Source organism: Rana temporaria, chromosome 1, assembly GCF_905171775.1.
Source record: "Rana temporaria chromosome 1, aRanTem1.1, whole genome shotgun sequence".
Lineage (NCBI taxonomy): Eukaryota > Metazoa > Chordata > Amphibia > Anura > Ranidae > Rana > Rana temporaria.
The window spans coordinates 467,450,330-467,594,508 of record NC_053489.1 but is presented as its reverse complement, the minus strand read 5'-3'; the positions used below and the strand labels follow the sequence as shown (position 1 = coordinate 467,594,508).

At 43.8% G+C, this 144,179-nt stretch overlaps 2 protein-coding genes across 3 annotated transcripts in view; both read left to right on the top strand.

Moving 5' to 3' along the window:
- Positions 1-43,144, top strand: part of LOC120917236 (alcohol dehydrogenase 1-like) — a 54,431-nt gene extending 11,287 nt beyond the window's left edge. For both annotated transcript variants that reach the window (XM_040328388.1, XM_040328379.1), the window contains exons 4-9: positions 2,810-2,897; positions 16,512-16,731; positions 19,505-19,765; positions 28,356-28,491; positions 40,238-40,376; positions 42,965-43,144. In XM_040328388.1, coding sequence (XP_040184322.1) covers positions 2,810-2,897; positions 16,512-16,731; positions 19,505-19,765; positions 28,356-28,491; positions 40,238-40,376; positions 42,965-42,989 — 869 coding nt within the window. In that variant the 3' untranslated portion in view covers positions 42,990-43,144. The remainder of the gene's footprint in view (positions 1-2,809; positions 2,898-16,511; positions 16,732-19,504; positions 19,766-28,355; positions 28,492-40,237; positions 40,377-42,964) is intronic.
- A 46,081-nt stretch (positions 43,145-89,225) lies between these two features.
- LOC120917228 (alcohol dehydrogenase 1-like) lies at positions 89,226-142,917 on the top strand. The gene is made up of 9 exons (XM_040328366.1): positions 89,226-89,437; positions 97,626-97,727; positions 102,737-102,878; positions 107,164-107,251; positions 118,629-118,848; positions 126,399-126,659; positions 127,969-128,104; positions 140,624-140,762; positions 142,740-142,917. The coding sequence occupies exons 1-9, from the start codon at positions 89,420-89,422 to the stop codon at positions 142,762-142,764; spliced, it is 1,131 nt and encodes a 376-aa protein (XP_040184300.1). The 5' UTR covers positions 89,226-89,419; the 3' UTR covers positions 142,765-142,917.
- Positions 142,918-144,179: the final 1,262 nt, after the last annotated feature.

The window sequence follows — 144,179 nt, the reverse complement described above, 5'->3', positions numbered from 1 at the left end:
AATTTAGTTCTTGAGCATGAGATGAGATAGAAATTTTAAGGAAAGCACCAGTGTTTTGCCCCATTCCATATCAGTTAGAGACCTTGCGCTCCTTCACCTTCCATTTGAGGATGCCCCACAGATGCTCAATAGGGTTTAAGTCTGGAGACATGCTTGGCCAGTTCATCACCTTTACCCTCAGCTTCTTTAGCAAGGCAGTGGTCATCTTGGAGGTGTGTTTGGGGTCGTTATCATGTGGGAATGCTGCATTGCGGCCCAGTCTCCGAAGGGAGGGGACCTTGCTCTGCTTCAGTATATCACAGTACATGTTGGCATTCATGGTTTCCTCAATGAACTCTAGCTCCCCAGTGCCGGCAGCACTCATGCAGACCCAGACCATGACACTTCCACCACCATGCTTGAATGTAGGCAAGACACACTTGTCTTTGTACTCCTCACCTGGTTGCCGCCACACATGCTTGACACCATCTGAACCAAATAAGTTTATCTTGGTCTCATCAGACCACAGGACAAGGTTCCAGTAATCCATGTCCTTAGTCTGCTTGTCTTTAGAAAACTTGTTGCAGCTTTCTTGTGCCTCATCTTAAGAAAAGGCTTCCTTTTGGGATGACAACCATGCAGACCAATTTGATGCAGTGTGCAGCATATGGTCTCAGTACTGACAGGCTGACCCCCTGCCCTTTCAACCTATGCAGCAATGCTGGCAGCACTCATACGTCTATTTCCCAAAGACAACCTCTGGATATTAAGCTAAGCATGTGCACTCAACGTCTTTGGTTGACCATGGGAGGCCTGTTCTGAGTGGAACCTGTCCTGTTAAACCACTGTATGGTCTTGGTCAACGTAATTCAAGCTCAGTTTCAGGGTCTTGGCAATTTTATTATAGCCTAGGCCATCTTTATGTAGAGCAACAATTCTTTTTTTCAGATGCTCTTAGAGTTCTTTGCCATGAGGTGCCATGTTGAACTTCCAGTGACCAGTATGAGAGAGTGAAAGCGATAACACCAAATTTAAAACATCTGCTCCTCATTCAAACTTGAGACCTATTGAGTCACATGACACCGAGGAGGGAAAATGGCTAATTGGGCCCAATTTGGACATTTTCACTTAGGGGTGTACTCACTTTTGTTACCAGAAGTTTAGACATTGATGGCTGTGTGTTGAGTTATTTTGAAGGGGCAGCAAATTTACACTGTTATACAAGCTGTACAGTCACTACTTTATATAGCACCCTGATGTTTAGGCAGGGTTCCTCCTAAATTTACCTGCCAGGTGTAGTTACCTTGGCACATTGTTAGAGATTCATTGTTTTCACCCTAAGTCTAGAATTGCTGCACTTTCTGCTGCCGCTAGATGGCTGGATACCTAGTGGCACTAGATAAGACAAGGGCATAGCAAGGACAGATTAGGAGTATATGGGGTTTTTCAGCCAATGGGAAGGGGTTTTCTTAAATCCCTTGGCCTGCTGGGAGAGCCTATATATTTGGGTGGAGTCAGGTGAGCAGTGTTCTGTGCTACCTGGATGGCTGTCTGGGTGGACGTGTGTTGTTCTGCCCGGGCTGCTAGGCTGGAGATTGGACCTATCTTGGGCACATCTGGCTGCTAGGCTGTCTGAGGGCCGATCCAGAAGCAAGAGAGCAGTGCAGGGTTGGGATTGCGGCTTGCAATCCAACCAGAAGTGGCGGTTCTGCCGGCCGGAGAACTTGGCGTGGTCGGAGGTAGTTTGGAAGCTGTTGCCACTAAGGAACCATCCACCTTATTACCAGGGACCACAGTGAGTAGCTGAAACAAGTACCAGAGCAGTATTTTCACCAAACGGGGACGGTGAAGAATTGGTAAACTTCAGCAGGTGTCAAGCCAGGGATCCAGCCAGCGGAGGTGACGCTTACAGAGCAGCCTTGTGTGTCAAGCCAGGGACCGAGCAGGCCAGTGGGGTGAAGCTTGAGAAGTATCTGAGTGCCAAGCTAGGGACCCAGCAGAGAAGTGGGGGTGATGCGTGAGGAAAATACTAAAGTGAAGATTGGAAGAGCTCAAGAGATTCAGTGGCAGTGAAACTGCAAGTCAAGAGAGTGAGACTGGGAGCTTAGTGAGTTAAGAATATACAAGAAGTGACTGTATAAGAGTAAAATCGTTCATCACAAGGTGTGTTAGGAACTGTTCTAAGACTTTCCATATGAGACAGCATTCCTACACATGCAGATGTGGTGTCTTGCTGTCTACCTGCATGGCTGTCTACCTGTAGAAGTCACAGAGTCTGCCAATTGACATTGCAACTACCTAAGGGTGTCTTGACCCTAACCCTCGTTCCCAAAGTTCTGTTTAAGAGAAATAAAATCTCTTTGCATTGAAGAAGTGTCTGGAACCCATGAATCTATCTTGCATTGCACCCATTATGCCTTACAACCCACTCTATATGGAAGGATGCCAGCAGTTCTTGGCTCTGGAGGTTCTCATTAGACTGAAGGAGGCCTGGGACCTTGCTACTGTACATTTACATTCTAGCAAAGTGTAATTTCTTCAGTGTTGTCACATGAAAAGATAATAACATATTTTCAAAAATGTGAGGGGTGTACTCACTTTTGTGAGATATTGTATGTATATATACAGTATACAGGGTATATATATATATATTATATTTTGATACCAGTGAATTAAAGCTTGTATGTTACAAGATATTGTCAGGTACAATTTCATGAGGGCCAATATTTACTCTAAAAGTTCATAATGAACATAGATTTTTTTTACATAATAAATGCATCATAGAAAATAAATAACACATTTTAAAACTGTAATAATTTTCTTGTTTTAGGAGATAAAGTTATTCCACTCTGTCTTCCTCAGTGTGGAAAGTGCAGCTCTTGTCTAAATGAACGGAGTAATTATTGCTTTAAATCACAGTAAGTACTCAAAAAACAGCAAACTTGTATGTGTGTTATTGGGAAGTTGAGTAGATTTGCTGTTAATCTACTGTATAGGTCAGGGATATGCAATTAGCGGACCTCCAGCTGTTGCAGAACTACAAGTCCCATGAGGCATAGCAAGACTCTGACAGCCACAAGCATGACACCCAGAGGAAAAGGCATGATGGGACTTGTAGTTTTGCAACAGCTGGAGGTCCGCTAATTGCATATCTCTGGTATAGGTGTTCCCACATAGATGTTAAAAATGTCACAGGTCAAAAGAAATTACTAAATTAATTTGTGAGGAAGGGGTAAAGGATAGATCACACGTGTCTTATGCTTTTGATGAAGGCCTAAGGCCGAAACGCGGCAGCATTTTTGGATGATGTTACTGCTGTAATGCTTCAATAAATATTTTCTACGGAGAAGCTGTCGAGTTGCCGGCCTGTACTTTCTATTGATCACATGTGTCAAACACAAGGCCCGCAGGCCGAACCTGTCCTGCCAGGCCATTTCATGTGGCCCCTGTACACAGGGCTTTTATTCAGCCATAATGTGGAGGAACTCTGTTCTGCCACCTCAGTCTATTGCCCTTTGCTCCCCACTCACTACTGTCACTTGTAAACACAGAAACCTTCTGTGTTTACAAGGACAGCTTTCCTCTTGGTAGCTCTCACAGATCGCTGCCCGCCCTGCGCTCACGGTGGGGACAAAATAGATGGTGATACAGGTGCAGTGTGGAATGGGGCATCATGTGGTAAGCTGCATTGTGATGCCCATCTGTGCCCAGGTGCAGAGATGCTGAACAATGATCTCCCTGTAAGTGAGAGAGAGAAGTGAAGCTGCCTACAGAGCTTAGTGGATGAAATGCGAGGAAGCTAAACCCTGCACTTTGTATGTAGTGCACTCCTCAACCCTGCACTCTGTACAAAGCACATCCCAGATCTCTGCACTCTGTACATAGTACACCCCTGAAACCTGCACTCTGTCCACAGCGTATCCCTGAACTCTGCACTCTGTACCTAGCACACCACTGAACCCTGCAATCTGTACACAGCACACCCCTGAACTCTGCACTCTGTACGTCACACACCCTTGAACTCAGCACTCTATGCGTCACACACTCCTGAACTCTGCATGTATATAGCACATACCTGACACTCTTCATAGCCATAATGCTGATGCATAGTTAGTTACTTAGTAACATAGGGCCTGATCCACAAAGAGCGGCCGTAACTTAAATTTTCCTATTTAAGTTACACCGCCGCAAAATCTCTACCTAAGTGCCTGATCCACAAAGCACTTACCTAGAAATTTTGAGCGGTGTAACTTAAATCCGTCCGGCGCAAGGTGTGCCTAATCTAATGGGGCGAGTCCTGCACGTACTGCGCATGCCCCTGACATTATTTTCCCGACGTGCTTTGCACGGATTTACGTTGCGCCGGGTTTTGAGAATCGCGACGGGCGTAAAAAAAAAAAAAAAAAGAGTAGTGGCGGGAATTTTCTTTTTTTTTTTTTTTAAATGACAGCGACACGGGATAGAAGGGTCTACTTTTACATGGTGTACTAAGTTTACACCTTGTAAAAGCAGCCCTAATTTTGCGACGGCAAACTAATACTTACGGAGAAAAAACGAAGCGTAAAAGCTTTGTGGATCTCCGTAAGTGCTAATTTGCATACCCGATGCTGGATTTCGACGAGAAATGCCCCCAGCGGCGGCTGCGGTACTGCATCCTAAGATCCGACAGTGTAAGTCCCTTAGGGCTCTTTCACACGGAGCGGACCGTTTCTGGGTCCGCTCCGTGTGTCTCCGTCGGCTCAGCGGGTATCCCCGCTGAGCTGTCGGCGGATAGGGCGGTCCCCGCACATAGTGCAGGGACCGCCCTGTCTCAGCTCCGCTCTGCCCTATGGGGAACCGGATGCAGACGGACCGTCTGTCCGTCTGCATCCGTTCCATTCCGCCGGACGGAAGAAAAATAGGGTTTTCTTCCGTCCGAAAACCGGATCCCGACGGACGCGGACGCTAGCGGATGCTCCATCCGCTAATGGACGCGATCCCATAGGGATGTATTACAAGTCCGTTAACGGACTTGTAATAACGGACAGGCGGAGCGGACGTCTGAAAGGGGCCTTACACATGTCGGATCTTCTGCCTATCTATGGGAAACTGATTCTGTGGATCAGTTCCATAGATAGAAACAGGGATACGACGGAGTATCAGTAGATACGCCGGCGTATCCCTTTTGTGGATCAGGCCCATAGTTAGTCAGGTTGAAAAAAGTCCATCTAGTTCAACCAATAAAAAAAGAAATCATACAATTCCATATACACAATCCTTCACCCACAGTTGATCCAGAGGAAGGTGAAAAACCACAGCAAAGCATGATCCAATTTGCTACATCAAGAGACTACGTCAAGACGTCACTTCCACCCATGCTTCTTAAAGCAATATTTTCTTGTTGTCATTTTTTCAAATTACAATTTTTTATCTTTTTTTGCATTTAAGTCTAAATATGAGATCTGAGGTCTTTTTGAGAAAACAAAAAACATTTTTTTTTAAAGCGCCCCGTCCCGGCGAGCTCGCGCGCAGAAATGAACGCATACGTGTGTAGCGCCCGCATATGAAAACAATGTTCAAACCACACAAGTGAGGTATCACCACGGTCGTTAGAGCGAGAGCAATAATTCTAGCTCTAGACCTACTCTGTAGCTCAAAAGATGCAACCTATAGAGTTTTTTAAACGGCGCCTATGGAGATTTTTAAGGGTAAAACTTTGATGCCATTCAACGAGCGGGCGCAATTTTGAAGCGTGACATGTTGGGTATCATTTTACTCGGCGTAACATTATCTTTCACAATATATAAAAAAATTGGGCTAACTTTACTGTTGTCTTATTTTTTAATTCAAAAAATAAATTTTTTCCAAAAAAAGTGCGCTTGTAAGACCGCTGCGCAAATACGGTGTGACAAAAAGTATTGCAATGACCACCATTTTATTCTCTAGGTTGTTAGAAAACAAAAAATATAATGTTTGGGGGTTTTAAGTAATTTTCTAGCAAAAATAAATGTTTTAGGCCCCTTTCACACGGGGCGGATCAGTAATTATCCGCCCCGTGAACCTCCGCTTGCTCAGCGGGGATCGCTCCATTGATCCCCGCTGAGCCGGCGGATGACAGGGCAGTCCTCGCACACTGTGCAGGGACCGCCCTGTCTTTTCTCCGCTCTCCCCTATGGGGGGATCGGATAAACACGGACCGTCTGTCCGTGTTCACCCGATCCGATCCACCAGACGGATGGAAAAGTAGGTTTTTCCTCCGTCACACTTTGGCGGATCGGAGCGGGTCGGATGTCAGCGGGCATGTCACCGCTGACATCCGCAGCTCCATAGAGGAGCACGGAGCGCCCGTTCAGGTCCGCCTGAAAAACTGACAGGCGGACCTGAACGGGCTTCCCGTGTGAAAGAGCCCTAAGTCTTGTAAACGCCAAATCTGAAAAACAGCCAAGGTCCTTAAGTGGTTAAAGCAATCTACTGAGCTGGCCAGAACCACCTCTGGGGGGAGTGTATTCCATATTTTCACAGCACTTACTGTGAAGAAACCTTTACGTATTTGGAGATGAAATTTCCTTTCCTCTAGATGTAAAGAGTGCCCTATTGTCCTCTGTGATGACCTTAAAGTGAAGAACTCAACACCATTTCACTATATGGACCACTTATGTATTTATACATGTTGATCATATCCCCCTTATTCTCCTTTTCTCAAGAGAGAAAACATTCAGTTCCTCTAATCTTTCCTCATAGACAAGTTCCTCCATGCCTCTTTTCAGTTTGGTTGCCCATCGCTGAACTTTCTCCAGTTCCCCGATATCCTTTTTGAGAACTGGTGCCCAAAACTGAACTGCATATTCCAGATGAGGTCTTACTAATCATTTGTACAGGGGCAAAATTATATCTCTCTCTCTCTGGATACCTCTCTTAATACAAGAAAAGACTAATGCCGCATACACACCATCACTTTATGTGATGAAAAAAAACGACATTTTCTGTGAAGTAAAAAACGACGTTTTTGAAACTTCAATTTTCAAAGACGAAGTTGCCTACACACCATCGTTTTTCTCACAATGTTCTAGCAAAGCGAGGTTACGTTCACCACGTTTTTCCATTGAAGCTCGCTTCATAAGTACCTTCTGGGCATGCGCGGATGAAAAAACGTCGTTTTAAACGACGTTTTTGCTACACACGGTCAATTTCTGTGAAGTAAAAGTGGACGTTTTGAAAAACGACACATAAAATTGAAGCATGCTTAAATTTTTTTTGGTCGTTTTTTAGAAGACATAAAACGACGTTTTCCCCCACACACGGTCAATTAAAGTGACGTTTTTAAAAACGTCATTTTTTTTCATCACATAAAACGACCGTGTGTACGCGGCATTAGCATTGCATGCTATTATTAAGGTTATAATTCACCAAAACCCCCAGATCCTTCTCCACTATGGATTCCCCCTGTTGTACTCCCCCTATCAGTTGCGGCTGGTGTTATTTTTTGTGGGGAGTGGCAAAAAAAACCCCTTCTGGCCGCCAGTGAAGCGGCACTAGCACAACTGTCCCTACCCACCCTGCTTTCGTGACGCGGCGCTTACACCCCCAGCAAACCCCTCCCATGTGGCGCAGCACTAACACCCTTAGAAAACCCCCCACCCGCTATCTGCCGGTCATTATGAATCGCCACGACTCCACCTGCAATTAAAAATCAATACAAAACGCAGGATGCATTTGTGATGCCATTGCAATTGTCACTCAAAAAGGAGATTATTTTGGATGACAGCAGTGCGCATTATGTGCGATTTACTAGTTGTGAAGTTTTAAGACTACAATTTTAATTTTATAAGTTATATAAAATCTTAATACAAATTAACGTAATACCACAAATTTATAAGGTTTTGAACAACTTTATGAATTTTCTGAAGCTAGAGTATGGCAGTAACTATTTCCTTTCAGACTGTCCCTTTCTAAGCTGTACAGAGCAGTAGGGGAGGCAAACAAGTCAGTTCTCTATCTTCCTTAAAGCGGATGTGCCACGGGAAAAATATATTAAAAGCCAGCAGCTACAAATACTGCAGCTGCTGACTTTTAATATAAGGACACTTACCTGTCCTGGAGTCCAGCGGTGATCGCAGCAGATGACGAGCCGATCGCTCGTCACCCTGCTGCTCCCCCCTCCATCCTCGGTGAGGGAACCAGGAAGTGAAGCGCTCCGGCTTCACTGCCCGGTTCCCTACGGCGCATGCGCGAGTCGCGCTGCGCCCGCCGATTGGCTCCCGCTGTGTGCTGGGAGCCGAGTGTTCCCAGCATACAACGGGGGGACGGACGGGAAGGAAGGAAAAAACCCGTCCTTTGCCCGTATCGTAGGGCCGGAAGTGGGTGCAGATACCTGTCTGTAGACAGGTATCTGCACCCCCCTCCCCCCTGAAAGGTGTCAAATGTGACACCGGAGGGGGGGAGGGTTCCGATCAGCGGGACTCCACTTTAGAGTGGAGATCCGCTTTAAGCTATCAACTCTGGAAGGTTTTTTTTTTTTTTTTTTAAGTCAGGTTTGCCTGATAAAGGGATGTGAACAGAAGCTCAGAGATCTGTCTTGAAGTTTGAAATCAAAAATACATACAGTTTCTTTGAAAATTACACCTTACCCATACCCCTTGAAATTTTCCACATTTTGTCATGTTACAACCAAAAAATGTAAAAGTATTTTATTGGGATTTTATGTGATTGACCAACACAAAGTGGCACATAATTGTGAAGTGGAAAGAAAATGATAAATGGGTTTCCACATTTTTTACATATGTAGCACTACCCCCGAAGGAGCTGCTGGATATTTTCGGGCGGCACGTTACCTCTATTTCCTTGCCGTCCAGGGTGATGGATGAGAGTAGAGAAAGTTCAATGTCCACACTTTACACTTCCTTTTTAAAGATTTATTTGCTGAACTTGGTAGAAGAATAAAATAAGTGGTTAAAAAGGGTGAAAGGGTAACAGGTAAATAGGTTCAGGTGCAGTATTTTAATCAGGAAGCACTCTTACTTCCTTCGACACAGCTTTCGTCGCCACTCCAGCCAGAGTGGGTATTGCGCACCTGGATAGGTCTCTCTCACTAACCTAGCAGCCAGAATGTCACACGAAACATGGTACAGTCTCTGCCACAGACCTTCCCATAGATGGAGATACTTTTTGGTCCGGAATCCCCGTAGCACAGGATTCAGCACCCGGATCTCTCAGATTAACTTCTTGTAGAACTTGAAACTGCCAGGCGATCACCATCAAGCCTTTCGGTAAACGATGCATTCTTCAATGAAGTTTAAGGCCTCTCTTGAGACACCAGCCTTGTGCTCGGTCCTCTCCAAGATAGGTCCTTCATCAAGCGGCTTCCTCCCTCAGGACAGACAGCACAGGATCACACTCCAGAGTGTAGACCCAATCTGCTTACTGGGCCTACTTAGAAGATCACAACCCCGGACCAATGTGATCCAGAGCCAGGATTACTGGAACACGCACACACGGCCAGGAGGGCCACACACAGGGTTGTGGGACGACAGACCCAGGATCGGCGACGACCCCGGACCAGTGACATCTGTCCCTTAAGTACCCCTTCCCAGCATGCAGAACTGGACGATCAACCCCCACTGATTGGCTGCCGAAGGGAAGAACCCAAATCACCTTGACCTAGCTGCTGCCACACTTGGACTGGAGTAACAACTACACCCCCAGGCACACAATAGTGGTCACTCACAGCACAGCCATGGCTGGAACAGAAGCCAAATTTACTCAAAATCATACACGTCTGAGTCAATTAACTCTCAGACTTTCCCCTAAATTTAAATTAGCGCCAGCCCAACAGGAACAGGCCGCTACACATATAAATATATGAAAAATGTGGTGTGCATTTGTATTCAGCCCCCTTTACGCTGATACCCCTAACTAAAATCTAGTGGAACCAATTGCCTTCAGAAGTAACCTAAATAGTAAATAGAGTCCACCTGTGTGTTATTTAATCTCATTATAAATTCAGCTGTTCTGTGAAGCCCTCAGAGGTTTGTTAGAGAACCTTGGTGAACAGACAGCATCATGAAGGCCAAGGAACACAACAGACAGGTCAGGGATACAGTTGTGGAGAAGTTTAACCACTTGCCGTCTGCCTAACGTAGATATACATCGGCAGAATGGCACGGGCAGGCAAAGCAACATACAGTACAGGTACTTTGCTTTGAATCTGCCGCCTAGAAGGCCACAAAAAAACCCCCCTAAACTTTTGCGCAAACCAATCAATATACGCTAATTGCGTTTTTTTTTACCAAAAATATGTAGAAGAATACTTATCGGCCTAAACTGAGGAAAAATATTATTTTTTTATATATTTTTGGGGGATATTTATTATAGCAAAAAGTTAAAAATATACTTTTTTTAAAAATTGTCGCAATTTTTTGGTTTATAGCGCAACAAATAAAAACCACAGAGGTGACCACAGCGGTAGCCCATCCCCCCAAAGTTAGAATCATTCCCTAGGACACACTTAACCCCTTCATTGCCCCTAGTGGTCACAGGTAGCCCACCCCCCCACAGTTAGAATCACTCCCTTGGACACACTTAACCCCATTATTGACCCTAGTGGTTAACCCCTTCCCTGCCAGTGTCATTTACACAGTAATCAGTGCTTTTTATTAGCACTGATCGCTGTATAAATAACAATGGACGCAAAATAGTGTCAAAAGTTTCCGATGTGTCCGCCGCAATATCGCAGTCATGATAAAAATCGCAGATCGCCGCCATTACTAGTAAAAAAGACAAACATAATAAAAATGCCACAAAAACCACCCCCTTTTTTGTAGACTCTATAACTTTTGCTTATTGAGATTTTTTTTACCAAAAAATATGTAGAAAAATACTTATCGGCCTAAACTGAGGGAAAATATTGTCTTTTTTTATATATTTTTGGGGGATAGTTATTATAGCAAAAAGTAAAATATATAGCTTTTTTTTTGTTTATAGCGCAAAAAATAAAAACCACAGAGGTGATAAAATACACCAAAAGAAAGCTCTATTTGTGGCAAAAAAGGACATCAATTGTGTTTGAGAGCCACATCGCACGACCGCGCAATTAAAGCGACGAGGTCCCGAATCGCAAAAAGTGGCCCGGTCATTTGGCAGCCAAATCCTCCGGTGCTGAAGTGGTTAAAGCAGGGTTAGGTTATAAAAAAATATCTTAAGCTTTGAACATCTCATGGAGCACTGTTCAATCCATCATCCGAAAATGGAAAGAGTATGGCACCACTGCAAACCTACCAAGACATGACCGTCCACCTAAACCGACAGGCTGGGCAAGGAGAGCTAGACATGTGCACTGGCAAAAAAAAATTTAGTTTTCGTTTTATTCAGTTTTTTTGTTCATTTTTTAGGTCATTCGTTATGATCGAAATTTGTAAATTTTTGCATTTCCAAATTTCAGAATTTTCAAATTTTCGAATATTCGAATTTAGAATATTCTGAAAAATTTGTTAAACAGGTAATCGTTAATTCGGATATTTCCACATTTGTCGAAAATCTGTAAAAAAATAAAATAAAAAATACAGTTTGAGTCATTTAAAAAATCACAATTCTTTTAAAAAAACATGTTTGGAGGGTGCCCTAAACCTGCCTGTGAAGTGGTGCATCTGTAGGATAATAGGCAAGGGATTGTCAAACTAAGGCGTGGGAGTCTGGGCACTGCCCTGGGGATTGTGTACCAATGCTAGAAAATTTGTAGAAAATACCATTCAATGAAAAGCAGCTCTTAAACCACATATGCCCGGGAAGATTTTCCCTCTTAATGACCGGGCCATTTTTTGCAATATCGAGCTGCGTCTCTTTAACTGACAATTGCGCAGTCATGTGACGCTTTATCCAACAAATAAAGCTTTATTTTGGTGGTATTTGATTACCTGCGCTTTTTATTTTTTGCGCTATAAACAAAAAAAGTGACAATTTTGAAAAAGAACCTATATTTTTTACTTTTTGCTAAAACAAATATCCCCCCCCCCCCCAAAAAAAGAAAAAAAATTCTTATTCTTCTACATATTTTTGGTAAAAATCGCAATAACTGTATATTTATTGGTTTGCGCAAAAGTTATAGCGTCTACAAAATAGGGGATATATGTATGGCATTTTTTTTTACTAGTAATGGCGGTGATCTGTGATTTTTATCGGGACTGCAACATTGCAGCAGACAGATTGGACACTTTTGACACTTTTATGGGACCACTAACATTAACATTTATACAGCGATCAGAGCTAAGAAAAACACTGATTACTGTATAAATGTCACTAACAGGGAAGGGGTTAACACTAGGGGGCAATCAATGGGTTAAATGTGTTACCTAGGGAGTGCTTATAACTGTGGGGGGATGGGATTGACTGGGGGAGGAGACAGATTGTTGTTCCTAAGCATTAGGAGCAACTTATCAGTCTCCTCACCCCTGACATAACCAAGATCTGTCTATTTTCAATTACAGACCTCCGTTCTGTCTCTCTCCGAAGCGATTGTGGGTGCCCAGCAGACATCGTAACCTCTGGGCATGCACATCGGCTCAGTCGCGGCGCATGCCCCATAGTGCTCTTAAAGCGTTCGACGTACAGCTACAATGGCTCGCCCAGGGTAGCCAACCTGCCACAGTATAACTGCAGCGGCTGGTTGGGAACCAGTTAATAAGGCTTGTAGGACAACATTTAAAACCTTTAATTCCTTTAAAACACATGCATTTAATTTGCTGCTTTGTTCTGCTTACCAAAGATATCTAGAAACCCCCTTTAAAATAAGGGGACCCCTGGATATCCAGCTCTCACCAACATGAATAAAGTAAGGAGCTACTCATTTACACAAACATGTAAGATGTAAATAAACACACCACATATTTGACAAAAAATCAAATTTCTGTCACTAGATCCAGCATACTGCTGACATCTGCGGTATGCTGGATTATTTTTTATTTTTTTTGTACTTATCATTTTAGCCGTATTTCTTCTCCTGCACGAAGCAGCGTATCCTTCCGGGTATAGGCGTTCCTAAATAAAGCGCAGTTGATTGACGGGCTTGGATACCGCGTCACACCATCCGGAAATAGCCGACGTGACTCTCGGCAATTTACGGCACCTGCGCAGTCAGCTCTACACGGCAGGCGCATGCGCCGTAAGCAGCGGAGAATCACGTCGGCTATTTCCGGATGGCGTGACGCGCTTATCAAGCCTGTCAATCAACTGAGCTTGATTTAGGAACGCCTATTCCCCGACGGATTCCCCGCTCGGAGCCAGAGAAGAGATACGGCTACAACGATAAGTACAAAAAAAAAAAAATCCAGCATACTGCAGATGTCAGCAGTATGCTGGATCTAGTGCCAAAAAGTTGATTTTCGGGTGAACCTCCGCTTTAAATATACGTAAAACCCCAAAAAAGTATTATTGTAAATCAGTGGTCTCCAAACTGTGGTTCTGGGGCCGGATGCGGCCCTTTTCTTGCCTTTATTCTGCCCTTTGGGCATTATTCCTGCCATTGACACCAACAATGGGGCATAATACCTGCCACTGACACCAACAATGAGGCACTATTTCTTCCATTGACACCAAAGATGGGGCAAAATTCCTCCCACTGCCAACAAAAATTAGAAACTATTCGGCCCACTGGCACCAACTATATCTCCCCCTAATACCAAAGATCGGGCATTGTTTACACCCACTGGACACAGTCCAGCCCCCTTAAAGTCTAAAGGACAATAAACTGGCCCTTTCTTTAGAAGGTCTGGAGACCCCTGGTGTAAATCCACAGTCAATAAAATCATCCAGTCAATCAAATCATGTCATGCATGATGGACAAGATTGGGGGGCACACATGTTAATGGGGAGTAGCTAGATATCTGGGGACCACTTATTTTAAATAAATATTTTTGTTTGACCCCCCCCCCCCCTTAAAATCTTTACCAGGCCCCTATCAAGGCTAAGGTTCTGGTATATATTTTCATGAGGAATTCAATTTTTCCATTTTGTTTTTTGTTTGTTTCTTTTTTTTTTTTTGCATGGCATCACTGGTTGAATAAATGACTTCCTGCTGCAGTTTCAGCTAGTTTCATACAGGGTGAAAGGATACATTACTGGACAGCCGACCACCCTCTGTATCTTGATAATCCACAGCGACCTGTCAGAATTCTGGAGACCCTAATGACACACACAGCAGGCAATGTGCAAAGCAAGTCTGAAATCTTTATTAAAGCGGTCCTCCACCCTAAAGTGGAGTCCCGCTGATCGGAACCCTCCCCCCCTCCGGTGTCACATTTGACACCTTTCAGGGGGGAGGGGGGTGCAGACACCTGTCTAAAGACAGGTATTTGCACCCACTTCCGGCCACACGATACGGGCGAAAGACGGGCATTCCGTCACATCCCGTCTGTCGCCCGTTGTGTGCTGGGAACACTCGGCTCCCAGCACACAGCGTGTGAGCCAATCGGCGGGCGCAGCGCGACTCGCGCATGCGCCGTAGGGAACCGGGCAGTGAAGCCGCAGCGCTTCACTTCCTGGTTCCCTCAGCGTGGATGGCGGGGGGAGCAGCAGAGTGACGAGCGATCGCTCGTGCTCTGCTGCGATCGGCGCTGGACTCCAGGACAGGTAAGTGTCCTAATATTAAAAGTCAGCAGCTGCAGTATTTGTAGCTGCTGACTTTTAATATTTTGTTCCCATGGCACATCCGCTTTAAGGGTTACAGTTTATATGAGTAAAAAAGACAAGAGGGGAGGGGTAGACTTACTCCTAAGTTTCTAAGGGTTAATCAAGTTTCTACAGAGAGATTTTTTTCATCATTAGTTTAGGCAGCTGCAAGGAACTTACAAAAGATAACTTATCTACAAGGACATAACGTAGACCTAAACACAGTGGGCCAGATTCAGAAAGAATCGCCTATCTTTAGGCGGGCGTAGCGTATCTCAGATACACTACGCCGCCGTAACTTAGAGTGGCAGGTCTCGTATTCAGAAAGAACTTGCGCTCTATGTTACCGCGGCGTAGTGTAAATAGTCCGGCGTAAGCCCGCCTAATTCAAACTAGGCTGGTAGTGGGCGTGTTGTATGTTAATGAATCATGACCCCACGTAAATGACCCGCTTAACGAACGCCCATGCTCAGTATCACGTCGAATTTCCTCCGTAAATTACACCTGCTCAATGTTTAGTCGACGTGAACGTAACCTACGCCCATCCCCATTCATGGACGACTAACGCAAACGACGTAAAATACGACGCTGTTCCGACGTTTCCCTAACATGACTTACCCCTGCTTTATGAGGGGTAAAGTTATGCCGGACCGACGCCTTACATAAACGGCGTATATAGATGCGCCGGACGGAACTACGTTTGTGAATCGGCGTATCTAGGTCATTTGCATATTCAAATCGGAAATCAACGGAAACGCCACCTAGCGGCCAGCGTAAATATGCACCCCAAGATACGACGGCGTAGGAGACTTACGCCGCTCGTATCTTTGCAACCGTGAGGCGTATCTAATTCTTTGAATCAGGCGCCAAGATACGACGCCTCACACTCAGACTTACGACGGCGTATCTGGAGATACGCCGTCGTAAGTTGTTTCTGAATCTGGCCCAGTGAGTCATACAGTGGGGGTTTTCTAATTACAAATTTGGCTCAAGCAAAAAGTCTAAAACTCTTAACAAGAATGAAGTGTAAAATAAGGCACATACATTCTTTAAAAACAAGAACTATTAAATGGAAGGGAAATTACAAAATGAAGTTGCAGTTGATTATATACTCTATAACACAGGGGAACAGACAAATCTGCCATTTTCTTTGTCTGATTCATACATTACAAATATTTAGAGTTTGGCACCAACCCTGCATGGCTGCGAACGTAAACATGATTCCTAGTGGCAACCAAGGCTTTATCCATAGATATAGTGGTGGAGTAAATGTAGCCACCCAAGGACAGGAAGTGTGATGTTCCCTGGACTACCAGTTGAAAATAAAGGCGGGAAAATAAAGAAAACTAATGCAAAAACATACCATATCAATATTTTGCTCACCCACCATCATACAGAATCAAAGTTTTTTTTATTTTTTTTATGAAGGTGTATCTCCAAATAAAACCTATTTTAACATGAGGAAGTGTTGTTCCGTTTGTACTGCTCTCTGTGGTCCAAATGGTGATATTTCACCTCATCTACTGCCCTAGTACTGTCCAGTGACAAAAAAAATCTCCAAATAGGACATGGATAGCAATACAAAAACACTCTTAGTAGAGAAATAGGGTTATACTTTAGAGTTTCTTAGAGACTAGTATTGCTATCTCTCCCACATAGGAAAATGGAACAATGTTGGTGCTGTTACAGGAGGTGATAAGTGGCCTCAAGACAGCAAAAGCACCTGAAAGTGGTTTCTGCACCCAAAACTACAAACAAAAGTTTTGGCTAGAGTGAAACTTAACCGTGAATAACTTTAAAGTTTATTCTGTGGGTAAAAAAACAAACAAAAACATTGCACTTGTAAATGAAAAATTGTTTATGACCCTTTGTTTCCTATTTTATTTTAAATACAGCTTCAATGAAACACAGACTGTACTGCATGACAAAACATCAAGGTTTTCATGCAAGGGAAAGGTTGTGGATCATTTTTTATGGACCAGCACCTTTTCAGAATATATTGTAATGCCGGCTGGGGCTGTTGCGAAGATTGATGACAGAGCACCCATGGAGAAGGCCTGTCTTTTTGGATGTGCTTTTCCCACCGGATATGGAGCAGCTGTCAAAACTGCCAAGGTAAATTTGTCAATGTTTAGACCTGTTTGATTTACTGCAGAAGAGATTTACTAAAAGCCAGATGTGGATGATGTGGATGAATGCCCAAATATTTACCTGTTTGGCGGGAGCCGAATGTAATGTATAATAGAGATCTTACAACCACAATTATACATGACAGTTTCCCACTGTCAATAGTTGTTAACAGAGGTGTAACCAGAACCTTCAGGACCCTGGAGCAATAAACCATGTAGGGCCCCCCTGACCCCCCTTCCCTCTGAGCCTGGGGCCCTTTACACCCTTCGTGGGGCCCTATGGTCCTGTAGCAGTACCCTTTTAAATGTTGTGTAGGGTTTCCACCTTTCTTTAAAGCCAAACCCGAACACTTTCGCAATGCATGTCCCCAGAGCACCCCTTACATCAGAGTTCTTTCTTACTGTACATCAGAGTTGGCAGAGCCCCCCTTACATCAGAGTCCGCAGAACCCCATTACATCAAAGTCTGCCGAGTTCTTGCTTACATCAGAGTCTGCAGAGCCCCCCTTACATCAGAGTCCACAGAGTTCTTCCTTACATCAGAGTCTGCAAAGCCCCCTTACTTCAGAGTCCACAGAGTTCTTCCTTACATCAGAGTCCTCAGACCCGCCTTACATCAGAGCCCACAGAGGTATCCCTTACATCAGAGCCTACAGAGGTATCCCTTACATCAGAGTCCGCAAACCCGCCTTACATCAGAGTCCACAGAGGTATCTCTTACATCAGAGTTCGCAGAGTTCTTCCTTACATCAGAGTCTGCAGTGCCCCCCTCACATCTGAGTCCACAGAATGTCCACTTACACTGTAAGGGGATCTCTGTGGACTCTGGAATGTAAAGGGGAGAGCCCCCCTTACATTAAAGTCTGCAGAATTTCCACTTACTGTACACTGTAAGGGGGATCTATGTGAACTCGGAAACAGTGGTTCTGGTTACCAGTAACCTGATTGGCTGAATTGTCATCGAGGGCTGAAGAAGACATCGAGGGATGTGGAAGGAGGATGGCTGACCCCCAGAAAGGTAAGTGCCAGGCGGGGAGGGGCATTTTACAGGGCACAGCAGTGACAATGGGCACAGCAGTGACAATGGGCACAGTGGCGACAATGGGCACAGTGGCATCAATGGGCACAGTGGTGACAATTAAAGGGCACAGTGGCATCAATGGGCACAGTGGCGACAATGGGCCCAGTGGCGACAATTAAAGGGCACAGTGGCATCAATTGACACAGTGGCAACAATTAAAGGGCACAGTGGTGACAATTAAAGGGCACAGTGGCGACAATTAAAGGGCACAGTGGTGACAATTAAAGAGCACAGTGGCGACAATTGATGGCACAGTGGCTGCGTTTGATGGCATGGCACAGTGGTGACAATTGATGGTATGGCACAGTGGCTGCGTTTGATGGCATGGCACAGTGGTGACAATTGATGGCACATTGGCTGCATTTGATGGGCACAGTGAGGCTGCAATTGTTTTTTTTTTTTTGCGTTTACACCCCCCAAAAAATTTTGAGCACCAGCTGCCACTGCTCGGGAATGCAAAGGATACTCTGATGTAGGGAGTGCTCTGGGAACCCTGATTAAAGGTGGGGCTCTAATGTAAGGGGGATGCTGTAGACTCAGGTGTAAAGTGGAGCTCTTATGTAAGGGGTCCTCTGCTCATCAAAACCCCCTTACATCAGAGTGCACAGAGCACCCCTTACATCTGAATCCCCCTTACATTAGTGTACTCAGAGGCAGAAGAGAGAAGGGGAGGGGGGACACTTCACTCACAGACAGGGGATAGAGGATCAGCTTACACACCCACAATGGAGTCTCAGGCATCAGCTATTGACACCTTTGATCATCCAGCTGCTTTGCTTCAAACTTCCTGCCCACACATCCCCTCTTCTGAGGTACAGAGCTGATAGGAAATGGAGTGGGCGAGGCAGACACAGGAGGAGGAGGAGCAGACCAGCTCTTTCTCTCCTCCCCCATCCATGTGAGGGAGGGGGGCTGTCAGTGTTGGCTCTGGGCTGTGTGAGAGAGGCACAGTTTAGAGCCCTGTAGCCAGCAACCTTGCTGGGGAGCTACAGTCCAGTCTCTTTGGGCCCCCCATAGTGGTGTAATGCCAAGGCCTGGTTGTAAGTGTGACTTTTGCAACCCTAGTAGTTCTGCCACTGGCTGTTAAAGAGTTTCTAAAAGTAGAAGATTTTTTTACCTTAATGCATTCTACCATAGGAAAACAAAACTTCTGTGTGCTGCTCCCCCCAGCCCCTCTTATACTTACCTGAGCCTGATGTAGATCCAGTGCTGTGCACGAGAGCAGCATCGCTGCTCTCTCTATTCACTGACTCAGACACAGCAGTGGGAGCCATTGTCTCCTGCTGCTGTCAATCACAGCTAGTGAGGAGGGAGCTGGGACGGGGTTGATCAGCATTTTGTCAATGGACACACGAAAGTGAGCCTGAAAGAGTGCCCCTATGGGAGTGGGGGGCGGGGCAGAGTGCGGGGGGCGGGGCAGCACGCACGGGTGACCCCATGGAAAACTGTAGGGCAACTCGCCAAAGAGGAGGGGCCTGAAGCGCCAGTGGGGGACCCCAGAAGAAGAGGAAGAGGATTGGGGCTGCTCTGTGAAAAAGCATTGCACAGAGCAGGTAAGTATATGTTTGTTATGAAGGTTTAATACCACTTTAAGTAGTATAGTATATCATATTACATTGACATAATTCATATTTCACAAATCTAAAAGGAATAATAGTAACTTTTTTTTAATCAATAGGTGGAGCCTGGTACTACCTGTGCTGTATTTGGATTGGGTGCCGTTGGGCTGTCAATCATTATTGGATGTAAAGTTTCTGGAGCATCAAGAATTATTGCTATAGATATAAACAGCAGCAAGTTTGAAAAGGCAAAGCTGTTTGGAGCCACTGACTGCATCAATCCTAAAGATTTTAGCAAGCCAATCCAGGAGGTGATCAAGGAAATGACAGGAGATGGAGTGCATTATTCATTTGAATGCATCGGCAGTACAGAAGTTATGGTATGTCGTTTTAAATTTGATTTACTATTACCAATCCTATGCATTGATTCAATTGGTAGGCTTTTTAATTCCTTGGGTCTCAAGTCCTACTGCATAGAAGGCATGGTTTTCATACACTGCACTGATTATAATCAAAAGCCTGAAGCAGCTGTATGCACTTTGAAATAAATATAATATCCAGCTGTAATTGCACCTTACACCAGTGGTCCTTGATGTGCATCTGGTTGATGAAGCGGAAAGACTTGTGTGGCCACATTCGCTGTCCAGAAATAGAGGAATAATTCTCTTTTTTTTGGGTCGTGTGATAAAATGAGACATGTAAATACCTTCTGTTCTAATAAAGCTTTAAGCCCCATACACACTATCAGTTTTCCTGCTGGTTTTCTCTTCAGGTTTACCAAAACCATGTAGTACAAGGGCCTGCCTGATTGCATACAAATTGAAATGCTTAAGGTTTGACCTCATATTAGATGGTTTTGGTAAACCCGAAGAGAAAACCATCAGGAAAACTGATAGTGTGTATGGGGCAAAAAAACAGCAAGAAACTTGCTGGGAGATATTTTTTTGCAGAGGAAACCGGTCGTGTGTACATTTTCGTTAAGGAAACTGTTGAGAAACTCGACGAGCCAAAAAGAAATCATGGGCCAAATTCTCAAAAAGCTGTGCAAATTTAGTATTACCTAACTTATGTCATTTAAGTTACGGCGCCCTAAGTTGGTGTCGTAAGTGCCGCATCCACAGCGCATTTGCGCACAAAATTGCGCCATCCGTAACCTAAATTCCGAGGCGTAAGGCGTGGTTATGGCAAGTGGGAAGGAAGTGGGCGTGCTTCATTGTAATGAGCCGTGACCCCATGCAAATGAAGGGCCGGCCGTACTGCGCATGCGCGCACGAATCTGGACCTCACTGGGCATGTGCAGAACTTTGCTCAGCGCAATCAGTGAGATAGGTAAAAGGCCAAGCGTACTTAGTTTGAGGATTGCCCTGTGTCTAAATAGCCCCAGTCAAACACACTTCCCTTGCAAAAGTATTTCCCTGTGTTCCCTTCCTAAAGCAAGTTGCTTCTGCTTTGAACGTTTGTCAGTGTTTGTTGGTAAGATTTGTTTGTGAGAAAAGTTGTTGAGGAGTTGTAGAGTATAGTTGGTGTTTGTTTTTGATAATTTGTTATTTGTTTTGATTTTTTGCCTGTTTGTTTTTGATAAGTGTTTGTTTTTTGGTGTGTGATTGTTTTTTGTTTCCCTTTTTTGCCTGTTTGTTTTTGAATTTATAGTAGCTGTCTGTTTGTGTTTTTTTTTTTGCAGTGATTTTTTTTCTTTGTTGTGTGTGTATTGTTGATTGTTTTTTGGGTGAGATTCCTGTTGCTGGGTGGTGTCTGTGATGGCCCCCAAGCGCAGGAAGCAAAATTTTTCAGTGGCAGAGAAGCATATTCTTGCTCAGGGCATCATAAAATATGGTCGTTTTCTCCATGGCCCTGAGAGCCAGAACACCACCCCGGCCAGGAGGAAGGAGATCCTTAAAAAGATCACCGATCGGATCAATGCGTCGGGGGGGGGGAGACCAGGACCATCGCTGGCATCCAAAAAAAAAAGAACGATTTAAAGAGCGTGTCCCGGAACAAGCTGGCAACGCTGCATGCCCATAGGGAGGAGGAGGGACCCTGCCCAGTCAGGATGAGTGAGGAGGAATGGGCAGTGGCCCAGTGTTTCCACCCACAGCAGGTGGTGGGCCTGCCTGGCTTTGACTCTGATGCTCCTGTGAGGACAGGTAAGTTTTTTATTTTTTCTATCTGGTGATTAGCATGTGTGGGTGGGGGAAGGGAAGATGTGCCAAGTGTGTGGATCCACCAACCTGTGATTGTTTTGTGTCCTCCCCAGATGGCCAGGAGGTTGCAGCCCCATCAGCCCAGGAGGTTGCTGGGTCATCAGCCCAGGAGGTGGCAGCCCCATCAGCCCAGGAGGTGGCAGCCCCATCAGCCCAGGAGGTTGCTGGGTCATCAGCCCAGGAGGTGGCAGCCCCATCAGGGCAGGAGGTTGCTGCCCCATCAGGGCAGGAGGTTGCTGCCCCATCAGGGCAGGCTGCTGCACCACCCCCAAGACAGGCTGATGCTGAGTCCCAAGAAGGGCAGGATTCGCCATGGGAGGGGAGTGCCCACAACTCCCCTAATTTGGATGTTGAGTGGGAGGAGGATGAGGGGGAGGAGGATGAAAATATTGTGATTGGCCGGCAAATCATGATGGGCCAAGATAGGACCTTTGAGTCATCCCCTGAGGGTACCCCAGAGGCTCCCAGCAGTCAGGCCACCATCAGGGGTGGCCCCTCCCAACCCTCCTCCAACATGCAGCAACCCCCATGGGTCACTCCAACCCCTCCTCCAAGGCCACAAGCCTCAGGGGCAAGTAGGAGGCCGACCCCGGAAACCAGGGGGGGGTTTGAGCGTCTGCCAGTCAGTCTGCTGAGGGACAATGCCCGGCAGACCCGCAGTCTGGGTGAAATTAAAAAAACAATGACCAAGGTGGAGCACAGCCTGGGTTTAATGAGGGATTCACTGGGTGATGTGGCCACCAACTCAGTGGGGGTCATCACCTGTTTGTGGGACCTGAAGAACGCCACAACAGGCGTGGCCCAGGAGGTGACTGCCCTGACCCAGGCTGTGCAGGCCAATACCCGGGCTGTGCAGGACAATACCCGGGCTGGCCAGGCTAATACGGCTGACATCACTGCCTGTCTGACAAGGATAGCCGTGGCCTTGGAGGGCAGGCCAGCAGGAGGACAGACACCCGGGGAGGCTCCTTCTTCCCCTGCACAGACCCCCCCCTGTGAAGATACTCCCTCCCCTGCACAGCCCCCCCCCCCCCCGTGAAGATCCTCCAGTTGGCCGTGCCCGTGCCCGTGGTCAGCCCAGAAGGAGCACTCGGCAACATCACTAAGTTGCAGGGGTACTTTTTTTTTTTTATTATTATACTGTACTTATGATTTGGTTTATGTGTGTGAATGATGTGTCAATGTGGGGGGGTGGCATTCCTGATAACATAAGGGTGTCACCCTCAGTTTTGGTGGAGTAGGGATCCCCAGGACCAGGGAGAAGTGTTCCCAGGTTCCTGAATGGTGTATGAATGCACAGTGACATAATTGGAGCCGTGGCGGGGCGTTACTGCTCCCGAGTACCAAAGGGGGGGGTACTTGGATCTAATCCAATTCGATGTGCATGTGATGTGTCTGTGCTAGGGACCACAGTGGTGTGCATTCATGCATTCTCATTGTGAGATAACTAATGTGCGTTTTCTGTGAAAAAAGACATTCTCATTGTCATATAATTAATGTGCATTTACTGTGCAAAGAAACATTTTAAATGTCACATAATATCTGTGCGTTTATGGTGTAAAACCAAACAATAAAGTGAGATAATGAAGGTCCATTTACTGGGAAAAGATGCCTTCAGCAAGTCGTCTCCTTATTGCTGTGCCCTCAGCAGACCGGGTAGAGGTGGTTGGGGGGGGGGGATTGCCTGGGTGGGGGGTCAGGTCAGGACATAACTCAATATGCAGGCCCCTTCTCATTGCAAAATTGTGTAGTATGCAACATGCCCCAATTATTTGACAGACAAAGTCTGGGGAATACAAGAGTGTACCCCCAGTCTTGTCAAGGCATCTGAAGCGGGACTTGAGAAGCCCGAATGTTCGCTCTACAATTGACCGAGTGCGAATGTGCACCTCATTATATTTGTGTTCTCCTGGTGTTTGGGGGTTCCTAAATGGTGTCATTAGGTGGGGTCCCAAGGCATATCCAGAGTCACCTGTAAGGGAAAAGACAGGAGGATATTAGTCATGCATGTGCCCCTTGTAATGTCTGCATCATGGGGGGGGGGCATACCTGACACCAATGTCACTCACCAATCAGCCAGCTGTCTCCATACACGTTCTGCTCCAAGTCTTGGTAGATCTTGGTCTGCCGGAGAATGAAACTGTCGTGGCACGACCCTGGCAATTTTGCACAAACGTGCCAGATGAGGCCATGAGCATCTACAATAGCTTGGACGTTGATCGAATGCCAGCCTTTTCTGTTCCTGAACAGGTGCTCAGTTTCATGGGGGGGCTGTAGTGCCACATGGGTGCAGTCTATCGCCCCGATGGTCCGTGGGAAGCCACCAATGTTGTAGAAGTCAATCATGGCTTGCAGACGCTGCTCCTCCTGGGTGGGCTTTTCAAACTGGTTGCCTATGCGCCGCAGTATGGCAGGGACCACCTGATGGACACATCGGCTCATTGTCGACTGCACCATCCCAGCCAGACCTCCAGATGCACGCTGGAAAGACCCAGTGGCCAAAAAATGAAGGGTTACTCGCCCCTACAGGGGTAAAGTGCATGTAAATAGATGGTGTCCAAACGGCTCAGCTCCTCGCCTGTCCGTGTTTCGCATTGAGTGTCAATGCTTAATCATAGCTATAGATAAAATAACAGGTATACATATACACACAGAAATCTATGCTTAATTGGACCCACCCAGCATGTGATTGACTACAGCAATTAGCCAGTATCCAACACACATGCGGAGGGGGGGGGGGGTGGTGGGAAGAAGAGGCATAGGTGAAAAAAGCACACATAAAACAAACTGGCTTGCAAAGTAAAACAAATCTGTAAATACAAGTGTGGACAATAATAAATGTGACCAAAAAGGCAACACATAATTATGTGAAAATAAAAATAGTAATTAAAAACATATTAAAAACTAAGGTGTAGCAGGGATGTGGTGTAAATATAAATGTGAATAAAGAAAGTGAGTGGGTGATTAATAAAAATGTATTATAAGCATGTGCTGAATAAAGACCGACAAGCCCCTGTAATCGAAGCATATGATGTCACTTATATTTAAAGCAAGGACAGAATGATGTGAGCAAGGAACCAATTGCAATACATATTATAATAGAAAAAATTGTGATTGTTATGTTATGTTAAATAAGTGTGTATGAAATGTGAAAGGTATATATGGGTATATATACATAAATATATGTGTAGCCCTCCATACACATTATATACAGCTCTTGTACCCCGTTCCAACCCTTCATGCTTTGTGATTTTGCTTAGACGCGATTCCCATATGTAACCTCCTTTTACATGGCCCTTTCACACAGGGTCCTTTCACACTTGTTTTAGTATCAGTGGGGTCAAAGCGCCTTAATATCACAGATACACTACATCATTGGCAGTAAGGACTAGTATATGCCCAAGCTGAGTATATATATACATGCATTCATATGCATGAGATTTTGCTTAGACGCGATTCCCACACATAACCTTTTTTTACAGGGCCCTTTCACACAGGGTCCTTTCACACCTGTTTCAGTACCAATGGGTTTAAGCGCCTTAACATCAGAGATATTACATCATTGGCAGTAAGGACTAGTATATGCCCTAGCTAAATACATAGTTTAACAGTAAGAGTTAATGAGTTCATTTTATTTTGTTTAATTGTGCCCCAGCAATTTTTTTTAATAAAAAGCAGCTTTGGCTGCAATACTCACCTCCTCTCTAGAGCTTTTCCTATCAGACTCAACTGCTCTGCAATTTAGCACCAGTCCATTTCCAAGCTGAATGATCGGCCTCCTGGGGAAACTATAATCGTGGTGCCCTGATCTCAATGTAAAATGTTGCAGAGAGCTGGACTGGTATCATCATGTCAGCATTTGTTGCTGCATAATTGAAGACCACCCAGCAACGGAGAAGAGGCAAAGAGCAACCTCAGTGTCAATTTTTAGAAATCAGATAAATGTGTTTCTTGGAGGCCAATACCCTCAAACAAAATACACTGGACTAGAGTTACAAAGAAAAAAGTAAGTGGAGGAAAAAGCAAACACGGATGCAATAATCTGGAGTATTGATGTGTACATAGTTACATAGTCTGGTTGAAAAAAAAAAACAGTTCAACCAATAATAGGGGGGAAAAATGATACATGATATACATGATATACCCACAGTTGATCCAGAGGAAGGCAAAACCCCTCAGCAAAGAAATACATAAAGTACAGTGCCCTGAAAAAGTATTCATACCCCTCGAGATTATACACATTTTGTCATGTTACAACCAAAAGACCTAAATGTATTTTATTGGGATTTTATGTGATAGGCCAACACAAAGTGGCACATAATTGTGAAGTAGAAGGAAAATTATAAATGTTTTTCAAAATACTTTACAAAGAAATATGGGAAAAGTGTGGCGTGCATTTGTATTCAGCCCCCTTTACTCTGATATCTCTAACTAAAATCTAGTGGAACCAATTGCCTTCAGAAGTCACATAATTAATAAATAGAGTCCATCTGTGTATATTTTATTCTCAGTATAAATACAGTTGTTCTGTGAAGCCCTCAGAGGTTTGTAAGAGAACCTTAGTGAACAAACAGCATCATGAAGGTCAAGAAACACATCAGACAGGTCAGGGATAAGGTTGTGGAGACGTTTAAAGCAGGGTTAGGTTATAAAAAAATATCCGAAGCTTTGAAAATCTCATGGAGCACTGTTCAATCCATCATCTGAAAATGGTATGGCACAACTGCAAACCTACCAAGACATGGCCACCCACCTAAATTGACAGGCCGGGCAAGGAGAGCATTAATTCGAGAAGCAGCCAAGAGGCCCATGGTAACTCTGGAGGAGCTGCAGAGATACACACCTCAGATAGGAGAATCTTTCCACAGGACAACTCATAATCGTACACTCCACAAATCTGGCCTTTATGGAACAGTGGCAAGAAGAAAGCCATTGTTGAAAGAAAGACATAAGAAATCCCATTTGCAGTTTGCGAGAAGCCATGTGGGGGACACAGCAAACATGTGGACGAAGGTGTTCTGGTCACATGAGACCCATAATTGAACTTTTTGGCCTAAAAGCAAAAGCTATGTGTGGCAGAAAACTAACACCGCACATCACCCTAAACACACTATCCCCACCGTGAAACATGGGGGCAGATCCACAGAGCAAGTACGCCGGCGTATCTACTGATACGCCGGCGTACTTTCAAATTTCCTGCGTCGTATCTTTAGTTTGAATCCTCAAACCAAGATATGACAGCATCTGGGTTCGATCCGACAGGCGTACGGCTTCGTACGCCTTCGGATCGTAGATGCAATACTTCGGCGTGCGCTGGGTGGAGTTTGCGTCGGATATGCAAATTAGCTTTTTCCGACGATCCACGAACGTACGCGCGGCCGTCGCATTCTCTTGCGTCGTCTCTAGTCGGCTTTTTCCGGCGTATAGTTAAAGCTGCTATTTTGCGGCGTATAGATAGACTTGCCATGTTAAAGTATGGCCGTCGTTCCCGCGTCGAAATTTTAATTTTTTTTTGCGTAAGTCGTCCGTGAAAAGGGGTCGACGTAAGTCACGTCTAAGTTAAAAAAATGACGTCGTTGCGACGTCATTTAGCGCAATGCACGGCGGGAAATTTTGGGACGACGCATGCGCAGTTCATTCGGCGCGGGGACGCGCTTCATTTAAATGAAACCCGCCCCCAACCCGCCCGATTTCAAATCCGCCGACAGAAATACACTACGCCGCCGTAACTTACGGCGCAAACTCGCTGAGGATTCGAAAATGCGCCAGGTAAGGTACGGCAGGGTAGTGTATCTCTGATACGCTGCGCCGTTCTACATCTATGTGGATCTGGCCCATGGTGTCTGAAAAAGACTTGAGACTAGGGCAGAGGTTCATCTTCCAGCAGGACAACAACCCTAAACATACAGCCAGAGCTACAATAGAATGGTCTAGATCAAAGTATATTCATGTGTTATTATTTATTTTACTTCCACTTCACAATTATGTGCTACTTTGTGTTGGCCTATTACATAAAATCCCAATAAAATACATTTACGTTTTTGGTTGTAATTGTAACATGACAAAATGTGAGAGATTTAAGGGGTATGAATACTTTTTGAACGAACTGTATACTATGAAAAAAAGTATACTATAACATGGGTTGTAAATTCAGTAGATCGATGTGATAAAAGTTTAAATGGAATGAATAAACTGTTTTGGTTGCTAAAATTACCAAAAATAACTCTCAGTAATAAAAATATCATATACCTCATTCTGTTGTAAATTGATCTCAGTAAGTCTTGTTTGTTAAAATGGAGCATGGTGAAATGACAATAAGAAAAGTACAGTTAACTCTAGAGATTCTAATTCAAATCAGTTAGTATAGATTACTGCCCAATTAGCTAATTAATTAACAAATGAATTGGAAAAAGTTTAAAAACAGAATGAACTTGTAAGGAATTGGTACATACAGGATATATACATCTGTCATCCTGAGATTAGCAGATTATGAGATTTTATAGAGTTTTATAAACACAATACTGGATAAGCCATTTTGAGTATTTTGTGGCAGAATACTTTGCTATCTTTTTACTGCAGAGAAAGTTACATATCTACATGCTTGGGTATGTAAATGTCTGGAAAATACAAATTTTTGAGTGTCTGTCATTTCACCATTTTACATTTTTTGTATTTTTATAATTTCTTTGACACCTATGTTGGTAAAAGTAATTTATAGGTACTTAACTTATTTCAAAGGCATGTTTTCTTTTTTTCCTTTGGGTACTAGAAAGCAGCACTGGAGTGTACTCATCCAGGATATGGAACCAGCGTGGTAATAGGAGTAGCTCCCCAGGATGCAAAGGTCACATTTGATCCTCTTTTGCTTCTCACAGGACGCACATGGAAAGGCAGTATATTTGGAGGTACATTTTACTATAAGGCATCTATTTGTCATTGTTTTGCACTGTATTAAATGACAGCAATACTTTGAAGGTTTCAAAAGGGTGCTGGTACTTCAGCACTGATTCCTTTGTAATAAGTAATAAGAGTACAAATAAATTGCAGTAATAGTATTTGTTCTATGCTAAACACATTAAAGCGATACTTTTTACCTTAAAGCATCCCCCTTCCCCCACCAAAAAAAAAAGGGATTGTTTTAATATAACTTTAAATAAATTAAACATAAAAGATACTGAGCCAGATTCACGTAGAAGTGCGGCAGCGTAACGTATCGTAGATACGTTACACCGCCGCAAGTTTTCAGCGCAAGTGCCTGATTCACCAAGCACTTGCGTGAAAACTTACGCCGGCGGCCTCCGGCGTAAGCCCGCGTAATTCAAAGGGGCGTGTGCCATTTAAATTAGGCGCGCTCCCGCGCCGGACCTACTGCGCATGCCCCCTTTTGAATTTCCCGCCGTGCTTTGCGCGAAGTGACGTCATTTTTTCGAACAGCGACGTGCGTAGCGTACTTCCGTATTCCCGGACGTCTTACGCAAGAAGGAAAATTTTTTAAATTTCGCCGCGGGAACGACGGCCATATTTTTTACAGCACATACGTGCTGTGTAAAGTTAGGGCACCTAAAACGACGACTAACTTTGCGACGGAAAACTAGACTAGCAGCGACGTAGCGAACGCGAAAAACCGTCGTGGATCGCCGTAACTACTAATTTGCATACCCGACGCTGGTTTACGACGCAAACTCCCCCCAGCGGCGGCCGCGGTATTGCATCCTAAGATCCGACAGTGTAAAACAATTACACCTGTCGGATCTAAGGGCTATCTATACGTAACTGATTCTATGAATCAGTCGCATAGATACTCTGAAGCCCCATACACACTATCAGTTTTCCTGATGGTTTTCTCTTCAGGATTACCAAAACCTTCTAATATGAGGTCAAACCTCAAGCGTTTCAATTTAAATGCAATCAGGCAGGTCCTTGTACTACATGGTTTTGGTAAACCTGAAGAGAAAACCTGCAGGAAAACTGATAGTGTGTATGGGGCTTGAGAGATACGACAGAGTATCTGAGATACTCCGTCGTATCTCTGCTGTGAATCTGGCCCACTATGTATTCCCATCAAAAGAGCTTGAATTAAACGTTGTTACTTTTACACGTTTTGGACTTGAAGTCAGAGTTCAGGAGTGATAAAGTGTAGTTTACCTTTTATTACACTGAATTTCAATAATTACCTCTTTTAACCTCTATGGAAACATTATGTTTTTTTTTTTAAATGGTAAGATGGCTTCTAAGCTGACCTTTAAAACTATCAGTACTTGTTGACAATGGCAAACTTCCACTATAATGAGGCTTTCCACATATTAAAAATGTTGCCAAAAGTTAATCCCATTCTAAAAATTAACCAGAAGAAATAACTTTATCTCAATGATTGCATAACGCCGCTGTTCTAGGCTACAGTTACTTTTCTAAATGCACAATCTAGTTACTTTTATTCTTGCTCTTTACTTGAGGTGATTGTAGCCATATTAATGCAATTGGGACAGAGAAAATTGAGTACTGTCCGTGATACTTTTACAAATAAGTTAGTGAAATAAAAAAAGTATCACGGACAGTACTTATTATTTGTGCTTTTTGTGATCCTAAATTAGTAGAGTAGCATTTAAGGCTACTTTCACACTTGGGCCACTTCACGTTGTGGGTAAAGCCATCGTTTTAGCAGCACTTTTTGGGCGCTAGCGGAGCGCTTTTAACCCCCACCAGCGGCTGAAGAAAGGGTTAAAACCGCATCGCTTCTGAAGCGCTTTTCAGGTGCTTCTGAAGCACTGCCCATGCATTCTAATGGGCAGGGGCGGTGTAGGAGCACTGTATACAATGCATATAAGCAAAAAAAATGGTTATCCTTATCAAGGCTGAAAGGAACCGGAGGACCGAATGAGTGACACAGTATGCAATGTATGTGAAATTGAAAAAAGTATAGTAGTTTATTATTGTTAATTAAAAACTAACATAAAACTCCACAATAAGAGGTTAGGGATGGAGATACTGAAAATTCGACAGAACACAACAACAAAAAACACCAGCATCAAAGAGTGTCTCTGGGTGTGACAACTAACAATACTCAACACAAGACAAGACGCAACTAGGGATGAGCTTCGAGTTCGAGTCGAACTCATGTTCGACTCGAACATTGCCTGTTCGGCGAACAACGAACAATTAGGAGTGTTCGCGGCAAATTCGAAAAGCCGCGGAACACCCTGTTAAAGTCTATGGGAGAAATCTAAAGTGTTAATTTTAAAGGCTAATATGCAAGTTATTGTCCTAAAAAGTGTTTGGGGACCTGGGTCCTGTCCCAGGAAACATGTATCAATGCAAACAAAAGTTTTAAAAACTGATGTTTTTTTCAGGAGCAGTGAATTTAATAATGCTAAAAGTGAAAAAATAAAAGTGTAATATTACTTTAAATTTCGTACCTAGGGGGGGGGTGTAAAGTCAGCATGTGAAAAAGCACATGTTTCCCGTACATAGAACTGTCCCTGCACAAAGTGTCATTTCTGAAAGAAAAAAAGGCATTTAAAACAGGCTTTGCGGCTGTAATGAATTGTCGGCTCTGGCAATTCAGAGATGATTCATTCATAAAAAATAAAAATAAAAAGCGTGGGGGTCCCCCAAATTCCATTAACAGGCCCTTCAGGTCTGATATGGATATTAAGGGGAACTCCACCCCAAAATTAAAAAAAAAATGGCGTGGAGTTCCCCCAAAAATCCACACAGACCCTTATCCGAGCACGTTAACCTGGCCGGCCGCAGAAAAGAGGGGGGGACAGAGTGCACCCCCCTCTCCTGAACTGCACCAGGCCACATGCCCACAACATGGGGAGGATGTCCCCATGTTGATGGGGACAAGGGCCTCCTCCCCACAACCCTTGCCCGGTGGTTGTGGGGGTCTGCGGGCGGGGGGCTTATCAGAATCTGGAAGACCCCTTTAACAAAGGGGACCCCCAGATCCTGCCCCCCCCATGGGCTTTCCCAGTGACGTACCAGGGTGCGTCAGAGGGGGCGGGGTCACGTGACAGATGGCCGCTTCCCCTATATAAGAAATGTCAAAGCTCCAGCGCGTCATTCCGCTGAGCTGTGTCCAGCGGAGAGAGGAGCTCGCCTGCTGCGCTCTGGACGGATGGATCTTCTCATCGCTGGACCTGACCGCTGATCATCCGTCGCTGGAGAGATCATCCGTCGCTGGATAAAAGACAACGTTGGAGCAGGGAGCCGCATCGAGAGTGGATTACCACCGCTGGATTTTTTTTTATATTAATAAAGGAATTTTTCTACGGTGTCTGTGTGTTTTTTTTAACTATTTACACTTCCTTCATGAAATGGTAGAGGTACAGTGTACCCCATTACCAATTCACATAGGGGGGGCAGGATCTGGGGGTCCCCTTTGTTAAAGGGGTCTTCCATATTCTGATAAGCCCCCCGCCCGCAGACCCCCACAACTACCGGGCAAGGGTTGTGGGGATGAGGCCCTTGTCCCCATCAACATGGGGACATCCTCCCCATGTTGAGGGCATGTGGCCTGGTGCGGTTCAGGAGAGGGGGGCCGCACTCTGTCCCCCCCTCTTTTCTGAGGCCGGCCAGGTTAACATGCTCGGATAAGGGTCTGGTGTGGATTTTTGGGGGAACTCCACGCCATTTTTTTTTTTACATTTATTTATTTATAAAAATGCTCATTGGGAGTGCAGTCATTACCCAAAGGCCTCGATGCGCTCATAGAACCGACATATACAAATACAACCAAAATCTCTTATTACTTATTACATTTGGAGTGAAGTTCCCCTTAAAATCCACACCAGACCTGAAAGGTCTGGTATGGATATTTGGGGGGAACCCCACGTCATTTTTTTTAAATTGACGGCGGGGTTCCCCTTAATATCCACATCAGACCTGAAGGGCCTGTTAACCACTTGACCACTGGGCACGAAAACCCCCTTAATCACCAGACCAATTTTCAGCTTTCGGTGCTCTCACAATTTGAATGACAATTACTCAGTCATACAACATTGTACCCATCTGAAATTTTTGTCCTTTTTTTCCCACAAATAGAGCTTTCTTTTGGTGGTATTTGATCACCTCTGCGGTTTTTATTTTTTGCGCTATAAAAGAAAAAAGACTGAAAATTCTGTAAAAAAAAAAAAAAAAAATCTAGTTTCTGTCATATTAGCAGGTTATTTCTCACACACAGCATATGCATACTACAAATTACACCCCAAAACACATTCTGCTATTCCTCCCGAGTATAGCGATACCACATGTGTGCGACTTTTACACAGCGTGGCCACATAGAGAGGCCCAACATGCAGGGAGCACCATCAGGCGTTCTGGAGCACCCAGGCCAATTCTGACATTTCTCTCCTACATGTAAAAATCATCATTTATTTGCTAAAAAAATTACATAGAAACCCAAAACATTATATATGCTTTTTTTTCAAAGACCCTAGAGAATACAATGGCGGTTGTTGCAACTTTTTATCTTGCACGGTATTTTCGCAGCAATTTTTTGAACGCGTGTTTTTAAAAAAAAAACAGTTTTGTGCTTAAAAAAAAAAAAAAACCAGTAAAGTTAGCCCAATGTTTTTGCATAATATGAAAGATGAAGTTACGCCGAGTAAATAGATACCCAACATGTCACCCTTCAAAATTGCACACGCTCGTGAAATTGCGCCAAACGTTTCTACTTAAAAATCCCCATAGGCGACGTATTGCAAGGTATTGGAGTATTGAGGGTATTGCGGAGTATTGGGGGGGTATTGCAGAGTATGGGGGGGTATTGCAGAGTATGGGGGGGGTATTGCAGAGTATGGGGGGGGGTATTGCAGAGTATGGGGGGGTATTGCAGAGTATGGGGGGGGTATTGCAGAGTATGGGGGGGGGTATTGCAGAGTATGGGGGGGGTATTGCAGAGTATGGGGGGGGGGTATTGCAGAGTATGGGGGGGGTATTGCAGAGTATGGGGGGGTATTGCAGAGTATGGGTGGGTATTGCAGAGTATGGGGGGGTGGGTATTGCAGAGTATGGGTGGGTGGGTATTGCAGAGTATGGGGGGGTGGGTATTGCAGAGTAAAATAAAAAAAATGATGAGTGCAATACTCTGCAATACCCCACCCCATACTCTGCAATACCCCACCCCATACTCTGCAATACCCACCCCCCCAGGGTGGGTATTGCAGAGTATGGGGTGGGGTATTGCAGAGTATGGGGTGGGGTATTGCAGAGTATGGGGTGGGGTATTGCAGAGTATTGCACTCATCATTATTTTTATTTTGCAGAGTATTGCGCAGGGATGGCTGGATCTGTGACTGCAATTGTCACAGATCCAGCCCACAGTGCGGCGGCTGCTGCTGCCGCCCGATCCCCCCCCCCTCCCTCTCCTCTCACACTGTACCGAACGGTACAGAGAGGAGAGGGAGGAACCGGCGTCATTACATGACGCCGGTTTGTTTACAAGTGATCGCGCCGTCATTGGACGGCGCGATCACGTGGTAAGGAGCCGCTTCCATTGGCTCCTTACCGCGATCCGTGTTGCTGCGGGTCCCGTGGACCCGCCGAGCGCCGGTGATCGCGTGTGCGCGCCCGCTCGGGCGCGCAATTGTGACTCTCTGGGAGGACGTATATTGACGCCCTCCTAGAGTTAGGTAACCGCCTTGTAGCCGTATTTCGGCTATAGGGCGGTTACCAAGTAGTTAATGGAATTTGGGCGGACCCCCGCGTTTTTTTTTATTTTTATGAATGAATCATCTCTGAATTGCCAGAGCCGACAATTCATTAGAGCCGCAAAGCCAGTTTTAAATGCCTTTTTTTCTTTCAGAAATTACACTTTGTGCAGGGACAGTTCTATGTACGGGAAACATGCGCTTTTTCACATGCTGACTTTACACCCCCCTAGGTACAAAATTTAAAGTAATATTACACTTTTATTGTTTCACTTTTAGCATTATTAAATTCACTGCTCCTGAAAAAACATCAGTTTTTAAAACTTTTTTTGCATTGATACATGTTTCCTGGGACAGGACCCAGGTCCCCAAACACTTTTTAGGACAATAACTTGCATATTAGCCTTTAAAATTAACACTTTTTATTTCAAATGTTCGAGTCCCATAGACTTTAACGGGGTTCTAAAGTTCACACAAACATTTGGTGTGTTCGCAAGTTCTGATGTGAACCAAACAGGGGGATGTTCGGCTCATCCTTACACACAACGATGGGACGCTAAAAATCTGTACATGGATGAGCATGCCACAACATAAGTCGTATGTTTAGACTATCAATAGTATTATAAGGCAAGGGCATCCATGTAGAGGTCCCTTGGAAGCTTGAACCCTAAAATAAGGGAAATAGGGATGGAAGGGGGATGGGGGGAAGGGAAGGAGGGGGAATGGAAAACGAATGGGCCTCGTGAGAAAACTGAAAATAATCTAAGAGAACCCCAATAGAGTCAATGTCAATATATGGTGTGGAAGGTATAATGAACCACATGAACATTGCAACACTAAGAGTTCAAGGGCAGGAATGTGAAGAAAAAGACCGTAATACACCTGGTTACAGTTAATGATGCAAGTGACAACATAAGTATATTGCCACAATGTGTAATAACTCAGGGTAGGTCCTAAATATGGATGTGTGATGGCAAATGAGAATCTGTGGTATCCACTGTTGATAATCTCCTCAGTGTTATAAAGAGCTGGTAAACAGTCATATGATACCCTTCTCAGTAGACTAATGGCACTAGCTGGTTACTGTCCATCCATCCATCTACAGGTGTCTCCTGTTGTTGCTCTCTGCTTGGCATCAGTATTGTGCAACCGTCTAAAATATTTAAAGGAACAAGGTACATTTGGTCCGATACTTAGTGATCATTAGTTTTGCCTCTAATTTAATTGTTTTGAATGTCATGGCCCACAATAAAGAAATACTGATATATATACAGATTGCGGGAAATGTGAAGGAGAGAAATGGGATTATGGGAAAAAGGGAAGGGAAGAGAAGTTGAACACAGGAAACATATGGGAAAATGCACAAAATGTTATTTACATGTAAACGAGGATATAAGATATATAGTCGCTGACATGCAGCTCCAGGTAAATGCATGTAAAGGCAGCCCTGCAAAGCCACTGTTCATGGAAACACACATATATACACAGCTAGGCATTAACAAAATATGCCAAGCACTGTATCTCATACAGATTGATGAAAAACGTCTGATTAGCAAATCTATGTATATGTATATGTATGTCTATCAACTGTCCAAACACCACATGAACATCTCGTTAGAGAGATCATGTAATTAGACATTTGTGCACAGAAAAGCTCCCCCCCCTGTATACAGTCCTCCTACACCGCCCCAAAGATGCTGCTTGCAGGACTTTTTGTAACGTGGCATGGGAGGCGCAGTAGCAGTGCCCCGTGGAGTCGCTTCTTTTTGCTGTTTTTATTAGGGGATTAAACTTGGATGGGAAAAAGGGACATGGGATGCCGAAAGGATGAATCTTGCTTAATGAAAATAAAGTTGGTTGAAATCTAATTTGACAGTCTCTTCTGCTTTACATTTCCTCCAGCACTACTTGAAATCACTTGCTTTCTCTACTACACAATCCTATATTCTGGTCACCATTAGCACATGGTTAGGCCTCACTCTGAATAAGTCCCAACAGTGGAATGATAGCCATTCGCTGGCAGGGGTCTGCAGTCCCCATGGTGTAGCAACCAATAGCGATGAAAAAAGGACATTTGTGCTAACTGAAACTTGATGGACTACTGATCCCAGAAAGTCCTGTGCCAATCCTGCCTACCCTCCTGGCTGCAGCAACTTGACTTCAACAACACCACAATCTCTCCCTCTGGCTTCACATCCAATTCTGTCATGTCTCTCCCATAGATTCTCACTGTTCTTCTCACTCATCGACCCCGGAATGAATCCCTCCTGAATGACTTTCCTGGCAGTGTTCCCTGCTGTCTTCATCCTGCTCCTGTTCCAGGACACCTCTCATTGACCGTGTAAAGAGAGGCTCCCTCCCAGCTCCTCGAGCTCCCAGCCCGAGGTCACCCACCCCCCCCCAGAAAGGGTGTCCCTTAAGGGCCAACACAGTCTAACACTCCATTATTCAGTTCTTCCAGCTGACAACTCCTCCCACAGCAGGTTGGCCATGAGTATATATAGGAGACCTACACCCTGACAATCCTAGTTGGGTATTGGTCAGGGCTCCCAGATACACTCCATGTCACTCCCACTCTCTGTGCCCTGCCTCTCTTCCAGAGGCACTGGAAGCAAAGGAGGCACCAGAGAGCTGAAGCAGATTTGAGTCAGATTATAAAACAGATCTGTTATATTTAGGCAGCATCATTTATAAATTCCCCATTAGCTGCTCTTAAAGAAAAAACAATAATTAAAGGTCAGCAGCTACAAATACTGTAGCTGCTGACTTTTAATAAACAGACATTTACCGGTCCAGAAGTCCAGCACTGTCATTAACTGGACTGGTTCATCGTTGGTCTTTGGGTCCCCAGTGCCACCATCCTGCTAGTGGGAAGCTGTCTGTAAATTCCTGCTCTTTCACAGTCAGCTCCCCACAGTGCATATGCATTATACGCTGAGCATTTGGACTGAACCACAGCCAGGTGAGGAGGAGGTGGCCAAGAAAAGCAAAAGTGGAAGCAGATACCTGTCAGAAATAGCTTTTTTCTCCCTCCAAAAGTTGTACATGAGGGGGTAGGAGGAGTTCATGTTTTAGATGAAGTCCCGCTTTAAGTAGCACTGGGGGTGGTTTACTAAAACTGCAGTGTGCAAACTCTGGTGCAGCTCTGCGCAGAAACCAATCAGCTTCCAGGTTTTATTGTCAAAGCTTAATTGAACAAGCTGAAGTTAGAAGCTGATTGGTTACCATGCACAGCTTTACCAGATTCTGAGTGCACCAGTTTTAGAAAATCTCCCCCACTGTAACAGAATGAAACCTTTCCCTGACTTCTTCTTCATGGTGAATCTGTTTTGTGTTTGTGTCTCCAGTGGTAAAACCAGACTGGATCTGTGCTAATCTGCCCAAAATGTCAGATGCAGGGGATACAAGTACACATTAAAAACTATCGCATAGACTTTGTTAACCACTTCAGCCCCGGAAGAATTTACCCCCTTCCTAACCAGAGCACTTTTTGCGATTCATCACTGCATCGCTTTAACTGACAATTGCGCGGTCGTGCAAAGTGGTACCCAAACAAAATTGTCCTTTTTTGCTTACAAAGGCATTTCCCTGGTATGCAGCTCCGTGACATGATCACAGGACACCGGTGGACGTTGAGTCCGCGGGTCCTGCGGGCACGGTCACGGAGCGCACAGCGGAATTTTCAAAGCAACGTACAGGTACGTTTCTTTGCCCACATGAGCCATTCTGCCGACGTATATGTTCGTTAGGCGGTCGGCAAGTGGTTAAAGAGGAACTGCAGTCTGCTCACATAATTTGTAATAAAAACATTCTGAAGCCTCCCTCCAACCACTTTGCATATTATTTTATATATACTGTGATTCTGTACTTTCCAAATATGCTGCAGAAATCTCCCTCCACTAAGTCTGGCTGCAACCATTTTAACTGTGGGCAGCTTCAGCTGCTGTCTGTTCACTTCCTGGATTTACATAAACAAACAGAGGCATACCTCCAGCTCTGCAGCTTTCATTGGCCCTCTTATGGCTCACCCCCCTCCCTTCCTGGCAAACTCCTACGAGAGTGAGGGAGAGAGAGCTGTGCATGATGTCATAAGCCTAGGATTTTTACCAGACAAGAAACAGGAAGTGGGCTGTAAAAGGTATTTACTGGCAGAATTTTTTTTTTTCACTATCCAAAGTTAAAACAACAAGGGAAGAAGATTTAATAGATGGAAAGATTAAAAAATTACTGAAGGTCCACTTTAAAGTGGATTTCCACCCTGAAAAAAAAATTTCACCAAAAATCCACCAAAAATTTTAGTAAAATAGTTTTTTTTTTTTTACTTACCAGTAGGGTTGAGCGAACCCGAACTGTAAAGTTCGGGTTTGGTACGGACTTTGGGTTTTTCCCGAACCCGGACCCGAACCCGAATAATTGAAAAAAGTTCGGGTCCGGGATCGAAGTTCGGGAAAAAAAATGCGCGGAGGTCCACGCAAATTCAATAACCAGACCCTTTAGGTCTGGTATGGATATTAAGGGGAACCCCGCCGTCAATTAAAAAAATCTTCTCATCGCGGGAGATCACCCGCAGCCGTCGCAGGATCAGGACAACGCAGGAAGCCGGGAACGAGTGGATCATTACCGCTGGAGTTTTTTACTTTTTTTTTTATTAATAAAGGACTTTATTCTACGGTGTCAGTGTGTTTTATTTTTACAAGACTTTACACTTCCTTCGTGAAATGGTAGGGGTACAGTGTACCCCATTACCATTTCACACAGGGGGGGTCAGGATCTGGGGGTCCCCTTTGTTAAAGGGGTCTTCCAGATTCTGATAAACCTCCCGCCCGCATACCCCCACAACCACCGGGCAAGGGTTGTGGGGATGAGACCCTTGTCCCCATCAACATGGGGACATCCTCCCCATGTTGAGGGCATGTGGCCTGGTGCGGTTCAGGAGAGGGGGGGGGCCGCACTCTGTCCCCCCCTCTTTTCTGCGGCCGGCCAGGTCAACGTGCTTGGATAACGGGTCTGGTTATGGATATTTAGGGGGAACCGCACGTAATTTTTGTTTTAAATTGACGGCGGGGTTATCCCTGAATATCCATACCAGACCTGAAGGGTCTGGTTATGGATATTTAGGGGGAACCGAACGTAATTTTTTTTTTAAATTGACGGCGGGGTTCCCCTTAATATCCATACCAGACCTAAAGGGTCTGGTTATTGAATTTGCGGGGACCTCCGCGCATTTATTTTTCTAAAAGTTCGTGTCCCATTGACTACATTGGGGTTCGGAGTTCGGGTTCGGGTTTTTTTTACCCGAACCCGAACATCCAGGTGTCCGCTCAACTCTACTTACCAGAAATTGCCGTTGTTATGCATATCTTTCTAATCTGCCTCTTCATCGTCCATGGCTGGTCTTCATCCGCGCGTTGTCTCCTGGGGAATGGTGTGCGCTGCCTTCTGGGAACTGTGTGTATCTCAGAGAGCAGCTGCCCATTCAGAAAACACTGTGAGACTCACGCATGCGCAGTAGGAAAGGGGCAGTGAAGCCGCAAGGCTCCACTGCCTGTTTACCTTAGTTAGGATGGCGGCGCCGGGACCTTCCACGATCGAGGGATCGCCCTCGGAGGAATGACTTTGCAGGCACCTATTGTAGGACAGGTAAGTGTCCTTAATAAAAGTCATCAGCTACAATGTTTGTAGCTGCTGACTTAAAAAAAAAAATTGTGGGTGGAATCCCGCTTTAACTGACATATTTGCGGCTAAATTTGTGGTTCGTTTGATAAATGTCTCCTTATAGTGTAGTATGGTACAACAACCAAAGCACATTTGCAGCACACATACAGGCTTGGGGAACTGGAATTTAGAGACCACAGTTCATATATATATATATATATATATATATATATATATATATATATATATATATATATTTTTCCCCCCTAATGTGTAGTATGTTTACATGTGTGTATATTTTGTATCTAACTGAGCCAAACTGAACTAGAGTCTTTATTTTTTTTAGGTTATAAAAGTTTGGACGCAGTGCCTCAGTTATTTTCTGACTACATGGCAGGCAAATTTGACCTGAATGGTTTAGTGACCCATACTTTGCCTTTTACCCAAATAAATGAAGGATTTGAACTTCTGAGAGCTGGAAAAAGGTTGGTATTAATAATAATAAATGCAATTCTTTTTTTTAATGTGCTGTCTGTTTAGGGTGTAGCATCCATTAATATAGAGAAGAATGCATACTGAGAATTGTACTTATTCAGAAGAAGAAATGTGGTAGTTCGCATTGTCCATGCATACTCGACTGGGAAGAATACTCCCAGCATACAAAACAAAATAATTGATACTTCACAGTATCTGTAAATACAGAATAAGAACAGATACTGAAAATGACACTTGTTCCACAAAACAAGAGAAATGGTGCTATGTGAAGCTCATGCATACAGAATTAGAACAGATATTGAAAATCATACCCAACATACAGAACAAGAGAAGTGGCGATATACTGTACATGCAAACAAACCACTGATTATAAAATGAATTGTCTAAATATGGGATTAACACCCAAGTACTAAAACAAACTTCAGAACCATATGTAGAAATACATTCATAGTAGACAATACATTCCATAATTTACCATTGCCAGCAGATATGTATTTGTGCCAATTTATTTACAACATATTAGGAAAGCACCATGGTGAACCAACACCTTCATCATGTGGTCTATCAGTCCCTTGATTCCTCCTTATGTGTTTACTAATTCCTGTCAATTTGCTATACTGCTGCTACACGATAGAACAATTCTCAGGAGAGGCCTGACGCACAACTCACCCAGCCTTCATAATGTCTTTATCCAGCACTTTGGCAGCAGCAATGGTATTTACTACCAGTCACTGTGTGGACAAAGTTATCCAATAGGATCCTGGCCATGGTTCCAATGGTTCTTAATTTCCATAGTAATTCTGCTGTAGTATGAAAGATAGAGCAACCTGTTTAGCCATGTTCAGGATGGAAGTATGAGTAGGGTGACCACATTTCCAAACTACCATTCAGGGACACCCTTCCTTCCCAAAAATCAGCTTGTGCTGTAACGAATCACAGCACAGTGATTGGACACAGGAGGTGGGATTTATGATTTCTCCAATCACAAGCAGGGGGCGGGATTGTGCTCCTCCAGGTAATCCTGGCCAGGACAAGTACTGTCAGTGAGTAAAGCAGTGATGTGGCTGCCTTTTTTGGGGGCATCAGATTGGCCCTGTGGGGATGGCTGTGTCAGTTTCCACTGTATTGTCCTGGAATGAATGTGCTCGGGACAGACCTGCAAAATGCTGGACTGTGCCGGGCAATCCGGGACACGTGGTCACCCTAAGTATGAGGCTTTGGTAAAGAGACTGACACATGTTGGGTGGCTTTGCCCCAATATAAGCATATTTACTTGGGCCATTTACATCTTTATTACCTTTTTTTATCTTTTCTTATTTAACAAGGTTCTTCAGTCTGCCCAAATTTTTTTTTTAAATCAGTGTCTCTATCTCAGGAGGCTGCGGAAAGTGGGTTGATGGGACTGGGACTTCATGTGGAATTGCATAGAGATGATTCCAGCAGAAATGTGAGCCTGACAAAACTAGATACCTGTCTGTTTCCACAAGCCCCCACCCTCCCAGATAAAAAGTAAAAAAAAAAGATAGAGGACAGGATGGGTAAAATTTTGCTTTAAAGCAACTGGTAACACAGGTGAAGAAGAAGGGAATGCATGATGGATTAAGCGGCAATAGTTGAAAACACTTGCTAGTAGAAATATGATTCTCATTCCCCCATCTGGCCAAACTGTATTTTTTTGCTTAAAACAACAGTAAATAAGACTACTTCGCTCACAAGCTCTTTCACGCTATAATACGAGTAGTAAAAAGAATGATGGGGCAGGAGTGAGATTACCAGGCATCACACTATCCACATGATGACCTTACAGTGGATGCCTATTTAAACTAAATTTACTTTTAGATGTCAAATGACATATTCATTCATCTGACCAGAACTCATGATAATGTGGCCTGCTTTGCAGTATATAAGACCAGATTATATAGCATCAGACACCACCTTGAATTATGTTTAATAGATACCAAAGTAAAACAGTTTAGGAAAGATAGAGATTTGGGATTTTTAAGGTGCAAAATTACAACAACGTTTTAATGAAAAAATATTTATTTATAAAAGTTAAAAATGACAGAATTTACTAAAGTATACAGTGCCTGATAAATTAATTCTCCTGAAAAAGCTACTAATCGTGGCGAAACATGTAGAAAAATTTTCAGCTTACACATTCTTGAAACTGTATTGAATGGATGTTCTATATTCTGTCGTTTTTAACTTTTATGAATAAATATTTATTCATTAAAATGTCATTGTAATTTTGCCCCCTAAAAATCCCAAATCCTTATCTTTCCTAAATTGTTTCCAATCAAGGGGATGATAAGCAAAAAAATTCTCTCCTTTGGATACCAAAGTAAAAGTTTGGATCATATATAGGAATATACAGTATAAGAGCATTGACTAATAAATATATATAGATATATAGATGTATGTATATATATATATATATATATATATATATATATATATATATATATATATATATATATATATATATATATATTTATATTTATTATTATTATTATTATTATTATTATTATTATTATTATTATTATACACTTTTCTAACTTGATTTTCTTTTTTTTTTAAGCATCCGCACAGTCTTATTATTCTAAATTGAAGACTTTTTCCGGAGAACTGTCCTTTCAAATGCTTACACTTGTTTCACACATATGAAATAGACAATATTTGCTTTAATGCAATCTGTTTTCGCTGATTTGTTCAATGTAATTACTTTGACATAACCCAAAATAAAAGGCTTTTAAAAATGTTATTGCCAAAAAGTAACACTTTTTCTATTCACAAAACAAAAATGTGCAACACAGTGATGACTAATACTTGGAGTGCCTTTGTATAAGAAAAAATAAAGTTTCTAGCAGAAAGAGAAAAGGGTATGTTACATACTGTATACAGTAGTTAGTCTGGTTCAAAAAAGACACAACCAAGATTCAACCAATAAAGTCATCAATTAGAAAATTTTCCTTCCAAAATTACCTATATTCAGATCAGTCTTTCCTATGATTTAATTCCATCCCAAGGATATCCCTTTCGCATATGAGACATATCCACACTATGGGCCAAATTCTCAAAAAAGCTGCGTAACTTAAATTTCAGCAGTTAAGTTACACTGACTTAAAATTTCTACCTAAGTGCCTGATCTTCAAAGCACTTACATAGAAATTACACGCCGTGTAACTTAAGTGCCGCCGTCGTAAGGCGGTCCTCCTCTCCTGGGGGCGTTTAAAATTTAAATGAGGCGCGCTCCCGCGCCGGCCGTACTGCGCATGCGTGTGACGTCATTTTCCCGACGTGCAGCGCGCGAACGTAATTAACACCGGGCGGCTTTGAGAATTTCGACGGGACACTAAAGTTGCGACGGGTGAAAAAAAAAAGACGCGCCGGGAAAACAAATAATTATAATAAAAAATGACAGCGTCGCTCAGCATGCATTCCTGAGAGGGAGAACTCCATGCCAATTTTCAAAGAAAAAACCGGCATGGGTTCCCCCCCCAGGAGCATACCAGGCCCTTAGGTCTGGTATGGGTTGTAAGGAGACCCCCCCACGCCGAAAAATTGACGTAGGGGGTCCCCCTACAATCCATACCAGACCCGTATCCAAAGCACGCTACCCGGCCGGTCAGGAAGGGAGTGGGGACGAGCGAGCGCCCCCCCCTCCTGAGCCGTGCCAGGCCGCATGCCCTCAACATGGGGGGGTTGGGTGCTCTGGGGCAGGGGGGCGCACTGCGGGCCCCCCCACTCCAGAGCACCCTGTCCCCATGTTGATGAGGACAGGACCTCTTCCCGACAACCCTTGCCATTGGTTGTCGGGGTCTGCGGGCGGGGTGCTTATCGGAATCTGGGAGTCCCCTTTAATAAGGGGGCCCCCAGATACCGGCCCCCCACCCTTAGTGAATGGATATGGCGCCGGCTGCCTGTTACTAATTGAGCTAACACACAAACATAGCAGGCAGCCAGCGCTGAAGAAGAAGGCACCGGACAGCTGCAGAAGAACCGGGGTTCGCCGAGTCAACAGCGGAAAAGGGGAGAAGATGGAAGAAGCCCCCCGGAGTCCGGAGAAGCCCCCCCCCCGGAGAGCGGAAGAAGAAACCCCCCCCGGAGAGCGGAGAAGACCCCCGGAGAGTGGAAGAAGACCCCCGGAGAGTGGAAGAAGAAGCCCCCCCTGGTAATTGAGCTAATAACGAAGACATGGGGGGGCATCCGGAGCAGAATAATAAATTATTTTAAAAAGCCTTGTGTTGTGTGTTTACTAACTTTTACTTTTTGCCTCCAGGTGAATGGGTAGGGCTACGATGTACCCCATATCCATTCACTTAGGGTGGGGGGCCGGTATCTGGGGGCCCCCTTATTAAAGGGGACTCCCAGATTCCGATAAGCACCCCGCCCGCAGACCCCGACAACCAATGGCAAGGGTTGTCGGGAAGAGGTCCTGTCCTCATCAACATGGGGACAGGGTGCTCTGGGGTGGGAGGGCCCGCAGTGCGCCCCCCTGCCCCAGAGCACCCAACCCCCCCATGTTGAAGGCATGCGGCCTGGCACGGCTCAGGAGGGGGGGGGGCGCTCGCTCGTCCCCACTCCCTTCCTGACCGGCCGAGTAGCGTGCTTTGGATACGGGTCTGGTATGGATTGTAGGGGGACCCCCTACGTCAATTTTTCGGCGTGGGGGGGTCTCCTTACAACCCATACCAGACCTAAGGGCCTGGTATGCTCCTGGGGGGGAACCCATGCCGGTTTTGAATTTTAAAATTGCCGTGGAGTTCTCCCACGGGAATGCATACCAAATGCCGTCGCTGGAATGGGCCTTTACAATGTGTGACTAACTTTCCACATTATAAAACCAGCCCTAGTTTTGCGCAGGCAAATTCGGAATTTAGGCAGAAATCACAGTGATGAAATGCTTTGAAAATCTGCTTAAGTCCTCATTTGCATACGCAAAGCTGACCGTGTAAGTGTCTTACACATGTCAGATTTTCTGCCTAACTTTGGAAAAAGCCTTTTGAGAATCGTTTCCAAAGTTAGGCACAGGGATACGCAGGCTGAACAGCAGTTAAGTCTGCGTATCTCTTTTGAGAATCAGGCCCTATAAGTGTAGCTATACTTTGGTTAATAGAATTCCATTGAAAGTCCTCTTCAGTCCCTACTACACAACTGATAAAGAGAATAAATACAATAAGCCTAATGGAAAAAAAATGTCATACACTACATAATTCTACACAATTCTATGATAAAAAAAATGGGGTTCTTGGTTTAAACATTCTTTAATTCTATTTCAACAGTTAGACAATTAAGGTAACATATACTAAAAACAATGTTCTTCTTTTGTTGCCATATTGACAACCATCTGGCTTTAATTTTCCTTAGCATATTGCTTTAATGAAAAAATGCAGATTGGTCTATTTCCACCTATAATGCCGCGTACACACGATCATTTTTCGTCATGAAAAAAACATTGTTTTAAAAAAATGTAATTTAAAATGATCGTGTGTGGGCTTCACATCATTTTTCGGGTTCTGAAAAACGACAATTTTTTTTTTCCAAACATGCTGCATTTTTTAACGACGTTTTAAACTATGTCGTTTTTCGGGTTAAAAACTTGCGCATGCTCAGAAGCAAGTTATGAGACAGGAGCGCTTGTTCTGGTAAAACTACCGTTCATAATGTAGTAAGCACATTCATCACGCTGTAACAGACAGAAAAGCGCGAATCGTCTTTTACTAACATGGAATCAGCTAAAGCAGCCCCAAGGGTGGCGTCATCCGCATGGAACTTCCCCATTATAGTGCCGTCGTACGTCACCGCGCTTTGCTAGAGCATTTTTTTTAAACGATGGTGTGTGGGCAATGTCGTTTTAATGATGAATTGAAAAAACTTCGTTTTTTCTACATGCTGAAAAACATCGTTTTTTTTTCATGCCGAAAAATTATCGTGTGTACGCGGCATTACTGACCATTGCAGCAAGTAGCATAGGAAGGCAACATATATTATAAACAAGACCCAGCATAAATCCAATGAAAAATCCAAGCTTTACTCACCAGCCAGCTCGCTGACAATTGAATCAAATACAGGGGTTTAAACTCCTGTTTTAACGCATACTGTTAGATAGTTGATTCGGTTGTCAGCGGGCTGGCCGGTGACGGTGAGTAAAGTTTGGACAGAGATCATAACATAAAAATTTCATGCCCTCATCATCACCTAGAACACATCTGTTCACTGACTTTCAGTCAACAAGCTGGGTGTGCTCACTCTTCATGTTTGATTTATAGGCAAAGAATATATATATATATAAAGTACAGACCAAAAGTTAGTGAATAGATCAGTCCTAGAGAGAGAGAGAGAGAGACAGTGGGCCAGATTCACAGAATAAGTACGCCGGAGTATCTGCTGATACTCCGGCGTACTTTCAAATTTGCCGCGTCGTATCTTAATTTGTAATTCACAAACAAGATACGACGGCATTTGGCTAAGATCCGACAGGCGTACGCCTTCGGATCTTAGGATGCAATACTTCGGCCGCTGCTTTTTCGTTTTCCGCATTGGGTATGCTAATTAGCTGTTTACGGCGATCCACGAAGGTACGCGCGTTCGTCGCATTCTCTTACGTCGTCGCTAGTCGGCTTTTCACATCGCAAAGTTATGGCTGCTATTGTGGTGGTGTAACAATAGACAGCCCATGTTAAAGTATGGGCGTCGTTCCCGCGTCAAATTTCAAATTTTTTTTTGCGTAAGTCGTCCGGGAATACGAAAGTACGTTACGCACGTCGCCATTCAAAACATTACAGCGGGGCGACGTCATTTCGCGCAAAGCACGGCGGGAAATTTCAAAACGGAGCATGCGCAGTACGTTCGGCGCGGGAACGCGCCTAATTTAAATGGTCCCCGCCCCATTTGAATTAGTCGGGCTTGCGCCAGACGGCTTTGCGCTATGCCGCCGCAAGTTTACACGCAAGTGCTTTGTGAATCAAGCACTTACGATGAAAACTTGCGGCGGAGTAACGTAAAGGACATACGTTACGCCGCCGCAATTCTTTATGAATCTGGCCCAGTGTCTTTTTTTCTAGATAGATAGATAGAGCAGGCAGGCTAGTCAGTTTAGTTAAAGTTACAGTGTGTAGAGGATATACAGTACAGACCAAAAGTTTGGACACACCTTCTCATTCAAAGAGTTTTCTTTATTTTCATGACTATGAAAATTGTAGATTCACACTGAAGGCATCAAAACTATGAATTAACACATGTGGAATTATACATAACAAATAAGTGTGAAACAACTGAAAATATATTTCATATTCTAGGTTCTTCAAAGTAGCCACCTTTTTCAGCAGACACATCTCTAGAACTGTTAAGAGGAGACTGTGGGGCTGATTTACTATTCTCTGTGCGCTGCGCTGGTTCATGCCTTAATTAGTACTCCGGGTGAAGCCTTAATTAGGCGCATGAACCAGCGTAGCAGCCGGCGCATTGCACTTGATATGTAAAGCCGCGCCAAACTCCCTATAGAAGTCTATGGGAGAAATCAAAAGTGTTCATATTAAAGGCTAATATGCAAGTTTTGTCCTAAAAAGTGTTTGGGGACCTCAGTCCTGCCCCAGGGGACATGTATCAATGCTTTTTTTATTTTTTAAAACGGCCGTTTTTTCGGGAGCAGTGAATTTATTAATGCTTAAAGTAAAACAATAAAAGTGATATATTCCTTTAAATTTCGTACCTAGGGGGGGTGTAAAGTAAGCATGTGAAATAGCGCATTTTTCCCGCACTTAGAACTGTCCCTGCACAAAATGACATTCTGAAGGAAAAAAGTCATTTACAATTCACACGCGGTAATAATGAATTGTCGGCTCCCAGCAATTCTAAGGGGATTCATTCATAAAGGGAAAAAAAATGTATAGGGGTCCCCCAAATTAAATTACCAGGCCCTTCAGGTCTGATATGGATATTAAGGGAAACCCCGCCGTAAAAAAAAAAAAAAATGCCCCCCCCTATGTGAAATGGTAATGGGGTACATTGTACCTCTACCATTTCACCAAAAGAAAAATGTCAAAAGTGTTAAAAATGACAGTAGCCGGTTTTTCTTCCAGATTCTGATAAGCCCCCCGGCCCGCAGACCCCCACAACCACCGGGCAAGGGTTGTGGGGATGAGACCCTTGTCCCCATCAACATGGGGACATCCTCCCCATGTTGAGGGCATGTGGCCTGGTGTGGTTCAGGAGAGGGGGGGGCCGCACTCTGTCCCCCCCTCTTTTCTGCGGCCGGCCAGGTTAACGTGCTCGCATAAGGGTCTGGTGTGGATTTTTAGGGGGACTCCACGCCATTTTTTTTTAAATTTGGGGTGGAGTTCCCCTTAAAATCCACACCAGACCTGAAGGGCCTGGTATGGATATTTGCGGGGAACCACATGTCTTTTTTTTTTTTTTTTTTTTACGGCGGGGTTCCCCTTAATATCCATTCCAGACCTGAAGGGCCTGGTAATTTAATTTGGGGGAACCCCTACACATTTTTTGTTTTTGTCTTATGAATGAATCCTCTCTGAATTCATTATTGCCGCGTGTGAATTTTAAATGACTTTTTTCCTTCAGAATGTCATTTTGTGCAGGGACAGTGCAGGGACATGCTGACTTTACACCCCCCCTAGGTACGAAATTTAAAGGAATATTTCACTTTTATTGTTTCACTTTAAGCATTATTAATTTCACTGCTCCCGAAAAAACGGCCGTTTTAAAAAATAAAAAAAGCATTGATACATGTCCCCTGGGGCAGGACTGAGGTCCCCAAGCACTTTTTAGGACAAAACTTGCATATTATCCTTTAAAATGAACACTTTTGATTTCTCCCATAGACTTCTATAGGGAGTTCGGCGTGGCTTTACATATTACTTGCAATGCGCCGGCTGCTACGCTGGTTCATGCGCCTAATTAAGGCTTTACCCGACGCACTAATTAAGGCATGAACCAGCGCACAGAGAATAGTAAATCAGCCCCAGTGTGTTACAAGAAAATTGGAAAACCTCAAAAGGGGTGGGATTTGTGTGTGTTACAAGAAAGAAGAGAGATTCATATCTGCAACATGCTGTCCAGGACAGGACAGACAGTGGCCCAAGCCTGAGAGCAGGGGCGGACTGACAACTCATGGGGCCCCTCGGACAATAGGAGATTATGGGGCCCCCGGGCAATAGGAGATAATGGGGCCCCCGGGCAGTAGGAGATTATGGGGCCCCCAGGCAATAGGAGATTATGAGGCCCCCAAGCAATAGATTATGGGGCCACACAGTATACATACAAAGTATACACACACAGACACACAATATACACACACAGTATACATACACACACTGAAAGGGTACTGGAGAGGCTGGGCAGCTAAAATCTTGTGATTTAAAAAAAAAAGAAAAGATTTTTACATACTGTCCCTAGTTTTACGGAGGCTGGCAACCCTGATGGGGCCCCCTAGTGACATGGGGCCCTCGGGCAGTGCCTGAGTGCCCGAATGGTCAGTCCGCCCCTGCCTGAGAGTGAGACGGAGCATTAGGGAGCTGCAAGGAAAGACACAGAGCTGACAGAGGCACAGCATTTGTGCACCAGCACTGGGATGATCTGGATTACCAAGGCATAAAGCCTGAGCTGTAGAGCTGCAAAAAGAGCCCGGAGGCTGAATTCTGTTTTGTTTATTTTGATGCTGTGAATCCCCTGCATGGGAAGCTATTCGTTTGTATACTTTCTTTCTGTTTTAAATAAAAGTGGGCAGAAAAAGTTCTGAAATGCACATCTGGAATGGACTAGACTCACTGTTATGCACTACCATTAAGTTAAACAACTCCCAAGATTCCATTTTTTATATACTGTATATGTTGTGGCAGGGCAAGCCATCCTGTGTTCCAAATTGGCAGTCTAGGCCAGTATTTGCAGAAAGCAGGCACACTAATGGTGCAAGTGTGTTCTCGGTTCATATTAGAGCCAGGCTTAGAGTTCGAGGCTCCACCCTCCTGGGTGACAGTGTGTGTTACAAGAGAGAAAGAGAGGTGCATGTTTGCACTGTGCTGTCCAGAACAGGACAGCCAGAGACCCAAGCCTGAGGCCTCGTACACACGATGGGACATGTCCGATGAAAACGGTTCGTGGACCGGCGGATTTTGGTCTGATGGCTGTACACACCATCAGACCAAATTTCCTGTGGACAGCGAACGCAGTGACGCGGCCGCGCTGTCGCCGCGACGTGCGCGACCCTGGAAGGTCAATGCTTCCACGCATGCGTCGAATCACTTCGACGCATGCGAGGGCTTTCGGCCGAGCGGACATGTCCGGTGAGTCGTACAGACGACCGAACATGTCCGACGGACAGGCTTCCAGCGGACATGTTTCGTAGCATGCTAAGAAACATTTGTCCGCTGGAAACCTGTCCGATCCGCCGGAAAATTGTCCGGTCGGCCGTACACACGACCGAACATGTCCGCGGAAACTGGTCCGACGGACCAGTTTCAGCAGACATGTTCGGTCGTGTGTACGAGGCCTGAGTGTAAGACAGAACAGCAGGGAGCTGCAAGGAAAGACACAGAGCTGACAGGGGAACGGTGTTTGTGTACGAGCATTGGGATGTGTGTTAGATAGTCTGGATTACCAAGGCATGAGACCTGAGCTGTAGAGATGAGAGCCAGGAGGCTGAATACTATTTTGATGCTGGGAATCCCCTGCATGGGAAGCTATTTGTTTGTAAACTTTCTTTCTGTGGGTAGAAAAAGCCATAAAAAGCACATTTGGAGTGGACTGGACTCACTTGTATACACTGCCATTGAGTTAAACAACCCCCAAGTTTCCAATATATACAGTATAGGGTTTGGGTGTAAAAAAAATCCAGTTATCATGGATATGAGCTTAAAAACGAGTTATGCTGGGACATTCCCAAGTGATGTACAATTGATGCCCTACTTGGTCACAGTTGCTCCAGCACTTGGGCGACAAGGATGGAGAGAATTTAGCCAATCTATATGGGGTGTAACATAGAACAGATACCTCTCCTGGGAATGGGACTATAAAGGCATAGACTATTGACAAAAAAAGGTTTTGTGGTACAAAGTTAAAAAAAATCCTAGAATAGACATCCTAGAATACATATTGTTCACAGCGATTTATATACTGTATATATACATAATACAGGAATTAGATAAAAGAACATTGATTATAGGGGAACAGTTCCAAAGTGATATAAATGAAGACAGCTGATGCTTTTCGAGGACTTTCTTCAGAGATGTCCGTAGCAGGAAAATACTGCAAAACAATGAAGATATGCTGTGCTCAGATCCTCATAGCCTTCTATTAGCATCCATCAATTTTCTTATACTACACCAATATCAATTAAGCGTCTCGTTTTATGCCATTGATGGAAGATCCCAGCAGGTGGGCCCCTGTCTCTTGCGCCTCCCTCTGATAGCGGAATTGTTCATAGTGGTGGCATCAGCAACTATCCCTGGTTTAATATGCAGCAGCTGATATCCTTTTATCTATCTCAATTGTTAGGCAGTATTTTTTCTGCTACAGACACCTCTGCAGAAGAGTCGTCGAATCGCATCAGATGTCTTCATCTATATTACTTTGGGACTGTTCTGCTATGAGTGGTTCTGTTGAAACCAAACCACGGTCAGGTAGACCAACTAAAATTTCAGCCACAACTGCCAGGAAAATTGTTCGGGATGCAAAGAAAAACCCACAAATAACTTCAGGTGAAATACAGGACTCTCTGAAAACATGTGGTGTGGCTGTTTCAAGATGCACAATAAGGATGCACTTGAAAAAAGATGGGCTGCATGGTCAAGTCGTCAGGAAAAAAACACATTATTATGCAAATGCCACAAAGTATCCCGCTTACAATACGCCAAACAGCACAGAGACAAGCCTCAAACCTTCTGGCACAAAGTTATTTGGAGCGGTGAGACCACAATTGAGCTTTTTGGGCACAACCATAAACGCTACATTTGGAGAAAATTCAATGATGGCCTATGGAGGTCGATCAGTAATGTTTTGGGGGTTGTTTGAGCTACAAAGTCACAGAAAATCTGGTCAGAATTGTTGGCAAGGTGAATGCAGTATGTTATCAAAAGATACTGGAGGAACATTTGCATTCATCAGCCAGGAAGCTGCGCATGGGACGTACTTGGACATTCCAACATGACAATGGTCCAAAACACAAGGCCAAGTCGACCTGTTATTGGCTACAGCAGAATAAAGTAAAGGTTCTGGAGTGGCCATCTCAGTCTCCTGACCTCAATATTATTGAGCCACTTTGGGGAAATCTCAAACGTGCAGTTCATGCAAGACAGCCCAAGAATTTACAGGAACTGGAGGCTTTTTGCCAAGAGGAATGGGAGATAAAGAGCCTCATTCACAAATACCACAAAAGACTGCAAGCTGTCATTGATGGCAAAGGGGGCAATTCACAGTATTAAAGTGGAAGTAAACACACTTCTCATTTTCAGCTAAGGAAGCTGCCATCTTGGCCTCTGTTTAATCTATAACTGCCATGATGCAGCACATGTGATCAGTTAAGACACCAGCCATTGGATGGTTTGACAGTTTGGTTGAGAGCACAACCAATGGGAGTGTCACATTTCTGGCATGTGCCGGAAATGTAACTGTTGTATGGATGGGTTTACTTCCGCTTTAAGAACTGGGGTATGTACACTTTTAAACAGGATCATTTGGGTAGTTTTTGTTGCCATTATGATTTAAAATGAGTAAACACAGTTAATTGATAATAAATGGCTTAAGCCAAACACTAACCATGAGTGAAAGAAAAGTTTTTGTGTTATCATTCATATTCTCTGAAAAATGGCCAAGAAATTATAAATTCTGACAGGGTATGAAAAACTTATGAGCACAACTGTATACTATATTGCCAAAAGTATTGGGACATCCTTCCAAATCATTGGATTCAGGGGTTCCAATCACCTCCATGGCCACAGGTGTATAAAATCAAGCACCTAGGCATGCAAGACTGCTTCTACAAACACTTGTGAAAGAATGGGTTGCTCTCAGGAGCTCATTGAATTCAAGTGTGGTACTGTAGTCAAGCTAGATGTAGTTGTCAGTGCTGTTTCTATCTCTGTACATCGTTATCTCTGAACCAGAACTTAATTTGATGCATATGAACCATCCAGTAATAGTCTCCAAGATCTACTAACTCTGCACCACCTATTGCTCTATGTTTAATCAGGATGGACTGCTGGTACCATGTTCTCTTGCCCGTCCAGAGGAAATTCCGGAGGAGACTCAGCAGGGTTTTAAAGTAATGATTTGGTATGGGTAGAGCCCGAAACAAGTAAAGAATTTGGGGAAGTATATTCATTTTGAAAGCCCCTAGTCTTCCTTCCCAGTAGAGTTCATGTTTACAGAATTTGTCTTAGTTGATTCTTTATCTTATCAATGAGGGAATTATGATTGGATGAGTCTAGGGAAGGCACATTGGTTGTTAGGCTAATTCTTAAGTATGGGATCCCCTGGGAGCTCCATTTGAAGGGGAGCTTCAGTTTTACAACGTGTATAGTCGCCGTATTTAGACCTAGAATCAGGATGAGGGATTTTGAGAAATTTACTCTATAGTATAAGATTGCGCTGTAATGCGATAGAACTTAGTGGGCATGCGGGAGGGGGATTGCCAGATTTTTCAAATTAATATCACATCATCCACAAATAAATTACATGCTGATGGGATTAGAATTTGAATCCAGAAATAAAGGGGTGTGATCAAATTGTTTCTGCCAGTGGTTCAAATATCAGATTAAAGATGGTAGGGGATAAAGGGCAACCCTGTCGAGTCCCATTAGAAAAAGTAAAAGGTTTGGATAGAAGGCCAGAAATGTAGACTTGCACAGTCTATTTTAAGTATAAAGCTAAAATTGCAGAAAGGATAGTGCCTTGACAGTGGAGTATTTTGGTTTTGTGCTGCCCTAGGCAAGACTAAAATTGAGTGCCCCCCTCCATCTAAATTTGCTTCACCCCAGCTGTGGTATACCGTTCTTGTCTCGGTCTGATGAGGCAGCTGCAGCTGTTCACAGTGAACATCTGTGGCTTCCTCATCAGACCCTGAGACATGATTCATCAAGTGCCACATATTTGGTCAATGGAGCAGGATGAAGTCAGCAGGACATAGGACTAGGTCAGCAGGGCAGAGGATGAGGCGGCACTGATGAGGAAGCACCAATGAAGCTGCACTGATATGTGGCACTGATGGGCACTGATAGACGGCACTGATGGGCACTGATAGGCAGCACTGATGAGAAGGCACCAATTGGCAGCACTGATTGGCAGCACTGATGGGCACTGATAGGCAGCAATGATGGACACTTATAGGCAGCACTGATTGGCAGCACTTATAGGTGGCACTGATGGGCACTGGTAGGCAGCATTGGTAGACACTAACTGGTGTGCACTGTTGGGGCTGCTCTCATAATCAGGGCACTGATTACCAGTGCCCTGATTATCAGTGCATATTTTCCACTTCACCCTAGTTGGTTACTGGCTCTCTCCTCTCCTCATGCTGACAGCATGAGGAAAGGAATGCCAATAACCGGCAAGTGTGTTTACATCCTGAGCAGCTGTAATTGAACACAGCTGATCACGTGGTAAAGATTCATTGTGATTGGCTCTTTCCCTCGGTCTCTGATCAGCTGTGTCCAAAGGAAGCATCACAGATCACGTGGGATGCGTGCTGCAGCAGACACGGTTCTGGTAGGGCATCAAAAGACACCCTCTCAGAACTGGATGACCACCCTGTAGCCATCTTTTGGCTATAACATGGTCACCTGGGGTGCAGCACCTCCCCTCTGATAAATGCCTAATGGGCCTGGAGACTTCCCATTAGGTAGGGTTGCTATATTTTATTTATTCATTTGGTGGTGAATGGGGCATTCAGTTTATGGAGTTGTGCTTCTGAGAGAGTGGGGAGATTTTGTTTCCATAAGAATCTTTGAATGCCCTAGACTGTAGGTTGAGGGATGTGGGGATCATCTTATACGTTGTATAAAGCCCCATAACAATCAGTGAATTTGTTCGCGATTTCTTGGGGGTTAATAATATTGTGATGAAGAGTTGGATGGATTAAGTGGGCTATTATAGATTAGATTGGACTACTTTTATTCTGTTGGCCAGGTATTTACCTGCTCTATTTGCGTTTGCATAGGACTATGCCCAGGGGCGTAACTAGAAATCACAGGGCCCCATAGCAAAATGTTGTTTGGGCCCCCCCCCCCCCTCCAAAAAAAAAAATGAACTAATGTGGTCCGGCGTCCGTCTGCGGCATTCGTGGTGTCCTCTCGCTTCTTCCGCGCTGTTTTTGAACGCCGTACTGTACTCAGTATATGTCGGCGGTGGCGACATGATGATTGATATACATGATACTGATTATCTTCTACATCAGACCCAGTAACTGCCACCAATGCCCAGATCATTAAATTAATGAAGCATATGCAGCAGCTAATTGAAATTCAAAGAGCAAAGAAGCTTTGCAAAGTTTGGTCACCTACTAGTAAGCCTGGGTAGTAGGTGACCAAACTTTGCAAAGCTTCTTTGCTCTTTGAATTTCAATTAGCTGCTGCATATGCTTCATTCATTAATTTAATGAGCTAGGCATTGGTGGCAGTTACTGGGTAGTATATAAGGCAATTAGCTCTCAGTCTCAGTTGTGAGTGACACTGACAATATTTGTGATTATACACGTAGGTAGGTACCTGGTCCTGGCTGGCCACCTCAGTCACGAGTCAGTGGAGTCACCTGCTGCTGCAGTGTGTGTGTGCTGCTGCCGCCTGCCTGCAGTGCTGCCTGGCTTTGGGGTTCCCCGTTCTCGGATGGTTAGGAAAGTCTCCTCTGACCTGGCGCCGGGCGGCTGTCCTCTGACCGGCTCCAGAAACTTCACGCAGCGCCAGGGCTGGCCCAAGACATTGTGCTGCCTGGGCCCAAGATTTAAATGCTGCCCCCCCCCCCAAAAAAAAAAAAAAGGACGCCCACCAAAAGGCCCCTACATACAATGTTATATCATGACAATTAAAATGAAAATGTAATGTATCACGGAGTTAGATTTACATGCAACAGTGGTGGTGGTTGGGGGGTTCCATCCAATGCAGCTGTGGTGATGGTGGGGGGGTTCAGTCAGAGGCAGCAGTGGTGGTGCAGGGGTTCAGTCAGAGGCAGCGGTGGTGGTGCAGGGGGTTCAGTCAGAGGCAGCGGTGGTGGTGCAGGGGTTCAGTCAGAGGCAGCGGTGGTGGTGCAGGGGGTTCAGTCAGAGGCAGCGGTGGTGGTGGGGGGGGTTCAGTCAGAGGCAGCGGTGGTGGTGCAGGGGTTCAGTCAGAGGCAGTGGTGGTGGTGCGGGGGTTCAGTCAGAGGCAGCGGTGGTGGTGCAGGGGTTCAGTCAGAGGCAGCGGTGGTGGTGCAGGGGTTCAGTCAGAGGCAGCGGTGGTGGTGCAGGGGTTCAGTCAGAGGCAGTGGTGGTGGTGCAGGGGTTCAGTCAGAGGCAGTGGTGGTGGTGCGGGGGTTCAGTCAGAGGCAGTGGTGGTGGTGCGGGGGTTCAGTCAGAGGCAGTGGTGGTGGTGCGGGGGTTCAGTCAGAGGCAGCGGTGGTGGTGCAGGGGTTCAGTCAGAGGCAGCGGTGGTGGTGCAGGGGTTCAGTCAGAGGCAGCGGTGGTGGTGCAGGGGTTCAGTCAGAGGCAGTGGTGGTGGTGCGGGGGTTCAGTCAGAGGCAGTGGTGGTGGTGCGGGGGTTCAGTCAGAGGCAGTGGTGGTGGTGCGGGGGTTCAGTCAGAGGCAGTGGTGGTGGTGCGGGGGTTCAGTCAGAGGCAGTGGTGGTGGTGCGGGGGTTCAGTCAGAGGCAGCGGTGGTGGTGCAGGGGTTCAGTCAGAGGCAGTGGTGGTGGTGCAGGGGTTCAGTCAGAGGCAGCGGTGGTGGTGCAGGGGTTCAGTCAGAGGCAGTGGTGGTGGTGCGGGGGTTCAGTCAGAGGCAGTGGTGGTGGTGCAGGGGTTCAGTCAGAGGCAGTGGTGGTGGTGCGGGGGTTCAGTCAGAGGCAGTGGTGGTGGTGCGGGGGTTCAGTCAGAGGCAGTGGTGGTGGTGCGGGGGTTCAGTCAGAGGCAGTGGTGGTGGTGCGGGGGTTCAGTCAGAGGCAGCGGTGGTGGTGCAGGGTTCAGTCAGAGGCAGTGGTGGTGGTGCAGGGGTTCAGTCAGAGGCAGCGGTGGTGGTGCAGGGGTTCAGTCAGAGGCAGTGGTGGTGGTGCGGGGGTTCAGTCAGAGGCAGTGGTGGTGGTGCGGGGGTTCAGTCAGAGGCAGTGGTGGTGGTGCGGGGGTTCAGTCAGAGGCAGTGGTGGTGGTGCGGGGGTTCAGTCAGAGGCAGCGGTGGTGGTGCAGGGGTTCAGTCAGAGGCAGCGGTGGTGGTGCAGGGGTTCAGTCAGAGGCAGCGGTGGTGGTGCAGGGGTTCAGTCAGAGGCAGTGGTGGTGGTGCGGGGGTTCAGTCAGAGGCAGCGGTGGTGGTGCGGGGGTTCAGTCAGAGGCAGCGGTGGTGGTGCGGGGGTTCAGTCAGAGGCAGTGGTGGTGGTGCGGGGGTTCAGTCAGAGGCAGTGGTGGTGGTGCGGGGGGTTCAGTCAGAGGCAGTGGTGGTGGTGCGGGGGTTCAGTCAGAGGCAGTGGTGGTGGTGCGGGGGTTCAGTCAGAGGCAGCGGTGGTGGTGCGGGGGTTCAGTCAGAGGCAGCGGTGGTGGTGCAGGGGTTCAGTCAGAGGCAGCGGTGGTGGTGCAGGGGTTCAGTCAGAGGCAGTGGTGGTGGTGGTGGTGGGGGAGTTCAGACAGAGGCAGGGAGGATCAGAAGGAGACACACCAGGGAGGGGTCAGAAGGGTATACAGCAGGGAGGGGTCAGGAGGGTATACACCAGGGGGAGTGAAAACCTGGAGACAGTGAAAATCATTAAGTCCAATTGTCTGCTAGTAGGCAGCACTTCCATGCTAATCTGCAGTAATACAGCAGATTTAGCATAGAGGTGCATGCAAGCTACACGAGGAACTGCAAGATGATTTACCTCCACACTGACTTGTCTCCCTCTGACACCAGACGGACACGATCTTGTGGTCAGGTGAATCCCCATCCTGCCCACTCAAACAGCAGAGGCAAGGAGACTCCGCCTCAGGGATGTCACTGTATTCATGCAGGACAGTGGCCGTGCTGAAGGAGTGAGGTCAGGTGGGGGGCGAAAAGGATGAAGGGACGGTGCGCAGAGGAGGGTAGGCGGAGCAAGCTGTTCTGGCCGAGTGGCCAGTCACACTTTTCATCAAGCATGGGGGGCGCCTGTCACACTTGGCTCCTCCATGCTGACATGAGCTGATTTTGCTTGGATGGTTTAATGTGTCCCCCCCCCCCCTATATCGCCGATGGCACTTCCCAGGTCTGAATGGCATTTAGCTGACAGACACTCGGCGGCGGTGAGAAAAAAAAAACCTCGGTCATTGCCTTGCCCTGCTCACCGGGCCCCACTCGGCTGCGGGCCCCATAGCGCCCGCGTGGGTCGCTATGGCGGTAGTTCCGCCACTGACTATGCCGTTACGTGTCAGAGGAACTTATCATACGGCTGTGTTAATACGTTTCTTAAATCTTCTATTTGTTTACTAAGAGTCTTGAAAGCATTGGATGTAGTGTCTTGTTTGTTCTTGGACTCCAAATCTGTAAATCTGAAACAAAAAGGTAGTAGGTTTAACCACTTAAATCAAACTGTGAAAAAGGATTCCACAGTATATGTGCCGAATCTAGCAAGCATCCCAAAGGAGAGCCACACCAGCCAGTCAGTCCAAGTGGGGTTTACACAATGCTTGGATAGGCAGTTGGATCGGATCAAAAGAAGGGACTAGCAAAATTGCGTCCAGCACAGGAAGAGTTAAACAGCCAGTTAGCATTGATCAGTTGGAGAGAAACCTCTAACAACGCTGGTTGCTGTTTGAAGAGGTTGAAATCACATGCCTGAGAAATCATAAGGCAGAGACAGCCTGAAGCTCTGACATTTCAGAGCTTCAGGCTGTCTCTGCCTTATGATTTCTCAGGCATGTGATTTCAACCTCTTCAAACAGCAACCAGCATTGTTAGAGGTTTCTCTCCAACTGATCAATGCTAACTGGCTGTTTAACTCTTCCTGTGCTGGACACAATTTTGCTAGTCCCTTCTTTTTTTACTTTCAATAAGTTTTTATTGAGATTTTCAATAAGGTTACAGCAATTTCATAGCAATAAGCACAACGTATGCATCTAGAGGAAGTTCATAACATTTGGCAGTAATAGCAGAAATTAATAAGAAGATCATAAAAACCGATCCCGGTGGGGGGGGGGAATCATGGAATGGAACAGTCTGATATATGAGAACCGTCAGACTGATAATGTCAAAATCCTTAAATAAAGGAACCAGTCCCTAGTCTGGTCCGGGACTCTAACCCTCAACACCCCTCTTGGGAACCTGCTGTGCTAAGCGCTAGGTCCCAGACCCCTCTCACCCACCGCCCCAGCCCACACTTCTCACACCAGTGTGGGCCGGGTGAGTTAAACCACTCATGGGTAATAAAGTGAGTTCCCCCCAAGAAAGAACATAAAAAATAAAAAACAAATAAAAAGTAAATATATCTTAAAACCATAACCCTACAAAATTTGCATAAGTAGGTAATAAGTAAGATTAACATCAACAGGGATAGCTAAAGAGGTAAAGGAGGAAGGACAGAAGAAAAGAAATAAGTGGGAAGGGGGGTAAGGTAAGGAGGGGGAGTATACTGCTTAACAAGAAACAATCGACCACAAAAGCCTATGTAGGTCCAGGGATAAGGGGAATGCCAACATAGTCAGCCCAAGGAGCCCAAGTCTCACGAAACACTACTGAGGAGTCATTTAGTATACTGGATAATTTTTCTTGGACCATAATCCAGGAGACTTTCTGTTTGACTACCGAAACAAGCGGCCTGGGCTGTTTCCAAGATTTAGCAATTGCGATCTTGGTGCCCAGTAAAATAAAATGTATTAGCTTTTGTGTAGATCTAGAGAGATGTGGGACATGAGCGTTCAGGAGGGCGATTTTGGGAGTTCTAGGGATCCTGCATCCAGTCACTTTGTGAATCATATTAACAATAGATCTCCAGAATGGGCGAATTCTAGGACATTCCCACCATATGTGGGCCATGGTGCCCCGCAGCTGACACCCCCGAAAACAGAGGGGATCCGCATTAGGGAACATGGCGGCCAGTCTGGATGGGGTAAGGTACCATCTGGTGATGACTTTAACACTTGCCTCCATTAAGGAGACTCCTTGAATGCCCCGAAATTATCTGAAGAAAGTTTTGTGCCAAGTCTCCAAGCTAATGTTACATTGAAAGTCAGATTCCCAAGCTAACATATATGATGTTTTATCAGTAGGGTGAGTGAGGGCCGAGTAGATCACCGAGATGCCTCCCCTCCGCCCATCGGCCTGTCCGCACCAAATTTCATAAGCAGTGAAGTCAGGCGGAAGGGGTCTGGACTTCCAGATGCTATGCAAGAACTCCGAGATTTGCTTAAAGTGATCCCTCTCCGAATCAGGAAGTTTTAGGGTATGAATGCAGTAATCCTGAGAGATAGGACCACTAGAAGTAAAGTATTGTCCTATCCGATATAGTCCCTTATCCATCCACCACTTAAACTCTGAGGGACGTAGACCCGGTGAAAAATCAGTGTTATTAAATATATGAGCTAAAGGACGGGTAGAAGATGTTAGACAGGTGTTGTGCCTTAGGCGATCCCATAGGGCAAAAGACTGGGACAATATTGGGGAAAGAATAGATGGACGGGATCTGACAGGGGACAAAAGGAGGTAATCCAGGGAAGCAGAGGGAACAGCTAGCTGTTCTATATGGACCCAATCCGGTACATTAAGTCTGGAGTATAAGGTGGAAAATTGTGCCATTCTAGCCGAAAGAAAGTATTTATGAAGGTCAGGCAGGCCCAGACCCCCTTTGCTTCTATGGCGAAACAGTGTGTCCTGTGGTATTCGATGGCCCGAAGGACCCCATACAAACCTAAGTAATTTACTTTGGAAAGATTTTAGGTGATTTCTTATTATTGGGACAGGAAGAGAGCGGAAGAAATAGAGAATTCTAGGGAGTAGGGTCATTTTAATAGAGTTGATTCTTCCCAGCCATGAGAGGTTAAACTTAGACCACCTAGTGAGATCAGCCTCTAATTTTTTAAATAAGGGGGGATAATTAAGGTTGTAAAGAGCCTCCGTTTTAGCTGCAAGGGCAACGCCCAGGTACTGAATCGAGGAATCGCTCCAACTGAAATTAAAAGATTGTTTAAGGTTCTCTACTAATTCAGAGGATAAAGATATATTAAGTGCCTGTGATTTGGAAAAGTTAACCGAAAGGCCCGATAATTTGGAAAATTTGTCTAGAATACGGCATAAGTTAGGAAGGGTGGAAATAGGGGAGGTCAAAAACAGCAAAATGTCATCCGCAAAAAGGGCGCATTTGTGAGTTTGATCTCCACATTGGACTCCTAAGATATTGGGATCCTGACGTACAGCAATTGCCAGTGTTTCAATAGCAATGGCGAAAATTAGGGGAGACAGGGGACAGCCTTGTCTAGTGCCCCTGCCAATTCTAATGGGTGCGGAGTAATGGCCTTTAATCCTAACCAGTGCTCTAGGGTTCGCATAAAGGGCCCGAATAATTCCCATGAATCGTGTCCCAAAACCCCAAGATTCAAGTATGCTGAAGATATAGGGCCAGGAAACAGAGTCAAAGTCCTTCTGTAGGTCCAGTGACAACAAAAATCCCCTCTGGGGAATCCCTCCCGTCCAATTGGTCTGTAATATCGATACCAGATCTATTGCTCGTCTAATTTGGTCTGGACCTTGTCTGCCGGGTATAAACCCCACTTGGTCCTTGTGGATATACTGCCCTATGAACCCTGCTAATCTATTGGCTAAAACTTTAGTGAGAACCTTGAGATCATTATTAATCAGGGAGATCGGACGATTGCTAGTCCCTTCTTTTGATCCGATCCAACTGCCTATCCAAGCATTGTGTAAACCCCACTTGGACTGACTGGCTGGTGTGGCTCTCCTTTGGGATGCTTGCTAGATTCGGCACATATACTGTGGAATCCTTTTTCACAGTTTGATTTAATGGCATACAGCTGATTTTAATTGTGATTGGATGTTCTTGGACCTGGACGGGACCACTTGACTGCTGCCGTTTTCTGATGGGTTGTAATTGCGGGTGAACCGCAATCCTTTTCCACTAAACTCCTGAGCCTGGGATCCTGCCGCTGAGTACGAAGTGTCCTAACCTAGTGTCCAGGGGATTGAAAGGCCGTGGCTGGGCTATAGCCAACTGTGTCAAAGGCTTGCCATCTGGTAAGCTGCTTATGCTTATGGTGGAGGATTTGCACAGATCGCATGCATGTCACCTGGTGGTTTGAAGTTTTGACCAGTCACTGTTTCAACATACAAATCAACACTGAAGGCTCTACTTGAAATATTTGATTGATGCTACAGGGGATTTCATCATTCCTCCATCTGTTGAATATTATAGACTTTTTAATTTTGGGCGCGGCTTTTTCTATATTGCTTAATATCTTTGTTTATCACACGTTAGCTGCTGCCTATAGACTTTGTTGTGGTAGCGCGTTTTTTTTGCTTTCCAAGTTTAACCACTTCCTTACTGGGCACTTAAACCCCCTTCCTGACCAGAGGACTTTTTGCGATTCGGCACTGTGTCGCTTTAACTGACAATTGCGCGGTCATGCGACATGGCTCCCAAACAAAATTGACATCCTTTTTTTCCCACAAATAGAGCTTTCTTTTGGCGGTATTTGATCACCTCTGCGTTTTTTATTTTTTGCGGTATAAACAAAAATAGAGCGACAATTTTGAAAAAAAAAATAATATTTTTTACTTGTTGCTATAATAAATAGCTCAAATTTTTACATTTTTTTCCCTCAGTCTAGGCCGATACGTATTCTACATATTTTTGGTAAAAAAATAAAAAAAAAATCGCAATAAGCGACTGGTTTGCGCAAAAGTTATAGCGCCTGAAAAATAGGGGACAGAATTATTATTTTTTTTTTTACTAGTAATGGCGGCGATCTGCGATTATTATCGGTACTGTGACATTATGGTGGACACATTGGACACTTTTGACACATTTTTGGGACCATTGACATTTATACTGCGACCAGTGCTATAAATATGCACTAATTACTGTATAAATGTGACTGGCATTGAATGGGTTAACACTAGAGGGTGAGGGAGGGGTTAAATGTGTATACTGCTTAGTGTTCTAACTGTGGGGGAAGGTGGGTGACCGGGGGAGGTGACCGATCTGTGTCCCTATTTACAAGAGACACAGATCGGTCTCCTCTCTCCCTGACAGGACGTGGATCTGTGTGTTTACACACACAGATCCACGTACTTGTCTCTGTAACCGCTGATCGCGGGAGCTTGGCGGACATCGCGGCCACCAGGCACGCGCATCGGCATCCCAGTGATGCGGCGGGCACGCACGCACGCAGTCGGCGGGGAGCCTCCTATGGAAGCGATATAGTTCGTATCGGCGGGTCGGACTCATAGAAGGATTACGGCGCTGGAATTCTTTTTTTTTTATTAAAGGACTTGTCCCAACTTTGTGTGTGTTTTTTTTCCTTTTTTCTCACTTTTTTGGGTGAAATGGTAGGGGTACAATGTACCCCGTTACCAATTCACATGGGGGGCGGCATCTGGGGGTCCCCTTTGTTAAAGGGGGCTTCCAGATTACGATAAGCCCCCTGCCCGCAGACCCCCACAACCACTGGGCAAGGGTTGTGGGGATAAGGCCCTTTTCCCCATCAACATGGGGACATCCTCCCCATGCTGAGGGCATGTGGCCTGGTATGGTTCAGGAGGGAAGGCATTCTCTTCTGCCACCCTCTTTTCCTTGCGCCTGCCAGATTGCGTGCTTAGATAAGGGTCTGGTATGGGAACCCCACACCATTTTTTTTTATTTGGCGCAGGGTTCCCCTTAATAGTCCTACCTGAATGGCCTGGTAATGAAATTTGGGGGGACCCCCACGCATTTTTTTTGGTTTGGGGTTCCCCTTAATATTCATACCAGACCCAAAGGGCCTGGTAATGGACTGGGGGGGGACCCATGTCATTTTTTTCAATGACTTTTATCTGTATTGCCGGGACCCGACAATTCATTATAGCCGCGAGTAGTTTTAAATTACTTTTTTCCTTCATTTTGTGCAGGGACTGTTCTAAACAAGGGAAACATGCGCTACTTTACAGGAATATTTCACTTTTATTGTTTCACTTTAAGCATTATTAAAATCGCTGCAGTTTTTAAAAACTTTTTTGCATTGATACATGTCCCCTGGGGTAGGACCCGGGTCCCCAAACACTTTTTATGACAATAACTTGCATATTAACCTTTTAAAATTAGCATTTTTGGTTTCTCCCATAGACTTTTAAAGGGTGTTCCGTGGCTTTCGAATTTGTCGCGAACACCCCAAATTGTTCGCTATTCGAACAGCCAATGTTCGAGACGAACTCATGTTTGACCTGAACATAAAGCTCATCTCTATTTAGAAGGACTAAGGCTGCATTCACACCTGAGCGACAAAACGCCCGACGTCGGACGCTTCTGCCGCTAGAGGGGAGAATTCCCATTGCTGTCTATGGAGATGGTTCACATCTCATAGACGCCGAACGCCTGTCGCCTGAAAAAAAGTCCCGGACCCTTTTTTTCAGGCGACAGTGGCGTTTTCCCATTGACAGCAATGGGAAGAGTTTTGAAAAAAAAAAATTGAAAGTTTCACACCCGCGGCAAAATACGCCGCTACCGCCGAACGCGGCTGTCGCTCAGGTGTGAATGGGGTCTAAACCGAATGGTTTGCTGTCTCCGGATGCCAGGGTTCCATATGTGGTGGACCAGGTAGATAAATTACTGAGAGGGGCTGGGCATGACCCAGCTGTCTTGGTCCACGTTGGAACCAATGACAGAATATATGGAAGGTGGAAGCTCCTTAAAGCGGATCTCCACTCTAAAGTGGAGTCCCGCTGATCGGCACCCTCCCCCCTCCGGTGTCACATTTGACACCTTTCAGGGGGGAGGGGGATGCAGATACCTGTCTACAGACAGGTATCTGCACCCACTTCCGGCCCTACGATACGGGCAAAGGACGGGTTTTTTCCTTACCTTCCGTCCGTCCCCTGTTGTATGCTGGGAACACTCGGCTCCCAGCACACAGCGGGAGCCAATCGGCGGGCGCAGCGCGACTCGCGCATGCGCCGTAGGGAACCGGGCAGTGAAGCCGGAGCGCTTCACTTCCTGGTTCCCTCACCGTGGATGGAGGGGGGAGCAGCAGGGTGACGAGCGATCGGCTCGTCATCTGCTGCGATCACCGCTGGACTCCAGGACAGGTAAGTGTCCTTATATTAAAAGTCAGCAGCTGCAGTATTTGTAGCTGCTGGCTTTTAATATATTTTTGGGGTGGCACATCTGCTTTAAGAATCAATTTAAAGAGCTAGGCTGCAAGTTGAAGCTTACAAAGAAAAACGAAGTGCATGCCTACTGGTCCACCCACACATCCCCGAAATCATCCCAACCATGATAAATAATATAAAATGCACCCCCAATTAAATTATGTTTCCAAACGATTTGCAGAAATTTCGACGAATCCCTTGTCCACTTCACTGGCTGGCTGCAGTTCAAACAATATGTTACCAGTAAGAGGGCCAGGTATGAATGAATTAAAACTCAATAAATGATGTGGAAGAGCCACAGAATATGTGCATGCCTTCCAGTCATATTCAGAACCAGCAGTAAAATTGTCTGGGAACTGACATACCTCCTGCTCAAAAAAGGCTACCATCTCTACCTTGACCACTATTATACACGTTTGCTCCTTTTCCACGCACCTGTACCATGCAAAAACCTTGGCCTGCAGTACCACCAAAAAAAATCGGGAAGGGCTTCCCACAAAACTTAGTGACAACAAGGCTACAAGGGGGGGAATCCGAAAGTATGAGGAATGAGGACATGTTGGCCATAAAATAGAGGGACAAGAGAGATTTCTACGTCCAGTCCACCATCCACAATGACACGTTAGTGGAGATTCCCAGGAGGCGTGGTCCCATTGTAAAGCCTGAATGCATCCAAGATTATAATCTGTTTGTAACGGCTACCCACTGGTAGTGAGAGGGTATCAGCCGTTGGAGACGTCCTTTTCCCTGAAAGTTGTAATATGCAGGTACCGCCGGTATATCCCATCGAACGCCCTTCCAAGAACGAGACGAGGCTACGTTTGAAGGGTCAAATAGACTGTTTTAATGGCACATTTCACCTCGCTTATATGTGGTTACAACACTGTACAGGAACAATGACACTCTCCGCCCCCCCCCCCCTCCTCACACAGGGGGGGGCTTCAATACAGATACTTTGAAATAATGACATTCCCTTGAGCCAATCAGTCTTCTAGACGTTTTGGCTCCAAGCTTACATTTAACATTAAATTGATCAGACACCTTCCTTTATCAATAGAATTCAATTAACCTTTAAAACAATTATACACATACTCCCATCAGCATACACCTGACAGGAGGCTGTACTACACAAAGGAGAGTCCATTAGCTATGCAAAGGGAATATTAGCATTCAGCAGTGGAAGAGTCCCTTCTATAATTAACCCTTTGAGCTCAGAATACAATCTGGTAAATCCAATTGTAACAAGTCATGCAGTACTTTGTAGTCCTCACTGCATGATGGTTATCGATGTCCAGGCAGCATGCATAGTTCCATTACACTGTTCATTGGTGGGGGTGTATTTAAACGATCAAAACCTATACTGGTTTTGAAGACATTTTAACTGTCCCTCTACCAGCAAGTAGAAGCAGGAACCCCCAGGAAGCATTCAACATTTTCCCAAAAACATTCACCCCACAAAATAAGGAAGAAGACACCAAAAGAAATGGTGTGTATGCAGCAGAGGAGGAGTTAGAAGAGACACCCATTATCATTGTCCCCAATGTCCCTCCCAGCCTGGCCTATGCATTGAAGAATGCTTTAGATGTTATCACACATCCCTGCGATATTAGCTCCCCTTATTTTTAACAGTCTGCCATTTAATCGACCATGTTTTTTTGCCTGCTGTTTGGACCGATTATTTGCCCTGCTACTGTAGTACACAGGGGTCTCACAAATGTGAGGGGCTTCAGAAGACTGTTCTGAATAGAGAAAAACAGTTTTTGGTTTTCTGTAGGTTTTGTAATTCCTGGAACAGGGTCTGGAGACTGGAGACTTCAAAGAGACTTGGGTGGGAGAACCCCTGTCCCCATTTTTTCCTGACCAAGGCCTTAAGATTGATGTTCCTGCCTGTTGCATGGACCACTACTTGGCTGTCCTGACCTAATCTTTGCCTGTAATAGCTCAGGATTTTATGGACCATGTTCCTCCCTGCTGCTTGGACAGTTGCCGCTGCTGCTGACCACGTCCCTGCCTGTTATCTGGACCAATGCTTAGGCTGTGCTGACAGTATCTCTGCCTGCTGCTTCAAAAACTCACTAGGCCTCTTACTAAATACCTTGGATTGTCTACTTTCCAAAAAGGGGTCATTTTAGATTATTTGCACTATCCTGGCTTGTTAATGTATCAAGAAATTAGATAGACAAATCATATAAGCTTCTTAAAGCCACTTGCTACTCCACGGGCAATAAAGCTGGGAAAGCAATGTCCCTCAGAGTCAAAGGTTACAGAACCAAAACGAAAATCCCATATCTGATCCACCCCCATTCCGGAGAAAAGCTCCTTAAACCTCAATTGATAGCAGATGCATTCAGTGAGTACTATGCTGACCTCTACAATCTCAAAAAAGACCCCTCCACAACCCAACCATCTCCTACCTCGATCCAAACATTCCTGGATAGTGTTACTCTCCCATCGGTTACCCCCACACAACTCTCCACGTTAAATAACCCCTTCACGATTGAGGAAATCCTCAAAGTAATAAACGCCCTCCCCTCCTCTAAATCCCCAGGCCCAGATGGCTTCACTGGGGAATACTACCGGAAATTCCAACACCTCCTAGCTCCCACCTTGCAGCGCACTTTCAACTCAGCCGCTGGTTCAGCATCCTTCCCAGCGGAAATGCTTGCGGCTACGGTAGTGACCTTACCCAAACCAGGCAAAGATCCCATCTCCCCGAAAAATTTCCGCCCCATCTCCCTGCTAAACGTCGACCTAAAAATTTACGCCAAACTCATAGCCAACAGACTGGAACTCATTCTCCCCTCTCTAATTTCCCCAGACCAATCAGGTTTCACCAAGGGACGCCAGGCCTCAGACGCCACGCGACGGATGATAAACATCATACACCAGATCGAGGCATCCAAAACGCCTTCTCTGCTTCTCTCCCTAGATGCAGAGAAGGCGTTTGATAGGGTCCACTGGGGATATGTCTCAGCAGTACTGACCAAATTTGGTTTAGTCGGTGGCATCCAGGATGCCATCATGGCTTTATACTCTAATCCCTCAGCCAGGGTACTCTCGGCGGGTGCCCTCTCCACGCCCTTCCAAATCACCAACGGCACTAGGCAGGGATGCCCCCTATCACCCCTAATTTTCAATCTAGTCATGGAGCCCCTAGCAGAAGTTATAAGAACCAACAAAAACATCTTGGGTATGAATATAGCAAGAGCAGAACACAAGATAAGCCTATTTGCGGACGATGTGATCCTTGTAGTTACTGACCCTGAGCGCTCCCTGCCTGAGATCCAAAGGATGCTTGCCTGGTTCAGCGAAATATCTTTTTATAAAGCCAATGAGACCAAATCTTACATGCTTAACCTAGGCTTAGACGAGGCCACCAAGAATCGGATTACACTCAACTTCCCATATGTTTGGGCGGATAGTAGCATTACATATCTGGGGATCCAGCTCACCTCTACTACGAAAGCTTTATTTGCCTCTAATTATCTACCAATTCGCTCTAAACTTCAGGCGGATCTCACCAGGCTGGCATCCTTGGAATTCTCATGGTCTGGCCGCTTAGCGGCGTTTAAAATGCTCCATCTCCCCCAAATATTGTATCTATTTCGAACTCTCCCCATCCCTATCCCCCTCACGTATTTCTCCTCACTACAAGCAATGCTATCGAAATACGTCTGGAAAGGCAAAAAAGCCAGATGCGGACACACTCGACTGACAAAACACCGCTCAGCAGGGGGAATGGGCTATGTCAACTTCCGAGACTACTACATGGCCTCAATTTTAACACAAGCTAAGGAATGGCTCTCCCCTGGCCCCCCCTCCACACTATGGGGTAGAATAGAACAATCCTCAGTTCCGCATCAAACCCTCCCAGCCTGGTTGTGTGCTACCACATTGGGAGCAAAGACACCTCCCCACCTCTCTCCGACCATTCTCGCGACCCTCAAGGTCTGGACCCGATTTGCGCGACTGCCCGCGACCCCTGACATACGCTCCACAATACCTGTCCCACTAGAGACATTGCAAATACTGATAGCTTCCACTTCTTTCTCCCGTTGGAAAGCCAAAGGGCTGACCCACGTATCCGACCTAATAATAGGAAACACCATCACACCCTTCCAGGTCCTCCAGGAACGATTCAACATCCCAGACTCTGACTTATTCCTTCACCTCCGCACCAGACACTGCCTTCTCTCACTAAAAACGTGGGAATGCTCCCTACCCCAAACCGCCTGGATATACTATAGGTCCCCAACAACACACCGAAAAGGGATAACAACGTTTTATAACCTACTTGGCTCCAAAACCACATTTACTAGCTGCACCGCATTAACCAATTGGGAGAGAGATCTGGGGCAAGAATTCACCCTGACTCAATGGGAAAGGGCCGGCCAATCCACATATAAGGCTACCTCCTGCTCCACTCTGTGGGAATTAGCATTTAAGATAACTTACCGTTGGTATCTAACCCCCGATAGGATCTCCAAATTTGACACCTCACTCAACGACACCTGCTGGCGGAACTGTGGCCAGAGAGGGGACCTGATTCATACGCTCTTGGGATGCCCAAAACTTACTCAGTACTGGACTTCAGTGTTCCAACTCCTTCATGACGTCACAAAGGTGACTATAGACAAACAACCGTCCTTGGCACTACTTTCTCTCACTATTGACCGTTTCCCTAACCCTGCGAGACCGATTATAGTTCACGTGCTCCTAGCCGCACGCCTTAGTATCACTAGGAAATGGAAGGACCCTGACCCTCCTACTATCCGGGACGTAGTACACACCACACATACCCACTTTATCTATGAATCTACCCTGAAGCTACACCACAGCGACAAGACACAACTCCTCAGGACATGGCAACTATGGACTGAATGGATAGACTCACCAGGTTTGACAGACACACTCTCCTCTTCTCTTTGATTGACTCCCTTTAGAGGATCACGGAATAGCACTAGGTGATACCCTCGCCCTATAGGGGCTTAACTAGGGATCGAAGATGGCAAGGGGAGGGGGGATGGAGTTCCCTACCTGGGCACAGCATAGTACCCGCAAGGGGTGCCCAGGGGGAGGGAGCCCTCTCCCATACCCTGAGAAACATCAGTAATTGGCTGATACCCTCCGATCCGTCTCTTCTAGTCTGTTTAGATATGTTTCAATACATGTTAATATGTTTTACTATGATACTTGTCAATTTGCCAATCTCAGGGCTAAGGCCCTTCATATGTCATGTTATATTTTATTGACCTCTGATCTTTATTATATCTATGTGAAGTTTGCATAGGAAAAATTTTTTATGGTCTGTACATGCGATAATACCTTTGTATGCCTTATCACTTCTTAATAAAAAACTATTGAGTAAAAAAAAAGAAATTAGATAGACCATCAGTACATCAGGTGTGATCAATTTTCCATGATTGGTACCATAGCTTGTAGACTCTATAACTTTAACACAGACTAAATAATATACACTAATTTGGGTTATTTTTACCAAAGATATGTAACAGTATAATTTTTGGCCCAAATGTATGAAGAAAAATTACTTATTTGCAAAATTTTATAATAGAAACTAAAAAAAAAGTGTTATATTTTTTGCTTGTGACGCAAAAAATAAAACACCCAGTGGTTATTAAATACCTCCAAAAGAAAGCTCTATTTGTGTGAAAAGAAAAATGATAAAAATTTTGTTTGGGTACAGTGTAGCATGACGGAGTAATTATCATTCAAAGTGTGAGCACTGGTCTGGGCAGAAAGAGGGTAAACGTGCCCTGTATTGAAGTGGGTAATGAATGGAATAGTACTACTGGATTAGTGTAGGGCCAATGTAGTGCCAATATTTAAAAAGGGACTTCGGTCTTTACAAAGTAACTATAGACCTGTTAGTGTAACTTCTATAGTTGGGAAAATACTGGAGAGTTTAACCGCTTAACGACCGCTGCATGTATATGTACGTCCACAGAATGGCACGTACAGGCATATGGGCGTACATGTACTTCCCCGCCTTTCCGCGGGTCGGGGGTCCAATCGGGACCCCCCGCGCTACATGTGGCGGTCGGAAACCCGCGGGGAGCGATCCGGGACGAAGATCCCCCTCGCGATCGCTCCCCGGAGCTGAAGAACGGGGAGAGCCGTATGTAAACACAGCTTCCCCGTGCTTCACTGTGGCGGCTGCATCGATCGTGTCATCCCTTTTATAGGGAAGACACAATCGATGACGTCAGACCTACAGCCACACCCCCCTACAGTTGTAAACACACACTAGGTGAAGCATAACTCCTTCAGCGCCCCCTGTGGTTAACTCCCAAACTGCAACTGTCATTTTCACAATAAACAATGCAATTTAAATGCATTTTTTGCTGTAAAAAAGGCAATGGTCCCAAAAATGTGTCAAAATTGTCCGAAGTGTCCGCCATAATGTCGCAGTCACGAAAAAAAACGCTAATCGCCGCCATTAGTAGTAAAAAAAAATGCAATAAAACTATCCCCTATTTTGTAAACGCTATAAATTTTGCGCAAACCAATCGATAAACGCTTATTGCGATTTTTTTACCAAAAATAGGTAGAAGAATACGTATCGGCCTAAACTGAGGAAAAAATAATGTTATATATATTTTTGGGGGATATTTATTATAGCAAAAAGTAAAAAATATTGCATTTTTTTCAAAATTGTCGCTCTATTTTTGTTTATAGCGCAAAAAATAAAAACCGCAGAGGTGATCAAATACCACCAAAAGAAAGCTCTATTTGTGGGGAAAAAAGTTTGGGAGCCATGTCGCACAACCGCGCAATTGTCAGTTAAAGCAAAGCAGTGCCAAATCGCAAAAACTGGCCTGGGCATTTAGCTGCCTAAAGGTCCGGGGCTTAAGTGGTTAATAAAAGACCACATAGATGAGTTTTTGCTGGAAAAAAAAGTATTTTAAGCAACAGACAGGATTCATGAAAGACAGAAGTTGTCAGACAAATCGGATTTCTTTTTATGAGGGGGTAAGTAAAACCTTGGACAAAAGGTCTGACAGTTCCCCACACATGGCTAATGTGTAAGGTTAAAGGGGTTGTAAAGGTAAAAATGTTTTTACCTTAATGCATCCTATGCATTAAGGTAAAAAAACATCTGACAGCACCGCCCCCCCCCCCCGAGCCCCCGTTTTACTTACCTCACCCCTCGAAAGTCTTGGGCGCGTTCTCTTCATCCTGTTTGGTTCCCAGCCTGGCCATTGATTGGCTAGGCTGGGCGGATTGATAGCAGCGCAGCCATTGGCTGGTGCTGCTGTCAATCACAGCGGATGACGCAGCGTGCCAGGGGGCGGGGCCAAGTGATACAGCCGGTGGCTATGGTCGCCGCTGTATCACGGGGGTGCACTCGCAAAAGCTTTCCACCATGCGAGGGAGCTCGCATGAAGGTGGAAAGCTTTTGCGAGGAGGAGCAGAGACAGCCACCGAGGGACCCCAGAAGACACGGATCTGGGCCACTCTGTGCAAAACGAACTGCACAGCGGAGGTAAGTATAACATGTAAGTATAACATGTAACAAAAAATGTTTTGCCTTTTAGTGTTCCTTTAAGTCTACAGGTCTGGAAAAAAATCTGGGAAAAAATCTGTTTGTAAATAAATAGAAAATTGTCTAAAAGACTGTATTCAGAGAGTAGTTAATGATTCATACTCTGAAAGGTCTAATGTTATCAGTGGTGTACCCCAAGGTTCAGTGTTGGGGCCCTTACTTTTTAATATATTTAGAAATTATATAGGGTCTGGGATCAAAAGTACAATTTCAGTGTTTTTTGATGACACCAAGCTATGCAGAATAACATCCTTACAAGATGTCTCCAACTTACAAGCCAACCTCAATGCACTGTTTAATTGGTATAATTAGTATTAGTATTCATGTATTTATGCCTCCTGCTTGTATCCCTAACTTGCAAATGTCACCCCCTTCAGCAATAGGAGCCCTGTAAAACTCTGGAATCAGTGAGTGGGTCTCTTTGCCAGAGCACGGTGGGCAGAGTTGTGATGTTACAAGACTCCCCACCCACCTCTACACTCTTCTACTCTTTCTGCTGGCTCTGGGAGCTGACTACACCATGAATATCCTCCTCAGTCACACTGATTATGCCCCATGATGAGTAACATCCAGTCAAAACTCAGGATGCCCAATCATGCTGAGGTGTGGAGCAGCCATTCCTGGGAGAACTGGAGAAGAAGGAGGAGCTCAGCTATGAGGAAAAATTAGAGGAACTGAATTTATTCTCTCTTGAAAAGAAGAGATAAGGGGGATATGATCAACATGTATGAATACAAAAGTAGTCCATAGAGTGAACTTGGTGTTGAGTTATTCACTTTGAGATCATCACAAAGGACAAGGGGGCACTCTTTACACCTGGAGGAAAAGAGATTTAATCTCCAAATAAGGCAAGGTTTCTTCACAGTAAGAGCTGTAGAAATGTGGAATAGGTTCCCTCAGGGGCTGGTTCTGCTAGCTCAGTAGATTGCTTTAAAAAAGGCCTGGATTTTTTTTCCTAATTGTACATAACATAACTGGATACTAACATTCAGGGGCGGACTGACCATTGGCACTCTCGGGCACTGCCCGAGGGCCCCATGCCACTAGGGGGCCCCATCAGGGTTGCCAGGCTCAATAAAACCAGGGACAGTATGTAAAAATCTGTGTTTTTTTTACATCTGTCCCTGATATGTCCAAAACCAACATGCTTTTGATGTGAAAATTCTGAGATTTTAGCTGCCCTGCCTATGCAATGCCTCCTGGCGTGGTGGCCATCTGTAAGCCCGGGGGCCCCATAATCTTCTATCGCCCAGGGGCCCCGTGAGTTGTCAGTCCACCCCTGCTAACATTTATAGGTAAAGTTAATCCAGGGAATATCAGATTGCCTCTCAGGGGATCAGGAAGGAATTTTTTACCCTGCTGGTGCAAATTAATTCATGCTTTGCTGTTTTTTTTTTTTTTTTTTGCCTTCCTCTGGATCAATTATATATACCTTACCACCTTACCAACTGCTCAGTGTCTGCCAAACCTCTCCTCCAATCCCTGCACTGGCTCCCAATCACCCAGCGAATTAAATTTAAAATACTAACCACAACCTACAAAGCCATCCACAACTCTGCCCCGAGCTACATCACCAATCTTGTCCCCAAACATATCCTAAACAGTCCTCTCCGCTCTTCTCAAGACCTCCTACTGTCAAGCTCTCTTGTCTCCTCCTCCAATGCTCGTCTCCGGGATTTCTCCAGAGCCTCTCCCATCCTCTGGAACTCACTACCTCAACCTGTTCGGCTATCCCCTACTCTTGCTACCTTCAGGCAATCCCTGAAAACTCACCTCTACAGGGAAGCCTATCACGCCTCCAACTAATCTTTTACCACTTCTATCAGCTTATTCTCCACATTCCATCAGCTCATTGTACCACCTGCCCCACCCTATTAGATTGTAAGCTCTTCTGAGCAGGGCCCTCTTAATGCTCTTGTATTTTATTGTATTGTAACTGTATTGTCTCCCTTTTATATTGTAAAGCGCTGCGTAAACGGTTGGCACTATATACATCCTGTATAATAATAATAATAATAATATACAGGATTTTTGGTGGTTGAACTGGATGGACTTATTTCAATCTGGCTAACTATGTATGGACTATGTATAGTGTGTGCTAGATGTAGTGTAAGTTTTTTGGCAGTATAGGAAAATTAATTTAGGGCTACATTTGAGCTGTTGAATTCGGGCCAGGGTTCAATGACTTGGGTCTGGATGATTCATTCGGAGGCAAAGAGGAGCTACTTGGAATATTTATGAGGCCTCAGACAATCCCCAGTATTGGGCTGGCAGGGGGCAGAGTTTACCTCATACTGTAAATAGACATGGGCCATGCCAGCAGGGACAGTTGGGTGGAAGTTGGAGATATAGTGCTGTGGAGGCTGTTGGTGGCCCTCAGGGGTGGACCTTTCTCTGACTCTGGAGTGCTTGTAAAAATTTGGTGTGCCTGGCTGTGCAGGAGTAGGGGACAGTTCATCTGCAGCTTCTAAGAGGTGCGCTACATAGTGATAGAAATAGAGTTAGCATACTGCTTGAAATATGGTTAGCCTAGCGCTAGGGTTACAGTTAGCATACAGTAGTTCTATGGTTAGGGTTAGCATAGTGCTAAGGTTGTCATAGTTGTTTCTTTTGATTATGTACGTATTTACAATATTTGGCCTTTTCAGATTCGATTTTCTATTTCAGCTTCTTATTCCATTGTTTCAACAGGATACAAATTTTAGGGAAGCGTTTACTCCATGTGAGCATTTGCTCATCACTGGTAAGTTCATAAAACATTTTGAATTTATGCTACTTTTCAAAACAAATTATTGCTAGCACCAAATAAAGAATATTTGTAGTTTTTTTTTTCCATCTCATGGCAGTGATCATTTGCTGTCAACATTCCAAAGACCAAAGTCTAGTTAAAACATATTTCAATTGAACTTGAAATAAATTAAATAAAATGTTGTTTTTATTCCCCAAAATGCATTTGTGTGTCCAAGATTAGTCATACAAAAAGATTCTATGTTAAACTGATTAAAAAACAACTGTAGGTGCAACTTTTTTATTCATGAAACATTAGCAGCATAACAGTACAAGTTCAAAATGAACAACTTTTAATGAGACTCATTGTAATGATAATCGGGTCCACGGTAATCGCCCATTGGCTTGAATAATCACAGCGGGAGTGAGCCACCAGTAGCGCGCACTTGCGCCCGCTACCCAGAAGTGCAGGATCAGGTATATATAGCAGTAAAACTGCTATAAGGCAGTCAGCAAACAGTTAAACCTTCTGACAGTGGTAGCTGTTTTTTATTACAACAAATATTTTTCAGTTGTTCTAATGGCAGTTGCTGATGCCGCTTATAAATGTATTCTTGTTCTTATTGTTAGTTATGGTAGCTGTGCTGAATTTAAACAGCAGCAAGGCAAGAATCTCTTTGATTTACCTGACAACAAACCCTTACCTTGTACCGATGCTCACGAGATTTGTATTTGTTACTGCTGAGTCCTTTGCTATTGGAGAACATCTAATGAGGCTGTACTCACAGAGGAGTTTTGATGACCAAAAGAAAATCTTTATATTATTGTCTCTGCCGGACAAGGAGACTGATTGAGTCTGTTTTTGGCATCCTTGCAAATAAATGGCAAATCTTTCACAAGCCAATTCATTTGAAAATTGGGAATGCATGTAAGGTGGTTAAGGCAGCATGTATCCTTCAAAATCTGGTGAGAGAAAAAGATGGAGTTAATATTGAGGACACATTGGCCCATGACTTATGACCTATAGAATGGCCTCATGTGCAAGGTCCAATACAATCTTTTACAGTACAATACAAGATAATTTTGCTGATTATTTTTTGCCTCCTGCTGGTGAGCTAAGTCAGCAAAGAGAAATTAATACCTTTTTTTAAAATGATCTGTTTTCGTAATTTCTGTTTACTTTACAAGAACACTGAATTTGTTGTGTTCTGTGAAACTTGGAATACAGTTTGTGAAATAAACTTTATATTCTTCATCTACACATATGAAGCCTCGTACACACGACCGAGGAACTCGACGGGCGAAACACATCGTTTTCCTCATCGAGTTCCTTGTTAGGCTGTCGAGGAACTCGACAAGGCAAGTTTCTCCATTCCCGTCGAGGAAATAGAGAACTTGCTCTCTTTTTGGCTCGTCGAGTTTCTCGACAGTTTCTTTGACGAAAATGTACACACGACCGGTTTCCTCGGCGAAAAAATATCTCCCAGCAAGATTCTTGCTGGTTTTTGCTGAGAAACTCGGTCTTATGTACGAGGCCTAAGCTGTCTATTACTGTAATAAAAACTTGTGAAGGCATTTCTGTGTTTTTCTGTCATGATTTGTCAAACACAATAAATATTTTCACCACAAGATGGTGCTTCATGCCTCTATCAATACACAAAGAAAATAGTTTATGCAATAAAAAATGGAGCACATGGCAATGCAATAATCACAGTGAGAGATACTTAATGACTACACATTATATTAGATACACACTAATAGCTGTGTGTTGAGTTATTTTGAGGGGACAGCAAATTTACACTGTTATACAAGCTGTACACTCAGTACTTTACATTGTAGCAAAGTGTAATTTCTCCAGTGTTATCATATGAAAAGATATAATAAAATATTCACAAAAATGTGAGGGGTGTTCTCACTTTTTTGAGATATTGGGCCAAATTCTCAAAAAGTCTGCCTAACTTAAATTTCAGCAGTTAAGTTACACTGACTTAAAATTTCTACCTAAGTGCCCGATCGTCAAAGCACTTACGTAGAAATTTCAGGCCGTGTAACTTAAGTGCCGCCGTCGTAAGGCGGTCCTCCTCTCCGGGGGGCGTTTAAAATTTAAATGAGGCGCGCTCCCGCGCCGGCCGTACTGCGCATGCGTGTGACGTCATTTTCCCGACGTGCTCGTGGTGGGTGCCTACCCACGTGCACCCACCACGTGGGTACCTGCCGGAGCATGATGGGACGGTGATGCCTATATAAATGTGATGCAAGGCGCGCTTCCATCATTACAGCGACAACAGGCGACGAGTCAACATCGGAAGAGGGGAGAAGAACAGAAGACCCTGACGTCACAGAAGACCGCGCCGGCTACCTGTTACTAATTGAGCTAACACACAAACATAGCAGGCAGCCAGCGCTGAAGAAGAAGGCACCGGACAGCTGCAGAAGAACCGGGGTTCGCCGAGTCAACAGCGGAAGAGGGGAGAAGATGGAAGAAGCCCACCGGAGAGCGGAGAAGCCCCCCCCCGGAGAGCGGAAGAAGAAACCCCCCCCGGAGAGTGGAAGAAGACCCCCGGAGAGCGGAAGAAGAAGCCCCCCCTGGAAATAGAGCTAATAAAGAAGACAGGGGGGGCATCCGGAGCAGAATAATAAATTATTTTAAAAAGCCTTGTGTTGTGTGTTTACTAACTTTTACTTTTTGCCTCCAGGTGAATGGATAGGGGTACGATGTACCCCATATCCATTCACTTAGGGTGGGGGGCCGGTATCTGGGGGCCCCCTTATTAAAGGGGACTCCCAGATTCCGATAAGCCCCCGCCCGCAGACCCCGACAACCAACGGCAAGGGTTGTCGGGAAGAGGTCCTGTCCTCATCAACATGGGGACAGGGTGCTCTGGGGTGGGGGGGCCCGCAGTGCGCCCCCCTGCCCCAGAGCACCCAACCCCCCCATGTTGAGGGCATGCGGCCTGGCACGGCTCAGGAGGGGGGGACGCTCGCTCGTCCCCACTCCATTCCTGGCCGGCCGGGTAGCGTGCTTTGGATACGGGTCTGGTATGGATTGTAGGGGGACCCCCTACGTCGATTTTTCGGCGGAGGGGGGTCTCCTTACAACTCATACCAGACCTAAGGGCCTGGTATGCTCCTGGGGGGAACCCATGCCGGTTTTGAATTTAAAAATTGCCGTGGAGTTCTCCCTCGGGAATGCATACCAAATGCCGTCGCTGGAATGGGCCTTTACAATGTGTGACTAACTTTCCACATTATAAAACCAGCCCTAGTTTTGCGCAGGCAAATTCGGAACTTAGGCAGAAATCACAGTGATGAAATGCTTTGAAAATCTGCTTAAGTCCTCATTTGCATACGCAAAGCTGCATTTCAATGAGAAATGCCCCCAGTGGCGGATGCGGTACTGCATCCTAAAATCTGACCGTGTAAGTGTCTTACACATGTCAGATTTTCTGCCTAACTTTGGAAAAAGCCTTTTGAAAATCGTTTCCAAAGTTAGGCACAGGGATACGCAGGCTGAACAGCAGTTAAGTCTGCGTATCTCTTTTGAGAATCAGGCCCATTGTGTATATACACATCTTCTTTCTTTTTTCTTCAATTGTTTTTGTATTAAGGCCCCTTTCACAATTGTTCAACTTGTCATGTGACTTGGGACTGCAAGTCGTACCCCATGATTTCCAATGGGTAGCATGCATATCTGTGCAACTTCAAGTCGCAGCAACTTCAAAGTAGTCCCTGCACTACTTTGGTCTGACTTTTATGCTACTTGAGGTCTGTAGACCTCAATATTACACAGGCATTGCATCAAGTCGCATCAAAATCACGACAAATTGCAGCAAAATTGTGCAACTTTCAGGTCACACAAATGTGAAATGGGCCTTATCTGAATTCTGTATTTAAATATTTGTTTACATTTTTTTTTTTTTGTGTTGACATATTTTATTTTGCATACTTGCAGAATTACAAGCAGTGCTAATATCGCTTTTAATTGTCAGCTTTTGCAAATCATCATCATTAGCTTTGTAAAATGTAAAAATGTATGAATTTGTATTTTGGGAATCTTTACCTCAATATATAAGGTGATTGAAAATACAGGTCTTAGGCTAGGTTTCCTCTATTGCGACCCCAAAGTCAAACGATTTTAGATGCAATGTCATGCAACCAGTCAGAACCATAAGAGAACAAGTCACACCGAAGTCAGAACAAAGTAGTGTTAAAACCTTTTTTGGAGTTGCACCAATTAGAACAGGGACCATTGAAATACGTGGATTTTGACTTGCAATGCGACTTCACATGTGTCAAGTCACACAACAACTCGCAGTAGTGGAAATAGAGCCTTAGGCTCAGTTCACATTGGTGCGATGCGGGAACCCTGCAAATCCACTGCGGGTTCCCGCAACGCACCTGACTCACAGGCAGTTCCCACTGCCCTATGCAAACCACTGGGAGTGTCAATACAAAGTTAATAATGAGAGCAAGAGAGAATGCCATATGAACACCCACACACACACACACACACACACACCTCATCTATCAACTTATTACACTTCATAAACCAAAACATACTCATAACCCCACTTACACTCACAAAGACTCATCAACGCCTTATACTCTGAAACTTTACGGATGCAAGACCAGATCCTCCTTAAGCAGCCACCATTTTGGAAACAGCAGCCATCTTAACAGAGTGTGGTAAACACCATTTTAATCCAGCAGCCATTTTGGGAAGGGTAATTATACTATATTGATTCTACCTTATATTCAGATGTTTTTATTTAAAAAATATGGATTATTGATTATTATTAAATAGTTAGATAACTATTTCTGTTGCAGCAATAATAACCACCTCATAGATTTTTCTTTGGCTTCAATATTGTGTTACAATTTTTGTAATTTTATTTTTCTCTCCTTTGACGCTATTTAGCAGACATCTGTTTTATTTCACGCTGTTTATCATTTACTCAACTGCAGTAGAGTAACCATTGAATTTGTGAAATATAGAAGTTTTGTCTAATCGTCATACATATATATATGTTTATTGACTCTACAGGGCTGTTTAATAATTTTTGTGTAATTTAGAAGGTACAGCATTACCATTAGTGGGTGTTTCAATTGGTTTTCATTATTTTAATGTAAAATTTATTTCTGTCAACCTATACATATGACGACTTTACTACTTTGTATTTATACATGTCTGGTGAAATAAATATCTTATTTTTTAGTCTGTGTTCATATTGATTGATCCTGTATCTTAAAAATATTATCGTTTAAAAATTACTTATATTAAATTATAAATAATGTATATTCATAATTATCGTACAGGAAATTATTCTCAAAAGCACAACAGTGCACTTTTTAAACATGCACCAAAAATGCAGCATGCAGAACTTTTAAAAATGCAAAGCCCACCCAGCACATTGGTGTGAAGTGTTTTTAATGCATTTTTCTACACTTTTGAAACAGCAAAACTGATCAGTGTTAAAGGGCTCTAAAGTCCCATTGGAAATGTCTACATTATTACTGTAATGCTGCATATTTGATTGAAGCACTAGGCCGGGGGTATGTCAGACCAATGAAGACCCAGGCCGTTGCTCTCTACCCTACTCCAGCAGGTTGCTTTAAACCCTTGCTGTAACAAACAGTACTTTATAAAAAAAAAAAGAAGCCACACTTATTACTGTTAAAGCAGCCATACAATAAGTAACTTCAACTGGGCTTTATTGGACAACTATGAGACCCAATGACAGGTCTCCAAAACTTCTACTTCTACTTTTATTTATTCATTCATAATTCAAAGTAGGTTATTACAAAAGGAAGAAAAATGAATATATCTTAGGGAGATATCCCACTCAGTCTTATACTGAATAGATTAAGGGCCAAATCCACAAAGATCGTGCCTAACTTAATTTTTTCCATTTAAGTTACACTGCCTTAAAATTTCTACCTAAGTGCCCGATCCACAAAGCACTTACCTAGAAATTTTGGGCTGTGTAACTTAAATTCCGCCGGCGCAAGGCGTTCCTATTCAAATGGGGGTGATTCCCATTTAAATTAGGCGCGCTCCCACGCCGGCCGTACTGCTCATGCTCGTGACGTCATTTTCCCAACGTGCATAGCGCGAAATTACGTTACGCCGAGCTTTGTGGATTGCGACGGGTCAATAAAGTTGCGTCGGGAAAAAAAAAGATACGGCGGGAAAAAAAAAAGATACGGCGGGAAAAAAAAAATTCAAAATTTAAAAAAAATCGCGTCGCTGGACAGAAAGGTCTGCTTTTACATGGTGTACTAACTTTACACCATGTTAAAGCAGCCCTAATTTTGCGTATGCAAACTAAAACTTACGGAGAAAAAACAAAGCTGAAAAGCTTCGTGGATCTCCGTAAGTGCTAAATTGCATACCCGAGGCGGCATTTTGACACGAAATGCCCCCAGCGGCGGATGCGGTACTGCATCCTAAGATCCGGCAGTGTAAGTCCCTTACACATGCCGGATCTTCTGCCTAACTATGGGAAACTGATTCTGTGAATCAGTTCCATAGTTAGGAACAGGGATACGACGGTGTTACAGCAATTACGCCGTTGTATCCCTTTTGTGGATTTGACCCTAAGTTTTTATGTAAACAATCACCACTTGAATTTTTTGGCAGTACCCTTTCAATACATTGAATAGAGAAAAGGCTGGGAATCTACAGTTGCAAGAAAAAGTATGTGAACCCTTTTGGAATGATATGGATTTCTGCACAAATTGGTCATAAAATGTGATCTGATCTTCATCTAAGTCACAACAATAGACAATCACAATCTGCTTAAACAAATAATTAAATGTTACCATGTTTTTATTGAACACACCATGTACACATTCACAGTGCAGGTGGAAAAAGTATGTGAACCCTTGAATTTAATTACTGGTTGAACCTCTTTTGGCAGCAATAACTTCAACCAAACGTTTCCTGTAGTTGCAGATGAGACGTGCACAACGGTCAGGAGTAATTCTTGACCATTCCTCTTTACAGAACTGTTTCAGTTCAGCAATATTCTTGGGATGTCTGGTGTGAATCGCTTTCTTGAGGTCATGCCACAGCATCTCAATCGGGTTGAGGTCAGGACTCTGACTGGGCCACTCCAGAAGGTGTATTTTCTTCTGTTTAAGCCAATCTGTTGTTGATATACTTCTATGCTTTGGGTCGTTGTCCTGTTGCAACACCCATCTTCTGTTGAGCTTCAGCTGGTGGACAGATGGCCTTAAGTTCTCCTGCAAAATGTCTTGATAAACATGGGAATACATTTTTCCTTCGAATGATAGAAATCCGTCCAGGCCCTGATGCAGCAAAGCAGCCCCAAACCATGATGCCCCCACCACCATACTTCACAGTTGGAATACGTTTTTGATGTTGGTGTGCTGTGCCTCTTTTTCTCCACACATAGTGTTGTGTGTTTCTTCCAAACAACTCAACTTTGGTTCCATCTGTCCACAGAATATTTTGCTAGTACTTCTGTGGAACTTCCAGGTGCTCTTGTGCAAACTGTAAACATGCAGCAATGTTTTTTTTGGACAGCAGTGGCTTCCTCTGTGGTATCCTACCATGAGATCCATTCTTGTTTAGTGTTTTACGTATCGTAGATTTGCTAACAGGTATGTTAGCATATGCCAGAGACTTTTGTAAGTCTTTAGCTGACACTCGCTGCTGTGCTCTTGCAGTCATCTTTACAGGATGGCCACTCCTAGGGAGAGTAGCAGCAGTGCTGAACTTTCTCCATTTATAGACAATTTGTCTTACTGTGGACTGATGAACAGCAAGGCTTTTGGAGATACTTTTTAACCCTTTCCAGCTTCATGCAAGTCAACAATTCTTAATCGTAGGTCTTCTGAGAGCTCTTTTGTGCGAGGCATCATTCACATCAGGAAATGCTTCTTTTGAAAAGCAAACCCAAATTTGGTGTGTGTTTTTTATAGGGCAGGGCAGCTGTAACCAAAACCTCCAATCTCATCTCATTGATTGGACTCCAGTTGGCTGACACCTTGCTCCAATTAGCTCTTGGAGATGTCATTAGTTTAGGGGTTCACATACTTTTTCCACATGCACTGTGAATGTTTACATGGTGTGTTCAATAAAAACATGGTAACATTTAATTCTTTGTATGTTATTAGTTTAAGCAGGCTGTGATTGTCTATTGTTGTGACTTAGATGAAGATCAGATCACATTTTATGACCAATTTGTGCAGAAATCCATATCATTCCAAAAGGAATGAAATGTAAATCTACTGCAAACAACTAAGAAAACCATAGAAGCAACACATAAATAATAATATCAAAAGTCCTTAAATAAATAAACGCCACAAATGGCTTCTTGTAGGATCATTCAAAGTGAATTGGCTACTTTGGAACACAATGAATGTCATCATGAAAATTAAAACTTTTTCTATCTGAAACAATACACCATAAGTGATACCATGAACATTTGAAATATAACTTTGAACCACAACCCAAATTAACATTTATTTTAGTGGGAAGAGTTAGCACCTCTGTTAAATTGTACATGTTGAATATAACAATATATAGGGAGCTTCAGGTCCCCCCAAAATTCCACAAAATAAGTTTAAATACAAAGATGAATAAATAAATACAAACATATACCCAAATCCTTAACTTAAAGTTTGAAAACAATTAAAATAGATTGCCATTTGCAACATGCCTTGAAAAGAACCAGTGCATACAATTATAAGCTCAATAATAATTGGTCAAAACATTGATTTAATACATAAAGCACACTACAGCACCACACTAAATCACCACACAAAAATCATTATGATATCATACAAATATCATTTTACGACATATTTTAATATAATCCATCATAGAAATTCACTTAACAAGGAATCTTGTACCACAATATTACATACACATTTTCAAAATAATCTATTGTTTACTCTGGATGTAGCACTTTTTAACACCAAATATTACTATATGCTGTTCTTGGTCAAAAAATCCTCAAATTATATATCTAAATGTATACACAACATCTACAAAATAACCCTCAATATATTGACCTATTTTGAGTGAATATACACAGTTTTTCAAGTGTAGAGTAACCATTCGATGGTTCAACCAGGTCTGAAGAAATTGTTTGTATTTAACTTTGCTCAGTATCGGTTGCTAAGTTGAGTGTTAATTTGTAGACCTCTATGTTATGTACTGTATATATAATAAGTAGGGATGAGCTTCGAGTTCGAGTCGAACTCATGTTCGACTCGAACATTGCCTGTTCGCCTGTTCGGCGAACAACGAACAATTAGGGGTGTTCGCGGCAAATTCAAAAAGCCGCGGAACACCCTGTTAAAGTCTATGGGAGAAATCTAAAGTGTTAATTTTAAAGGCTAATATGCAATTTATTGTCCTAAAAAGTGTTTGGGGACCTGGGTCCTGTCCCAGGAAACATGTATCAATGCAAAAAAAGTTTTAAAAACGGACGTTTTTTCAGGAGCAGTGAATTTAATAATGCTAAAAGTGAAACAATAAAAGTGTAATATTACTTTAAATTTCGTACCTGGGGGGGGGGGGGGGTGTAAAGTTAGCATGTGAAATAGCGCATGTTTCCCGTACTTAGAACTGTCCCCGCACAAAGTGTCATTTCTGAAAGAAAAAAAGGCATTTAAAACCGTTTTTGCGGCTCTAATGAATTGTCGGCTCTGGCAATTCAGAGATGATTCATTCATAAAAAATAAAAATAAAAAAGCTGGGGGTCCCCCAAATTCCATTAACAGGCCCTTCAGGTCTGATATGGATATTAAGGGGAACCCCACCGTCAATTTAAAAAAAAAATGACGTGGGGTTCCCCCCAAATATCCATACCAGACTCTTCAGGTATGGTGTGGATTTTAAGGGGAACTCCACCCCAAATTTAAAAAAAAAATGGCGTGGAGTTCCCCCAAAAATCCGAGCACGTTAACTTGGCCGGCCGCAGAAAAGAGGGGGGGACAGAGTGCAGGCCCCCCCTCTCCTGAACCGCACCAGGCCACATGCCCTCAACATGGGGAGGATGTCCCCATGTTGATGGGGACAAGGGCCTCATCCCCACAACCCTTGCCCGGTGGTTGTGGGGGTCTGCGGGCGGGGGGCTTATCAGAATCTGGAAGACCCCTTTAACAAAGGGGACCCCCAGATCCTGGCCCCCCCCCTATGTGAATTGGTAATGGGGTACACTGTACCTCTACCATTTCACGAAGGAGGTGTAAATAGTTAAAAAAAAACACACAGACACCGTAGAAAAATATCCTTTATTAATTAAAAAAAAAAATGCAGCGATGTGAATCCACTCTCGGCCCGGCCCCCGCTCCAACGTGGTCTTCTATCCATCGACGGATGATCTTTCCTGTGACGGGTGATCAGCGGTCCAGTCCAGCGATGAGAAGATCCATCCGTCCAGAGCGCAGCAGGCAGCTCCTCTCTCCGCTGGACACAGCCCAGCGGAATGACGCGCTGGAGCTGTGACATTTCTTATATAGGGGAAGCGGCCACCCGTCACGTGACCCCGCCCCCTCTGATGCACCCTCGTACGTCACTGGGAAAGACCGGTCTTCCCCTGATGAAGTCACGTGATGTGACGAACACGCCTCTTGCACTTTTATCTGAGTGGCCGTCCCCACGGATAGTGAAAGGAGCAAGCAGTTGCAGTGAGAAGTACAGGGCGACGAGCTCGGCGCTCGTGGAGATAGGCACCTTTTTCTATATACTGTGTAAGTTATGTAAGTTTACATCTACTTACCCACTACAGAGACCCCTTCATGTGTGGTATCAGGACTATACTCCAGTATTTTTATTGTATCCCTTACATGTATGGTCCACTGCGGAGATCCATTGGGAAGACACACATCCATTAAGAGTTTGAAGCATTGGTATCTGATTTGGCTTTATGTGACAGCCGTGAGGTAAGCTGCTAGGATCACTAATGGTGTGGGCTGCACGCTTCTGGATTCGTTTTTGATGCACAACTTCACCTATTTGGCTTTGGAACTTTTCACTATAGACCATCCATCCTTTCTTTATCAACTTCACTTGGAACCCTGGTCTTCTGTTTGCATTAATCCGGGACTGTTTTGTTTTAATCACTGAAGAAACTTTTTTTTCACTTTGTTCATTTTAATACAGCTCTATTCAGGCTGTATGTTCAATCACTGTCCCTAGGTTGCAAATTTCACTGTGTTTGTACAATTATACTATCTTCCCGCTCCACGGGCTTATTTGTATCCCCACACTCATATCCCCACCCCCCCCCCCTCATCCCCCCTCCCCCTCTCTTTCACAGCGCAGACATCACCACTTTTTTTGCTACAGAGTGCTGCCAAAAAATGGATTAGACACCCGAATGTTGCTAAAGATTCATGCTACCAAATGACTGCTCTCAGGAGAGGCGAAAGATCAATCCAAAAGATCTGAAAACGTTTTAAAATTGCCATTGTTCTCTTCCTGTCCTGATAACCTACAGGCTTATTCTGCACTTTTTCTTCTGCCATGATAACCAGAAGGGCGAACTAGATGTGCATGTTTAAGCATGAACATGACCAGAAAAATCTTTTCTGAATGTCAGATTATGCCTGCACATGTAATCTTCATCTAAGATCCTCCAACAAATGAACATAAAATGATAGGCAGGTTCTGACTTGTCAAAGAGGAGCATCTGTTCTTTCCTTTCCCCATGTCTTGGTCCATTTCATTTTCCTGTAAACCCCTGGAAATCAAAGCTGCAGATGAGCTTTTTTGAGTGCCATAGACAGGGCTTAGTCATTCAACAGATTTGTGTTAATAGGCTAAAGATGAAAAAAAGAAGCACAGCACACAAGCTTTAGATAATTTGTTGATACGTACAATATTAAGATGGTGGTTCCAAGGTACTCAAAGCAAAGGCATTATGTTATGGTGGTGGGCAGTGTTTGGCACAATTATGCTATGGAGTAATTTGCTAAAGTTAAAGCAGAGTTCCACCCAAAAGTGGAACTTTCACTAATCTGTCTCCTCCCCCCTCTAGTGACACATTTGGCACCTTTCGGGATGCAGGGCAGAACGGATACCTGTCTTTGACAGGAATCCTGTCCCCACTTCAGGGAGTCTTGGCCACGGTGAATTACGCCAGCAGCTCGGCTCCCCCCTCCTTCCCCAGGATGAAAACATCAGCTGAGGTACCGACATCGCTGGACTCCAGGACCGATAAGTGTCCTATTTATAAAAGTCAGCAACTGCAGTATGTGTAGCTGCTGGCTTTTAATTTTTGCAGTGGTGGGCGGACGTCCGCTTTAAAGTGATTGTAAAGTCTTGTTTTTTCCTATAAAAATAATAATCATGTTATACTTGCCTGCTCTGTTGCAGTGGAATTGGACAGAGTGGCCCTGATCCTCATCTTCTTGGGTCCCTCTTCTGTGATCCTGGCCCCTCCGTCCTGTTCAGTGCCCCCACAGCAAGCAGCTTGTTATGGGGGCACCCGAGCTGAGTCACAGGTCCCTGTGTCCATTCAGACATGGAGCCCTGACCCAGCCTAGCTCCCTTTCTCCCCTGATTGGCTAGCTGACTTTGATTGACAGCAGCGGGAGCCAATGGCGCCGCTGCTGTGTCTCAGCCAATCAGGAGGAGAATCTCAGATGGCTGAGACACTAATGGACATTGCTGGACAGAGAGGGACCTCAGGTAAGTATTAGGGGGGATGAGGGGGTCTGCTGCACATAGAAGGCTTTTTATCTTAATGCATAGAATGCCTTTACAACCCTTTTAACTTTACTTCAATTATTCATTCACATGCAGGAGAATTTTTCTTTTTTTTTTTTCCCCTGCATGCAACTTATTGTTTAAAACAAACTATACTTAAGCTTATCTAACATTAGTAACTCCTATGCTGTCGTTGTTTCTAAAATTCAGTATGACAGTGTTATAATTGGGTATACACGTTACAGTTACAACTAGCCTTAACATGCTTTTGATTCTCAGGTAACTTGTTAATCAAATATACACTGATCAATCAAAGCTTATAACTGGGAAACACATATCTGATCACATAAATTAATATACTCCAGTCTGCATATGTTGTCTAATGTGTAAAGATGTATCTGCAAAATCTAAAGTCATCTTTGCAAAAAAAGGAAAATTATGTAATACAGTAATTTGCAAGTTTTTGCATGTATTAACTGGGCATGTCCTTGGAAAGTAGCTTTATTAATTCACACATGAAAAGTTGGATAAACATTTCTCTAGCTGACAAGACGAGAACATTTCAACAATGAGCACTTCAGGAAAGGTAAGATACTTGATTTTTAGCTTTACTATATTCCTCTAAAATGTGTTGCTTTATTTATACCATTCTAGGGAATCCAGTCACATTCATAATGATAAACTAGCTGACACTGACTGGACATTTATTACACTAGCCCTGCAAAATTGTCCATACGTTTTTTTCTTTATTTATAACATTTTGGGGAATCCAGTCACATTCGCAACAATAAAGGCATTGACTGTACATCCTGCACAATATCCCTGCAACATTTGTAATAAGTATAAAGAATGGAATGTGAAGTCAGTAAATGTTCAACCCAGTGAATTTGTGTTAAACCTAATATTGAACCCACAAACAAACATTTATTTTATTACAGCTTGACAGTTCTTTGATGTTGTGGCTGCATTGGTTTTCTTTTTTTTTTTGCTTTATTTTTTCCTTGGTAATTCTGCTAGTAAGTCTGTTATTTTTTCATTTTCCTTTAACAACACCAAAATGTCCATTAAAAGTGGCAGTTAGAGGGTTTAGACCAGGGGTGCACAACCAGTGGCCCATGGAGCCCTCTGATGTGGCCCTGGACCTCCTGCTCTGGGATAGAATAGAATAGAATACTGTTATTAAATGTAAGTTTATTACTAAAATCACAGTGTATATATGGGCATATACAAAAATTAGTGTAGTGCTGACAAATAGGATCAACCATCTGTTCATAAACGCACAAATGAAAAGTGAGTCACTGGCTAGCAGTGACAATATGAATATGGTGTGTATGCACACACTATGAAACATGTGAAACTGTATACATATGTGGATAAATGCAATAAAAATAAAACACACAGTGAATTTGTAAATATTAAGCATTAGTCCATAAAGTGTATAAAAGAAGTAAACTTCCAGGTGTAGTGTTTGTAGCAAACCAATCAGATGCCTGAAACAAACTTCTGGTCAAGTAGTTTTCAAGTAGATAGTAGGGTACTCTTACCGAAAGTAATGCACATACATGCCATACGACAGTGAGTGAAACAAGCTCTAAAACCTTTGGTTCCTGGTGCTGCAACGCTGGAAACGTACTACACTAGATGCGGTATTGCGGCTCTATGAGACCGACCAATGTTGGACAACTGTCAGCCACGTGGATCCAAAGGATAATGGTGGAGTAGATCCAGGAATGGTCACTGAGGCCCAGAACGTAAAAATGGAAAAATAAAAAAGGCTCCGTATGGTTGCATTGTATGATATTTTTTACAATAAACCGTATTTGGTTTGACCTGCACCATTTTTACGTTCTGAGCCATGGTGGGCCTCCATTTTGTTTGTAGCATTTTAGCCCTTTTATAAATAGATTAATTTGACATTTGAAACAAAGGCTTTTTTTTTACAATCAATTTTATTAGGTTTTTAACTACAGTAAGATACGAACAGGTATCACAAAGGAAATAATCAACAATGCACTTGCATAAGTCACCACTGGCGTGTGTATTCAATAGCATAATACAGTACAAAGAACAACTGGTTGTGGGGGGCACCTTCACAGGTTCGAAAATAGGCAATTCAGGTCTTATCAAAACTAACATACAGTACAATGTCAAGAGGTTGCAGACAGAAAGTAATGCCATCCATTAAAAAATGGAAAAATAAATAAAGAAGGGAAAAAAAAAAATAATTACACATTATTCAGTGGCATTAAAGGAATGTGCATGCCTTGTGACAAATACCAAGTATAATATGCAATAAAATGACACAGCCTATACTCAATAAAGCTAAAACCTCACAAAACATGAGTCGCCTAACATGAAAAACAAAATAACTCTTTAAAAGAATTGCCCGTTTTCGGACTGGGTATCAATTGTCCATATTTCATATAGTCCAATATTTCATATTAATATTACACCGAACCAGCGCAGATATCTTTGAATTTTTTCATGTTTATCCAACATTCCACCTCCATAATGTCAGTCACCTCCCTTTTCTATTCTGGGACTGCAGGGCTAGTAGTTAGAAACAAAGGTTCTTAATATTAAATATTGTATGAATTTTTATTTATGACTTGTAAGTAAAACCACTTAATTGCTTACAAGAAGGTTGGTAAATATATGATCAAAACCTGTTATGCCTCGTTCTTCATCCAATTCCTTAGATATCTTTGTGTATATTATTATAATGAAAGTTTTTGTGCAGTAATTATGGCATACAAGGATTATTTTACTATAGTATGCTAAATGGACACTTTCCTTCATTTCTCACACTTTAAAATGTATCTCAAAAACACAGATTCACCACTTCACATCGGTGAAAATGCAGTGTTAGCCCAGGTTCACACTGGCCTGCGGGAATGAAGCTGTGCGAGTTCAGCTGAACTCACGCAATTTCACTCCTGCTTGCCAGTCCCGATTTTGGCCGCGATTACAGAGACATCTGTGCAGGTTTCTGTAGTACAGAAACTACTTTTTGAAATCAGTGCAGCACCGCAGATGCAACGTTGCACCGATTAGGACGGTGCCATTGCCGGCAATTGCCGGAAAATGCAGCCGATTTGACATGCAATTTGACATGTCAAATCGCACCATTGTGAACCAGGGCTAAAGGTGTTCTGTGAACGTGGGGAAAAACGTGTGGGAAAAATTCAGGGAATGCCACATACACATTCATACTGTACTGCTGATCTCCTGCATTGTCTTTGCAGCCATGACCTGTCCACACACACTCACTCCAATAGCCATTTGCAGTCTCAATCAGAACTACGTGTGACAGGGTGACAATGCAGGAGCACAACTGGGAGACAGGAACAGAGTGTTGTTACCCTATAGCAAGAGGCGTCTGAAAAGGCGTCTTGGCTGGATCCCCAAGTATTATTTTACTTCAAAATCTGCAGATTAAAAAAGATTGAAATGTATTTGTAAAAATTACATGAATGTGTGGCAATTCAAAAACACAGGGGGGTTCTAAAGCCTGAAGCTGTTTTACCTTAATGCATTCTCTGCATCCTCCGAGAAGAGGAGAATCAGGGCTGCTCTGTGCAAAATCATTGCACAGAACAGGTACGACATGTTTATTATTTAAAGAAAAGCGAAAACCCAAAAACTAACGTTTACAATCACTTTAACTTTATATTCCTATTTACTGCATAAATAATAAACTCTTTGACTATTTGTCATAACTGGGTCTATTTAAGACTGGGAGAATGTGTATTATTCTTACCGTAGGTGTACAAAGCCTATTGTATTAGAGTGTACACCTCAAACCAAAGCTCAAACACACGTGCATGTGTGGGTATGTATATTTGTATATATATATATATACAGTATATATATATATATATATATATATATATATATATATATATATATATATATATATATACACACTTTTTTTTACAATACAGCTCAGCATATGAAGGTCCGCTGTTTTGATATGCCCTCGCCACCTCCTTCCCCAACAGAACTGGCTTTAAAAAGCTATTTGCAAACAAACTGTTCACCCCAAAAAAAACACTTACCTCAGCCCCAGCCTCCAACACTTCTGGGAGCTCAAGTTCATGATAATGCACTCTTCTAAAAGGCTGGGGTGTACTCTCACAAGATTTTGAGCTCCTCACTTTGCCAGAAGGCACAGAGCATCACCTGTGGCTCCTAAGAATGTTGGAGATTGGGGGTTGAGGCAAGAAATTCTCTTTTTTCAACCAAGGGTTTGTTTATAAATCGTTGCCTTTTTTTTGTACATTATAATGTTTTTTTTAATTTGTCTGCTCAGTGCTCACCTCTATGCTCTAGCTGCTGCCAACCTGCTGTTGCCCTCCGTTCCTGTCCCATGAAAGCAGAAGAGAGCCTCCTGGCAGGCGGGGATGCAGATGTACTTACTGTAATTGACCTGTAATTGGAACTATAGAAGCTGCTTCGGCAAATGCATCTGGCTGCCTGGGCTCCCGTTTACTTTGCATGTTTCACAGGTTCTTTCATACAAAAGAGTCCTCCCGCTCAAAGCACAGCCACTGCCACTTGGGTATATTTGGCAGAGATGCCGGATCTGAGTTACGGCAGTTCTGACATAAGAAAGCCCATCACAGAGGGGTGATTAGGGTGTGCCAGGCACACCTGGCACACGCCTATGCTTCTTACAGTTGCTTCAATTGTATATTATACACGCCAAAACTTATCGCCCAGTACGTAACCACTAGTTGCAATTGTATATTATTCATCAGAACTATTTATCTTGTATTCAACTACAAAAATGTGATGCATGTCCACTTCTAAGGAAAGGAAAAAAAAAATATGCAAAACCATTCACTTGAGAGAATATCCACATAACCCAAAAGGACAACTTAAAGAATTGAGAAGTTAATTATAATGCTTAAAAATAGAAAAGTTAAGAAAAGTAAACAATAAAATAATAAATGAAAAAGATACCCCGAGGTAAATATAGGATGATGAAAAGAACACAATGGATGTCATAATTCTCCTTTAAAGATCAATTTTAAGAGAAAAAAATAAAAGCAAATTTTTCAGAAATGAAATATACTGTTTTCAATTTTTCAAATGTGTTTTTTTTGGGGGAAAAAAATGTTTCATGAATTAAAAAAAAAACTAGCCCAATTTTTTGTAAAATGTGAAAGAGGATGTTATGCCCAGTAAATAGATACCTAACATGTCACGCTTTAAAATTGCACACACACAAAGAATGGCGCCAAAATAGAAGGTATTGGGCTTGAATTATTGCTCTCAAGCCCCATACACACTATCAGTTTTCCTGCAGGTTTTCTCTTCAGGTTTACCAAAACCATGTAGTGCAAGGGCCTGCCTGATTGCATACAAATTGAAACTCTTGAGGTTTGACCTCATATTAGATGGTTTTGGTAAACCTGAAGAGAAAACCTGCAGGAAAACTGATAGTGTGTATGGGGCTCTAATGTTCTTGGCAATACCTCAAATGTGTGGTTTGAACACCGTTTACATATGCGGGCACGACGTACGTATGTGTTCGCTTTTGCGTGCGAGCACGCAGGGACAGGGCGATTTAATTGTTTATTTGTTTATTGTTTATTCAATTTTTTTTACTTTTTCCCTTTAATCTTTTTTTTTTGTGATCCCTTTTATTCCTATTACAAGGGATGTAAACAACCCTTTAAATAGGAGTAGTGCATGACAGGTCCTCTTTACAGAGAGATGTGGGGTCTTTAAGACCCCACATCTCTCCTCTAGGCTGGAAAACCTGAGATAAAAAACAAACAAAAAACTATCTCAGCCTTACCAGCTAAAAAACACAGCAGTGTTTACATCTGTCAAGGCCCAGCCTCCGAAGGTCATAGAGGTGGCCGGGGACCATCTGGTCCTTGGTCAGCCCTATGGTAAACATGTGAAGTATGGTAGCTGCGCTGTGGGGGAGGGAATGGGAAGGTGGAAGTGAAAAGGGAATGCAAAGTAAAGGGATCGTGGGTGAACTTAAACAGTGAGATAAAAAAAATATATATATATAATGTATCTGATGATACTACAATGAACAATACAGATGAAAGTGAACAAACACCTATAATCCTGTAAAGATTTATCAGTGAAAATGCAAAGTAAAATGGCTACTACATATACAAACTCCAAAAATAGTATAAAATAAGTGGAAAAAAAAGTGCAAAACTATCAAAAATCACACATGTGATAAAGTCCTGTCCATAAATAAGGATCAAATCTAGCAGTTCAGTAATTCCTCCACAGAACAGTGTCTAGATAAACACCTCCACCAAAATTGCAATATGCACAAATGAAATCCTCAGTGATGACACCTCTGATGTGCTGGCAGCTCACCTCACGGCTGCTTATCCAAACAGCTAACCGAGATCCTGATCGCAGCTGGATGTGTGGGCTGATAAAACACCTCCTCCTGACTCCTAAGACAGCTCTCAGCGGCCAATGTGTTTCCATCGAAGAGAGAAGATATATGCAATGCATATAGCATGACACTGTGGGGGTACCTCGAACAGGTAAACATTTGAGAAAATGCACTCACATGAATGAAAGGACAGCGGGCAAAAATCCACGAGTGCCGAACTCGTATCCCCCTCAGAGTTTCAGCTATACAGGTGAGAGTGTGATCTGATCCTCATACGTCCAAATGGCAAGGCTCAATGTATCATGGGAGCATTAAGAAGAGCGAAAAAGAGACCATAGCGTGACTCTATATAATGGATAAATTTAATAAAAAACAAATAAAAAACTCACATTTAGGTAGTGAAGTAAATTAAAACATCCACGAGCGCCGAACTCGTATTAAAACTTCAGACTCTGTCTGTACCCGGTGGTCCAATCCCTACGTATCGTCACATCACGTGACTTCATCAGGGGATAACCTGATATGAAGGGATTGGAGTACCGGGTACAGACAGCGTCTGAAGTTTTAATACAAGTTTGGCGCTTGTGGATGTTTTATTTTACTTCACTACCTAAATGTGAGTTTTTTATTTGTTTTTTATTAAATGTATCCATTATATGGAGTCACGCTATGGTCTCTTTTCGCTCTTCTTAATGCTCCTATGATACATTGAGCCTTGCCATTTGGACGTATGAGGATCAGATCACACTCTCACCTGTATAGCTGACACTCTGAGGGGGATACGAGTTCGGCACTTGTGGATTTATGCCCCCTGTCCTTTCATTCATGTGAGTGCATTTTCTCAAATCTTTACCTGTTCGAGGTACCCCCACAGTGTCATGCTATATGCCTTGCATATATCTTCTCTCTTCCATGACACACATTGGCCGCTGAGAGCTGTCTTAGGAGTCAGGAGGAGGTGTTTTATCAGCCCACACATCCAGCTTCGATCAGGATCTTGGTTAGCTGTTTGGATAAGCAACCGTGAGGTGAGCTGCCAGCACATCAGAGGTGTCATCACTGAAGATTTCATTTGTGCATATTGCAATTTTGGTGGAGGTGTTTATCTAGACACTGTTCTGTTGAGGAATTACTGAACTGCTAGATTTGATCCTTATTTATGGACAGGACTTTATCACATGTGTGATTTTCGATAGTTTTTCACTTTTTTTCCCACTTATTTTATGCTATTTTTGGTGTTTGTATATGTAGTAGTCATTTTACTTTGCATTTTCACTGTTAAATCTTTACAGGATTATAGGTGTTTGTTCACTGTCATCTGTATTGTTCATTGTAGTATCATCAGATACATTTTATATATATTTTTTTATCTCACTGTTTAAGTTCACCCACGATACCTTTACTTCGCATTCTCTTTTCACTTCCACCTTCCCTCCCCCACAGCGCAGCTACCATACTTCACATTATTATCACTTTTTCTTTTAGGATCAGATCCACAGGTGCTGCTGCAGTCCCCCCCCCCCCCAGTCCATCAGACAGCGCCAGAGTGCTCTATTTCTATATTACCTATGGTAAACAGCTGCCGGAGGGCACTGTCACACTTTAAATGAAAAAAAAACACAATGGGCCAGATTCACAAAGAGATACGACTGTGTATCTCCTGATACGCCATCGTATCTCTGACTTAAACTGGTCGTATCTATGCGCCTGATTCATCGAATCAGTTACGCATACATATGGCTAAGATCCGACAGTGTTACACTGTGTTACACCGTCGGATCTTATTTTCAATTTGAAAATGGCGCGGGGGGCGTTCCAGCTGATTTACGCTGAATAATATGTAAATTAGCGAGATACGCGAATTCACGAACGTACGCGGACCCGACGCAGTGTTGTTACGACGTTTCCGTAGCGGTTTTCCCTGGGTATACTTACCCCTGCTTCTATGAGGCGCAGCCAATGTTAGGTATAGCCGTCGTTCCGCGTCGAGTTTGAATTTTTTTACGTTGTTTGCATACGCCGATTCAGAAACCCACGTGTCGCAAGTTACGCTCACGTCGAAAACCACTGACGTCCTAGTGATGTCAGTGGGAGCAATGCACGCCGGGAAATTTGAACAGAAGCTTAAAAATGATGGGACATAAATCATGGCAATCACAATTGTATTCTACAAGGCCTTTGCTTTCAGGCAATTCATAATGTTGTAAGTGCCTTTAATATTTAAAATATGTGCATTTTATGTGTGAAAAAAACAAAAAAGGGCTACGGCAAAAAAAGGGTCGAAAATAGCTCTTGCCATCATTGTAGCAAATAAACCCACCAATTTCTTGTAGTACCATACAGTAAAACACCACCTGTACTGATCCCATAAATTGAATGTATGTTTTGTCTATAGATTATAAAATGCAAAGCGGCTGTGGCTTGGGCCCCAAATCAGCCACTGGTGATTGAGGAGATCGAGGTGCAACCACCAAAAGCAGAAGAAGTTCGTATTAAGGTCAAGTTTTATCTTTTTAAAAAAAAATGTATTTTATTATCTATATTAATCCAGTTATCTGTTCTTAGTGCTGAAAACATGTAGTAAGATTTGTAGCTGGACCTTCTATTACCATCACTGGACTTCCTATTGTGCAGTGCGCTCCCTATTTTGAACCAGTATCCAACCATAGCTGCTAAAATACAACATTGTACTCTGATTTGCCAGTGGATGGTGGGGTGTGGGACATGGCTCAAAGGGCTCTACTTTTATCCTCCCCCTGAACTCTCCGGATTCTTTTCCCTTTCTGCAGTGGCACAAACCTCACTCCTCAACACATACACATATACTGTAAGAGGTCACCATCTCACTCTGTACAAGTTCATGATTTCGTTATGGCCCAAGCCTCTGTTTCTTTCTGTTGAAAGACCAGAGCACAGCTGCTTTGGAGATACATAATGTGGGAATTTTTTTTCTTCCTTTTACATCGATGCGTCTATCTCATTGCCTTTTAAATGAGCCCCAATAAATCTAATTTTTAGCTTATGAATCTATTTTCACCCATATAACTTATTCGGTAGTAATTCTAATGCAGGGACGTGCAGTCAGGGGAGGCAGGTAAGGCAGATCCGCACCTGCCATGTATATGTAAAAAAAAAAAAACTTGCTTCAAGGGTCATAGCTCTGGGACCTAAGGTCACAGAGACCCCAAATTTGGAGGGTGTGTAGCCTAAGTCCTAAAATTGGGGCTCCTATAACCTATGGTTCGAGAGATACGGGGCTCCTTGCGCAGCCTGTCAGAAGCTACATACAGAGTGGCCAGTTTAACCACTTAAGGACCGCCTAACGCCGATATATGTTGGCAGAATGGCACGGCTGGGCACAATCACATACCTTTACGTGATTATTAAATGCCCAGCCGTGGGTCGCGGGCGAACGCAGACCCGTTCACTGCCGGAGTGCCGCGATCGGTCCCCGGAGCTGAAGAATGGGGAGAGCTGTGTGTAAACACACCTTCCCCGTTCTTCACAGTGGCGCTGTCATTGATCATGTGTTCCCTGATATAGGGAAACACAATCAATGACGTCACACGTCCAGCCCCGCCCTCCCTACAGTTAGAAACACATATGAGGTCACACTTAACCCCTTCAGCGCCCCCCAGTGGTTAACTCCCATACTGCAATTGGCATTTTCACAGTAAACAATGCATTTTTATAGCACTTTTTGCTGTGAAAATGACAATGGTCCCAAAAATGTGTCAAAATTGTCCGATGTGTCCGCCATAATGTCACAGTCACGAAAAAAAAAATCGCTGATCGCCGCCATTAGTAGTAAAAAAAAAAATCTATAAAAATGCAATAAAACTATCCCCTATTTTGTAAACGCTATAAATTTTGCGCAAACCAATCGATAAACGCTTATTGCGATTTTTTTTACCAAAAATAGGTAGAAGAATACGTATCGGCCTAAACTGAGGAAAAAATGTGTTTTTTTATATATTTTTGGGGGGATATTTATTATAGCAAAAAGTAAAAATATAGTATTTTTTTTCAAAATTGTCGCTCTATTTTTGTTTATAGCGCAAAAAATAAAAACCGCAGAGGTGATCAAATACCACCAAAAGAAAGCTCTATTTGTGGGGAAAAAAGGACGCCAATTTTGGTTTGAAAGCCACGTCGCACGACCGCGCAATTGTCAGTTAAAGCTACGCAGTGCCGAATCGCAAAAAGGGGCCTGGTCCTTTACCTGCATTTTGGTCCGGGTCTTAAGTGGTTTAATACAAGCTGCCACACTCTGTTTGCAGCAGACTGAGAGGTTAAAGTGGTTGTAAAGGTTCATTTACAAAAAAAATAACAAACATGTCATACTTACCTCCACTGTGCAGTTCCTTTTGCCTCCTGTTCTGGGGTCCTGTGGTGGCTCTCACGGCTCCTCCCCGCAGTAGCTAACCCCCTCTGGGAAGCTCTCTCCCAAGGAGGTTACCTTGCGGATGCTCTCCAGTGCCGCAGAGAGTATGACTCAGCCCTGCCCCCTGGATTTGATTGACAGCAACGGGAGCCAATGGCCACGTTGCTATCAATCTATCCAATCAACGCAGAGACTCCGTGGAGAAGAGGACACCGGAGACGCGCAGAGCAGGTGAACTGGCTCAGGTAAGTAAAACAGTGGGGCTGGGGGGCCCGTGATTGCCAGGTGTTTTTTCACCTTAATACATAGGATGCATTAAGGTGAAAAAACACAAACCTTTACAACCCCTTTAACCTCCCTGGCGGTATGATTCTGTCTGGAATTACGTACCAAAAGCGGTACAATTATTTGCAAGGAAATTTGGCGTTTTATACTGTAGGTCTGTAATTTTTAGGAATAACTCACTTAAATCTGACCAAACAAGAGTCTTGTAGGCATCCCGGGTATGATTTTTTTTAAAAAACAAAATTATAAATTATAATATAATAAATAATTATAAATAATTATAACAAATAATAATATAATTATAATAAAAATTATTTAATAATGTAATCAACTCAAAATCACTGAAATTTGCTCAGTTGCAGAATTGTCGCTGTCATTACTTTTATTTTTTTATGACGTATTTCCCCACAAATCGCTATCGCACAATTCTGCAAGCGATTATAATTTATTATTGCTGTTTTCTAGCTGCTCTAAAACCATTTTTGACATAAAGGGACACTTTTGGACAATCTACAGTTTTCAGGCAGAAAGAATAGTTTTTATTATACAAAAGAACATGCAGGGCACTGGGCAGACCACTAGGGACAAGGGGTGTGTGTATTTTTTACATACAGTACTGTAATCTATAAGATTACAGTATACTGTGTGTATTGTGTTTATTTACTTTTTTGAATTTGGCGCCGTTCTCCGCCCCCGTGCATCGTAACGTCGCAGGGAACGTAGATCGGTGGCACACGGGGACACTGTGAATCGAGCGAGGAGGTCCCGCTCGCTCATACAGCGGGGAGGCATCGCAGAATCCAGGGACAAGGTGAGTAACTTGTCTGTGGATGCTGCGAAGGTAAGCCGCGCCGCTGCACACTCTGCACAGCTACCCCGAGCGTGACTCGGGGATACCGATCGCAGCATGAAAAAAACACCCCGAGTCACGCTCGGGGATACCGCCAGGCAGGTTAAGCTCACAGTGCCTCTCCTCACTTCTTGTCAGAGGCACTGAGCTCAATGGACAGCTTGGAGTCTTGGACCAATGGTAAAGTACCATTAGTCACAGCTGTCCAATAAAAATGCTGCAGTGGAGGCACGCCTCTCACTGCAGTCTCATAGAAGGGGCATGTGTCTAAAAGACACATGCTCCCTTCCATCACAGCCCTCTTAACTACAAGAAAATACATGTGTTTATGTGTAAAAGATTTACACACAATCCCATGTTTTTTTCACACAGATAAAGCGGTTGTATAGTCATTTTTATAACTTTTACTATAATAAGGCTTACCTGTAGGTAAAAAAAAATATCTCCTAAACCTGTAAAGTTTAGGAGATTTTCCCCTTGCAATGAGCCGCTGACCTCAGGTTATACTGTAACTTCAAACTTCAGTAATTTGTCCGTTAAGACCCCTGCTTGAGTACAGTTTTTGAAAATATAGTAAATTACCTTAAAAACAATATATAATAATTATTTGTATATTACTTTTTGCTAGAAAATTACTCAGAACCCCCAAACATTTTATATAATGTTTTAGTAGGCACCCTAGGGAATAAAATGGTAGTCGTTGCAACTTCTTATGTTACACGGTATCTGCGTAGCAATCTTTCCAAACGCGTTTTTTTGGGGGGGGGGGGAAACAGTTTATATATATATATATATATATATATATATATATATATATATATATATATATATATATATATATATATATACATATACACACAGTATAAAAAAATAAAATAAATAAACCCACTAAAAATAACCCGATTTTTTTGTGTAATGTCAAAGATGATGTTACACCAAGTAGACAGATACCTAACATGACATGCTTTAAAATTGCGCACACTTGCGTAAAAATCTCCATAGGCGACACCTTTAAATTTCCTTACAGATTGTTAGGTAGATTCACGTTGATTGGCCTAACTTTAGGGCGGCCTAGCCTAGCCTTTTTAGGCTACACGGCCGTAAATTCGTTAGGCTAGTAGTGATTCACAATCTACTTACCTGCTAATCTACGGCGGTGTAGCCTAAAACGAGCGGGCGTAAGGGCGCCTAATTCAAATGACTTGGAGGGGGGCGTGTTGTATGGAAATGAGGCTTGACCTCACGTTTTTTGACGTTTTTGGACACTGCGCATGCGCCGGGCGACTACATTTTCCAGTGCGCATTGCGGCTAAGTAGGCCGTACGGGCCTATTGATTTCGACGTGGACGTAAACGACGTAACTCCCGATTCGCGGACGACTTACGCAAACGACGTAAAAAATTCAAACCTCACGGCGGGAATGGCGGCCATACTTTAACATTGTTATTCCACCTCATAGGTGGAATAACTTTAGGCCGCCTTACGGAAACAACGTTAATCGATGGCGTAGGCCTGGCGTACGTTCGTGAATCGGCGTATTCCCTCATTTACATAATCTACGCCGGCCGCAATGGAAGCGCCATCTAGCGGCCAACAGAAACATTGCAAGCTAAGATAGAACGGCGCAAGCCGGCCTATCTTAGCTTTGTTTAAGTGTATCTCTGTTAGAGAATACACTTAAACAAACGCCGGCGTAGATTCAGAGTTAGGTCGGCTTATCTACTGATAAGCCGGCCTAACTCTTTGTGAATCTACCTACACATGTCTAGAGTTACAGAGGAGGCATGTGTATCTGGCTCTGATACTAGCCAGTGCCTCACCAGCCACTGACCTCACCGCATGTCCCTGTTCTAATGTTAGCCAAACACTCCACAGTTTCTGGAAATGTATATGTATAGTACATTCATTTGGTAATCAAATTCGTCTTTTGTTATTTTTTTTCTAAATCTTAAAATCTTTCTTTATTTTTGTTTTCTATTATGCTTAGATGGTGAGCACCGGAATATGTCGGACAGATGACCATGCAATCTGTGGTGAATTTCCAGGGTTGAATTATCCTGTTATTTTAGGCCACGAGGGAGCTGGAATAATTGAAAGTGTTGGAAAAGGAGTAACTGGATTAAAACCAGGTATTGGCTACTCCTCTTATGGATACACATCAGAGCGGAGTAAGAGCCTAGGGGAAGCTGCCCATGGCTCTGAGGTGTATTATTATAGCAGGTAACTGGAATCTCTCCCCATCAGCTGCCTGTCAACAATAATAAAGTGGATGATCGCTGCACATGGGATCCAGGGCACCTTGCAGAAGACACAAGGTAGATGCCCTGGGTGCCCCACACTAGCGCACCCATGCAAGGTACATTAGTAACTCCCAGTGTTGAAACTCATTCCTTCGCTGGAATCCAGGTTTTAAGTCCAGATCCTCAGGACTAAAGGATTTAATTGCCAGGGCAATCTTGTGGAATCTGGAACAGTTTGGAGGTATGCACTGCCAAATCTGTTTTCTCATACCCTGCCAAGGATCTAGCATTTTAAAAAGGAGGTCACCAAAGGTAGATCTCATACTTCTGTAATGACAGGTGTAGCTTAACCACATCAATACAGGGCACTTTCACCCCCTTTCTGCCAAGGCCATTTTTACTCAAATTAATTTTTAATCATTTTTTTCACACAAATAAAGCTTTCTTTTGATGGTATTTAATCACTGCTGGGTTTCATATTTTTTTTACAAAAAAAAGAGAGAAAAATACATAAAATGTAAAAAAAAAAAAAAAAAAATCTTAGTTTATGTCAGTACATTTAGTAAATAAGTAATTTTTCTCCTGATGGGCACTTCTGCCGCTTTACTGTAATCAGGCACTGTTGTGCAGACCAGAAACAAGATTAAACAAAAGGTACTGTACAGATCTAAAATTTAAAAAACTCCGTTTTAACCATTTTTACTGTTGTTAGTATGATTAGGCTAATGTGGAAACTAGGGTGGAGCTTCGCTTTAATGTGCTGGTGGCACTGTGGCTCCTAGATCCATAGGATGCTGTTCCGGTGTTTACCAGATGGTGTCTCTTGGCAGCCAGAAGATCATCTCATTTAATCAATCATCTACTGATGCTTGTTGCAGGATGTGTATTTAAGTCCTGCCTATGCTCTTCATTCCTGCCTTGGTGTTCTGTCTCCATGTGCCCCTGACCTGCGTTCCTGTGGTCCTTCATCCTGCTTATGGACCCTGATCCCGACCCTGCAGCCTAATCCCTTCCCACCTGCTTTCCCCGTCTCCTGTTTTCCTCTCCCTGTCCTATCTGGCTCCCAGCTCCCTTTGCTTGATCTCCCGTGTATACCCCTGGCTCTGTTACGATTACGCTTTGCAATCCCTGCTTGCTGTATATACTTCATTTGGGCAGTTGTTCATTGTGTGTCACTATTTTTAGTTATCTGGTTGTATTACACAGTTTGGTATATTGGAGGTGCATTTACATTTATGTTGTTCACTTATTTTTAAATAGATTATATTATTTTACACTACATTTGCGCCTGGTATTCTCTGTGGCAGTTCACACAGTTCTGGTCACACCAATTCCTGACACTTAATGCATTCTTAAGATAAAAAGACTTCTCTGTGCAGCAGACCCCCTCAGCCCCCCTAATACTTACCTGAGCCCCCTCTCTATCCAGCAATGTCCACAAGTGTCTCAGCCATCCAGGACTCTCCCTCCTGATTGGCTGAGACACAGCAGAGACACCATTAGCTCCTGCAGCTGTCAAGCAAAGTCAGTTAGCCAATCAGGAGAGAGAGGGGGCAGGGGCTGAATCACAGCTCTCTGTCTGAATCTACACACAGAGCTGCAGCTCGGCTTGGGTGCCCCATAGCAAGCTTCTTGCTGTGGGGACACTCAACAGGAGGGAGGGGCCAGGAGCACAGATGAGGGACCGGAGAAGAGGAGGATCAGAGCTGCTCTGTGCAAATCCACTGCAACAGAGCAGGTATGACATGTTTATTATTTGTATAGAGAAAAAAACGAGACTTTACAATCACTGATTCAATCTACTGTACCTAGGGGTCTCTGTCTAAACACATTAAATTGCATTTTGGATCAGCTTTGTTCATAGTACATTGTAGTGGCTGGTTGCTTGCACTTTGATCTATATGTGTTGTTACTTTTTGTGTGCATGATTTATATTTTCATATATAGTATATATATACTGTATATTGAACAGTATTTTACAATATATTGTTGTTAGGTACAATTTAACCACTTCAGCCCCGGAAGAATTTACCCCCTTCCTGACCAGAGCACTTTTTGTGATTCGGCACTACGTCGCTTTAACTGACAATTGCACGGCCGTGCGACGTTGCACCCAAACAAAATTGACGTTCGTTTTTTCCCACAAATAGAGCTTTCTTTTGGTGGCATTTGAATATCTCTTCGGTTTGAATTTTTTGCTCTATAAACAAAAAAAGAGTGACAATTTAACACAAATACATACAGGCATACCCCACTTTTAAGTACACAATGGGGTTTATTTACTAAAGCTGGAAAGTGCAAAATCAGGCTCACTTCTGCATAGAAATCAATGAGCTTCTAAGGCCTCGTACACACGACCGGTTTCATCGGCAGAATCTATCAAGAAACTTGGTGGGAGAGCTTTTTTGCCAAGCAAAAAAGAGAGCAAGTTCTCTTTTTCATCGACGGGAGTCTGATTTGGCTCGTCGTGTTACTCGTCGGGCTGGTTTTCGACGAGAAACTCGAGCGTGTGTATGCTAAGAAACCCGCGCTTGCTCAGAATAAAGTATGAGACGGGGGTAAAAGTAGCATTTGTAATGGAGAGAACACATTTTTCACGCTGTAACAGACTGAAAAGTGCAAATCGTCTCTTACCAAACTTTTACTTAACACGCAAACACATGAGATTAGAAAAAGCAGCCCCAAGAGTAAATAATCCCCATTGTGTACTTAAAAGTGCCTGTATTTTTGGTAAAAGAAAAAAATCGCAATAAGCGTATATTGGTTGGTTTGTGCAAAAGTTATAGTGGTAGATTCAGATAGAATCGTCTATCTTTATGCCCGGCGTAACGTATCTCAGATACGTTACGCTGCCGTAATTTAGGGCGCAAGTTCTGTATTCAGAAAGAACTTGCACCCTTAGTTACGGCGGCGCAACGTATCTGTGTCGGCGTAAGCCCGCATAATTCAAATGTGGATGATGTAGGTGTGTTTTATGTATATTAAATGTGACCCCGCGCATTTGACGTTTTTTACGAACGGCGTGTGCGTCGTTCGTGAAAAATTCCCAGTGCGCATGCTCGAAATTCCGCCGCAAATCGTCATTGCTTTCGACGTGAACGTAAATTACGTCCAGCCCTATTCGCGAACGACTTACGCAAACGACGTAAAATTTTCAAAACTCAACGCAGGAACGACGGCCATACTTAACATAGGATACACCTCATATAGCAGGGGTAACTATACGCCGAAAAAAGCCTAACGTAAACGATGTAAAAAAAAATCGCCGGCCGGACGTACATTTCTGAAACGGCGTATCTAGCTCATTTGCATATTCCTCACGTAAATCTATGGAAGAGCCACCTAGCGGCCAGTGTATATATGCAGCCTAAGATACGACGGTGTAAAACACTTACGCCGGTCGGATCTTAGAGAAATCTATGCGTAACTGATTCTATGAATCAGGCGCATAGATACGACCGTCCGGACTCAGAGATACGACGGCGTATCTGGAGATACGCCGTTGTATCTTCTCTCTGAATCTACCCCATAGTGTCTACAAAATAGGGGATAGATTTATGGCATTTTTTTTATTAGCAATGGCGGCGATCTGCGATTTTTATCATGAATGCGACACATCGGACACTTTTGACACTATTTTGGGACCATTGTCAATCATACAGCAAGCAGTGCTATAAAAATGCACTGATTACTGTGTAAATGACACTGACAGGGAAGGGGTTAAACACTAGGGGGCGATGAAGGTGTTAAGTGTGTCCTAGGGAGTGATTCTAACTGTGGGGGAGATGGGCTACAAGTGACATGACAGAGATCACTGTTCCCGATGACAGGCATGACAGTAGATCTCTGTCCTATCACTAGGCAGAACAGGGAAATGCCTTATTTACATAGACATCTCACCATTCTGCAGCTCCGTGACAGGATCGCGGGACACCAGCGGGCATCAAGTCCGCAGATCCCGCACGCGCCCACTAAGCCGCGATTTAAAGAGGACGTACCTGTATGCCAATTTGTGCAGCAGTGCCATTGTGCCGACGTATATCGTCGTCAGCTGGTCGGCATGCACTTAATGAGGGACAATATGTACTCTGATGAACATATATTTTTTACATAATAAATGCATCATAGAAAGTTAATAACACATTTTGAAACTGTAATATTTTTCTTGTTTTAGGAGATAAAGTTATTCCACTCTATCTTCCGCAGTGCAAAAAGTGCAGCTCTTGTCTTAATGAACAGAGTAATTATTGCTTAAAATCACAGTAAGTACTCAAAAAAAACAGCAAACTTGTATGTGTGTTATTGGAAAAGTTGAAATTTGCTGTTAAAAATGTTGCGGGTCAAAAAACATTGCTCTTTCTAAAAGAATCTGTGAAGAAGGGGTAAAGGAAAGATCACATGTGACAAACAAAAGGGGAAAGACTAAAAAAGAAAAGGAATTAAACCACTACATTTAAGAATTGGTTAGCTGCAAATGAAATGTTTTGTTTTTGGGTTTAATATTAACTTAAGGGGGAGTCGTTTTGAGATGGTAAACGCTCAGCCAGAAGTTTCAGACACTGGGATCATTCAGAATTAATTAACGGGTGTATTATAACTGCTGTTGACCTACTTCTGGCCTGCATTGACCTGTTTAAAACAGGTTTTACATTCTAATAAACTTGTATAGGAATGCCAAACTCCTTTAAAAGGAAAAAATCTAAAACTGTTTGTCAGTTATTGCAGTGATATTAGAAAGTCAGAAAGATCCAAAGGAAGTAGAGGCTGTATATAAAAATATCTAAATGATTAAAAACAACATACAAACACAAACCTTTTAGTAAAATGGATGCATACTTATTCACCTTTCTGAACATGTTACACAAATATTTAGGGCTAGATTCAGTAAGAGTTAGGCCCCGTACACACGACCGAGTTTCTCGGCAGAATTCAGCCAGAAACTCGGTTCAGAGCTGAATTCTGCCGAGAAACCCGGCCGTGTGTACACTTTCGGCCGAGGAAGCCGACGAGGACCTCGGCAAGGAAATAGAGAACATGTTCTCTATTTCCTCGTTGTTCTATGGGAGAACTCGGCCCGCCGAGCTCCTCGGCGGCTCCAGGACTGAACACGCCGAGGAACTCGATGTGTTTGGCACGTCGAGTTCCTCGGCCGTGTGTACGGGGCCTTACTCCGGCTGTTCTGTATCAGCATCGGTTGTACCTGTGACAAGCTTCTTGTAGACCCAGTCTGTAAGGATGTATGCAGCAGGTTGAATGATGACTTTAACAGACAGCTTACTCAATGAATAAAGACTCCAGAGGTGTTTTCCAATGCTTCTTTATGCTTCAAGATAACAAGGATATAAACATAGAGGCTTTTCCATAGTTAAATTTCCAATGAAGATACACAGCTCCCACACTCTGCAGACTTTTCAAGCAACTAAGACAAAATGGGTTTAGAGCAGGAAATGGTGGGTGGGAGCAACCAAACTAGCCAGAACAGCAGGGGGGTAAGGATCATACCAAATAACATAATAACATAACATGAAATAACTGCTAGACAGTAAAAGCTGCGTGACAGCACACTCCCCGCCTGGTATCGTGAGATACCACTATACTCTGTTTTCTTTACATATTATTAACATTGCATACAGTAACATGCTATCTAGCCTTCTCAAGTCTATAAGCTAGCTATATTAAAGGTCTTAAGTGGCTCCTTCACATAACACTGAATCACAATTTTTGGAAGCAGGCATTATTAGGACTGTCTCTGTGACTGGTCTCAGGAAGGTTTTCGAAGCCCCATCCTTAACGATCCTGACTTCCACACTTCGGACTCTTCCATCATCACTGGTGATGGCCTTTGTAATAAGTCCAACCGGCCACTGAATTCGGTGAACTTGCTGGTCTTTTAGCAGCACCAGGTCTCCTTCCTTTAAGTTAGGCTTCTGAGTTTGCCACTTTTTACGTCCTTGAAGAAGTGTGAGGTATTCCTTCCTCCATCTGTCCCAGAAACAATCTGCAAGGTATTGAGCGTATCTCCACTGACGTTTATATATGTCCTTTTCATCGAAGATACCCTTTGGCGCTGGAATCTGTCCAATCTTCCGGCTCAATAATGTAGCTGGAGTTAAGATAGTCAGAGATTCTGGGTCTGTAGATACGGCAGTCAATGGTCTTGAGTTGATTATTGGATTCAATTTGAATAGTGGGCTACTCTTTGAGACTGGTCTATTGCCTCTCAAGCATTTAATCTCTTCTGCAAAGACTTCTTCTCGCACAAGACGTATGACGAACAATTCTGCGTTATCGTACTCTAACGCATTGGGTGACTCCTTGCAAGTGTGCCATCCATGACAAGACGATGTCTGATTGAGCTTGCGGAAAGTCTGGGCAATATGTCTCAATCTTGTTATAGTCTTGACCAATCTTTTCCAAGAAGAGAAGCGTTCAAAGCGTCTCGCTTCCAAGTTTCTTCTTGAGCAGATGTTGGAACTCAATGTTATCACTTCAGGGCGGATTTCTGGATCAGTATCTTGATCCACCAGGTGGAAATCGATATCTTCCTTTGAGTTTGTAGAAGACTGGTCCGATAAAAACTTGGGTCCTGAAAACCAAATGGTTTGTGTAAGGACAACTGCTGACACTGACCTTGTTGCAATGTCTGCGGGATTCAAACCAGTCGGGACATAGTTCCATTGTTCAGGTCTACTGACTTTTCTTATTCGTTCTACTCTGTTAGCCACATACACATAGAACCTCCTTATGCTGTTGCATATGTAGCCAAGTATGACCTTGCTGTCGGTGTAGTACTTAACCTGATCAATTTCAGCGTCCATTTCATTTTGCAGGAATTCTGCAACTTCGACAGCTAGGGTTGCGCCACACAATTCTAATCTTGGAATAGTGTGAGCAGGTTTTGGAGCTAACTTGGCTCTTCCTAGTAGAAAACCGACATTGGATCTCCTGGAGGGATCTATGATCTTGAGATAAGCCACAGCCGCTATAGCCTCGGTAGATGCATCGCAAAAGACGTGAATCTCTTTCCTCAGACTTCTTGAAGTTGAAGTGGGTGAATAGCAGCGTGGGATATTAAGTTCTTTCAGTACTTTCATGAGTTTCTCCATTTCTCCCATTTAGGCAACAGGTCTGGTGCTGGTTCAGCGTGAAGGTTATCTAAAATCTTCTGCATAAATGCTAGAAAGTGCTCTTGCATCTCAGGTTTGTTACAGAGAGTCTTCTTAAGTGCAGCAAATCTGGTTAAAGCTTGTCCTCGATTGTTAGGGATAGTAAGCCTTGGTACTCGGAAGGGTACTGGAGTTACCCAACTGTTGGAATTGTCCTTGAAGAACTCTTCATCCATAATCTTGATGAACTCCTTGTCTTCGACTGAAGGGGCAATCTTGTTGTCATCGCAAGTAGTCTGGTACACTGAATCGCCAAGGTCCTTCTGAGAAGTGAGCTTGCAGTTTATACCTTGGAGTGCTTGATATGGAACTTCGTTTTTGAAATCAAGTCTTTCCTTCACATAATAATGCAATGGACATTTCATCGACCGGTAGGCAACATTGGTTTTGTAGGAAGCTACATCCAAGAGCTTGTGAGATTGGTCTAAACAGACTTCTCCTATTATCACCCATCCAAGATCAAGTTTCTGGGCCTGAGGAGCATCGTCTGGACCGTTACATAACTCTCTTATTTTATGGACTCTAGGAACGTCTCTCCCTAGTAATATCAAGATCCTAACATCCTTGTTAAGTGGTGGAATGTAGTCAGCAATGTGGCTTAAATGGGGGTAATGACGTGCAGCCTCTGGTGTGGGGATTTCTTCTCTGTTGTTCGGTAGCTGATCACATTCGATTAGAGTTGGAAGAGGAAACTCTATGTCCTCATATTCTGATGCCACTATGAAGCCATGGGCTCTTCTTCCAGAAGTATTGATCTTTCCTGCACATGTCTGCAAGGTATAGGACCAGGCCTCTCCATGAATGTTGAATAGGTCAAAGAATTCTGGACTGGCCAATGAGCGATTGCTCTGATCGTCGAGTATGGCATACATTTTTATGGAATTTTGTGGGCATCCTTCAGGAAAAACCCTTACAAGACATATCTTGCTACAAGACATATCTTGCTACAAGACTTGCTATGAAGCCCTTCTCCACATACCTCTGTACACCTTGTGGTTACGGGGTTGGCGTGTTGCTCAGTTCTCTCCCCGCCATCATCTGATGTAGGCTTGGGGTTGCTGCTGGGTGAAGGTTTCCTTTTGAACAGGTCTGAATGAAGAGCGTCCACATGTTTGGCACTGTTACACAGAGAACATCTGATGGCGATCTTACAGTCTCTTGCTAAATGATCGGAGGATGCACAACACTTGAAACAGATATTATGCTCTTTGAGAAATGACTTGCGTTCTTCAATAGGCTTATCCTTAAATGCACGGCATTTGGAGAGAGAATGTGGCGCATTATGGATAGGACACTGTTGATTGAGATTGCTTGCCTTAATGCCTGTAGCCAAGACGTTGGATGCTACCTCTGTCTTCCTCACGGCAATAGGATACTTTAAATCCTTGAACTTACTGTTGGTGGCAATACCCCTTGAGGTGGTTAAAGGAGTGGTGGTTGTATCTGGATAGAAGAAGCTTGGGTCATTCTTGGATTTTGCAACCTTCCGCACGAACTCTGCAAAATAAGAAAAGGGAGGGAAGGAAACATGATGTTCATACTTATATTTTGATCCTACACTAGTCCACTTTCCCTGAAGATAACTAGGCAACCTTGCTACAATAGGATTCACGCCCTGAGCAGTGTCTAAATAGCTAAGACCTGGTAAACTAGGATCTAGCTTAGCAATTTCAAGTTCATGAAGGAGGTCGCCTAACTCTCTAAGCTTATGATTGTCCTTAACAGAGATCTTAGGAAAGTCGTTTAGTCTCTGGAATAAGGCAGATTCAATGACTTCGGGACTCCCATAGTCTTGATCTAGACGTTCCCAGGCAGCATCAAGGCCTGCGTTAAAGTTATAGATGTAAACAGATTTAAGTCTCTTTACTTGTTCTGAAGATTGTCGCCCCGAATACTTTATTAGTAAATCGAGTTCTGCTTGAGGTTCAACGGGCAAGCTCTTGATTACCGCCTTAAATGTAGATCTCCAACTCCTGTAGTTCTCTGGGCGGTCATCAAATTTATACAGTCCAGTTGTGATCAATTCTTGTAAAGCCATACTCTTGCTGAGCTCCGTAGCGTTGATGCCTTCAGTTTTTATAGCCACCGGGGATACTGATGGTGCGCCGACTTGAGCCATGGTTGGTATCTGAAGTTGGCTGGTTGGTGGAGCGAAAGGTGTTGCAGATGGGTTCAATCTAGGTAAGGGTCTGATGTCTGAAGGTCTCTGAGCATTTGAAGTTGAAGAGAACTGTATCACAGGGGTCATAGAGTTCATCCTGTAGTCTTTTGCTGTACCCTTGTAATCTCTATTCGCATAGGGTTGCGGTGGCACGTGAGCCGCATAGGTTGACTCACTTGATTTTGTGACATGCGGTAGTTGCGGAGTGTCTCTGTTAGCAGGTGTGTCTAGTTGACCAGCTTGATTTTGTGACACGTTGCCTTCTGGTCCACATGCTGGATGATTATGAGAAAAATCTCCAACTGTAGGTGGGACTGTGATGTCGTGGTTCTGGCTTAAGACGAACTGTAGGGTCCTTTCAATGGGGTCTTGACAAGCAGCCAAGCTGGGACAAGCTGCTCCTTCTTCTTCCAATAGGGCTTGTTCCAAGACGAATAATTCCGCCAATGCTACTTCCTTTTCTTTACTCTTCTATAGGATTTCTAGCTGAGCCTCTAGCTGAGCCTCTGTTTCTGCTTGAATGCGTTTAGCTTCTGCTTTGATGGCTGCTTCTCTTTCAGAGCAGGCGGCTTGAACCTGGGCTGCTGCGACCTTCTGGCGAGCTTTGACTATTTGGTCGCTCAGCGTTGACCTTACAGAGCAGGACCGCAGTGACTTAGAAGAGGATTTATGATAGGAGCGGGCAGATCTAGAAGATTTTCCTGAGTGTCTGGAAGAAGCAGATTTACAGGATGTAGTTTCATGTAGCTGTGCTAATCTACCTTCTATCTGTGCCTTTGCTTCAAGATATGTGCTATGCCTCTGCTGGTCAGCAGAAGTAAAGTCCTTTAATTCCACTGCGGCTTCCTCCATGCTGGAATGTGACAATAGGGAATAGAACTTTCCAGAAAGTCTTTTATAATTCTCAAATGCCTTCTTAACCCTTGAGAGAGCAGTGTTCAATTGCTCAGGATTGTTGCTAGTTTCATTAGCGGTTTTTATACAACTTAAAGTCTTATGCCATAATGCAGTCAGGTTACTAGATGTTTCTTCCTTACTTTCTTCATAAACCTCTTTTGCCTTCAAGGATGGATGAGGGCCTCTAGCGGGACGAGCAGAATGAAGTAAGGAGTCTGCTTTATCTTGGTTAAATGCAGGTGACTGTGGGATCTCTGTCAGACATAATGACAAGTGCTGTAGTTTTGGTGTCTTGTTACAAATCTGCCAGAGCTGAGCTCTGTAGTGACTTCTGATATTAGGCAGATTGAACTGAGGAGCTAAATATTTGTGACATCTAGTGCTGCAACTGTTTCAGACTGAATGGCTCAGCTCACTATCACTTTATACAGGCAGGAATACACAGTTATTTCAGTAGATTCAGGTATTGGATTCACAACCAAAAACAGCTTGACAATGATAAATCCTAGGGACTTGATGAAGCTATGATACAGTCTTTGAGCAGTTCAAAAGGTACTTATTGCTCTCCAATAAAGGCAAAAGTCCCTGGCAGTGAACAGTTATGGAGCATTCAGTAGAAGGCTGGCTTCATACACAGAGTAATGCTTCCGGTGGCTGCAGCAGTGGCACACAGGCCTAACTCTCAGTGCACAGCCTGCAGATGGTATCCTGTGTTAGGATGTTTGTTCTTCACACACACATGTGGTTACTCACGTTTCTGAAGCTGCAGAGATAGCTGTGTGATGGATTCTTCTGGAAATTTACTGTTCTGTATCAGCATCGGTTGTACCTGTGACAAGCTTCTTGTAGACCCAGTCTGTAAGGATGTATGCAGCAGGTTGAATGGTGACTTTAACAGACAGCTTACTCAATGAATAAAGACTCCAGAGGTGTTTTCCAATGCTTCTTTATGCTTCAAGATAACAAAGATATGAACATAGAGGCTTTTCCATAGGTAAATTTCCAATGAAGATACACAGCTCCCACACTCTGCAGACTTTTCAAGCAACTAAGACAAAATGGGTTTAGAGCAGGAAATGGTGGGTGGGAGCAACCAAACTAGCCAGAACAGCAGGGGGGTAAGGATCATACCAAATAACATAATAACATAACATGAAATAACTGCTAGACAGTAAAAGCTGCGTGACAGCACACCGGCGTATCAGTCGATACGCCGTCGTAACTCTGAATTTACGCCGTCGTAAATTTAAGCGTATTCTGGAAACCAGATACGCTTAAATTAGGCTAAGATACGAGCGGCGTAAGTCTCTTACGCCATCGTATCTTAGGGTGCATATTTACTCTGGCCGCTAGGTGGCGCTTTCACCGCTTTCGGCGTAGAATATGCAAATTACCTAGATACGCCGATTCACAAACGTACGTGCGCCGGCGGTATTTTTTTACGTCGTTTGCGTAAGGCTTTTTCGGCGTAACGTTGCTCCTGCTTCTATGAGGCGCACGCAATGTTAAGTATGGACGTCGTTCCCGCTTCGATTTTATTATTTTTTACAATTTGTTTGCGTAAGTCGTTCGCGAATAGGGCTGGACGTAATTTACGTTCACATCGAAACCAATATGTCGTTGCGGCGTACTTGGGAGCAATGCACATTGGGATATGTACACGGACGGCGCATGCGCCGTTCGTAAAAAACGTCAATCACGTCAGGTCATCATACATTAACATAAAACACGCCCCCCTTCCACATTTGAATTAGGCGGGCTTACGCCAGCCCATTTACGCTACGCCGCCGCAACTTACGGAGCAAGTGCTTTGTGAATAATGCACTTGCCCGTCTAAGTTGCGGAGGCGTAGCGTAAATAACATATGCTACCCCCGCACAAAGATACGCTGCCCTTACTGAATCTAGCCCTTAGCGTGTAACATGTTCAGCATCAGACCCCTCTCACCTTGATCCCTCCATGTGACAGCGAGTCTGGGATCTTCTCCTGGCACTTGCTGTCACAATTCAAACAGAGCGTGGCTGCGCGTGGCTCCGCCCACATGGCCACATCAATAAACTACAAGTACCGACAGCCTTTGCCGCTATTGGCTTGTAATTCTCAATGAACTACAAGGGCACTGTTGAGTTGTCTAGGTAGTTTATTCAACTTCCTGTATGAGAAATTCTCCTGTTCTCTTTGTATTGCTAATTTTGCATGAAATTTCTGATTGGTGTTCCCGCCAGTCCCCTTGCTTTAATATTTAAAACTGACCACACTAAGCAGGCGAGAACACCATGGTCAGTTCTGTAGCTATGCTGGAAACTCAGTGTGCTCTCCTCCAATAATCAGATTTGTCCTGAGACGCCCCCGCTGCACAGCATGTCACTGGAAAGCTCAGTGTACTGCTGCCTTTCCTCCCCCAGCTCTTATGCAGCTGAGAATAGAGGGAATGTAATCACTTATAAAAATGGGAAACAAAGGTATTTATAATGTATTTTTTTTCAATCTATGCAAAAATGTTTTGCCTTTCATTTGTATTTTAAACTTAATGGGTTATTTTACAAGGTGAGGGTTTACAATCACTTTAAGTTTGTGGTGTGTTTTGGTACTTTTTAAAATTAGTGGGACTGAAATACACTAATGCGTGCAACATGAGATAATGTGCATTGCAGTAATGCACACATGATTTGGCCTTACAAGTCACTGCCTAAATCTGTTTTAATTTAAAGCTTAAAGTGGATGTAAACCCAATTTTTTTTTTGTTTTTTATTGTCACAATGTAGAGTATAAGATTTCCTATCATCTGTGCCCAATCTTGCCACACAGAGTTAATCCAGCTCTGAGAAATCCTCTTTTATTGGTTTACATCCACTTTAACTAAATTTAAAACAGAAATGTTATATTATGCAGCTTACCATTTGCGGAACATTCTGCAAACACGTCCAAAAATGTGAACTTTAAAGCAATCCCCTTCAAAGTAAATTCTCTCCAAATTTAAGTCTAATAAGCAAGGGATTGTCATACATAGTGCATGGCTTTTCTTTGTTTCTGTTATAAAATGTTGTAAATAAGTAAGTTTTCTCCTTCACTGACAGGCACTGATGAGGCTGTACTGACGGGCACTGATAAGGTGGCACTGATGGGCACAAATGAGGGACCACTGATGAGGTGGCACTGATGGGCACTGATGAGGAGGCACTAATATGCAGCACTGATAGGTGGAACTGATATGCAGCAGTGGTGGGCACTGATGAGTGAGACTGATGGGCACTGATGGGTGGTACTGATAGATGGCACTGAGGCAGTACTGATGGGCTCTCATTGGCATCTCTGATGAGCACTGATTGGCATCCCAATTGGGCATGGATTGGCATTCCAGGTGGGCACTTGTGAGCATCCCAGGTGGGCAATTGTGGGCATCCTGATGGGCACTGCTAATGGGGATTTACAGCACATACCCCCCCCCCCCCCTGTCAGGAGAACAGCATATCGACTCTTCTCTTCTCGTGCGACTAGAGGAAAGCCGGCACTTCCTGGTTACACTGTGATCATTTGTGATTGAACACAGTTATCATATGGTAAAGAGCCTATGTCGCAGGGTCTATATTATTAGAAATATTGGAAATGATTGGAAATGCGGTGTGTCAGAGCTTAGTCAGGATATTGGAACACCGCTCGGCTGTTAATGGGGACTGGCCAGATATCTGGAGGCCCCTTATTTTTGTGGAGCCCCCCTTAAAATCTGTACCAGACCCCTATCAAGGATAAGGCTCTGGTATATATTTTCAGGGGGAATTCAATTTTTCTATCGTGTTTGATTGTTTTTTTTTTTTTTTGCACAGCAGCATTGGCTGCATGAATGACTTCCTGCTTCAGTTTCATACAGGCAATTAGGCCAAATCAATTTGACGCATGCGCAGGATTTCGGTCCGCTGTTTAGACGTACTAACCAGCGGACATGTCCGACAGACAGGTTTCCAGCGGACAAGTTTCTAAGCATGCTAAGAAACTTTTGTCCGCTGGAAACCTGTCCGCTAGGCCGTACACACTGGACCAGTTTCATCGGACATGTTCGGTCGTGTGTACGGGGCCTAACAGAAACAATGAAAAACAAACCATATCAAAATGTTGCTCGCCCACCATCATACAGAATTATAGTGGGTGTAAACCCACTCTCATCCTTTTTAAACTATTGCCATAGTGCTGATCTATAAGGATATAAATGCCTCCTGCATGTATCCTTACCTGTCAAATGTCTCCCCTCTGTTTGTAGTAAGAACTGAAAAACTGCAGATTCTGTGGGTCGGTCTGTTGTCTGTTTGTCCGTTTATCTCACCGAAAAAAGAAAAGAGGATTGCTCAGAGCTGGATTAACTCTTTATGGCAAGACTGGGCACAGATCATAGGAAATCTAAGGCCCCGTACACACGGTCGGACAAAACCGATGAGAATGGTCCGATGGACCGTTTTCATCGGTTCACCTCTGAAGTGGCCTGACGGCCTGATTTGCGTACACACCATCAGTTCAAAATCCGATCGGGTCAGAACGCGGTGACGTCAAACACACAACATGCTGAATAAAACAAAGTTCAAAGCTTCCAAGCATGCGTCGACTTGATTCTGAGCATGCGCGGGTTTTGAACCGATGCTTTTCTGTACTAACCATTGGTTTGGTCCGATGGGGCAGCGGTCCATCGGTTCGGTTTTGAAGCAAGTTTTAAAATTTTGGACCGAAGGAAAACAGATCGATAGCCTATACACACGGTCGGTTTGGTCCGATGAAAATGAACTTCGGTTCATTCTCATCGGACCAAACTGACCGTGTGTACGGGGCCTAATACTCTACATTGTGACAGCAAAAAAACTAAATTTGGGTCTCTGTGGTCCAAATGGTGACATTTCACCTCAGCTCCTGTCCTGGTACTGTCCAGTGACAAAGGAGTCTCCAAAAGAAATATGGATAGCAATAAAAAGACCTTGGTAGAGAAGTAGAATAATACCGTATTTATCGGCGTATAACGCGCATCCTAACTTTGAGAGGGAAGTTTCAGGAAAAAACTTTCCACAGCCCCCTGCGTATAACACGCAGGCACTGTTTACCCTCTATTTTCACGGTTAAAAAGTGAGTGTTATACGCCAATAAATACAGTACTTTAGAGTTCCTTACAAATTGTATTGCTATCTCTGCCCCATAGGAGAAAGGAACAATGTTGGTGCCACTACAGGAAGTGACAAGTGGCCTTAGACAGTAACAAACACTTGAAAGGGTTTTTATTCTTACATACTGCACCCAAAACTGCAAACAAATGTTTTAGCTAGAGTGAATCTTTAACTGTCTAAAAGTTAATTCTGTGGGTAAAGTATAAAACCCCCTTGCACTTGTAAATGAGAAATTGTTTATGACCCTTTGTTTTCTATATCATTTTAAATACAGCTTCAATGAACCACAGACTGTACTGCTTGACAAGACATCAAGGTTTTCATGCAAGGGAAAGGTTGTGGATCATTTTGTATGGACCAGCACCTTTTCAGAATATATTGTAATGCCTGCTGGGGCTGTTGCGAAGATTGATGACAGAGCACCCATGGAGAAGGCCTGTCTTTTTGGATGTGGTTTCCCCACTGGATATGGAGCAGCCGTCAATACTGCCAAGGTAAAAATGTATCAATGTTTAGTTGCAACACATCCACCACGCCTCTCCTCTCTCTACCCACTACCTTCTATACAGAGAAATCCCCCTCAGACATGTCTCCCCCATTAGTGCGATGTGTGCTTTGATCACATCGGCTCCTACTCCACCGATTCGATCCCCGGAGAAGTCTCAGCACACCCCGCACACTGCTGCCACTGCACCCCGCCACCGAGCTTGCCTCCATTGTTCTTGCTCTGCTTGTAGCTGTCCTCGTCTCCCCAGTCTGCTCTAAGACTCCCGGCCAATCGGGTCTCAGCAGCTGCTTCCTGATTGGCTGGGAGAAGAAACAGAAAGTCAATAGCAAATATTAATTTGCTATTGTAACACAACTGGGTGGGCTCAGGGCACAGTGCTCTGCACCCTGAGACCACCCTTTTTTGAAGCCAATTAGAGCCTCTAAACATGTGCTTAAAAAAAATCCTGTCACGTACCTGGTAGGAGTCTGAAATGACGAGGTCGGCCTACCTTGTATCTCCAGCCCAAGCCCCACTGGAGGTGAAACAGGTGGTGGCTAGGGTCAGGAGGAACACGAGTGTCTGTAAGTGTTGCATTCAGAACTTGTAGGTTGCAGGCTTGGAGGTGCAGGCAGAGCATCCGGTAAGGGGCTGGACCCAGGGAAGCTGAGAGGATGGACAACGTTGACCCAAGCAGGAGACAGGAGCAAGGTCACAGGGATAGCCAGGTTTAGTAACAGGCAGGCATTGAGGTAATCAAGGTATAAGCAGAAGCAAGGTCAGATGGGAAGCCAGGATCAGGAACCAGTAATCAGAGTAATTAGAGTCCAAAAGCAGGGTCGTGGAAAGCCCAAAGTTCAGCAACAGGAATCAAGCCAGGTTTAACAGGGTTCAGAATATCAGGACACAGCTGAAGACCAGTCAGCACTTGTCAGAAGTCAGAACATCCTTTAAATAGGCCGTCTGGCGCTAATTGTGCCTGAGTGTGCGCTCCTGTGCGTGCACGCAGTACAATGCGCAGGCGCATGCACATTGGCGCATATGGGAATCTGCAGTTGCCCGTAAGTGTGTGCACGTGCATGTGTGCTCGCCAGACGCATTCTAACAGTCCTCTTACAACCCCATTGAAATCCATGTGTCCAGTGCCCTACATGTAGATTAGGGGCCGGGCACATGGATTGGGGAAGCGGTGCCCCTGTTGTACACTGTTTTTCTGTTAAATGCATTAGGTGTACTCCTTTCTTTAAATAAATACAAATTATTTAGGTTAACATTTATTGTTAAAGTTAGGGCTAAGATTAGGAATGCGGATGAATGCCTAAATATTTACCTGTTTTGCGAGAGCCGAACATAATGTATACTGTAATAGAGGTATTACAACCGCTATTATAGATGACAGTTTCCCATTGTCAATAGTCGTTAAAGAGGTTCTAGTGGCAGCCCATCCATTAGGGGTGCCATCCCCTCTATCTACGGCCGCCTCCCCCTATATGAATAAATATGATTCATTCATAACATGAGCTCTAGCCATGGCCGCTGCGGCCACCCCCTATTCATGCGTTCAGCCCCTTTTAGGACGCCGGGCGCGTAGGTGGGTTTTTCTTTTTCTTTTTTAAACACCTGATTAGAGCCAGAGGCTCTAATAGGCTTCAAAATAGGATGTGCTCATGGCACAGAGCATTGCGCCAGCAGCCCACCCAGGTATTACAACAGCAAAATAATATTCGCTATTGAAACACTGATTCTTAATCCAGCCAATCAGAAGCAGGTCTGAGACTGCGTTTGCCCATGGAGAGCATGGGAAGCCGCCGCCGAAGCCCCGGAGAAGCGCTGCCAACACATAGATGGGGAAAGTGCTCCAGACCCGACCGACCGGGGGGTGAGGGGATGGGGGGTGCTACTCTCTGCTGCCCCCCAAAAAGAATTATCGCCGGCCGTCACTGCTAAATGCAGAAGGTTTTTACCTGAATACAGTCTGCATTCAGGAAAAAAATATTTTTTGTGCTGCTCTCCTTCCAGCCCTCCCCCCCCTTATACTTACCTGAGCCAGATGTCAATCCAGTGTTGCTCTGTTGCTCCTCACTGGCTCAGACACAACAGCGGGAGCCATGCATGAGTGCCTCCATGGCAAGTGGTTTGCTATGGGGGCACTCAGCAGGGAGGGATGAGCCAGCAGCGCACACGGGGAAACCTAGATAAGGAGGATTGGGGCTCCTTATCTAGTTGCGCTCTAAAATAAACGTGCAAGTGCAAGTGAACCTAAATTTTAATAAATAAATACATTTCTAAAAAGTTGAAAAAAAGTCCCAAGTGTAAGGTTATTGATTCTGTGGGAAATCCTGTGACAATAAGATTTCTTTGCAGAAGATAAATAAATATACAGACAGTACAAAAAAATTCATGTGACTTTCACTTGACAGTCACTGTGAATAGGGATGTTTGAACCGAACATGAGTTCGACTCAAACATTGCCTGTTCGCCCTTTCGCCGAACAGCGAACAATTTGGGGTGTTTGTGGCAAATTTGAAAATCTGCGGAACACACTTTAAAAGTCTATGGGAGAAATCAAAAGTGCTAATCTTAAAAGTTCATATGCAAGTTATTGTCATAAAAAGTGTTTGGGGACCTGTATCAATGCAAAAAAAAGTTTTAAAAACTGTTTTTTTTTTCGGGAGCAGTGATTTTAAAAATGCTTAAAGTGAAACAATAAGAGCCCTCTCACATTGAGGTGCTGCAAAAACACCCTAAAATGCCTTTAGCGCCATTATCACGTTTTTACAGCGTTTTTAGGGCGCTAGCGGTAAAATTAACGCAACGCTGCGGGCGTTTTAACAGAGTTATTCAAGCGTTATTGAAGCATGGGCAATTTCAGTCCTACTGATGTAGATGCTCTTTTTTTTTGCTTGCATGTTTAAATTTTTGGGAGATCATGTGGCTTTTCTACAGCTCAGAGCGGATTATAGGCGCTATTCAGGCATTTTTACAGCGATTTCAATTCATTTCAATGGAGAGGGGCGTTTTTGGAACGTTTTTTTCAGCGCCCAAAAGCTGCTCCAAAGATGCTGCTTGCAGGACTTTTCTCAATGTGAAAGGGTCCATTGAGATGCACGGAGAACCTTTTCTAACAGTGCTATTTTTAACGCTAAAACGCTGTAAAAACTCTCCAATGTGAAAGGGGTCTGAAAGTGAAATATTCCTTTAAATGTCATACCTGGGGGGTCCCTACACAAAATGACATTTCTAAAGGAAAAAAAGTAATTTAAAACGCGGCTATAATGAATTGTCGGGTCATGGCAATACAGATAAAAGTAATTGAAAAAAAACAGCAGGGGTTCCCCCCAGTCCATTACCAGGCCCTTTGGGTCTGGTATGAATATTAAGGGAAACCCTGAACCAAAATTTAAAAAAAAACATCATTTTTTTTTCCTGGATCGCATCGAGAGTGGATTACATCGTTGGAACTTTTTTTTTCTTTTTTCATTTTTTCTTTTTAATAAAGGACTTGTCAAAAACCTCCTGTGGTTTTTAACATTTTGACACTTTTTTTGTGAAATACCCCGTTACCAATTCACATTGGGGGGGGGGGGCATCATCTGGGAGTCCCCTTTGTTTGATTCCGATAAGCCCCCGCAGACCCCCACAACCACGGGCAAGGGTTGTGGGGATGAGGCCCTTGTCCCCATCAACATGGGGACATCCTCCCTATGTTGAGGGCATGTGGCCTGATATGGTTCAGGAGGGGGGGGCGCTCTCGTCCCCCCTCTTTTCCTGCGGGCTACCAGGTTGCGTGCTCGGATAAGGGTCTGGTATGGTTTTTTGGGGGGAACCCCACGCTATTTTCTTTTTATTTTGGTGTGGGGTTCCCTTTAAAATCCAGGTCTGGTATGGATTTTAGGGGGTACCCCACGGCATTTAAAAAAGAAAATAACGCAGGGTTCCCCTTAATATCCATACCAGACCTGAAGGCTTTTTTTTTTTAATTTTGGTTCGGGTTCCCTTTAATATTCATACCAGACCCAAAGGGCCTGATAATGAACTAGGGGGAACCCACGCTGTTTTTCTTTTCAATCTGTATTGCCAGGACCCGGCAATTCATTATAGCCACGAGTAGTTTTAAATTACTTTTTTTCCTTTAGAAATGTAATTTTGTGCAGGGACTTTTCTAAACACGGGAAACATGCGCTACTTTACAGGCATATTATAGACACCCCCCAGGTACGAAATTTAAAGCAATGTTTCACTTTTATTGTTTCGCTTTAAGCATTATTAAAAATCACTGCTTCCAAAAAAACTGTAGTTTTTAAAACTTTTTTTGCATTGATATATGTCCCCTGGGGCAGGACCCGGGTCACCAAACACTTTTTATGACAATAATTTGCATATTAGCCTTTAAAATTATCACTTTTGATTTTTCTTGTTCGTGTCCCGTAAACTTTAAAGGTCTTTGCCTGTTCGAACAAATTTTTTGCCTGTTCGCATTTTCTGCTGCAAACCGAACCGGGGGTGTTCGGCTCATCCCTAACCGTGAATCCACCACCTTAAGAAATGTGCGCTTACCAGCTGCACAGTCTAAAATTGCCTGTGGCTAACACCCAGCCAGGGCCTTTTTGATCTGATCACTCCAATAACGGGGGCCGTCTGATCGGGGACACAGCTGGACGAATCCTCCACTTAAAGCTCAAAGCGGCTTGGTATTTGGTAGTGTGGCTCAGAAAAGCCACATTACCACCTTAAGGGCAGCAGTACACACGCCCATGCAAACAAACATTGGGGCGTATCCCAGGGAGGAGCGATGTGCTGACGTCACCGTGCGATGCGTCCCATAGGCCGGCGGCATATTTTTTACTTTATTTCTTTTGTACGCCTTGCAGGCATTTTTCTGCTTTTATATTTATTTAAATAAAAAACACAGCAAGTTTTACCTATGGCCACTTTTTGTATATTTTTTCTGAGACACAAATTTACCACCTACTGAGCCGCCTTGAGCTTTAAGTGGAGGATTTGTCCAGCTGTGTCCCCGATCAGACGGTCCCCATTATTGGAGTAACCAGATTGGTGTCAGAACATCAGTGAGGAAAAGGCCCTGGCTGGGTGTTAGCCACAGGCAATTTTAGCCTGTGTAGCTGGTAAGCGCACATTTCTTAAGGTGGTGGATTCACTGGGCCTAATCCACAAAAACCCGGCGCAACGTAATTTTTCCCATTTAAGTTACACCGCCGCAAAATCTCTACCTAAGTACCCGATCCACAAAGCACTTACCTAGAAATTTTGAGCAGTGTAACTTAAATCCGTCCGGCGAAAGGCGTTCCTAATTTAATGGGGCGAGTCCCATTTAAATTAGGCGCGCTCCCGCGCCGGACGTACTGCGCATGCTCCCGACGTCATTTTCCCGACATGCTTTGCGCGGTTTTACGTTGCGCCGGGTTTTGGGCGTAAAAAAAAAACGAGTTGCGGCGGGAAAAAAAAAAAAAATGACAGCGACGCGGGGTAGAAGGGTCTACTTTTACAAGGTGTAAACAGTTTTGGCCTTGTAAAAGCAGCCCTAATTTTGAGAAGCAAACTAATACTTACGGAGAAAAAACGAAGCGTAAAAGCTTCGTGGATCTCCGTAAGTGCTAATTTGCATACCCGAATCGGCATTTCGACGAGAAATGCCCCCAGCGGCGGCTGCGGTACTGCATCCTAAGATCCGACAGTGTAAGTCCCTTACACATGTCGGATCTTCTCCCTAACTATGGAAAACTGATTCTGAGGATCAGTTCCATAGATAGAAACAGGGATACGATGGCGTATCCCTTTTGAGGATCACCCCCACTGTGTCTGTCAAGCAAAAGTCACATGAATTTATTGAACTGTCTGTATATTTATTTATCTTCTGCAAAAGATTCACCTGCTGCAAATAAATCTTCACTTGGATATTGTCACAGGATTTCCCACAGAATCAATAACCTTACAGTTGGGACTTTTTTTGAACTTTTTAGAAATGTATTTATTGATTTAAAATTAGGTTAACTTGCACTTGTACGTTTAATTTAGAGTGCAACTATATTTGTTTTTATTTGTATTTGTGTGTATTTCACTTTGTGTTGCAGCTTATAGGTCCACTTTCCAGCGCAGTTTTTTTTTTCTACTATTAATGGCTGTGAGTTATTTTAAGAGGACAAATTTACAAGCTGTACACTTACTACTTTACATTTTAGCAATTTAAGTTACACCGCCGCAAAATCTCTACCTAAGTACCCGATCCACAAAGCACTTACCTAGAAATTTTGAGCGGTGTAACTAAGTATTGAAGTTCAATGCGAAACGCGTCAGCTGTTTCCCCCACTGTGTGCTGATTGTTGTAGTGCATTTTTTCCTTTACCAATAAAGGGCACGTCTTTTTTAAGACTTTTGGAGTGCGGATGTCCATATATTTCTTCATTTGCATATCCTGTGCATTGCGGCACCGTTTGGTTCTTGAGTGGACAGTGATCACCTTAGGTGTGCTCACCTGGAGCGGCGGTCTTCTCACCTGTTCGTCATTTCTTCAGTGTTGTCACATATTTACAAAAATGTGAGGGGTGTACTCACTTTTGTGAGATTCTGTATATTTGGTTCATTATTATGCTTTCAGCCTCCTAGAATAGAAAAAGAAAAATGGTGGAATTGTGAGGATGATTATAACATATAATATAATATAATATAATATAATATAATATAATATAATATAATATAGTATAATATGATATATTACAGTACATTGTAATCTATAATAAAATTCCAATTTCCACCTACCATCCAAAACAAACATTTAGGGCCAGATTCAGGTAGAAGTGCGGCGGCGTAACGCATCGTAGCGTGCCTGATTCACAAAGCACTTGCGATGAAAACTACGCTGGCGGCCTCCGGCGTAAGCCAGCGTAATTTAAATGGGAGTGTGCCATTTAAATTAGGCGCGCTCCCGCGCCGGACCTACTGCGCATGCTCCGTTTCCTAACTCCCACCGTGCTTTGCGCGAAGTGACGTAATTTTTTCAAACGGCGACGCGCGTAGCGTTATTCCTTATTCCGGGACGGCTTACGCAAACGACATGATTTTTTAAATTTCGACGCGGGAACGACGGCCATACTTTATACAGCAATACGATTGCTGTGTAAAGTTAAGGCACCAAAAACGTCGACTAACTTTGCGACGGGAAACTAGACTAGCGGCGACGTAGCGAACGCGAAAATCCGTTGTGGATCGCCGTAACTCCTAATTTGCATACCCGACGCTGGTTTACTCTCCCCAGCGGCGGCCGCGGTACTGCATCCTAAGATCCGACAGTGTAAAACAATTAGCCCAGTCGGATCTTAGGGATATCTATGCGTAACTGAATCTATGAATATAGATACTCTGAGAGATACGACGGAGTATCTGAGATACGACGGAGTATCTGAGATACGACGGAGTATCTGAGATACTCCGTCGTATCTCCTTTGTGAATCTGGCCCTTAAGTACTATATCATATTACATTGACATGGATCAGTTTCAACAAATCTAAAAGCAATATTATCAACTTTTTTAATCAATAGGTGGAGCCTGGTACTACTTGTGCTGTATTTGGATTGGGTGCCATTGGGCTGTCCGCCATTATTGGATGTAAAGTTTCTGGAGCATCAAGAATTATTGCTATAGATATAAACAGCAGCAAGTTTGAAAAGGCAAAGCTGTTTGGAGCCACTGACTGCATCAATCCTAAAGATTTTAGCAAGCCAATCCAGGAGGTGATCAAGGAAATGACAGGAGATGGAGTGCATTATTCGTTTGAATGTATTGGCAGTACAGAAGTTATGGTATGTAGTTTTAAATTTGATTTACTGTTACCAATTATATGCATTGATTCATTTGGAAGGCTTTTTGATTCCTTGGGTCTCAAGTCCTACTGCATAGAAGGCATGGTTTTCATACACTGCACTGATTATAATCAAAAGCCTGAAGGAGCTGTATGCACTTTGAAATAAATATAATCTCCAGCTATATTTACATCTTACACCAGTGGTTATTGATGTGCATTTGGTTGATGGCTGCATCCACTGTCCAGAAACAGAGGAATTATCCTCTCATTTTTGTGACAGAATGAGACATGTGAATATCTTCTATCCTAATAAGGCTTTATTGTGCTATGAACTAATTTGGTTGGTGGGTTTTTTGATTCCTTTAATCCCTTCTTAACATGTACGATTAATCAAATCAAGCTACGCACATGCTCAATAATTGTTTCGTCTCTATATGAGGAAAAAGATAATAGTTGGTCAATCTCCAATGAAGATATAATGAATGAAGTGTCTTTGCATGTCTTTCAAGCACCCTAAAGCTGAACTTCAATCTTACCTTTAGTCAGGACTGTGAGCTTCTCACAGTGGGCATGGCTGGAGGATGTCCAACATTCTCCAGCCATTTCTCCCACAGGCTTAATGTCCATGACCCACACCTTCCTTTTATTGGATGTCAGTTTTTTTTAATCATGGAGGTTCATCATATGTGGGCACCACCTAGGAACGTTCACGTATCCAGACTGGAATCAACCCATCAAGGCTTTTCGATATGTGCATAAATTCTCCTAAGAACCAGCCTTCTGCCTGCATCAGGGCCAAAGGCTTTTTAGAGGAGTATTGAACAAGCTCCAGTACTTTTCTGGAAGCTAATAAGCAAAAATGATTGTGTAACCCACAATAGTTTTTTTCACTACTACATTTCCTTTATTCTGGCTTGTCAACATGACAAATGCAATAATTTAAAGGTTTGATGACAGTATAACACTTTGGTAGTTGAAAATACCTTTATTTAGAGAGGTCTATACGTCAGAACAAAAAGAGGAAGGAAAGAGAGAAAGGGGAAATTAGCTCCAAGCTGTCTGTAATTAGCAATGTAATGGCAAAAGGTACAGTATTTGCCTACAGAACAAATATACAGAAAGAAATATACAGAATCTGCAACAAAGTTTGTTATAATCTTAACAAATGTGAAGTTACGCTTTAAACATTTTACATTTCGGTATTTTTTTTTTTACTTCCTATGTTGGAAAAAGTAATTTATAGATACTTAAATTATTTCAAAGTCATGTAAATCCTCAGACTGATTTCTATTTTCCTTTGGCACTAGAAAGCAGCACTGGAGTGTACTCATCCAGGATATGGAACCAGTGTGGTAATAGGAGTAGCTCCCCCGGGTGCAAAAGTCACATTCGATCCTCTTCTGCTTCTTACAGGACGCACATGGAAAGGCAGTATATTTGGAGGTACATTTTACTATAAGGCACCTATTTGCCATTGTTTTGCACTGTATTTAATGACAGGAATACTTTGGAGGTTTCAAATAGGTGTTGGTACTTCAGCACTAATTACGTTGTAAAGCATGTAATATATGATATATGACCTTGTTTGCAAATCATACCTTAGATACACAAGGTGAGTATCAGAAAAAATCAATCATGACAGATAGAAAAGAAGAAGAGTCTCCAGGATGTAGATGGTGACCTACCTCTTCATTGTAGGTTTTCTGACTTGCATTTCCCTTCTGTACAATAACTCATGAAAACAGCATAAGGGAAGCTTGAAGTGGCTCTGTGTGATGAAATTAGACAGTCTGGCCCAGATTCACAAAGCACTTACGTGGACGTACAGTACATTACGCCGGCGTAAGTGCCAATGTGTGCCGGCGTATGTGTGCGGCAGACCCACAAACCAACATGCACCTAATAACAGGCTACGCCCCGCCGACGTAGCATGAGCACGCCGGCGTAGGGTGGGTGCACATGTGGTGCTGCTGACATTGATTAGCCATGCAAACATGCAAATGAGGGGAATACGCCAATTCACGAACGTGCGTGCGCCCGGCGAATGCTAAGCGAGATGCGCGCAAGTTTTACGTCCGGCGTACAGTTATTCACCATACATGAGGCACAACCTGGCAACAGACAAGCACAGGTCAGCTGGAGAGCAGCTGCAGCAGCACCGTTACGGACGAGCAGAGCAACCACACTTGCAGGACAACACATCCGTACGCCAACATGCCAGGGGCAGCCATGGTCATAGCACTACTGTGTCAACATCCACGGAGAAGTTCTTCTTGAGCTTCTCCTTCTCTCTGTCACTGTCTGACATGTTGTCTGCACCAGGGAACACAAGCCGGCATACTGTGCGTTGGACTTGCGTCTCGCTGGGCGTACGTTATGTTCACGGCGTACGTGGTGATCCGTCGTAGCTTAGGCGGTTGTGCCGGCGTGGTTGTGCACAGGTGCAGGGGGGTGCTGTGCATGCGTCCACGTCACGGTGCAGTTCGTCATACGCCGGGCGTAAAACGCTGCGCCACGCCGGCGTACCTGTCTGGCGCTCGGGCCAGCATTTGCATGGGGTCACGCCCACTTCCACCTATGCCGGCGTGCACCTTCGAACCCCACACCGCACTGGCGCAGCGTTGGGTGCACTGGCTTGTTGAATGCAATGCTTGCCTCGCCACGCTATGTTGGCGTGTCGTACGGTGTGTGCGCTACGGCTGCGTAGCATGCGCCTTGCTCCCTGTGAATCTGGGCCTCAGTCTGCAACTCTGTGACTAGGTGATGGCAATTACACATTCAGCCTTACCCTAGGCAGAAATTTTCCAGGCAACAATCCCCTGCAGACAGAAAGTGATAGGCCTCGTACACACGGCCGAGGAACTCGTCTGAAAAGACACATAATTTTCCTCGACGAGTTCCTTGTTAGGCTTGTCGAGGAACTCGACAAGCTTGCTTTGCGTACACACGGTCAAGACAAAATCTCCTCGTTCTCAAACGCGGTGACGTACAACACATACAATGGCAGGGGAAGTTCGATTCCACTGGCACAACCCTTGGGGCTGCTTTTGCTAATCTCATGTTACTGCGTGTTAAGTAAAAGTTTGGTAAGAGACGATTTTTCACTTTTCAGTCTGTTACAGCGTGACAAATGTGTTATCTCCATTACAAACGCTACTTTTACCGAAGGTGCGCTCCCGTCTCATACTTTATTCTGAGCATGCGCGGGTTTCTTAGCATACACACGATCGTGTTTCTCGTCGAAAACCAGCACGACGAGGAACACGACGAGGTAATTGAGACTTCCGTCGAGGAAAAAGAGAACTTGTTCTCTTTTTTACTCGTCGAGTTCCTTGACAGTTTCCTCGATGAAAAACGTACACACGACCGGTTTCCTCTGCAAAAAAGCTCTCCCACTAAGTTTCTTGATGGATTCTATCGAGGAAAGAGGTCGTGTGTACGAGGTCATAGTCACTGAGGCAGGTTAACTGAGCAGTTTTCCCTTTAGGCCAAGTTCACACTGTCGCTGCATGCGGCGCACAGCCGGGGTCCGGTTCACCAGTTCAGGTCCGATTTCAGCCCAAATTTTGGGCTGAAATCGAACCTGAAACGCACCAAAAAAGGCATGCTTTTTTCCAGCACACTGCACCAGACCCGCTGCAGAGATATGTAAACCGGCTTCATAGAGATCAAATAAAGAAAAATTATTCAGCGCTGGAATGTAAATATAAACTAAAAAATGCAAGCCAGCACTAAGGTAAATTCAAATAAAACACCTCACATTGACATAAAATAATAATAGTGCAGCGCAAAACAAACAATTTTAAACTATACATACAGAAAGTTAAAACATATGATATATGATATATAATTAAAAATTATATAATAAAGTCCATATAAAGTGCTCAAGTGCAAAAAGATGATCCAAATCGGAATATAATAGTGCAAAAATCCAAAGGGTGATATCCAGAAGGAACCTCCACCAAATAGCAGGAATGGCCTCTCACCTTACAACTTCGACCTGCAATAGGTCACAAAGCATAATCAGAGAACCACCTGTTCTCAGAGGACAGCAAGCAATGCAGCAGTAGAACCACGATATCAGTCAGACTCAGGATCAGGACATGGCAATCAGGGCATAAAAAACAAAGGAGAGGAAATCTAGTGCTCTCTGAAGCCAAAATACATTTATTTAAGAATAAAAAACGAATACACTCACTGTATAAGCACTCTCAAACGAGTGCAGCGAAACAGCATAAAACATCCATAAGAGCATGGGTTTCAGTCTAGGTCGGCGATCGCGGTTGACGTCACACGTGGCCCCGTCCCCTCGTACGACGTTACGTCCCTATGAGCGGGACTTCATCAGCGTGAGGTGAAAAAAGGCAGCTTAGAGATCAAGTTCATAGAGATCAAGTCACATTCTCCTGCTATGCGAATTGAATGCGGGGAAACGCGCATTCAATTCGCATAGGTGTGAACCTGGCCTAAAAGTTCTTAAATTTTCAGTCAGAACAATCAGAGATTCAGTCTAACTTCATTTAAATATTGTTTTAATGATAAGAAAAGAAAAATAGTGCATCTTACATTCACATAATATATATTACAAAGCATACATAAGCAACATCAAAAAACTTGGTGAGCTACAATATAATAAATGTTTGGTTTTGGGTTCATTATTACCTTAAGGTATCCACTCTTTGAAGATAACTCCACTAAACTAGGACTTTAATATATATTAATAAATATTTAAATATTAGTAGTAATATGAATTAGATCTGAGAGCTTGAGATTTATACAAGTTCACTACTAGGTAAAAATCAGACTCACAGATGTGCACTGCTCACTAGACAGTTTACAACAGGCCATTTACAACAGGGCCTCATTAGGAGTCTTTGAGGACTCTGGCTAGTGGAGGTTTATGATACTTGTGCATTTATTTAACATTCCTTGTTTTTTGTCAAATGTGTCTTAAGCCGGGCTGTGTTTGATCAAACAAAGCCAGGCTGTTTTCTTACAATTTAAAACAAGGATTTTACATAAATTATAATTCAGTGCTGATTTATCATTGTTACATTTATGAAAATAAATTAACATGAAATTCCATACTACTCCATATATTGCAAGAATATCTGTAATCTAGAATGCCCAACCCAATCTGCTTCTGTTCCAGAAATATTGCAAGCACCCTTCTCCTTGCATTTTTCAAACTTAGTTTAGTTTGTCAATAACTACTGACAACTCTTCTGTTTAGTACAGGCAGGGAGGTGAATGTGAAGGCAGTGATAAGTACTTTACAAAGCATCTACCCAACCATTATAAAACATGAATAGCAAAAGTCTCAAAAGGTAAATTTGGTGACTTACCCTTTACCAGTTGTGATTCTGAATATTTTTGTATTGCTCAAAAGGAAGGTTATATTTTAAAGGGAAAGTTGCAGTCTGGATTATTACTATTAGTCATATAACTTTATGAGTAGACAGCACTTATTTTTCTTATTAAATTAGAATGACAACCCCCCCCCCCCCCTAAAGCAGATAAAGGTTCTGGGCCATTTTCTCTCTAAATATCCGCCTGCTTCGCTTAGGGCACTTACACTCCGCTGTCCCAACTTACTGGAGCAGGTGTTGTATTCCCCAACCACTTGCTCCATAAGTTGGGACAGCGGAGTGTAAGTGTCCCGGCGTAGCCTGGCGGATCTCCAAGGGGGCGGCTTCTATTCAAATGAAGCGTGCCCCCGATGCAAAAGAACTGGGCATGCGCCGGGCTGCAAAAAGCCCAGTGCGCATGCTCCAGTTCTCGGCGGAAAACGTCAATGACGCCGACGTGTGCGTCATTGACGTAAAGTCGTATTCAAGAACGACTTACGTAAACGACGTATCCGACGAAAAAACACAACGGGGACCCGACGCCATCCGTAACATGGCCTACGCGAGACTTGCGGAAACGTACCCCTCATATAGCAGGGGTAAGTTTCCGCTTACGCAAACGACGTTAGCGACGGTTACGCGATGCGAACTCGTTCGTGAATCGGCGTAGAAGGATCATTTGCATATGCAAATGACTCCTTCATGTAAATGCCATCTAGCGGCGGCCGGCGTCATTGCATTTAAGATCCGCCAGTGTAAGTGACTTACAGATGGCGGATCTTAAGTGTATCTATGCAAAAATGATTCTGAGAATCAGGAGCATAGATACACGGGTCAAAAAAGGGAGTTACGATGGAGTATCCTGAGTTACTCCATCGTAACTTTACTCAGAATATGGCCCTCTGTATATTAATTTACAATAAGTTTTATTTAATTTATTGCAGTCAAGGAAACCTTTGTAATCCTCTGTAATGCCAGTTTGAGGGCAGTGGGGGGAGGTGGGGGTTAGTGCTAATATTCCAATTTACCTGTCTACAAATAAATGTGTTTTATGCTAAACACATTAAAGCTGAATAAGGTACTAAATGTTAAGCATTTATTTTTATTTTTTACCTTAATGCATCATCCTGCCCCAACAAAAAAATTAATAGTTTTAACATAACTTTAAATACATTAAAAATAATAGATTCCCATCAAAAGAGCTTGAATTAAACTGTGTTAGTTTTACAAGTTTTGGACTTATTCTTTTTTAAATCAGAGTTCAGGAGTGATGAATAGGGATGAGCCCAACATACCCGGGTTCGGTTCGCACCAAAACGTTCGAACAGACCGCGGGTTCGCGCGAACATTTAGAACCCCATTGAAGTCTATGGGACTCGAACGTTCGAATTCAAAAACGCTCATTTTAAAGACCAATATTCAATTTAATGTTGGAAAACGTCTTTGAGAACCCGGGTCTTGCCCCAGGGAACATGCATCAATGGAAAAAAAAGTTTTAAAAACGGTAGTTTTTCTGGAGCAGCGATTTTAATGATGCTTAAAGTGAAAAAAAAAATGAAAAGTTCCTTTAAATATCACATCAACTGTGTGTCTATAGTAGTGGCATGTGTTCAGGGCTGGTGCAAGGATTTTTGACACCCTAGACAAAACCTTATTTTGCCGCCCCCTTTGCTCCTCCCCTGACCCCACCCCCTTTGTGCTTGCCCTGACCTTTTAAATAGCTGCTCAAAAACAAAATAAAAATACCTTCAAAGTTGCTGTTTTCTCCACAAACCAAACTTCTCCTGCAATCCTCACTTCCAGCACTCTGCCATCCTGCTCCCAGCAATCCTCACTTCCAGCACCCTGCCATCCTGCTCCCAGCAATCCTCACTTCCAGCACCCTGCCATCCTGCTCCCAGCAATCCTCACTTCCAGCACCCTGCCATTACTGCTCCCAGCAATTCTCACTTCCAGCACCCTGCCATCCTGCTCCCAGCAATCCTCACTTCCAGAACCCTGCCATTCCTGCTCCCAGCAATCCTCACTTCCAGCACCCTGCCATCCTGCTACCAGCAATCCTCACTTCCAGCACCCTGCCATTCCTGCTCCCAGCAATCCTCACTCCCAGCACCCTGCCATCCTGCTCCCAGCAATCCTCACTTCCAGCACCCTGCCATTCCTGCTCCCAGCAATCCTCACTCCCAGCACCCTGCCATCCTGCTCCCTGCAATCCTCACTTCCAGCACCCTGCCATTCCTGCTCCCAGCAATTCTAACTTCCAGCACCCTGCCATTCCTGCTCCCAGCAATCCTCACTTCCAGAACCCTGCCATTCCTGCTCCCAGCAATCCTCACTTCCAGCACCCTGCCATTCCTGCTCCCAGCAATCCTCACTTCCAGCACCCTGCCATTCCTGCTCCCAGCAATCCTCACTCCCAGCACCCTGCCATCCTGCTTCCAGCAATCCTCACTTCCTGCACCCTGCTATTCCTGCTCCCAGCAATTCTCACTTCCAGCACCCTGCCATTCCTGCTCCCAGCAATCCTAACTTCCAGCACCCTGCCATTCCTGCTCCCAGCAATCCTCACTTCCAGAACCCTGCCATTTCTGCTCCCAGCAATCCTCACTTCCAGCACCCTGCCATTCCTGCTCCCAGCAATCCTCACTTCCAGCACCCTGCCATTCCTGCTCCCAGCAATCCTCACTTCCAGCACCCTGCCGTTCCTGCTCCCAGCAATCCTCCCTTCCAGCACCCTGCCATTCCTGCTGACACCAATCCTCACTTCCTGCCATCACTTAGCCCAGCCTGCCACATCTGTGACATGTGACAGCTAATGCGTTTGGTTGATATTAAACAGCACACGCGCAGTAAGAGCGTCTGTGTTTATGTGCAATTAAATAGCAAACATGCACTTACAGTAAATGCGCTTACGTGCGATTACACAGCAAACGTGCACTTACAGTAAATACGCTTACGCGCGATTACACAGCAAACTTGCACTTACAGTAAATGCGCTTACGTGCGATTACACAGCAAACTTGCACTTACAGTAAATGCGCTTACGTGCGATTACACAGCAAACTTACACTTACAGTAAATGTGCTTACGTGCGATTACACAGCAAACGTGCACTTACAGTAAATGCGCTTACGTGCGATTACACAGCAAACGTGCACTTAAAGCAAATGCGCTTAGGTGCAAATAAGCAGGACAATTGCAGTAACACCCAGTACGTTTAGGTGTAAACTACACAGCACACAGCCACAGGCAATACAACACGTTAGAGCACTGCAGCTATGCACAATCTCCTGCCTGACAAATACTAAGAGCAGATCTAGCTATGCTATACAGTGTATAAATATATGTACAACTCCTAGGGATGTATATATATTCTCTACACACTGTAATAAAGCTAAACTGACTACCCTGCTATATCTAGCTAGCTAAAAAGACAATCTCTCTGTCTCTCTGACTGCTCTCTTTAACAAGCCGGAACACACTACACAAGGCCGCCCGGAAGGCGGCCTTTTATAGTGTGGGGCGTGTGCTAAAGCCCTGAGCCATAATTGGCCAAAGCACCCAGGCTTTGGCCAATTATGGCTCTTCGTTTTTTGGGCACTGTGATTGGCCAAGCATGCAGGGTCATGGTGCATGCTTGGCCAATCATCAGCACGCAACGCCGCAGTGAATTATGGGCCGACGCGTGTCACTCGAATTTGGCGAGAACGACCCGTTTTGTTCGATATTCGACGAACGATCGAACAGGCAATGTTCGAGTCGAACATACGTTCGTATCGAACGCGAAGCTCATCCCTAGTGATGAAGTGTAGTTTACCTCTTATTAAACTGAATTTCAATAATTACCTCTTCTAACCTCTATGGAAACACTATGGCCCAGATTCCGAAAGGGCTTACGACGGCGCAACGCAATGTACGCCGTCGTATCTATGCGACTGATTCTTTAAATCAGTTACGCATAGATATCCATTAGATCCGACAGGCGTAAGTCTCTTACGCTGTCGGATCTTAAATGCATTTTTTTTTCGCCGCTAGGTGTCGCCTCCGTTGTTTTCCCCGTCGAGTATGCAAATGAGCAAAATCCGCGAATTCCCGAACGTACGCGCGGTCGACGCAGTGAAGTTACGACGTTTACGTTAGATTTGCGACGCGTAAAGTTGCCCCTGCTATTTGAGGGGCAACCAATGTTAAGTATGGCCGTCGTTCCCACGTCGAAATTTAAAAATTTACGTCGTTTGCGTAAGTCGTCCGTGAATGGGGCTGGACGCCATTTACGTTCACGTCGAAACCAATGACGTCCTTGCGACGTCATTTAGCGCAATGCACGTCGGGAAATTTTAGGGATGGCGCATGCGCAGTACGTTTGGCGCAGGAACGCACCTAATTTAAATGCTCTACGCCCCCTACCCGGCTCATTTGAATTAGGCGGGCTTGCGCCGGGGGATTTACGCTACGCCGCCGCAACTTTACAGGCAAGTTCTTTGTGAATAAAGCACTTGCCTGTAAAACTTGCGGCGGCGTAACGTAAATGACATACGTTACGCCGCCGCAGTTTTACGCCCATCTACGAGAATCTGGGCCTTTATTTTTTTTTTAAATGGCAAGATGGCTTCTAAGTTGACCTGTCAGTACTTGTTGACATTGGCAAACTTCCACTATATTGAGGGTTTCCACATATTAAAAATGTTGCAAAAAGCTAATCCCATTCGAAAAATTAACCAGAAGAAATAACTCTTTATCTCAATGATTGCATAATGCCGCTGTTCTAGGCTACATTTACTTTTCTAAATACACAATCAAGTTACTTTTATTTTTGCTCTTTGTAATCCTAAATTGTAGAGTAGTATTATATACCGTAGCTGTGTTATAGATGCACACACAAAGCTCCCATACCCTTCACAGTATTTATATATATATATATATATATATATATATATATATATATATATATATATATATAGTGGCCTGCTACTTTCTAGCTGGTGCTGCTTTAAATTTAGAGGGTAGTCTGAGAGTTAGTTGACTCAGACTGTATGATTTTTTTACTAAATTTGGACTTCTGTTCCAGCCATGGCTATACTGTGAGTGACCGCTATTGTTGTCTGGGGTGTCGTTATCACTCCAGGCCGAGGGTGGTAGCAGTCAGGTCAAGGTGTTTTGGGTGTTCCCCTTCAGCAGCCAATCAGAGGGAGTTGATCGTCCCGCTGTGAATGCTGGGGAGGAGTACTCAAGGGACAGACGTCATTAGTTCGGGGTCGTCGCCGATCCTGGTCTGTCGTCCCACCACCCCCCGTGTGTGGCCCTCCTGACCGGGGGTGAATGTTCAAGTGTTACTGGCTCCGGGACTACGTTGGTCCGGGGTTGTGATCTACTGAGTAGGCCTGGTAGTCAGACTGGATCTACTTTTGCAGAGTGGTGCTGTGCTGTCCGTCCTGAGGGAGGAAGCCACTCGATGAAGAACTTGTCTTGGAGAGCACCGAGCAAGAGGCTGGTTTCTCAGGAGAGGCCCTAAACTTCATCGAAGGACACACTACTACTGAAAGGCTGAGTGATGGTCGCCTGTCAGTTCTGAGTTCACAAGAATTTGTTCAAGAGAGACCTGGGTGCTTAATCCTGTGCTGAGAGGATTCTGGACCGACTGCATCTCCATCTTAGGGAAGGTTTGTGGCAGAGACTTTACCAAGTTTTCGTGTGACACCCTGGCTGCTAGGTTAGTGAGAGAGGCCTATCCAGGTGCACAGTACCCAGTCTGGTTAGAGTGAGGCCTCGTACACACGGCCGAGGAACTCGACGTGCCAAACACATCGAGTTCCTCGGCCAGTTCAGCCCTGAAGCCGCCGAGGAGCTCGGCGGGACGAGAGCTCCCATAGAACAACGAGGAAATAGAGAACGTGTTCTCTATTTCCTCGCCGAGGTCCTCGTCGGCTTCCTCGGCCGAAAGTGTACACACGACCAGTTTCCTCGGCAGAATTCAGCCAGAAACTCGGTCGGAAGCTGAATTCTGCCGAGGAAACTGGTCGTGTGTACGGGGCCTTAGAGTGGTGACGAAAGCTGCGTTGCTGGAAGCAGGAGTGTTTCCAAACAAAAGTTATACACCTGAACCTGTTACCTATTACCTTTTACCTCTTCAACTACTACTTTTATTACTTTTGCCTTGTTGGGTAAATAAAGCAAAGAAAAGAAGCTTAAAGTGTGGACATTAAAGTTTTTCTCAATTCTTATCTGATACCCTGGACGGCGAAGGATTAGAGGTAACATACCGCCCAAAACAAACCAGCAGCTCTTTCGGGGGTAGTGGTACATATATATATGTGTGTATTTATTCAATGGATGGAGTAGGGATGGGTAAGACAAATATTAATGTCCATAGGGGGCATTTAACAACTCTGCATCACAGCTAAACCGGAGTAGTGGGGAAGATTTGAGCCAGTTAATAAAACAGATCTATATATTTAGGCATCAGTCATAAATTCCCCTTTAGCTGCTCTTTAAGAAAAAGACACATACTGTAGCTGCTGTCTTTCAATGAACAGACACTTACTGGTCCAGGAGTCCAGTACTGTCATCACCCGGGCTAATTCATCGCCGGTCTTTGGGTGCCCAGTGCCGCCATCTTGCTAGTGGGAAGCTGTCTATGATTTCCTGAACTTTCACAGCTAGCTTCCCACATTGCATGTTGCACTGTACATTCAGGCTGGTCCCACAGCAGGTTGCAGGTGGGGAGGAGATGGCCAACCTTCTGCTCTTTTCATCTGGCAAGAGCAGCAAGTGGCAGCAAGTATCTGTCAGAAATAGTCACCCGCTCCCTCCAATAGTTGTGCAGGAGGGGAAGGGAGGATAAAAAGTGGACCTTCATGTTTTAGATGAAGTCTCGGTTTAAGTAGCAATGGGTGCGATTTACTAAAACTGCAGTGTGAAAAATCTGGTGCAGCTCTGCACAAAAACAAATCAGCTTCCAGGTTTTGTTGTCAAAGCTTAAATGAACAAGCTGAAGTTAAAAGCTGATTGGTTACCATGCACAGCTGTACCGGATTCAGAATACACAAGTTTTGGTTAAATCCCCCCTACTGTAACAGAATGATACCTTTCCCTGACTACGTCTTCAATGCGCATCTGTTTTGAGTGTACAGTATATGTCTCCAGCCTCCAATGGTAAAACCAGACTGGATCTGTGCTAATCTGTGACAGTTTAATATATATATATATATATATACACACACACTATATCGCCAAAAGTATTGGGATGCCTGCCTTTACACGCACACAACTTAACGGCATTCCAGTCTATGTCTGTATGGTTCAATAATAAGTTGGCTCACCCTTTGCAGCTATAACAGATTCAACTCTTCTAGGAAGGCTGTCCACAAGGATTAGGAGTGTGTCTATGGGAATGTTTGACCATTCTTCCAGAAGCGCATTTGTGAGGTCAGGCACTAATGTGGATGAGCAGGCCTGACTTATAGTCTCCTCTCTAATTGATCCCAAATGTGTTGTATCAGGTTGAGGTCAGGACTCTGTGCATGCCAGTCAAGTTCTTCCACCCCATACTCGCTCATCCATGTCTTTATAGACTTTGTTTGTGCACTGGTGCGTAGTCATGTTGAAACATGAAGGGGCCATCCCCAAACTGTTCCCACAAAGTTGGGAGCATGAAATTGTCTTAAATATCTTGGTATGCTGATGCGTTAAAGCCTCGTACACACGATCGGATATCTGATGGAATCTAGTCCGATGGATTTTTTAGTCTGATATGCGATGAAGCTGACTCTCATCAGTCTTGCCTACACACCATCAGTCAAAAATCCGACCGTGCCAAAACGCGGTGACGTAAAACACTACGACGTGCTGAAAAAATGAAGTTCAATGCTTTCGAGCATGCGTCGACTTGATTCTGAGCATGCGTGGATTTTTGACCCATGGACTTCCACACAGACGATTTTTTTATCGTTTTTTTATCCATAGGAAAAATTTAAACCATGTTCTATTTTTTTTCACCGATAGAAAACAAACCGATGGGGCCCACACACAATCGGTTTGTCCGATGAAAACAGTCCATCGTTCTGTTTTCATCAGACAAACCGATCGTGTGTACAGGGCTTTAGAGTTCCCTTCACTGGAACGAAGGGGCTATCCAAGCACAACCTCTAAAAAATAAACCCACACCACAATCCCCTCTCTATCAAATTACTTGGACCAGTGCACAAAGCAAGGTCCATAAAGACATGGATGAGCGAGTTTAGGATGGAGGAACTTGACTGCCTTGCACAGAGTCCTGATCTTAACCCGATAGAACACCTTTGGGATGAATTAGAGTGGAGACTGCAAGCCAGGTCTCTTTGTCCACATCAGCGCCTGAACTCACAAATGTGCTTTAGGAAGAAGCGTCAAACATAGACACACTCCTAAATCTTGTGGACAGCTTTTCCAGAAGAGCTGAAGCTTTTATAGCTGCAAGGGGTGAGCCAACTCAATATTAATCCCTATGGACTAAGACTGGCATGCCAATAAACTTCATGTGCGTGTAAAGGCAGGTGCCTAATGTGTAGCATGTTTACATCTGTGTATGTTTTGTATCTGACTGAGCCAAACTTAACTAGAGTCTGACTTTTTTCAGGTTATAAAAGTTTGGACTCGGTACCCCGATTAATTTCTGACTACATGGCAGGCAAATTTGACCTGGATGGTTTAGTGACCCATACTTTGCCTTTTACCCAAATAAATGAAGGGTTTGAACTTCTGAGAGCTGGAAAAAGGTTGGTATTAGTATTAATAAATTAAATATTTTTTTAATGTGTTGTCTATTAAGGGTGCAGTATCCATTAAGAATGCATACTGAGAATTTTAGAAGAAATATGGTAGTATGCATTGTCTATACATACTGAATTGTAAAGAATACTTAGAATTACACCCAGCAAACAGTTTCCATAAATACAGAATAAGAACAAATACTGGAAATTACACTGGTTTTACAAAACAATAGCAATGGTGCTATGTGAGGCTCATGTATACAGAATTAGAACAGATATTGAAAATCATACCCAACATACAGAACAAGAGAAGTGGCAATATACATACAAACAAACCACTGACTATAAAATATGAGATTTACATCCAAGTACTAAAAAAAAGAACCATATATAGAAATACATTCATAGTAGACATACATTCCATAATTTACCATTACCAGTAAATATGTATTTGTGCCAGTTTATTTACAACATATAGTATTAGGAAAATATCAAGGTGCACCAACACCTCCATCCTGTAGTCTATCAGTCCCAAGATTCCTCCTTGCATGCTTACCAATTCCTGTCAGTTTGCTACATGATAGAAAAATTCTCAGGAGAGGCCTGACGCACAACTCTTATAAACCCACCTATCCTCCATAACATCTTTATCCAGCTCTTTGGCAGCAGCACACAGCAAATATCATCCAGTTTACTACAAGGCACCATGTGGACAAATTCATCCAATAGGATACTGGCCATGGTTCCAATGGTTCTCAATTTCTATCCTAATTCTGCTGTAGTATGAAAGATAGAGCAACCTGAGCCTGTTTAGCCATGTTCAGGAGGTAAGTATGAGGCCTCGTACACACGACCGGTTTCCTCGGCAGAATCCATCAAGAAACTTGGTGGGAGATTTTTTTTGCCGAGGAAACCGGTCGTGTGTACATTTTTCAGCGAGGAAACTGAGGAACTCGACGAGCCAAAAAGAGAGCATGTTCTCTTTTTCCTCAACGGGAATGGAGAAAATTGGTTTGTCGAGTTCCTCGACAAGCCTAACAAGAACTCAAGGAGAAAAACAATGTGTTTTGCCCGTCGAGTTCCTCGGTCATGTGTACGAGGCCTGAGGCTTTGGTTAGGAGGTTGGCACATTTTGGGTGGCTTTGATTACTTGGACCCCTTACATCTTTACTAACTGTATAGCCCTTTCTTATAGTTATTATAGGACAACTTCCCATATAATCGCCTAGTTGATTCCAACAGAAATGGAAGCGGGCACCTGACAAAGATAGATACCTGCTCCCTCAACCCCCCCCCCCCCCTTAGCTGGGAATCTCCACTGCATGTCCTTCTCCTCCTGTACAAAATCTCCCTTCCCCCGTCATTTTTGGAACCTTTTTCGAGGGGGTGGGGGGGTGGGGAGAGATTGGGTACTGGGGGAGAAAGACATGCAGTGAAAATTCCCTTTTAAGTAAAATTCTGCTTTAAAGCAACTGGCAACAAAGGTGAAGAAGAAGCATATGCACGATGGCTTAAGTGGTAATAGTAGGAAACACATGCTAGTACAAATGAAATTCTAATTTTCCCATCTGGCCAAACTGCAATTATTTTCCTATCTGCTTAAAACAACAGTGAATAAGACTATCTCATCCACTAGCTCTTTCACACTAAAATACGAGTAGTAAAAAGAATGATGGGGCAGGAGTGAGATCACCGTGTATCACACTATCCACATGATGACCTTACAGTGGATGCCTCTTTGAACTAGATTTACTTTTAGATGTCAAATGACATATTCATTCTTCTGGCCAGAACTCATGATAATGTGGCCTGCTTTCCAGTATATAAGACCAGATTATATAGCATCAGACACCACCTTGAATTATGTTTAATAGATACCAAAGTAAAGATCTGGATCATATATAGGAAAATATATTAACATTAACTTACATTTTTTTATTATTATTATACACTTTTCTAACTTGTTTTTCTTCTTTTTTTAAGCATCCGCACAGTCTTATTATTCTAAATTGAAGGCTTTTCATGGAGAAGTGTAATTTCGAATGCTTACATTTGTTTCACACATATGGAAGAGACAACAATTGATTTTATGTAATCTGCTGATTTGTTCATTGTAAATTAGTTTGACATAACCCAAAATAAAAGGCTTTTAGATAAGGTTTCAACATTTTTATTGTCACTAAGTAACAATTTCCTGTTCGCAAAACAAAAATTGGTTACTAATGCTTGTTTTGTTGAGTTTGGTGAATGGTTCGGGCCGAGCAACATTTTTTCCTCCCGAACATCGCCTGTTCGCCCGTTCAGCTAACACCTGACTTTACAGGATGTTCACCCACCGAGCACCCAACAATGCACTGAATTCATGTTGCATAGTGTATTCTAATGCCCCATACAGACGGTCGTTTTTTGTGATGAAAAAAAATGACGTTTTTGAAAACGTCATTTAAAATGATAGTGTGTGGGGAAAATGTCGTTTTATGTCTTCAGAAAAACGACCAAAAAAAAATTCGAACATGCTCGAATTTTTTGTGTCGTTTTTCAAAATGTCATTTTTTGTGTCAATGAAAATGATAGTGTGTGGGCAAAACGACGTTTTTGAACCCGCACATGCCCAGAAGCAAGTTTTGAGACGGGAGGTAAAACTACCATTCATAATGGAGTAAGCACATTCATCACGCTTTAACAGACAAAAAAGCACGAATCATCTTTTACTAACAAGTAACCAGCTAAAAGCAGCCTCAAGGCGAATAGAACTTCCCCTTTAGAGTGCCGTCACTTTGTTCATCATTTTTCAAAATGATGGTGTGTATGCTCCATCGTTTTTGAAAATGAAGTTTCAAAAATGTCGTTTTTTTTCATCACTTCAAACGTCATTTTTTTTTCATCACAAAAAACGACCGTCTGTATGGGGCATAAGCCCTGATTGGGCAAAGCTGGTTTAGGGAGTAGCTGATTATTAAGAAGCGGAGCCAGGAATCTGGCTGCCACGTCCTTGACAGCTGATGACTCATCCGTTGTTAATGGGCTTCCCCGCTGACAGCTAACTGAAAAAAAAGACATTGCTGGCAATTGAAAAATAAAAGTGAACATGCAATACTGCCTTAGTAAATCAACCTTTTCCAGTACAAACATTTCTAGGGCCTTTTTTACTTCTTACTGTTTTAACAAGGGGGCCCCCAGATCCCAACCCCCCATGTGAATGAGTATGGGGTACCCCTAGTATCCCATACTCATTCACTCACAGTACCCCTACCCATTCACCAAAAAAGTCCATACCAGGCCATTTATTTAAAGATTTTGGCACCCAAAATTTCCCCTCCAAAATCCATACTAGACCCTTATTCGAAAGGAAAGACGAGTGAGCGCCCCCCCCCCTCCTGAACCATACCAGACCACATACCCTCAACATGAAGAGGTGCTTTG

Bases quoted from the DNA above. Each gene is read 5' to 3' on its own strand.
- LOC120917228 (XM_040328366.1), top strand. The intron at 97,728-102,736 runs GTCAAGTTTTAT...TATTATGCTTAG, and splicing joins CAGAAGAAGTTCGTATTAAG to ATGGTGAGCACCGGAATATG. The intron at 102,879-107,163 runs GTATTGGCTACT...TTCTTGTTTTAG, and splicing joins AGTAACTGGATTAAAACCAG to GAGATAAAGTTATTCCACTC.